General features: G+C 40.6%; 10 protein-coding genes, 3 long non-coding RNA genes and 2 other non-coding genes across 25 annotated transcripts; 4 read left to right on the forward strand and 11 right to left on the reverse strand.

Annotated features, from left to right (window-relative positions):
- Positions 1–10,011: 10,011 nt before the first annotated feature.
- On the reverse strand, positions 10,012–15,826 carry LOC143523509 (uncharacterized). Of its 2 annotated transcripts, none has more exons than XM_077018001.1 (8): positions 15,389–15,826; positions 13,692–13,865; positions 13,375–13,533; positions 12,316–12,459; positions 11,682–11,798; positions 10,994–11,128; positions 10,711–10,854; positions 10,012–10,560 (listed from the first exon to the last, which is right to left on the reverse strand). In XM_077018001.1, the coding sequence occupies exons 1-8, from the start codon at positions 15,542–15,544 to the stop codon at positions 10,321–10,323; spliced, it is 1,269 nt and encodes a 422-aa protein (XP_076874116.1). In that variant the 5' UTR covers positions 15,545–15,826; the 3' UTR covers positions 10,012–10,320. The 2 variants fall into 2 exon arrangements, with proteins under 2 accessions (XP_076874116.1, XP_076874117.1); XM_077018002.1 differs by lacking the exon at positions 15,389–15,826 and adding an exon at positions 15,012–15,377.
- An 8,996-nt stretch (positions 15,827–24,822) lies between these two features.
- Positions 24,823–28,055, reverse strand: LOC143522576 (uncharacterized). The gene is made up of 3 exons (XM_077016288.1): positions 27,950–28,055; positions 26,521–26,583; positions 24,823–26,331 (listed from the first exon to the last, which is right to left on the reverse strand). The coding sequence occupies exons 1-3, from the start codon at positions 27,981–27,983 to the stop codon at positions 24,977–24,979; spliced, it is 1,452 nt and encodes a 483-aa protein (XP_076872403.1). The 5' UTR covers positions 27,984–28,055; the 3' UTR covers positions 24,823–24,976.
- Positions 28,056–38,700: 10,645 nt separating this feature from the next.
- On the reverse strand, positions 38,701–43,971 carry LOC143522577 (uncharacterized). Of its 5 annotated transcripts, XM_077016291.1 has the most exons (6): positions 42,735–43,043; positions 41,461–41,690; positions 41,168–41,326; positions 40,245–40,338; positions 40,092–40,168; positions 38,701–39,879 (listed from the first exon to the last, which is right to left on the reverse strand). In XM_077016291.1, the coding sequence occupies exons 4-6, from the start codon at positions 40,245–40,247 to the stop codon at positions 38,967–38,969; spliced, it is 993 nt and encodes a 330-aa protein (XP_076872406.1). In that variant the 5' UTR covers positions 40,248–40,338; positions 41,168–41,326; positions 41,461–41,690; positions 42,735–43,043; the 3' UTR covers positions 38,701–38,966. The 5 variants fall into 5 exon arrangements, with proteins under 5 accessions (XP_076872406.1, XP_076872405.1, XP_076872407.1 ...); XM_077016290.1 differs by lacking the exons at positions 40,245–40,338; positions 41,168–41,326 and adding an exon at positions 43,907–43,971 and having other exon boundaries at positions 42,735–42,863; XM_077016292.1 differs by lacking the exon at positions 41,168–41,326.
- Positions 43,972–50,368: 6,397 nt separating this feature from the next.
- On the forward strand, positions 50,369–52,524 carry LOC143522392 (TOG array regulator of axonemal microtubules protein 1-like). The gene is made up of 4 exons (XM_077016126.1): positions 50,369–50,643; positions 51,491–51,616; positions 51,754–51,880; positions 52,513–52,524. The coding sequence occupies exons 1-4, from the start codon at positions 50,369–50,371 to the stop codon at positions 52,522–52,524; spliced, it is 540 nt and encodes a 179-aa protein (XP_076872241.1).
- Positions 52,525–56,917: 4,393 nt separating this feature from the next.
- LOC143522578 (uncharacterized) lies at positions 56,918–59,499 on the forward strand. The gene is made up of 3 exons (XR_013133060.1): positions 56,918–57,015; positions 57,433–57,638; positions 58,325–59,499. It is a non-coding gene; the product is annotated as an uncharacterized LOC143522578 (long non-coding RNA).
- Positions 59,500–59,819: 320 nt separating this feature from the next.
- LOC143523705 (small nucleolar RNA SNORD88) lies at positions 59,820–59,910 on the reverse strand. Its single transcript, XR_013133450.1, has one exon. It is a non-coding gene; the product is annotated as a small nucleolar RNA SNORD88 (small nucleolar RNA).
- An 8,682-nt stretch (positions 59,911–68,592) lies between these two features.
- On the reverse strand, positions 68,593–70,417 carry LOC143523510 (uncharacterized). The gene is made up of 2 exons (XR_013133379.1): positions 69,270–70,417; positions 68,593–69,041 (listed from the first exon to the last, which is right to left on the reverse strand). It is a non-coding gene; the product is annotated as an uncharacterized LOC143523510 (long non-coding RNA).
- Positions 70,418–70,680: 263 nt separating this feature from the next.
- On the forward strand, positions 70,681–74,552 carry LOC143523512 (uncharacterized). 4 transcript variants are annotated; one of them, XM_077018006.1, is made up of 5 exons: positions 70,686–70,906; positions 71,041–71,129; positions 72,002–72,094; positions 72,171–72,247; positions 72,850–72,965. In XM_077018006.1, exons 1-5 carry the CDS (start codon positions 70,708–70,710, stop codon positions 72,875–72,877), a joined length of 486 nt encoding a protein of 161 aa, XP_076874121.1. In that variant the 5' UTR covers positions 70,686–70,707; the 3' UTR covers positions 72,878–72,965. The 4 variants fall into 4 exon arrangements, 2 of the variants coding, with proteins under 2 accessions (XP_076874121.1, XP_076874120.1); XM_077018005.1 differs by lacking the exon at positions 72,850–72,965 and adding an exon at positions 73,910–74,552 and having other exon boundaries at positions 70,691–70,906; XR_013133381.1 differs by having other exon boundaries at positions 70,681–71,199; positions 71,924–72,094; positions 72,171–72,965.
- A 3-nt stretch (positions 74,553–74,555) lies between these two features.
- On the reverse strand, positions 74,556–77,562 carry LOC143523511 (uncharacterized). Of its 2 annotated transcripts, XM_077018004.1 has the most exons (4): positions 77,437–77,562; positions 76,226–76,808; positions 75,992–76,121; positions 74,556–75,865 (listed from the first exon to the last, which is right to left on the reverse strand). In XM_077018004.1, exons 2-4 carry the CDS (start codon positions 76,444–76,446, stop codon positions 75,116–75,118), a joined length of 1,101 nt encoding a protein of 366 aa, XP_076874119.1. In that variant the 5' UTR covers positions 76,447–76,808; positions 77,437–77,562; the 3' UTR covers positions 74,556–75,115. The 2 variants fall into 2 exon arrangements, with proteins under 2 accessions (XP_076874119.1, XP_076874118.1); XM_077018003.1 differs by lacking the exon at positions 77,437–77,562 and having other exon boundaries at positions 76,226–77,289.
- Positions 77,563–88,169: 10,607 nt separating this feature from the next.
- LOC143522579 (uncharacterized) lies at positions 88,170–91,447 on the reverse strand. Its single transcript, XM_077016295.1, has 3 exons — positions 91,342–91,447; positions 89,913–89,975; positions 88,170–89,723 (listed from the first exon to the last, which is right to left on the reverse strand). Exons 1-3 carry the CDS (start codon positions 91,373–91,375, stop codon positions 88,324–88,326), a joined length of 1,497 nt encoding a protein of 498 aa, XP_076872410.1. The 5' UTR covers positions 91,376–91,447; the 3' UTR covers positions 88,170–88,323.
- An 8,629-nt stretch (positions 91,448–100,076) lies between these two features.
- On the reverse strand, positions 100,077–104,220 carry LOC143522393 (uncharacterized). Its single transcript, XM_077016127.1, has 5 exons — positions 103,912–104,220; positions 102,637–102,866; positions 101,421–101,514; positions 101,268–101,344; positions 100,077–101,055 (listed from the first exon to the last, which is right to left on the reverse strand). Exons 3-5 carry the CDS (start codon positions 101,421–101,423, stop codon positions 100,077–100,079), a joined length of 1,059 nt encoding a protein of 352 aa, XP_076872242.1. The 5' UTR covers positions 101,424–101,514; positions 102,637–102,866; positions 103,912–104,220.
- Positions 104,221–107,334: 3,114 nt separating this feature from the next.
- On the forward strand, positions 107,335–119,072 carry LOC143522394 (TOG array regulator of axonemal microtubules protein 1-like). Its single transcript, XM_077016128.1, has 11 exons — positions 107,335–107,350; positions 108,147–108,241; positions 109,498–109,577; positions 110,605–110,710; positions 111,018–111,253; positions 112,101–112,226; positions 112,364–112,490; positions 116,015–116,123; positions 116,418–116,589; positions 117,007–117,212; positions 117,899–119,072. The coding sequence occupies exons 1-11, from the start codon at positions 107,335–107,337 to the stop codon at positions 118,156–118,158; spliced, it is 1,533 nt and encodes a 510-aa protein (XP_076872243.1). The 3' UTR covers positions 118,159–119,072.
- Positions 119,073–119,382: 310 nt separating this feature from the next.
- Positions 119,383–119,473, reverse strand: LOC143523707 (small nucleolar RNA SNORD88). Its single transcript, XR_013133452.1, has one exon. It is a non-coding gene; the product is annotated as a small nucleolar RNA SNORD88 (small nucleolar RNA).
- An 8,687-nt stretch (positions 119,474–128,160) lies between these two features.
- On the reverse strand, positions 128,161–129,985 carry LOC143523513 (uncharacterized). The gene is made up of 2 exons (XR_013133384.1): positions 128,838–129,985; positions 128,161–128,609 (listed from the first exon to the last, which is right to left on the reverse strand). It is a non-coding gene; the product is annotated as an uncharacterized LOC143523513 (long non-coding RNA).
- Positions 129,986–134,123: 4,138 nt separating this feature from the next.
- LOC143523514 (uncharacterized) lies at positions 134,124–137,168 on the reverse strand. Of its 2 annotated transcripts, none has more exons than XM_077018008.1 (3): positions 135,806–137,168; positions 135,560–135,689; positions 134,124–135,048 (listed from the first exon to the last, which is right to left on the reverse strand). In XM_077018008.1, the coding sequence occupies exons 1-3, from the start codon at positions 136,024–136,026 to the stop codon at positions 135,022–135,024; spliced, it is 378 nt and encodes a 125-aa protein (XP_076874123.1). In that variant the 5' UTR covers positions 136,027–137,168; the 3' UTR covers positions 134,124–135,021. The 2 variants fall into 2 exon arrangements, with proteins under 2 accessions (XP_076874123.1, XP_076874122.1); XM_077018007.1 differs by having other exon boundaries at positions 134,124–135,433; positions 135,806–137,162.
- Between the last annotated feature and the right edge of the window lie 4,444 nt (positions 137,169–141,612).

Genomic DNA, 141,612 nt, shown 5'->3' on the forward strand with positions numbered 1-141,612 from the left:
AATGCGTTAAAATGCGTTAATTTTTTTAGTGCGTAAATTTTCCTGTAATTAATTAATCGAAATTAACGCGTTAAAGTCCCACCACTAATATATATATATATATATATATATATATATATATATATATACACACACACACACACACACACACACACACGCGCGCGCGCGCACACACACACATCATGAAAGCACGTATTTGTAATGCACTTAGATGTATTTATGATACATATGTGAAACAAAAGTTAATATCATACTTTGCTAAAAGGTAAAAACATGTTTTTACTTTTTGTTCTTTCTGCATGTTTAGGGGTTAGTGATGTATTCTGTATTACAATACAATGTGGTATACTAATTCAAATGTTTTATGGAAGTTGTTTTAAGTTTCTTATATTTTAGCCTGTAGCAACAAGGAACACAAAAAATTCCAAGTCCAGCATTATGTCTGCACATACCGCTTCAGTCAGGATCACTTGGAACTTTTGTTCCATTCTGTCAGGGCATCAGGTAGAAATTTCACATTATAATTAGTCTTTTCAGTCCGTGAGCCAGAGCGGATATTGGTACCATCTGGGTGGGCATTCTAGTAGAGAATATACATCACTTGTTTACAATATTATAGACCTCTTCAGACACCTATGCATTTGTTTTTATAGCCTACCTGTGGAAGAAACATGGTTATACAGTTATTACCATACTTACATTTCATAGCCTGTGAGGAAACATGGTTATACATTTTCCATACTTACCCTCAGAAGATGTGTCTTTGATGACTATGAGTGTCCTCATTAAATATCTCTGTAATCTAAGTGTGCAAATGTTTTAGATTTTTTTAGGAGGCTGGAATAACAGTCCCACTGCAGGGCAGTTCCAGGGCATTTTCCATCGTCTGATGGTGCGCTGTGGTGTCTCACCAAGTACGTCGGGCAACGTGGCAGCACAAGATGAGACTGTATCACTATCGGCTGCAGACATGCACTCTGCTTTAATGGTAGAAGAAGAGCTCCCGTCCCCATCTGCAAACATTTCTGCAGTCATATGTGACCACAGTTACCTGCCCACCTGCTTTGGTGGTCTTGTGGACAATGCCCTGGTCTACATTTCAGGGTTTGTTGTCCGAAAAATTCTGAAAAAACTGTCCTGTGAGGTGTGCCGTGCAAGCCTTGTCAAAGGTGCTGTACCCTCATCCTTTGACCAGAGCTACCACCTGCCTCAACTTAAAAACAATGGTGGTCTGATGATCCCCTCAGATGGAACAGTGAAGGTGGTCAGAGCAGCAGAGCGTGTGATACGCCAAAAATCAACAGGTGTCAGTGTGTCCTTTGTCAACCAGTTCGTTCGGGCTGAGATTGGTTCTGAAGATGTGTTTTTACTCGGGGAGCACATTGCAGAAACATGTTCCTGTCATTTGTTGTCTCTGTATTTCACAATTTAAGGCTGCACCACATCGCAAAATTAACTACCCTGGAGATAATGAGTGCCAGCACATGCAAGAAATTGTGCAAAAACAGTTATTTTTTCAAATAATGTATGATGAATGGAATGTTCTTGGGGAGGGGCTTATAGAATATAATGGGGTGTAACTAGGCAGAGGGGGGACGAGCCTGGGAGAGCAGGCTCGTAATGTATGTGATGACGGGATCTATGTGACTTTGCAGTCACCGATCTTTAAACTCTGATTAAGAGGACTCAATTTAAGACTGTTTTATTTCTTTCCATGAACGCGCGTTGTAAATATGTATATAGCTGTAGGTGTCTCAAATAAATGTGCAAAGGAAAATTGCACAGTAGGGGGCGAGAACGAGTCCAGAGATAGTTTGTGAGGTAGAAATCAGCTCAGCTGTTCCAGAGTCTGATGCACAGTCTATCAGAGCTACAATCCCGGCAGCAGACTCATCTGGATTCTCCATGAAATCAAACATTTTGTTGGTGATCCCACATTCTGGACTGAAATATTGAACAGCGAGGGGAAACATCTTCCTGTTGCTTTTATTTGATGCATCTGTGTGTAATGAGAATGGTCAGGATTTATCTGATGTTAGGGCCTTCACAACGTCACTCACTGCCTTTGGAGCAAGGACATCTTTAACCACTGCCTCTGCCTTTGTTCTCCCTAAATTTTGAATCTGAAAGAATATTTTGAAAGAATATTTTGATGCAGTTTATGTGCACAGTCAGCACTGTTGTAACTGAGGTTGTGACTGTGTGGTGCTGCGGTAACCTGGAGAGAATGAGTGAGATGACAAATTCTTAATTAAATTGAATCAGACCATTCAAACAGTTAAACAGAGGTTTAGATTTAATCTATTGACATGATTTGTTCTTTCAATAGTAGTTTCAATAGGAAACTGAATCAGTAATAACAATGTTCTGTACCATATCATTGTCAATATTTTACAAACCTTTCAATTTGCCTTAAATTCATCTTAATTTGCCTTAAATGATGCTATTCAGTCATCAATGTGCCTCTTCCCACTCACATTTGCATCTCTACATAAGCTTTCGTTTCTGGGGACGTGGTGGAGTGTGGAGCAGAAGACATTTTTTTGTGGGACGGGTGTGTGGCGTGACGTCTGTTGCTAGGAAACGGTGATGGCAGCGCCAGCAGGTCCGTAGCAGGCCGGGGGTCCTAAGAGGATCCACCACCATTTTGCTGGCCTTAGTATTTCCTGTTTTTTTATTTCATGCTGAATTGTTACATTTATTGGTGATGTGTGTGTGACAGAGATGAGTATTGGACACTTGAAAATACTCCTCTGGGCCGACGCCGGTCACCATGCCAATGACAACAATTTACACAGAAGAACAATTTAGACCTGTAAGGGATAATGTCCATTTTGGTGTAGGCATATCCGGTTAGGCAGGAGGTGGCTGGCCCAGGATGGATCTCTGGAAAAGGCTTGTCTCTCCTCATCTGTGTTCCTCGAGAAAATAAAACAGGGAAAATTAGCTCTGTATAAGGACATACACAGGACAGATGAGATTATAAACATTTCTGGAGTGTGGCAGCAACTCCGGCATTAAATCAGGTATTCATCAGTGGCCCTGTGCCTGCAGGGGGCTGCAATACGTTCTCAAGGCTACTGGCATTAAATGTTTGGCTGCAGAAAACCTGCAGGTCAAATGGACTGAACTTCATTGACAACTTCAATCTGTTTTTTGGGAAGAGAGAATTCTTCAATCGGACTGCAAACTAACAAGAGGGGTGTCAATCTCCTGTCAGAAAACTTTATTTTATCTCTGTGTAACTTCTCTGTTTCAACTGGTGAAGAAACGTCAGCGTTAACACCCAAGGACACCGTCGCCACTACAGAGACACAACATCCTCCCCCCACAGAGGATGCGGAGTAATTAGATGGGAGCCATGTGCTGTATCAGCTGCCAGAAACACCACAACCGAATAGACAATCCACACCATCCTCCACCTCATCATCACCTCACCTGAACTTCCCAGAAACCATGGAGAAGCTTGTATCTGTAGGGACAAGACTGACACTTTCACTGTCAGCGAGTCCTCAGGTACAGCGGCAAATCACCTCAACTTCTCCCCCACAGTCCTTAATAAACAAATCTCCCCCACAACCTCAAAGTAAAAAAACAAGCTCATAATCCACCAAATAGACAGCTCCGCTCGCGAGTTCATCACCAGCAGGAGCTCCACCCACCCTCCACCACCGTAAAGGAAAATTTACATCTTTTGGGTCCGTGCTGCTACAGTGTTGATATCAGCGGTACATATTTTCAAAACAAGCATGGACCCTGTGTCCCAATTATCTCTCCCATTCCAGTTCTGATCAGAAGCAGAAAGAACAAGGAGTTTAGGTCAGATACTGTGAATACATCCAACCTACAGTATGTTGGAAGTATCTCAGTCTCTGAACCAAAATGTACAGGTTATTAAGTTAGCTCTACTAAATGTCAGATCTATTACAAACAAGTCTTATCTAATTAATGATTTAACTACATCTTATGGGCTTGATTTCATGCTTTTAACAGAGACATGGTTAAATTCATATAGTGCTGATATTGTGCTAACTGAGTCGGCTCCACCAAACTTTAACTTTTTAAATGTTTCTCACAATGGCAAGAAAGGGGGAGGTGTAGCAATGCTGTTTAATGATACTTTCCAATGCAAGCAGTTACCACTTGGCGATTTCACATCTTTTGAATATTTGAGTGCAATTTTAAAAGGGGTACAAAGAATATTACTAGTAACTGTCTACAGGCCTCCTGGGTACAATGCTAATTTTATTGATGATTTCACAGATATGTTATCTTTTATTTCTACTGAATTTGATCATTTTGTTATTGCTGGTGATTTTAACATTCATATTGATAATCCCAATAATAGTTATGCCAAAGAATTCTATGATGTACTTGAATCTTTTGAACTTTCTCAGCATGTGTCTGGAAGCACGCACTGCCATGGTCACACTTTGGATGTGGTTATCTCAAAGGGTCTTAACATTTCAGGCTGTATTAAGGATGTTGCATTGTCTGATCACTACTGTGTATTTTTTGAAATGTGGATTTCAATCCATAGCAATGCCAGGTAGGTTAGGTTAAAGAAAAGACAGATAAATGAAAGGACAGCTGCACTTTTTGTTACCAAAGTGTGCTCTGCACCTTGCCAACTATCAGGCTCTGTTGATACTCTGCTGGATAGTTTCAACTCAAAAACTGCCAGTATTTTGGATCAGATTGCACCAGTTAGAGTTAAAACCATGCAATGTAAGCAGAAAGCTCCATGGAGAAATGATCCTGCAGTTCAGCACCAAAAAAGAGAATGCAGAAAGGCTGAGTTCAGATGGCGTAAAACCAACCTTCACGTATATAGAGATTTTCAAAGATAGGCTGCGTGATTACAATAAAATAATGTGCAAAGCTAGACAATCCTTCTTCTCTAGCATTATTAACAATAGCAAAGTGCTTTTCAGTATGGTTGACAGACTAACAAACCCACCTACATATATGACCCCTGAGCTAGTTTCAAATGAGAGATGTAATGAGTTTGCAAAATTCTTTAATACTAAAATCCACAATATCAGACAAGCCATCTGTACGCCTACATCCACCAATGAGCCAATTTTCTCTCCAAAACCGGAGTTGTATAATCCAGGTTCAGAAAGTAAAAGTCCTCACCAGGATTTTGCTCAGGCTTCCTGGATTGTGTTGATTCCACTAATTTTACATGGATTGCACTAATTAAAAAAATCTATCAAGCTTGAGCAAAATCCTGGTGAGGATTTTTACTTTCTGAACCTGGATTATACAACTCTGTCCAAAACCACGCAAAATGTTCAACATGTCCCAGTTTAGTACTATTAATGAAGAAGGTTTAATTGATACAGTGAGTCATCTCAAATCATCCACTTGCAGCCTTGATAATGGTAATGACCAACCAAGTTTTTAAAGAATGTCTTTTCAGCATTATCAATGAACATTCTTCAAATAGTAAATTCTTCACTCATGTCAGGTGTATTTCCGAGTGCATTAAAAACTGCAGTTGTGAAGCCTCTCTTGAAAAAGAAATCTCTAGATACAAGCTTGTTGAATAATTATAGACCAATTTTTAATCTACCGTTCATTGGAAAAATAATAGAAAAAATTGTCTTCAAGCTAATTATGCACTTTCTGTCCACAAATAGCTGTCTAGACCAATTTCAGTCTGGCTTCCAACCTAATCATAGTACTGAGACTGCACTCATTAGGGTTATCAATGACATTCGGGTAAATACAGACTCAGGAAACATGTCTGTTCTACTACTGCTCGATCTCAGCGCTGCCTTTGACACCATTGACCACAAAATTCTCATAGATAGACTTGAGAACTGGGTTGGACTCTCAGGAACTGTCCTAAAATGGTTCAGTTCAAACCTTCAAGGAAGGAATTTCTTTGTCGAAAAGGAGGGTAATGTTTCTGAGATATCTTGATATATATAAGATATATAATGGGATATCTTGATATATATAAGATATATAATGAGATATCTTGATATATATAAGATATATAATGAGATATCTTGATATATAAGATATATTATGAGATATCTTGATATATATGATATATCAAGATATCCCATTATATATCTTATATATATCAAGATATCTCATTATGTATCTTATATATATATCAAGATATCTCATTATATATCTTATATATTGTCCGTCCACAGCGGCTGTTGTTGTTGTTGTTTGGTGACGTCATGTGCGTCCCTCAGGTGGGCGGAGCCCGTTATCCGTCTCACCTGAGGGTCGTTTGTTTGCCTATATATGTCTTGTCTTTGTACCAGTTGACCGCTGGTACACATATCCTTAATTTGGATCTTTTGCACGGGTTTTGGTTTGCACACTTTCTATTAAACCATCCTTTTTCCCTGAGACATGGCGTGATCGCTTCCTTTCCAGTTGCTCACCCCGCCCGTCACAATATCTCATTATATATATTTTATATATCAAGATATCTCATGCTATGCAGATGACACTCAGATCTACATGGCTCTCTGCCCAAACAACTACGGTCCCCTAGACTCACTGAGTACATAAACAAGTGGATGAAACACAACTTTCTGCAGTTAAATAAAGATCAAACGGAGATTATTTTATTTGGGAACAGCAAAGACACAGACTAGCTGCCTATCTAGATTCGAGAGCCCTAAAATCTAAATAACTAGTACGTAACCTTGGTGTACTAACGGACTCTGATCTCACCTTTAGCAGTCATGTCAAAGCCGTCACCAAATCAGCTTTCTATCACCTCAAAAACATCAACAAATTCAGAGATTTTCTGGCTAAAGCAGACCTGGAGAAACTCATCCACGCTTTTGTTTCTAGTAGGATTGATTATTGTAATGGGCTCCTAACTGGACTCCCAAAAAAAAAAACAAGTAAACAGCTTCAGCTGATTCAAATCGCAGCTGCCAGAGTTCTCACTAGGAGTAAAAGAAGGGAGCACATCACTCCCATCCTTAAATCCTTACACTGGATACCCGTATGTTACAGGATAGACTTTAAGGTAATATTACTGGTTTATAAATGTCTTAATGGTGCAGGACCAGTATATTTATTGGATGTGCTCCAACAATATGAGCCGAGCAGAACTCTCAGATCATTAGGAACTGGTCAGTTAGTGCAGCCTAAGGTAAAGAGGCGGCGTTTAGCTACTACGCTGCTCAGAAATGGAACCGGTTGTCAGAGAGCATTAGAAGAACCCCAACACTAGATACTTTTAAATCCAGACTGAAAGCCTTCATGTTTGAGCAGGCCTTCAGCTCAGTTTAATTACCTTTACTCTGTAACGGCACTTTTATCTTCATTAATTTAACTTCCTTTAAATCTACTGTTTTAATCATGCTTGCTATTTTAGATTTTATTGTGTTTGTTTCCTTTTTGTTTAATTTTAATTTTTTATTTTTATCTTCTTATCTTTGCTCCCTCTTTAGATCTGCTTTTAGTTAAACTAAACTTTGTCTCTCTCCTCAGCAGAAACTTATTGCAGAGGTTGTGATTTCTCTCCTGGTACGTGTATACACAGGCGATGCCAAGATCAGGGGGCGACGCCAGGATCAGGGGATCTAACTCTACAAGGGTCGAGAGGTTTGGCGGTCAAACTCCACGGGGGGTATACAGTGTCGTGGAAATTTTCTACTAAATGGATGAGGACTCAGACGTGGTTAAATGATTAATTTATTACAAAAAAATAAATATATATATATATATAGGACAAAGACAGAAACAAGACAGACACAGACATGAGAGTCTCATTCAAGCATGACAACTCTGAAGGCAGGGGGGCAGTCCCCCTGCTTATATACAATCTTAAACACAATTCAGCAGTTCTAACAGCAGGTTATCTTTAGCACAGCATGTTCCAAAACATAAGCGTCCAGCAGGCTACTTTGTCTCACATGTGTGTATCTCCTAATATGGACTTCCCTAGAGTTAGCGGAAGCAACTGATGTATCAGTTGAACACAGAGAAAGCTAAATGACCCAAGACTAGTAGCCTAGTGACTACCAGTTAACAGAGTGCTCTTACCCTCAGCACTCTCCCTGACCTGGGTCACAGTATAGCACACATGCATAATATGAACTGAACATAAGTACATGATTACACTGAAACACACTACTTCATTATTGTAGTCCTTCTGCTTAGTCAGAATGGACATGTCCTAAATCATAAAGTTCATAATGATCTCTTATAATAACTAAAAATGATCTAATCAATGATGATTAGTCAATAATCAATCATTTCTGTCACAACAGGTGGCACCATTGGTGGTTACCAGGCAGGGTAACTGAGTGATTGGGAGTTGCACCCTCGGCTGGGAGTCGAGCACCGGGTGGCCGCGCATAACTGTGGGCCGACGAGCACACAGTTCGCAGACAACCAGTGAGAGTGAAGGTCGCACTCTGTTTCAGTGTTTGTTGTATGAGAGAGCGTGGATCTTATTTACTTTTTTATTATCTTATTTACTTTACTTTTTTACATTTTATGTTATTTTATTCTATTTTTTTAATGTGATTAATTTCTTTTAAATCTATTGTTTTTACATTTTTCTGTATATTCTTTTCATTTGTAAAGCACTTTGAATGACTGTTGTGTATGAAAGGTGCTATATAAATAAACTTGCCTTGCCTTGCCTTGCCTAAGTAAAATTATTACAGCCTAGATAAAAAGTCAGAACCAGAAGGTAACATAGACTTGGGAGCATTCTGAGACATTGGCATCCATCCACTGGACTGTCAACAAACTTGAGTGACCACGAGCAATGACAGGATGACAGCACCAGCGCCCCAGTCTACCATAAAACCCTTCGTCTAAGAACCCCTGGATCTACACCTTTATCTAAGGGGGGATATTAATTATCAAACGCTAAACTAAATAAGTGGGTTTTCAACCTAGACTTAAAGATTGTGACTGTGTCAGAGTCCCGGACGCATTTTGGATGGTTGTTCCAAAGCTGGGGGGCCTTATAAGAAAAGGCTCTTCCCCCTGCTGTTACCTTATTAATTTGTGGAACTAATAAAAGACCAGCACCCTGTGATCTTAGTGGACGTGAGGGTTCATAATAGGAAATAAGTTCCTGCAGGTATTCAGGAGCAAGCACGTGCAGTGCTTTATAAGTTAAAAGAATTTTAAATTCAATACGGAATTTAACTGGGAGCCAACGCAAGACTAATAGGACTGGTCTGATATGCTGAAATTTTCTAGTTCTGGTCAGAACTCTGGCTGCGGCATTTTGAACTATTTGAAGTTTATTTAGATTCCTATTTGAACATCCTGACAGTAGTGAGTTACAGTAGTCTAATCTGGAGCTAACAAAGGCGTGCACCAATTTTTCTGCATCATCCTGTGATAATGCATTTCTTAATTTGGCAATGTTGCGGAGATGTAGAAAAGCTATCCTAGTAGTATTATCTATGTATTTATCAAATGATAGGTCGGAGTCGAATATGACGCCTAGGTTTTTGGCTACTGAGCCAGGTGTAATGGGATAGTCTGCGAGATTAAGCATTAGATTAGGAGGAGAACTTCTGTTTTGTCCTCATTAAGTTGGAGGAAGTTTAGAGGCCTCAATTTTTCCTAAACTGAGCTTGTCATCATGTGGGAGTAGCGTTTCAGGCAAGCCTGCTGGTTCTCGTTTCCGAGAGTAAATATGCACTATTTACTGAAATTCGTACTATTTTATTATTCAGAACATTCCTCTATTGTTAGAATTAATATTAGTTATACATTTTTATATATTAGATATTATATTTTTATAAATTATATATATATTAGACTTGCCTTTATTTAAAAATTCTGTATATTTACATATTTCAGTATAAGAATGTCTAGAAATCCAGTTTGCAATCTGCAATCTAGAAATAAACTGTACCAAAATCATACCATTGCAAGCACTGTTTTTATTATACAATAAAAAAAGAACAATAATAAAATGACAATTCTGGCGTCCACATCTGAAGCTGTGGAATTGATGTGGACGGTGCTCACGGTTTGAGGGCGGGCAGTTTGAGGGCGGGCAGTTTGGTGCTAGGCGACAGGGCCGGGAGGGGCGGAGAAAGGCCTTGGCCACGAAGCTTCAGCCTCTCGATCTTGGGTCGCCGTAACTGGATCTTCTGCTCGGTCTTGTCCTCCGAGGTCAGCTGCGTAACTGCCCTCTCTGCCATTGCTGTGGTCACAGGGTGACAACGAATCAAAAAGTAAGATACTGGAAGGGGGGAGTTTTTATATAAGCAGCCTTTGACTGTTACGCTGCTAATAATACAGCCATATAAATAGCACCTTCCAGTGTTGAAAAGACATCCTTGAATTATGCCGCTAATACAAAGTATGAGAAAGTCTTAGTATGTGTAGGATGAGAGAAATGTTAGTTGTAAGAACTACATTGGTCATAACAAAACAGCTGTCTGCCCCCATTTTTTTCCACTTACTCTTGTGGTGGGTGGAGCTCTTGGACAAGGTCCCTCTGGCTTGAGTCTGGATGGCACGCGTTTGCTTCTTGACGTGATCCTGGGCCAACCGCTGCTCATTGATCTCCCTGATCAGCAAGAAGTTCTCCTGCGTGGCGAGCAAAAGCAGACGGTCACTCCTACTCAGACACAGACTACCACGTGCAGTAACTAAAATACGTCTTAGAAAGTCGTTGGAGATCATCCCATTTAAGAAACAGGACTGGGAAGCCAACACTAAAGGAGAAGTCGGCGCTACCTCCGCGAGCTTGTCATAGCGTGATTTGTGCTTTTGTTCATTTTCAGCCAGCTTCCTGGTCAGGGATGCCACCTTCTTCTCGAGATAATCCCTCTGCCTGCGGAACTCAGACTGGACGTCTGCACTGACTTTCTCCTCCTGGCACTGTAAACAAAAACCAGACATGAATGGTCTGAGCTGTGTGTGTGTGTGTGTGTGTGTGTGTGTGTGTGTGTGTGTGTGTGTGTGTGTGTGTGTGTGTGTGTGTGTGTGTGTGTGTGTGTGTGTTGTGTGTTCATCTCACCACATCAGATCCTTGAACATGATGTTCATACAGCTTGCGGACAGTTTCCTTTAACTTCTTTGGTTCTTGTAATACCCTAATGCAGTTAATGATGTCCGTCTTTATCCTGCAGCCCAGGGTCTCGCCGTTCTTGACCTGGGAAATCAAAGCTATTATAGGCAGGGTTTGGTCTGCATGTGTGTGTGTGTGTGTGTGTGTGTGTGTGTGGTGGGGGGAATTGTAAAGTACTTTCTTGCATAAATTACGTATCACATCAATAAAAATAACAAAGGCAAGTCTATAAGTCTGAATTAGGAAATTAACATGGAAACAAGGCCAAACACAGAAACAGAAGCACCACTCTAACTTATTGCCCTAGGTTACCCACACACACACACACACACACACACATATACACACACACATACACACACATGCACACACATATACACACATACACACACACACACACACACACACACACACACACACACACACAAACACAAGCACACACACACACACATCCAGTATGGTCCAAATTAAGCCTGCAAAACATTTTTACAGCATGCAAGAGTCCCAAGCAAGATGAATGCAGGTGTGTGGCACCGGACACCTGGGTTTAACTGCGGTGTGACATCCTGGGAGGCGTGGCAGCACTCCCCCTGGGAGGCGTGGCTACACTCCCCCTGGGAGGCCTGGCTACACTCACCTTCTGCCTCTCTGTGTTCAATTCCTTTTCTTTGGCTTTCAGTATCCGCTTGAGTTCATCATTGCTCACATGTAGCTGGATGTTCTGCAACTTGTACTGCTTCAACGCAGCCGTCATCTAACAAAAACACCAAAAACAGCCTCATTAACACTTACTACTCATTAATACACCACGTCCCTCATTAACACTTACTACTCATTAATACACCACGTCCCTCATTAACACTTACTACTCATTAATACACCACGTCCCTCATTAACACTTACTACTCATTAATACACCACGTCCCTCATTAACACTTACTACTCATTAATACACCACGTCCCTCATTAACACTTACTACTCATTAATACACCACGTCCCTCATTAACACTTACTACTCATTAATACACCACGTCTGCTATATTCAAATACTATGTGTAAATTTTTGCATAAATGCATGTTAATTATTTTCTGGTTCTGTGGAAGTCATATACTGTAATGGTTTCCAATAAGGTGTCTGAAGTAAGGGTGCTTGAAGATTCTCTCAAAAAGAGAATTACTTTAATTAAATGACGTTAATTAAATGCAGTGACTCTCACAGAGACCTGGACAAGATCCATTCAGTTTGTGTATAATGAAACACAGTTCCTACCTCCCGGATCTTTTTCTCCGTCTCTTTGAGGTAAATCTCTCTCGGCTCGATTTGGGTCTTCAGATGTTTAAGGTTTTCATCCAGTTCAATCTTAGTCTTCTCCAGGTCCTGGTACTTCCATTCCAAGTCCTGAATGTGTGTTTCCTGCAGGGAACAGAACCCCCTCTCATCTACTGCCCAATACAGTACACAGCTCACTTCTGAATATCTTGTGGTTAGCTTAATAAAAGACACCACATTAGTAAACCACATTTTTGTAATGCATGTACAATATGTGCTTTTTATCCTCAAAATAAATATGCCACTGATTTACATCAATAAAACTAGATTTGCATTTCCTGAAGGAAATGCTAGAGGGTTTGAAAGATGATGCCAACGGTCACATTCTTGAAATCTTAAATCTTAAACCTGGGTTACTAAAAAATCTATTGATATGTTTTATATCTAAATTCTGTGATACTATCAATAACTTTCCTCTGTATACTCCGTGCGAGCTTAAATGCAACGAAATTTCATTCTGTGTACACCTGTGTACAATGAATGACAATAAAGATTGTCTAAGTCTAAGTGCGGTGTATGTATGTGTGTGTCTGTGTGTATGTGGAGTTTGTATGAGAGGTGTGTGTGTGTGTGTGTCTGTGAGAGACGTATGTATGTATGTGTGGAGTGGGTATGAGAGAGGTGTGTGTGTGTGTGTGTGTGTGTGTGTGTGTGTGTGTGTGTGTGTGTGTGTGTGTGTGTGTGTGTGTGTGTGTGTGTGTGTGTGTGTATGTATGCGTGTGTGTGTGTGTGGTGCCTGAACGAGCACAGAGGCAAATTGTGAAAAACCCAATTCTGATTTCGAGAAAGTTACAAAGCCAATCGACTATAAAAATCACAGCACAGGTCTCGGAGCCAAGACCTTCGGAGGTCTGTTCGTTAAGCGCTTCCGGCTGTATTAATTGCTTTTCAAGCCCTCTAGTAACAGCCAGGTCCTCAACAAATAATGGCAAACAGTTGTGGTGCACACTAAAATGTCAGTAGCTTTGCTGGCCTTGTGGTGCCTGCACGACCCCCCACCTTGTCCTGGATGATCATGTCCTTCTCCTGGATCTCCGACTTCAGGGCCACGATGTCCTTGTCCCGTGACTGGACATCCTCCTGCAGCTTCTGCTTATACTCCATTAGTTGACTGATCTCCAGGTTCTTGTTCTTGATTTTGTTCTCCAGGTCAATAATCTGCACCATTCACATCAACAGAGAGACACAGAGGCACGTCAAGCCGTGGCTCACGCAAAGAAAGGCCAGAAATTCCCCCCGGCCTTTAAAACAAAAACGAGTGGGGATGCGTGATGGAAACAATATACGAGCGCAGGGTTGTGAAAGACGCCACCAACCTTGACCTTTCTGTATGCCGCCGTGTCCACGAGATAGTAGTGCTTCTCTTCCTCCTCGCGCAGCCTGCACTCGTACTGGGCGCGCATTTCCTCCAGCTCAAAGTTGCTTTCCGCCTCCATTTGATTTTTAGTCTCCTCAAACTCGCGCTCCTGCTGCTGCAACTTGTCACGGCACTGGGGAGAAGAGAGAAACACCCTGCTGGTACCATGGCACAAACTAAGCAGTCGGCAGTCAAGGGACCCTCCAAGTGTTACACATTTTCCTAAGGGTCTGTTCTTCTTGGAGACCTTGATCTTGAATGATCACATGACAGTACTAAACTCCGAAGTAAACATACATGCTGGACGAACCTTTCGGGACCCTCAGTGTATACGATAGTTGGATTTGTAGCCCAATGAGGGCTCTATATACCAAAGCAAACACAACCAAAGTGTATATTGTCTCTGCTGCTAATTGCTCTACGGACCACTCAGCAGAACACTTGGGGCAAAGCGGAAACACTCACTCATTACCAACACAGACTTGAAAGCACTCCTGCACAGTACAATACATTACCCAGAGCTCTCTATTCAACTAAAACCACTTAGACTAACAGATGTTTATTTTCAACACTGACACAATGTGGCACACATCTCCAAAATAAATATTACAGCGTAGCATCACCTTCATGTAGTGACTTGGACATTTTTTTCAACATTACTTAATCACATTTAAAATAGTTTTATTAGATGCAGCACAATATAACAAAAAAGATGCCTTAATTGTCAAATTTGATCAAGCCAGTCCAAATATATTCACATTTAAATTTTTTAAATGCAATTAACCTAAAACAAAAGGAAATCTTGTGATCAAGAAATGTGCTCTAGTTTCAGCACGTAGCTAGTATTTCTTTTCCGTGATCATGGTTCATCGGACCAACACGTTGTCTTGGGACCCTTAAAAAACTACCTTAAACTGTACAGACTGGGATTAAACTTCAGGAAACAATAAACAAGAATATAATGTAACCGTCCACGTATCTATTAATATCTTTTGAACAGCCCAACGATGTTTTTGAACGGTCCAAACGCGAAGTAAACGGGATGAGAGAAAGCGCTCATTCAATTGCCATACTGTATTACCAAAACTGTGGGAAGAAGCTCCTACAAACCGATGAAAACAGCGATTTATTACAGCGCGCTTGATCACCGACCGCTTAGACAGCGAGCGGAGGAAAATGGCCGCGGCTCAATCATCATCATGCGGGGAAATCCAAGTAACTACTTCATGTGATACATTATTACATTACAGATGTCACATATCCGATTACAATAACACACCCAGCAGAGCTGCAAGCCAAACACGGAGTCTGAACGTTTTCGCAACTAGGTGGACGGTTCAAGAAAACGTGAGACGGGCAGGGTTGCCAGGTCCTACAAAAATATCCCGCCCTCCAGCAGCCTAAACTAGCCCAAAGCCAAAAGTTGTTGACGGCTGGGTGGCGAGTGTTTAAAATGGGGACAAATTAAGTATTATATCGCGATCGATTCTTTGTGTTGACTTGTAACTCCCGCGGTGGCCCAACTCAAAAGTAGCCCAAAAAACCGCACCCCGCGACCCCAGAATTTTTGGCGTGAAAACCGCGAACCTGGCAACTATAGAGACGGGAGACGGACGTGGCCGTGCGGCCGAGCCGTCGGCACCACAGCGCCCTCACCTGGTCCAACTCGTGCGTCGTCTCCTCCAGCTCGGCCTCGAACATCTGCTGCATCTCCTCCAGGGCTCGGTGCTTGCTGGCCTCCAGCTGCTGCAGCTCCTTCTCGTAGGTCTGAGACCTCACCAGCACATCCCGGAACATTGTCTTGTAGTCCATAATCAACTTAAGGTTGTTTGTTCTGAATGAACAATATCAATGAACAATATCAATGATCAATATCAATGAACAATATCAATGATCGATGTTCTTACACACGTTATGGCGCGTATATGAGTCATCTGACTAGCTAGCGAACTTATATAGGTTAATCAGTTTACAGTTACCAAGGCGATAGTTACCCTAACAACGACCTCACAAATACTCGCGTGGAATCTCTACGTAATCCCTCGTTTATCACGTGAGAGACGTTCCAATTACAACTGCTAGTTAGAGTGTGAGTTAGAGTGTGTGCAGGCATGAAAAATGATCAAAACTCTCCTGGATAAACTGCTGTAAAATCCTTAGGCCTTCATGTAGAAGCTCCATTTAAATTTTTAATGGGAGAGAATCTTGTCCTTTCTGGCACGCCGGGATATCTAATCATTTGATCAATTCGTTTTAGAGTTATGAGCATTTGTTTGGCACTAGGCACAGAAAACTGCCCCATTAGCTCCCATGTTAATTTATCAAAATCCGAATTGCCTTTTTCACAATTTACCTCTGTGTTTAACTCGTCATAAATCAGTCATTTTTGGGTCAAACCACACACAATTACATGAAAATCATCAGCAAGCGGACCTCTCTCATACAATCTCTTCGGTTAAGCGATAAGTTAAATATGTCCCGAACTACGACCGTTTGTTCGGAGGGTGCAAATCACATTAAACAAGCCTTCTTCACTCAGAATAGCAGAGATTAGTTAGAGCAGAGGTGCCCAAGCTTTTGTTAACCAAGATCTACATTTGAAGTTGATGGCATGCCGAGATCTACCAAGTCAAACACAAGGGCCGGGCAATTAAACAAGGAACCCCAATCACAGTTCAAATGTAGTTGTTTTTTTATTTGCACAGGTGGAGAATAAGCAGTAAATCCAACAAATGAGGAAATGATCAATGCATCAAAAATAGGTTGTGAAAACAGAACAAGAATCTCACAAGAACTTCACACCATCTTTATCTTAGCCACATACACGCCAAAACTACAGAAAATAGCAGTCAAAAACTCCATAAAAGGCTGGTCAGTCAAAAAACCCAAATCTAAATAAAAAACAAGTAATTCCAAGATTAACACACACACACACACACACACACACACACACACACACACACACACACACACACACACACACACACACACACACACACACACACACACACACACACACACACACACACACACACACACACACACCAGGGTTGCCAACTTTTTAAGATCACTTGGAGTGAGATTTGATCTTTTGGGTGGGTGGGTAAAATGGAGACACAAATTAAGTATTATATCGCGATCGATAGTTTGCCAGTGGTTGGCGAACTAGTAACTCATTGTATCATAGATATGGATCAGAGGTAAATAAACTAGATTTTTTTCAGCGTGAGAAATCGGATGTGTGTCAAATGCGTGTGTCTCACGCTCAATGCGTGAGAGTTGGCAACCCTACACACACATACACACAATAACTCTAGAAAATATAACTTCAAAGCAGGAAGGAGGAGAAGATAAGTCCAATATTTATTGGCCTCCACAAATGCTTCTTTGAAAACTCTTTAAAACATTTCTTTCGCTTTGCCAGAACTCGGCTCACACGGTAAGACTCTACCGTGGCAGTTTTACTCCTATGACCAGGTGTCGTGAACACTGCCTGCTTTGCTGCCAGCTGTCTCCTCACTCCATTTACCTTCTCAGTTCGTACAGCTGATTTCACCGGGAAATCGTTAGTATACCTCTTGTGAACTGTGAGAAAATGTTGTTCCAAATTCCCTTTCTTCGGTATGGCCACAGTAGCATTACAGATCAGACATACCGACTTTGAATAAGTAAAAAAGTAGTAATTTTCCCACTCGGGATGAAAGTGATAATTTTTAGCTTTTTTGGCTTCTGCCATTATCTCTTCGGCTGCCACCATTCTGGTTTCTTCGTGTTCGCGCTTTAGAGTCCCTGGTTACAACCTAGCAACCGTGGCAAACCATACCCAGCATTCATCAGAAAAGCAGAAAAGGTTGTGTAAATAATTAATTTTTGTATCTTATTATTATGAAAATAGATACTGGCCTCTCATGAACGATGGTTTGATTAGTGTTTTTTTTTTTTTGTCAGAGCCTTAAATACATTGGCCAGGACGATCCCCGACCCCGAAATGGCGGAGATGCTCCGCGAGGGGGCAATACGGATATGGAGGGAGCGACACCCTCCTCCTGCGTACATCGAATCCTGGCAGTGGGGTCAGCCTCTGAAGGCTGTATACATGTAACTGCTCTTTAACAAATTGTTAAATAGCCTGAGACTCCAAATCATAAAACATCCTCATCTGATCTGTACAAAATATTTCAACTAGCTTGTGCAAATGTCTTCAGTGATAACACCTGCTTGGCCCCATCAGCCAAACTTACCACCAAAACTGCGTCCATCGCTGTAGTCGTCATATCCTCCAAAGCCGCCGCCCCCACCCTGGTGGCCATAACCAGAACCTCCACCAAATCCTCCACGTCCACCACCATAACCTGGTCCACCACCATAGTTCCCACCTGAGGACATACAAAGGAATGTGTCGGTTTTAAACTTATTTGCCCAGTTTCCGAGACTTGGACATGAAAGGCTTAAATCAGTCCACTTTTCTCAATAAAGATGGACACATCAACATGACCCCAGTACTCCCTTGTGAAAATAAATGCCCTTACCATCTCCTCCAAACCCATTGTAGCCATCACCTCCATAGCTTCTGCTGCCTCCGTAGCCTCCTGTACAAAGCAGTATAGTGTTGGTTGCGTTCTTTCTGTCTGAGGAATGCAGACGTAGGGGTGGGAAACTTGCTTTCCTACCTCTTCCAAAGTGAGACTGTATCACTATCGGCTGCAGACATGCACTCTGCTTTAATGGTAGAAGAAGAGCTCCCGTCCCCATCTGCAAACATTTCTGCAGTCATATGTGACCACAGTTACCTGCCCACCTGCTTTGGTGGTCTTGTGGACAATGCCCTGGTCTACATTTCAGGGTTTGTTGTCTGAAAAATTCTGAAAAAACTGTCCTGTGAGGTGTGCCGTGCAAGCCTTGTCAAAGCTGCTGTACCCTCATCCTTTGACCAGAGCTACCACCTGCTTCAACTTAAAAACAATGGTGGTCTGATGATCCCCTCAGATGGAACAGTGAAGGTGGTCAGAGCAGCAGAGCGTGTGATACGCCAAAAATCAACAGGTGTCAGTGTGTCCTTTGTCAACCAGTTCGTTCGGGCTGAGATTGGTTCTGAAGATGTGTTTTTACTCGGGGAGCACATTGCCGAAACCCAATTCGAAATCGAGAACCATAATTTCATGCTCCTGTCATTTGTTGTCTCTGTATTTCACAATTTAAGGCTGCACCACATCGCAAAATTAACTACCCTGGAGATACAGAGTGCCAGCACATGCAAGAAATTGTGCAAAACAGTTATTTTTTCAAATAATGTATCATGAATGGAATGTTCTTGGGGAGGGGCTTATAGAATATAATGGGGTGTAACTAGGCAGAGGGGGGACGAGCCTGGGAGAGCAGGCTCGTAATGTATGTGATGACGGGATCTATGTGACTTTGCAGTCACCGATCTTTAAACTCTGATTAAGAGGACTCAATTTAATACTGTTTTATTTCTTTCCATGAACGCAGGTTGTAAATATGTATATAGCTGTAGGTGTCTCAAATAAATGTGCAAAGGAAAATTGCACAGTAGGGGGCGAGAACGAGTCCAGAGATAGTTTGTGAGGTAGAAATCAGCTCAGCTGTTCCAGAGTCTGATGCACAGTCTATCAGAGCTACAATCCCGGCAGCAGACTCATCTGGATTCTCCATGAAATCAAACATTTTGATGGTGATCCCACATTCTGGACTGAAATATTGAACAGCGAGGGGAAACATCTTCCTGTTGCTTTTATTTGATGCATCTGTGTGTAATGAGAATGGTCAGGATTTATCTGATGTTAGGGCCTTCACAACGTCACTCACTGCCTTTGGAGCAAGGACATCTTTAACCACTGCCTCTGCCTTTGTTCTCCCTAAATTTTGAATCTGAAAGAATATTTTGAAAGAATATTTTGATGTAGTTTATGTGCACAGTCAGCACTGTTGTAACTGAGGTTGTGACTGTGTGGTGCTGCGGTAACCTGGAGAGAATGAGTGAGATGACAAATTCTTAATTAAATTGAATCAGATCATTCAAACAGTTAAACAGAGGTTTAGATTTAATCTATTGACATGATTTGTTCTTTCAATAGTAGTTTCAATAGGAAACTGAATCAGTAATAACAATGATCTGTACCATATCAGTGTCAATATTTTACAAACCTTTCAATTTGCCTTAAATTCATCTTAATTTCCCTTAAATGATGCTATACAGTCATCAATGTGCCTCTTCCCACTCACATTTGCATCTCTACATAAGCTTTCGTTTCTGGGGACATGGTGGAGTGTGTAGCAGAAGACATTTTTTTGTGGGACGGGTGTGTGGCGTGACGTCTGTTGCTAGGAAACGGTGATGGCACCACCACCACGGAGGATCCACCACCATTTTGCTGGCCTTAGTATTTCCTGTTTTTTTCTTTTATGCTGAATTGTTACATTTATTGGTGATGTGTGTGTGACAGAGATGAGTATTGGACACTTGAAAATACTCTTTTGGGCCGACGCCAGTCACCATGCCAATGACAACAATTTACACAGAAGAACAATTTAGACCTGTAAGGGATAATGTCCATTTTGGTGTAGGCATATCTGGTTAGGCAGGAGGTGGCTGGCCCAGGATGGATCTCTGGAAAAGGCTTGTCTCTCCTCATCTGTGTTCCTCGAGAAAATAAAACAGGGAAAATTAGCTCTGTATAAGGACATACACAGGACAGATTAGATTATAAACATTTCTGGAGTGTGGCAGCAACTCCGGCATTAAGTCAGGTATTCATCAGTGGCCCTGTGCCTGCAGGGGGCTGCAATATGTTCTCAAGGCTACTGGCATTAAATGTTTGGCTGCAGAAAACCTGCAGGTCAAATGAACTGAACTTCATTGACAACTTCAATCTGTTTTTTGGGAAGAGAGAATTCTTCAATCGAGATGGACTGCAAACTAACAAGAGGGGTGTCAATCTCCTGTCAGAAAACTTTATTTTCTCTCTGTGTAACTTCTCTGTTTCAACTGGTGAAGAAATGTCAGCGTTAACACCCAAGGACACCGTCGCCACTACAGAGACACAACATCCTCCCCCCACAGAGGATGCGGAGTAATTAGATGGGAGCCATGTGCTGTATCAGCTGCCAGAAACACCACAACCGAATAGACAATCCACACCATCCTCCATCTCATCATCACCTCACCTGAACTTCCCAGAAACCATGGAGAAGCTTGTATCTGTAGGGACAAGACTGACACTTTCACTGTCAGCGAGTCCTCAGGTACAGCGGCAAATCACTTCAACTTCTCCCCCACAGTCCTTAATAAACAAATCTCCCCCACAACCTCAAAGTAAAAAACAAGCTCATAATCCACCAAATAGACAGCTCCGCTCGCGAGCTCATCACCAGCAGGAGCTCCACCCACCCTCCACCACCGTAAAGGAAAATTTACATCTTTTGGGTCCGTGCTGCTACAGTGTTGATATCAGCGGTACATATTTTCAAAACAAGCATGGACCCTGTGTCCCAATTATCTCTCCCATTCCAGTTCTGATCAGAAGCAGAAAGAACAAGGAGTTTAGGTCAGATACTGTGAATACATCCAACCTACAGTATGTTGGAAGTATCTCAGTCTCTGAAACAAAATGTACAGGTTATTAAGTTAGCTCTACTAAATGTCAGATCTATTACAAACAAGTCTTATCTAATTAATGATTTAACTACATCTTATGGGCTTGATTTCATGCTTTTAACAGAGACATGGTTAAATTCATATAGTGCTGATATTGTGCTAACTGAGTCGGCTCCACCAAACTTTAACTTTTTAAATGTTTCTCACAATGGCAAGAAAGGGGGAGGTGTAGCAATGCTGTTTAATGATACTTTCCAATGCAAACAGTTACCACTTGGCGATTTCACATCTTTTGAATATTTGAGTGCAATTTTAAAAGGGGTACAAAGAATATTACTAGTAACTGTCTACAGGCCTCCTGGGTACAATGCGAATTTTATTGATGATTTCACAGATATGTTATCTTTTATTTCTACTGAATTTGATCATTTTGTTATTGCTGGTGATTTTAACATTCATATTGATAATCACCATTGATAGTTATGCCAAAGAATTCTATGATGTACTTGAATCTTTTGAACTTTCTCAGCATGTGTCTGGAAGCACGCACTGCCATGGTCACACTTTGGATGTGGTTATCTCAAAGGGTCTTAACATTTCAGGCTGTATTAAGGATGTTGCATTGTCTGATCACTACTGTGTATTTTTTGAAATGTGGATTTCAATCCATAGCAATGCCAGGTAGGTTAGGTTAAAGAAAAGACAGATAAATGAAAGGACAGCTGCACTTTTTGTTACCAAAGTGTGCTCTGCACCTTGCCAACTATCAGGCTCTGTTGATACTCTGCTGGATAGTTTCAACTCAAAAACTGCCAGTATTTTGGATCAGATTGCACCAGTTAGAGTTAAAACCATGCAATGTAAGCAGAAAGCTCCATGGAGAAATGATCCTGCAGTTCAGCACCAAAAAAGAGAATGCAGAAAGGCTGAGCTCAGATGGCGTAAAACCAACCTTCACGTACAAAGATTTTCAAAGATAGGCTGCGTGATTACAATAAAATAATGTGCAAAGCTCGACAATCCTTCTTCTCTAGCATTATTAACAATAGCAAAGTGCTTTTCACTATGGTTGACAGACTAACAAACCCACCTACATATATGACCCCTGAGCTAGTTTCAATTGAGAGATGTAATGAGTTTGCAAAATTCTTTAATACTAAAATCCATAATATCAGACAAGCCATCTGTACGCCTACATCCACCAATGAGCCAATTTTCTCTCCAAAACCGGAGTTGTATAATCCAGGTTCAGAAAGTAAAAGTCCTCACCAGGATTTTGCTCAGGCTTCCTGGATTGTGTTGATTCCACTAATTTTACATGGATTGCACTAATTAAAAAAATCTATCAAGCTTGAGCAAAATCCTGGTGAGGATTTTTACTTTCTGAACCTGGATTATACAACTCTGTCCAAAACCACGCAAAATGTTCAACATGTCCCAGTTTAGTACTATTAACGAAGAAGGTTTAATTGATACAGTGAGTCATCTCAAATCATCCACTTGCAGCCTTGATAATGGTAATGACCAACCAAGTTTTTAAAGAATGTCTTTTCCGCAATATCAATGAACATTCTTCAAATAGTGTGACAGAAATTATTGATTATTGACTAATCATCATTGATTAGATCATGTTTAGTTATTATAAGAGATCATTATGAACTTTATGATTTAGGACATGTCCATTCTGACTAAGCAGAAGGACTACAATAATGAAGTAGTGTGTTTCAGTGTAATCATGTACTTATGTTCAGTTCATATTATGCATGTGTGCTATACTGTGACCCAGGTCAGGGAGAGTGCTGAGCGTAAGAGCACTCTGTTAACTGGTAGTCACTAGGCTACTAGTCTTGGGTCATTTAGCTTTCTCTGTGTTCAACTGATACATCAGTTGCTTCCGCTAACTCTAGGGAAGTCCATATTAGGAGATACACACATGTGAGACAAAGTAGCCTGCTGGACGCTTATGTTTTGGAACATGCTGTGCTAAAGATAACCTGCTGTTAGAACTGCTGAATTGTGTTTAAGATTGTATATAAGCAGGGGGACTGCCCCCCTGCCTTCAGAGTTGTCATGCTTGAATGAGACTCTCGTGTCTGTGTCTGTCTTTGTCCTATTTATATATATTTATATTTTTGTAATAAATTAATCATTTAACCACGTCTGAGTCCTCATCCATTTCCAGAAAATTTCTACGACAATAGTAAATTCTTCACTCATGTCAGGTGTATTTCCGAGTGCATTAAAAACTGCAGTTGTGAAGCCTATCTTGAAAAAGAAAACTCTAGATGCAAACTTGTTGAATAATTATAGACCAATTTTTAATCTACCCTTCAAGGTAATTATGCACTTTCTGTCCACAAATAGCTGTCTAGACCAATTTCAGTCTGGCTTCCGACCTAATCATAGTACTGAGACTGCACTCATTAGGGTTATCAATGACATTCGGGTAAATACAGACTCAGGAAACATGTCTGTTCTACTACTGCTCGATCTCAGCGCTGCCTTTGACACCATTGACCACAAAATTCTCATAGATAGACTTGAGAACTGGGTTGGACTCTCAGGAACTGTCCTAAAATGGTTCATACCTTATGGGGTAGTCTGCGAGATTAAGCACTAGATCTGGAATTTTCTGTCTTGAGGCCTTAGGGCCCAGGAGGAGAACTTCTGTCTTGTTCTCATTAAGTTGGAGGAAGTTTAGAGACATCCAGCTTTTAATATCTCTTACACAGGCCTCAATTTTTCCTAAATTGAGCTTGTCGTCATGTGGGAGTAGCGTTTCAGGCAAGCCTGCTGGTTCTCGTTTCCGAGAGTAAATATGCACTATTTACTGAAATTCGTACTATTTTATTATTTAGAACATTCCTTTATTGTTAGAATTAATATTAATTATACATTTTTATATATTAGATATTATATTTTTATATATTATATATAAATTAGACTTGCCTTTATTTATAAATTCTGTATATTTACATATTTCAGTATAAGAATGTCTAGAAATCCAGTTTGCAATCTGCAATCTAGAAATAAACTGTACCAAAATCATACCATTGCAAGCACTGTTTTTATTATACAATAAAAAAAGAACAATAATAAAAAGACAATTCTGGCGTCCACATCTGAAGCTGTGGAATTGATGTGGACGGTGCTCACGGCTTGAGAGCGGGCAGTTTGAGGGCGGGCAGTTTGGTGCTAGGCGACAGGGCCGGGAGGGGCGGAGAAAGGCCTTGGCCACGAAGCTTCAGCCTCTCGATCTTGGGTCGCCGTAACTGGATCTTCTGCTCGGTCTTGTCCTCCGAGGTCAGCTGCGTAACTGCCCTCTCTGCCATTGCTGTGGTCACAGGGTGACAACGAATCAAAAAGTAAGATACTGGAAGGGGGGAGTTTTTATATAAGCAGCCTTTGACTGTTACGCTGCTAATAATACAGCCATATAAATAGCACCTTCCAGTGTTGAAAAGACATCCTTGAATTATGCCGCTAATACAAAGTATGAGAAAGTCTTAGTATGTGTAGGATGAGAGAAATGTTAGTTGTAAGAACTACATTGGTCATAACAAAGCAGCTGTCTGCCCCCATTTTTTTCCACTTACTCTTGCGTATAGAAGGTGAAGTCACTCCTGGAGTTACTGATTCCTGGTCTTTAGGCCCATGCGGTTCATGAAGCCCATTAAAGACCAGTCATCTCTGGTAGGGGAGGTGTTGTGCTGCAGGCTCTTAAGGGGGACCCCGTTGGCTTCATTCTGCTGCAATGTGGTCAACCTCGTGGTCTCTGTCTCCTCCACCTTCTGCTGCAGTGTGGTGGACTTTGTGGTGTCTTTCTCTTCTCCCTGATTGGGAACAACAATGATGGAGCAGTCAGTGGCTGAAGTGGTCTTGCTGTGTGACTTTGGAAAGGGCCGCGTCCTGATGCGTCGGACCAACTGATTCTGGAGATTTTTTCTCAGTCTGTTCTTCAATTTTCTTGTGAAGGCCACGATCTTGGAAATATTTGGCCTACCCCGAACAGCTCGGTTTGAGAGATGCAGTTGCTTCGAGCATATTGGAAGCTCTCCTGCCGGAGAGGGTGTAGCTCTCTCCTGTGCTGTGTTTTTTTGAGTGCTCTCCTCATGCATGCCTCCCAGTCCAGGTGAGTCCTTTACCGCACAAGTTCTCCATGATGTTGGTGTCTGCAGGTTCTTGACTTTTTTGTCACCTGAGTCACCTTTACTTGGTTTGGGTCCAAGCTCATGGAAAACCTGGATGGACTGCGCCAATTGTTGAACAAGTTTCTTTCTACTTGTCTGGCTCACCTCAGTGGACCCAGCGTTTGTGGCAGCGGATGTTCCTGAGGTGACCTGTTTCCTGTTTTTTCCCTTTCCCTGGATGGTCCTGGCAACAGCCTGTTCAGCATCTGCCCTCTTTTTTTTACTCTCATTCTTATTATTGGCACCTTTCTCTTTCTTTCTCTTACTAATCTGCCTCTTCCCTGCATCTTTCCTCTCATGTTCTACTGGACTCTTACTCTCACATCTCAAATCTTCTCTGTTGTTCTCTTGGCTGCTGGCCTTCCTCTTCCTCTTGCTGTGTGCATGTGATGATTCAGGGTCTCCCACCATCACTGACGTCTTAGGGACTCCGAGTTCTGTGACGTCCTTTCCTGTGGTCCAGTCATTGTCTTTATGACCTAATCTCTTATGTTGAGGTGAATTGCAGGACCCTTCTTCCTCTATCATCTTTCTGAGTCTGGCTTCAAAGTTCCCAGGATCATACACATCAAAACTTATTTTACGCTTTGCCTGGTCTGTCCTGCTCTCCTCCTGTTTCCTGAGTGGGACAAAAGTGCTCTGTGGGCTGGGCATGGTCTGGAGCTGCTGACTCTGGCCAAAGGCTGAGTGGGGGAGTCCTCCTAGAACCATCAGGTTTGGTTGTGGGTAATTCCCATAATACGTCCACGGAGACACCAGTGGGGGAACCACACCTCCAAATGTTGGGATGTGTCCTATCCAACAGAAATACTGGCATTGTAATATTGTGTTTTCACAAATTTAAGGTGGATGCATTGTTGAATACAAACGTATATACTTTAAAACATTTACATTGAAAGTTAGCATCTTAGGATATGTGTTTCTTAGTCAGTTTTGATCTTTGTAATGCTATTATTAAGGCTTCGTAAGAAATGTTAACCTACCAGCAGCTCTGACAGGATGGACTGGAATGTTCTGGACAGGGTTACCCATGAATAGTCCATTTCCTGTTCACAAATTATATTGATTCTTAAATTATATCCAGTCATCTTACAACAGTTCTCAGGACACTTATTTTTTTTAATAGATAAGAATTACTATTTGCAGGGTTGCCAACTCTCACGCATTGAGCGTGAGACACACGCATTTAACCGTCTTCACACGCTCTCACGCCACACATCCGATTTCTCACGCTGAAAAAAAATCTAGTTTATTTACCTCTGAACAGTCCTGCACGGATCCGTTTTTTGAGACCCGCACCCACCCATATCCGCAGAGTACAGCACCCACCCACCCGCGAACCCGTGGTTCAAAGTTAAATCTGTACCCGCCCGGACCCGTTAATATTTTACCCATTACCCACCCGTACCCGTGAAAAATCACACAAATCGAAAGTATTGCTATAGAGCACTTTATTTTACAATGCGCCTCTGAAAAAACGTCAGTACAACACAAAATAAAATCTAATGTTGCGGTGCAGGAACAGTAGGCTATTCCTATCTAAAAGTAGCAACTGGTAAAACGCAAGAAAATGTATGTAGCCAACCGGTGCCATAACACAATGCAAAACGAGAGGGAACAAATGCCAGTATAACAACTAAATAAAATCGCATAGGTTCACAGTGGTAGTAGTTTCCTATCTGCTGTGGTGGGAGCAGCACGCTAAGTTCTCTCTCCTCATTTTTCTTTGTTCTAGCACGGCCACCCATTTAGCTTTGAAACCACCAAGCAAGCTACAATAAATGCCCGGTACTGCGTTATAACCAGCCTCTGCTCATGTTTCCGCTGGAAAAGAACCGAAGTTTGGGTATTACCCCAGAACGGGTGAAGAGTAAAGTTCAGCCCGCTCTGGCCAACGGAGCTACGGTATAAGTAAGCTCCCCTGAGCTTCGCCACCACCATCGGGAGGCGCTAATCAGGCAAAAGGTAACACTATGTTCATTACGTAGCAAATAAAAGCCTACTAAAAATGACCACATATTCATGTGCTACCCACCCGTATTTAACTTACCCGCCCGCATACCCACCCGTAAAATTGCGGTATGTGTAAAACCCACCCGTTTCAGCATATTACCCGACCCGGTGCAGGACTCTACCTCTGATCCATATGATTCAATGAGTTACTAGTTCGCTCTGGCACCAACCACTGGCGATCGATCGCGATATAATACTTAATTTGTATCCGTTTTACACCCCGCCCGGTGACAATTTAACCCGCCACCCGTCAACAACTTACGTTCGCAACCCCGTCAATAATTTACACTCGACCCCCCCTCCAAGTTCAAATCTCACTCCAAGTGAAGTTCAGAAGTTGGCAACCCTGTATTTGTCATTTTACAAAAGAAGAATACGTGAAATGGAGTCTCACTATACCTGTGTACAAAAGGTGGTTGTCATCAAAACTCATATCGAAAACACAATCTTAATCAAAAGTACAAACTTTTGAGGTGAGAAAGTTCTGTTTGTAGATATACACGTGTGAATAACATTTATATGGCGCGTTTTTGACGCAACAATTGATTTCGAACTAAATGTAGGCTTACTGTTGTCATAGTAATTTATCAACAGAACAGTGCTCAAGTGTTCTATTGATTAATTACCATGGCAACAGTAAGCCTACATTTAGTTCGAAATCATTTTTTGTTACAAAATAAATGAAGAAAATTCAAGACATTCATAATGAATATGCTTTAATACGGACTGTGTCTTCCGCCAAAAAGTAGTTCCACAACAAGTGAACTGAACAGTTCCCTGGCCTACCTAAAAAATAAAATAATGATTAACTACAAGACAGCTGCTGATACTGTAAAGCTCACCCTTTGTAGTGCAGATAGAGCCATATAACTGCCTAAGTATTAAGTTTAAGCTCAGCCTTTTCAAATGTTCCCAAATTGACCTTAAAGTCATTTTGTAAGAGCCAGTTCATGAAACACTTTGTAGCCCACTTTGTCAAATTCTATTTTGTTCATTTCGAGCCAGTTCCAGTGCGTTCAGTTGTTCTCACAAACGCTAGAACACTTAGAACACTTCTAAACCAATCAGATTGTGAGGTCGGAACTAATTTGTATAAAATCCCTATAGCGCACGGCCTCGAGTGGATTATTCTTTTTATAAAATACAAAATACAATATAACAAAATGCTCCAATGTTTAATGATATGAAGTTGATTTGTGTGTGCAGTAAATAATTCTTATAGTTCTTCTGTGAAGTAGTTAGGGTAGTTTGGTTATGGTTTCCATCTCACGACATTTAAAGAGTAAACAATTAACATTTCTACTGCGCGTGATTTAGAGACTCTGGTGCTCAACCGGTGTGACGCTCTTCTTTGCTGGTACGGCAGTGGTGCTTGACTCTGGGAACCTTATTCTGAGGGGGCGTTTCACTGGCCAATTCCCTATTAAACAAACTAAATAAATTATTCTATAAGAGGAACAGTGAGTAAGTGCACGAGTGAATTGTAAATAGTTTAATATTTGCCCATGTAGCTGGTGATTTTAGTAGACATGGCTGTGTCATTTCTGTTAGCTTGTAGCATCAATATTTTGATAGCTAGCTAACTAGCAAAAATAATTTCAAAGTTACCAACATTGTCAGCTCAAACTGAAAAATGTTTGTAAATTGTTCTTAGACAATATATTAAAACATTGCTTAGCATAATACAATTTTTTTAGCACCCCGTTTAACAAAAATATCCCCTCAATTGTATTTTCATGTTTCACTATGCTTTGACAAGGACTTACAACCAGAAATTGCAATGCTTTGTTTCAGTGTGTTAGTGTATTAGACTGGAGAGACTACCATTAACTTCTGTTGTGACTTCATCATTCCATCTGTAACTAGGAGTTACGTTTATTCTGGCAGCACTTCACGCCACATGTCCCTGCTGTCCATGGTGCTGAAACCTCAACCTCCACAAACAATCTGGCTCTAGTCAGTCATCTTACATCTTACAGTCATCACCACACATTGCACTTCTCCCTGAGATTCTTCTCTCAATACAGCTTGCTTTTGTCCATATCACAGTATGACAATAACACAATCCCTCTCAGGACTTCTCACACCCTCAGGTGTTCTTGAGTCTTTGCATTCTGCCTTTAATGCCCAAGGCTCACAGACATTGGAAAACTACATTTTACATCACATCACAGATGTAATTAACAGCATTTCCATGATCACCTTTAGGTTGACTCTCTGTTGAGGGCCTATATACCAACAAATTTTTATCTTCGAGAGGGACCTCAGCAGTTAGTCTTACTGATCAATGTTGTCAAAACATCACAAAATGTAGCAATTGCTGAATGTACAATGTGTAGAATCATTTTATTCTTGTTATATGAACACGTAGGCTAAACGATTGCATCAGATCAAAGACATACATACCCAGAGATCTTGTCATTATCAACCTCTTCTCCAAATTATGAATATAAAAACATTTATGTTTTAAGTTGAATCAGTCAGCTGATCTAAGGCTGGCTTAATTGGGTAGTGTATGGGGCCTAGGATGTGGTTGTTATGAAAATATTTTTTTCTTCATTATAGCTCTGAACTCTGGAATATTGGTGTGCTGCAGGAAGTAATTCAAGGCTGGTGTCCCTTGTTTTGGAATGTGGTTTTCCTTCTGCAAATGGTTCGTCATCTGTTCAGGAATTCATGCAGCAAACTGTGGTTGTAGTGGACTGATGCATGTGTGCATTTTCCTGGTGCTTGAAAACAGAACAAATCACACCACCACCACTCCAGACCCAATCAGGGAGGGGTTCAACTCATATATGGGTTTAGCTCATTCAACACATAGATGTTAACATGACAACACTCTGACAACAATATTAGAGAATTAGAGACATACATAAAAGAAGAAGTGATGTGAATGATAAATAATTCTAATCTTATTCTTAAGAGCCCTACACTTCTTGATGGTCAATAATAGTAGTCCAGGACTGTGGAAATACAGCCATAGCAGGGGGGACTTCGGGGTGGTGAGAGGAGCCAGGGCAGTGGGTTGATCCTTCCTCATAACTGGGTAGGCAGGAGGTGGCTGGCTTAGGGGGGATAGCAGGAAAGGCTTGTCTCTCCGCGTCTCAATATTTCTCGGGTAGGAGGGCAGCCAATTGGAAAAGAAACAGGGGCGATTCGCTGTGCATGGGACTATATGTGGGACAGAGGACATTTAAACATTTCTAGAGTGTGACAGCAACTCCAGCATTAAATTATTACAGCCCAGCTAAAAGGGCAGAACCAGAAATTAACACAGACGTGGGAGCATCCTGAGACATTGGCATCCATCCACTACACTGTCAACCAACTGCTAAACTAAATAAGTAAATGTTAAACCTAGACTTAAAGATTGAGACTGTGTCACAGTCCAGTTAGTTGGGGGATCTTATTAGAAAAGGCTCTTCTACTTGCTGTTACCTTATTAATTATTGGAACTAATAAGAAGCCAGCATGTGATCATAGTAGATGTGGGGGTTCATAGTCCAGTAGGATGCCAAGATTTTGGGCTACTGAGCCAGGTGTAATGGGGTAGTCTGCCAGATTTAGCATTAGATCTGGTATTTTCTGTCTTGCGGCCTTTGGGCTCAGAAGGAGAACCTCAGTTTTGTCACTATTAAGTTGGAGGAAGTTTAGCGACATCCAGCAGTTAACATCTCTTACGCAGGCCTCAATTTTTCCTAATGTGGATTTGTCCTCATGTTTGGCTGAAATGCAAAGTTGGGTGTCATCTGCATAGCAGTGAAAATTGACACCATGTTTGCTTATAACTATGCCCAATGGTAGCATATATAACGTAAATAATAGTGGATAATAGAGATGTGAGTTGCCAGGTTATTTTTTTTACTTGAGTTGAAGGTTGCTTTTTTTCTAATTTTTTCAGAGTGAGGTTATGCTTTTGCAATTAATAAAATAATAATTTAAAGGCTTTTAACATATTTTACCCAGGGGTGCCAATATTTCTGGAGGGCGATGTATCAAATATGGGATATTGTCACAATTTGTGACAAAATCATCCTTCAAAAGTTATTCATGTAGATTATTTTCAAAAACCTTTGCTTATGCACATTACATGACTGACTGGTTGGCCCATGAATAATTGTTTACAAGGAAAATAGTGAATCCCTCAAATTATATACTGGATACATTCAACCTAAGACATGTTAACCTGTAACTCACTAATAATGGTTACATGAGTAACACTGAAAGTAAACCAGAAGACAATATGACTCCCTTGCAATTAAAAAACAAAACGATGTTCCTGATTCACTTCTTGTTAAGGCTCCTTATTCTGTCCAGCTGTCTGTGGTCTCTACTCCAGGGAGAAGCACTGGAGACCTACATGATGGAGAGTAAGAAAGAGGCAGAAAAGCAAAATAAAGACCAAACACGGTTCAGTGTTTTTCTGAGAAATGAGTGATGTGTTAGGGTTACACAAATCTCAAAAGATGAAACATCAGATGACCTGAAAACGCCATCCGTATTGATGGAAATACCCTTAAACTCTCTGCTTACCCCTGTTTGCTGCAAAACACACACAGAGTAAAAATAAGTAAAAATGCCTTTAGAATTAATTTTACAAAAAACTCACGAATAAGTCTAAATGCAATCAGGCAGGAGGAAGCACTAATATATAATAATAAGCACTAATATAATAATAAGAGGAAGCAAAAATATTCTGTACTGATGACGCTGTGCTGAATTACCAGAGGACATGATGATGAGTCTGATTAATGAGACAAGCTAGTTAAAACCATTTATAGTCCAGACTCTTAGTTACCTTAATGGCATTTGATATAGAAGAGATGATGTTGCACCACGTGACCAGCGTGAATGGTCCATGTAAGGTTCTCTTTATGTCAAGGAACTTGAAGGTGCAGATCTTCTCTACTGAGAACCCCACAGGTTCATCAGGTCCCTCGTCACACAGCAATATTTCCCTGAGGCATATTAAGTAGCAGTTCTTCATCTTACATCTCATGAGACCTGCCTCATCGTTTTATGAAGTTTGTTGTCTAAAGAGGTACATTCACAAGCACTACACTGGCTAGTGGGGAGCAGTGGATGCACCATTTTTTTCTTGCGTGAGACACAGTAACATTTTGTCAAAGCTACGAGCTAAACAGAAGAACTGCTTTGCTGTTGGCTGGTCAGAGGTCCAACATGCTACTGCACTGGTGTCTTTATACTTTGTTTTCCAAATAGTTGTAAGTAAGTGTGTCATACAGTGGGGAAAATAAGTATTTAGTCAGTCACCAATTGTGCAAGTTCTCCCACTTAAAAAGATGAGAGAGGCCTGTAATTGACATCATAGGTAGACCTCAACTATGAGAGACAAAATGTGAAAAAAAAAATTGAGAAAATCATTTTGTCTGACTTTTAAAGAATTTATTTGCAAATATATTTGCAAACTGTATTTATTGTGTATGTATTGTGTAACAGTGTCCTGTGTCATAACTACATCTCTGCTGTTTGTAACAAACCAAACTGTGAAAATCGGGTAAAGATTCGCAGAGTTGTGATTATTATAGTTATATTATACTCAGGGCTCTCAAGTTTTGAATTCATTTCAGAGTGTGAGAGTGGGTGGCGAACGTAAGTTGTTGAGCGGGGCGGGGGGGGTGGTGAACATTGTTGTTGTATTTCGCGATCGATCGCCAGTGGAGGGCGACATATATATATGGATCAGAGGTAAATAAACTAGATTTTTTTTTTCGCCGTGTGAAATCTGAAGTGTGGCGTGAGAGCGTGTGAAGACGGTAAGATGCGTATGTCACACGCTCAATGCGTGAGACTTGAGAACACTGTTATACTCCTTTTTCAGTACAAATATATGTACTTGGAGCGCAAGGGAGACCCATCCAATATGGCGGCCACCTGTTACGTCAGCGCTAATAGGCGGTGTCAGTCCGTGAAGCGTCTATGTATATTATGTCTATGGCACCATCCACCACTGGACATACAAGCACACACACATTCATGCACACACACTCACACAACTGTTGTTTTGAACATCAAGAGACACACACAGTCACACATGTACAAATGTATTGGCCTTCAAATGTACTTAAGTACTGAAAGTAAAAGTAAAGGCTCTAATATTTAGCACTATGAACTGCATGAAAAACGATGGTAAAACTAATCAGCTCTTAGGGCGCACTCACACGGGTCATTCACAGTAAAAAAAAAAGTGTCTCTTGGTCTCTGATGGGTTGGCCACCCCTTTTCATCATTTACCTCTTGCCCCATGGCAATATATTTGGCTCATATAATATTGATTTACACTGCTACGCAGATGATACCAGCTCTACTTATCTGGTAAACCAGGCACCTGTTCCCACGCTCATCCCTTTCAAACTGTCTATCTGAAATAAAAACCTGTTTTGCATCTAATTTCCTAAAACTTAATAGTGATAAAACTGAAATGTTGCTCTGTGGTTCATAATCTACAATATCTAAAGTTCACAGTTTCTCCATGCCAATTGAGTCTGGGTGTCATCCTAGATAGCACTTTATACTTTCACTCGCACATCAGTAATATAACCCAGTCTGCATCTTTTCATCTGTGTAACATCAACCGTCTACACCCCTCCCTCACCCCCCATACTGCATCTATACTTGTTCATAGCCTTGTTACCTCCCGTATTGACTACTGCAATTCTCTCCTGTTTGGCCTTCTGTATAAGTCCCTCCATAAGCTTCAGCTGGTTCAGAATACAGCTGCTCGTATTATTTCTAAAACTCCTTCATTCCAACACATTACAACAACTCCACTTCAACAACTCCACTGGCTTCCTGTTAAATATAGAATACATTTCAAAATCTGTCTCTTTACATTCAAGGCCATCCATAATCTTGTCCCCCCATATCTGTCAAATCTTCTCAATATTGCATCTTCCTCCCTCTCGCTCAGATCCTCCTCTTCCACTCATCTCTCTGTGCCTCCTGCTCGTATGAGTACCATGGGAAGCAGCTTTCAGTCGCTCTGCTCCCAAACCCTGGAACTCCCTCCCACCTGACATCCATAAAAATTGATTCTCTTCCTCTTTTTAAATCTAGACTCAAAACTCACCTGTTCAAAATAGCCTATTCCCTGTAATTTACTTTATTGTCTATTGTATGTTTTATGTCCTTTGGTGCGTATTGTGTTCTCTCCCTAATTTGTTTTATTTATTTCTTGTAAAGTGTCCTTGAGTGTTGTGAAAGGCGCTTTTAAATAAAATGTATTATTATTATGATGTATACAATGCTAATATCGGAATTATTTTAATATACACAAAGAAGCGGTTTGCTGCGAGATATTGTTAGGTTTCTCATTAAATGGCTTCAATAATATCTAAGTATAATCATGCTCTGGAGCTCTGTTCACTGAATTCCAAACACATGTTCCCATGAAGCTCAGCCAATCAGAATGAGCGCTCCAGGTCCTTCACTAACTCCGCCCCTCACTGTCTCTGCTCTTTGCAGGAGCTGGAGGAGAGCTTCCACATTAGCAGGATGGAGCAGATCGCCTTTGAATTCAATGTGCTGGTGTCTCTAGAGATGGTCCTCTACCTGCCCGAGAGCAGGTCACAACGCACTACCACCTGAGCCTTCCAGTCCCAGCCAGCCCAGCCAGAACTGACGCCCCCTTTGAGTGGGTGTGGTTTTGCAGACCGGCCTCAGGGAGGACTTCAGCACAACACTAAGTGCTTGTGGGTTAAATTGAACATTTGTTCTTGCTTTTTGTGTTTGTTTTTAGGTCTTATGCGAGGGTAATTAAATGACAGTAATATTAGCTAAAGCACTTAAATCAACTCTAAACACTCAAATAATAAGAGAGATTTCCTTAAACCTCTCTTTAAACATTATCTGTAGAACCAGCCTGCGCACCACGGACTTGTGCTAATGGGCCGCCCAATGGAGGATGGGTTCCCTTTTGAGTCTTGGTCCTCCCAAGGTTTCTTCCTAATCCCCACCACCATAGGGAGTTTTTCCTTGCCACTGTCGCCTTGGCTTGCTCATTAGGGATCTGGACCCATACGATTGTAAAGCTGCTTTGTGACGTGTTGTGAAAGCTATATAAATAAATTTGACTTTGACTATACAACAAAAATAACTTCTATGTTTAATTTACAGTAGAACTATAATCCACACACTTCTTTGATTGGTGTATTTTTAGGCACACTGAAACAGCATATATAATTTACTATAGCTATAAATTATTATACATCTAAGCATTCCTGCTTTTAACCTATTAATGGTGATTATGTGTATAATTTTATGCAATGTATGTTTTTTTTTTAATAGTTTGTCACTTGTACTACATCACTGTCCCACTAGTGGGCAGTATTTGACAGGGAGCTGTGTTGAGACCAGAGACCGTATGTCATGGGTTAAAGCAAGAAATTTTCATTTGACTGAAAAAATTTTCCTGGCAAAAGACAATGCCAGCAATTACTGAAAATCTTTTGCCTAATTCTACACAATAAACACATTTATAAAGTATATTTATCTAAACAGCCTGTGTAAGGAGAGAAGAGAGAATGAACACCTGAGCAATAAATGTACATAAATGTGTATTTAATGGGAGTTATCTGGGGGTCCTCTTCCAGAAAATGATTTAAAGATCAAGTCAAATTTAGTGAATCCTGGTGAGAGGTATGAAGCTCTCTTGTTTTTATCAGATTCACCATCGCAAAAACATAAGCCGTAAGATTACATGCTTTAAGTAGGTATGTTACAAAAAAAATTAACACCACTGGATAGAGTTTTTAAATACAAACAGAACAACACCATCCATGTTAAGCCTGGTTTAAGCCTTTATACTTGACGCAGCACGAGTGGCGTGAGCAGCGCGAGGGTCCGCACGCCGAAAATGACGTAATCGCGGTGGCTCCACCCGTGCGCGAGAGCCTCGCAGTTTTGTAACTTCGCGCGCACAGCGCTTCAGCGCTGTGAACCAAGTCATGTTTGCCGGGTTCATACACCTTTATAAGGTGGAATTAAAGCACTTGTACGTCACTTTCAAGGTCCATTTCAACGCGTTCTCAACGTTAAATTTAAGTTAAATATTTATACATATACTCGAAATGATTCGAAATAATTCGCTTTTTATCACATTATTTAATGGTGGTTTATTTTCAAAACGCCCAATCTTAACGACTTCACGTTCTCTCATGTTTCGTCCTGGAATTACAAGAGGCTCGTATTTGTTAACGTAATAACTGTTCAGTCAGACAGATATTTGTTGTGAAACGAAGTAGTTACATTTTCAAGCATTTTAAAGTACTTTAGCCTAAATTCCAGCACTAATGCAACATTACAATTGGTCAGGTAAATGTTCATTCCCCTGTTTTTGAGGGGTGTTTCTTTATACTACCACATATTGCTTCGGACTACACTGCAAAAAGAATGTGACGCAGCAAGTAGCCTCCGCCGTTCGCGCAGGTGTACAGAGTCGCGCGCTACGGTCACGCCAGGCAGGAGGGGGGTAAAAACTTTTCTACATAACATCCGCAAATCTGAAGGCGGAATGAACCGCAAGTCAATCAAATGACACCGCCGTCATCAGTGATGGCTAAGTTACCTTGAGAAAGTAATCCGATTACTGATTACTCCTTTTAAAAGTAACTTAGTTACGTTACATATTACTTGATTTTAAAAGTAACTAAGTTAGATTACAAGTTACTTTAGTAGTTACATTCAGCAGCAAAATAAAATTTTCCAATACTCACTTTATTGGAAGTGCATTTTTAACAGTAACAATGTATTGAAGCAGGTTCGGTAACCGAGGCAGAAACTGCTTAATCCAAAAATCCCGAGGAGGGAACCCCCCCCCCCCCCCAGTGTCACTTAAAGGGCAAGACTCTCCTGACATTACGTTTGTGTAGCTGCGCGGTATTTATTTGTAAATTTATTTGTAAACGTAATACAAGCGAACTGGGGTGGGTTTCCCGAAACGTTCGTAGCGCCAAGTACTTCGTAACCTCGTATGAAACGTACGAGGTTAAGAAGTACTTAGCGCTACGAACGTTTCGGGAAACCCACCCCTGTTCAGTCAGACAGCTTGTGAAACAAAATACCATTACAACTTCAAGCATTTTAAAGTAGGTGACGTTAGTCAAAATTCCAGCACTTTTCAAACGTGGAACACAGTGCAACATTAAAATTCTTCAGGTAAATGTTCCTTCCCCTGTTTTTGATGGGTGTTTCTTTATACTACCTACCACATATCGTTACGGGAGGACACTGCAAAAAATGACTTGTAAAACGCGCTCGCGCTCTCACAGGGTCGCGCGCAGCGTGCGGAGTCGAGCGCTACGGTCAGACGCAAAAGTAGAACTGAGCCAAGAAGAAAGCAAAAATATATATTTTTAATAGGGAAAATAAAAATAGTAACGCACAGTTATTTGGATAAGTAACGTTAATCTGATTACTGGACTGGAAATAGTAGCGCGTTATATTACTAAGTAACGCGTTACTGACATCACTGGCCGTCATCCATCCAGCGCTGATGAGCGCCAGTGAGAATCATATTTCGGCCACAAAACAGATAGCACGCGCGTGTGTTGTTTATTATGATTTGACGGATTTTTTCCCCAAAAAAATCAAATGACGGAAATCCGTCGTAGTGACGGAGAACTTTAACCCATGCCGTATGTATATATTATATATACATATACTCTCAGAGGGCCTAAAAATATTCTTAAAACATAAATATATATAATATAATTTATCCAATTTTATTTAATCCACTTACAGTTTGACAATCGACATCTAAACAATTAGAAAAATATAAGCAAATACATTATTCACCCGTGTCAATCCAGAATTAGACAGATGATGTAATGTGAATTATGGTGATTTATTTATTTATTTTTTCTCTAACCTTAAAATGATCCCTTTAAGGTCACGGGTCGGCAACCCGCGGCTCCGGAGCCGCATGCAGCTCTTTATCCCTCTGATGCGGCTCAGCTTTTGAATTGAATTAATGAGTATTTAATTAACGTATATTATTTTTGAGACTTTAAAAAATGTTCGGGTGGAATTTCACAAATGTCCGGTATTTACTTTCGCTTTGCTTGAGTGACATGTCATCGTCACTGAAATAAATTTCCAATTATTTTGCTTTTGTGGCTCCGAGTCAAAAAGGTTGCCGACCCCTGCTTTAGGTCATGCTAGTCTGTAAATATTGGCTGCAATGTTAAGGTACAGTGCAATATGATTATTGTATAAAATGCTTTCACTTTTATATGTAAAATTGACACAACACAATACAACATTATGTATTTCTTAACTTTTACTGTATTTGTAAAAAAATTTTATGAATACAATAGTAATACAATTGACAGAATAAATTGAAATTGTTTTAATTGTTCATGAGTTCATGTCTTCATTATGATTTTCTATTGCTTGGTCATAGAGAGGTATTTTGGCATGTAAGTGTTAAAGAAAAACATGGCAAGATATCATCATGGGCACAGATAACTAAATCACACCACTGCATACCAGTAATCAATAACTGGAACTGGATTTGCCAATAATAACAATGGCTCTCCTTCAATTTGTGTAGGCCTTGTGCCACTTTGAGGAATTTGCAGTCTACATAGCTTTGTGCATTTGGGCACTTAATTTCAACAAGCCCAAATGATGGACGCTCAAGTGTGTCATATACAAGTCCATCAGGTGATGCACCCAGCCAAGATGCATCTGGATGAATCACTAGCCCACACTTGGTCAAGTTCAAGTTTTTCAGAACTGCATAGTCCTTTAAGGCCCCTGTTTCCATTTCAAGTCCTCTCTTCATGTGTGCTGTTTGTCGTGTCCCTCGGATTATCCTTTCTGCCAGGCTTTCTGCAGCACCTGGACCTCTAACGTGGCTCACCTCTCTGAAATGTGAGGCAGTCACTCTTTCTCTCCTAAGTGAATGCCACTCAGGTGTAGCACTTTGGGATCTTGTTGCCTCCTCAATAAGGTGTGATTGTGACAAGGTCACAGAAAGTGAGCTTAGGTGTAGCTGTTCTTGGTGTGTTGGCACAAATGAATATTCAGGTGGGCTTAGATGGTAACATTCTAGTGGCAGACTCGGGAATGGGGGTGCATCCTCATGTATGACAACACTGTCAGATGGAGGTGGTGGTTGTTGATAGGACAGTACACTGCCAACTTGTACCTTCCCAAAGATGGAGTCCACAAGTGGCTTGTCAGGCGAGATGTTCATTGTGCAGATGAGTGGAAGAGAATCTGCTTTGATTCCAGCGTAGACTGGTCCATGATTGAGGGTGGCCGGGTGTGGGAGCTCACCGCTGTAGCCCTTGAAAAGTGTACTTCTGAAATAAAAGAAGAGTGAATAACATTTATTTTTACACATTGTAATCTGTTCACCAGCACAACTGATTGTGAATCACATATCACATGTCATCTGAAGTACAACGAGGCTAAATTAAATCTTGAAGAGAACAGGGTCTTATCAGATGATCAAAAGCATTCATTTTTTTTTACCACACACTGTAATCTGCCTATTAAATTTGGTACTACATACCTAACTCCACTGGCTGTAGTAGCACCTGGTTTTGGCTTTAGGACAACCATGGCATCCACGGGTCCAGGCTTCACCCCCTATTAATTTAAAAGATGGTGTTAGTAAAGTGACTGTGATACATTAACTAACATTAAATAATGAAATAAGACAAACCATTGTTGGTGGTTTATGCCACTTCTGTTCTGTCTGTGTGCATGAAAGGACAGGAGGGATCGACAGACATGCCAGATTCAGAATAATGAGCAGTCTGGAAAAGCAATGCAACCAAGTGTTTGCAGATTCCGCAACTAGCAACACAAGAGCAGTTGCTCTTAATGAGCACAACTGGCATTGAATCACGTAATGTCATCTGAAATACACAAGAGGCAATATTTAATATCTTGAAAAGAAGACTTCAGCAATGTGAATAGGCGCAATATCTGTCCCATCATGTTGGTAGTGGTGAATGTCACTTGTCTATTGTCTCATGTAACGTTTGTGCTGTTTTGCATCACTCTTAAAACACTTGGCTATACTGTCTTTCTATTCTACAGTGTTGTGCATGGTTCAATCTACTAGTTCAGTGAGCAACTATAAACTAAATATATTTTAGATTTAAACTTCATTTTCACTCCAGATGAAATGCTTACACATAGGAGTGAAACAGGCCTACTTATATTTATATTATTTTGTTGTTTCCACCACCAACAACAGAACAGTGCAGGTTTTACTTCAACTGCTTCTTGAAGAGTGTTATCAGAATATGTTAATAGGTGTAAGTGTTGCAGCCATATGTTAATAAAGAAGTTAAGATGAAAGATTTGAAAGACAGATTGACAGATTTTAGAAAATGCAGTTTGAAGAAAAGCTGAGGTGGACTATATTCTGCTTTTGAGTCATAGAGGTAGATAACAATAGCTCGAACTGTAAAATAAACTCCCATTTTTTTACTATAGGCAAAATAGACTGCTAATGATTCCCACTCAGCTACTCTGCATTTGGCTACCATTGTAAGCTTTGAAAACCAATGCCTATGGTTATCACAGCTTACGTGAAGTAAGAGCAAGGATAAAAGATTGAACTTGTGTTGAACTCACTTTTGAACTTGTTCAACAGAACTTTGAACGTGACACTGAACAGAACTCGTGTCATTTTAACCAGTCCTACTCTCAGCTGGTGTGGCGTATCTGTTTTCTTCATAGATCTGTAGCAGTGAGCCCTCACTGTTATCTCGTTAGCCTTACTTTTGCCTGATACTTCCATCAGAAATACAAACATGTTTTAAAAAGGCATTTCTAGTACTAGGACAGGTTGGTTCGTTACTAAAAACAACATCACTTCATTAGACTGCCACCTCAGGCTAGCTAGCTAACTAGCGTCAGCCACTTACCTTCAAAATTGCAGAGGTAGGATGAAACGTAGAACTTGAAACCCTTTTCAAGTTGACTCTGTGTCGTTGTACTTGATGCTCTGACAATACGACGCACATCGTTGACGGTAAATTTCGGGAACTCCAACAGGCACCTTGTGAATTTAGACTCGGCCATGACATCGACACTTCCGCATACCAACCGGAAATACGGTACCATCCTGACACCAACGAGGAAGTGGTGCGTGCACCTAGGCCAATCAGCGCAATACCAGTTTCAAATGACAGCAAAATTGACCAATCATCTCTTCCCTCTTAGTGGGCGGGCTTAACTGTATGATAATTTCTGCCCGCTGTGGCGACGCTAGCTGTCGTTAGCGTTATTATTTATTTATTATTTACTTTTTTGTACATATGCTACTCAACTTGTTTAACTCTGATTCCTTGTATTACCACTTGTGCCTTGTTTTTGTTTGTAAGCGATTATTGTAAATAAAGGTAAAAAAAAGGTTATTGTAGCAGCCTGGCTGAGTTGGTGTTTTGGTTAGAATAACAGGAAATTGTGATATCACGTGATACTCAACTTTGGAACGTTTGGTTTAGAATGTTTGGTTGGGAAGGTGGAATGTTTGGATTCAGTTTTGATGCTGAAAAGCTCAGAACAAGTCGTACGACATTTTGCTGAGAATTACAAACCTAAATAATCTAACAAATCTTTCTATTTTTTCTAGATCTTTCTCTCTTTCTATTCTTTATATTTTTCAGGTGGAGAATGAGTTTTTACCCCAGGACAACTGACCAGCCAAGGCCTGGACAGGAACAGAACCACTTCAAAGACACACCAGGTTTTACCACTCATGGTGAGAAAAATACATTTTCATATACTGTACATCATTTTATACTTCTATGTAAGACAGTATATTAATTCTTATGAGTATGGATTTCCATAGGCTTATTCATAATAATTAAAAGTTAAATATACCCATTTATATAGTAGGTTTCTAAGGTTCAGAAAAATAACATGTATATTTATTCTACTGATGACTGTCAAGCTCTTTATTTCATGTGTACAGGATAATATAATTAATGGAGCATGGGTTATTTCTTTGATTTCTTTGACTCAGCACAATTTTCATAAATCCCACCATGTTACATATATGTATTAAAATTGTCCATGTGGCCATGGAAAAAGCAAATAAAAATATTTTTTTTTAAAAGAAACAGATTTCTAACATGACATCACACATTCTTAAGCATTTGAGCCTCACTGGGAGGCGTGCTGGGTTTCACTTTACCTGCTGTGGGATTTTCAGGTGTGCCCTACAACCCCCAAGCGACAGTGATCCACACGGATCCCTGTGGACCAGCACCCTTCCCTCACAGAAGGACGGCGGGACCCTCAGATGTCGGCCATGTTAACATCCCTGTAGAAGGACCACTCCACACTGGTACTGTGTAACACTGAAGATTACATGCGTATTCAACAAACCAAATAATCGTGCATGATGAAGTAGAAAAAAACATTTATTACATTTGTTTGTAAGGACTGGCAGAGGTGCAGAACCATCAGCTTTCTGCACATGACCTGACCAGTAAAACATCAGTTTTATCAGAAAATATGACATCACATATTCTTCAACATTGTAATGAATTCACATGGCACTGTAGCCCTGTGATTTGTTTGGTGTAGAGTAGAGCACTTTAGAGTGGGCACCTTGACCACCCACATACAGTGTGGGTGTACTGTGACACTCTTTATCTGATAGGCGGTTGTGTTTAGTCTAAGGTGATAATGCTTCGAATCATTGTTATACCAGCATAGTATAATACTGATAATACATGTATATGGATTACAGATGTCATTTTTCACTATTTTAGTACACCCCCAAACAATCTAAACAAAACATTGTCATGCTGCTTTGCTGGTTTCTGATACCTCATCTGGACTGTCTAGCAGTGTCTAGCAGAGGCGAGATGTGCTAGCTATGAGCAGAGCTAGGAGGTACTGTAGTTTGGCTCTTCAGTATCTACCAGTATCAGAATTAAAATAATTCTGAATTGTGCCAAAATAATTAAATTGAATCAAATTGTATTGAAATGTAAGATTTCATGATGCAATGAACTAAAAGAATCATAACTAAGCTAAACTAAAACTGGGTCACACATATACTGAAGCTCTGATAAATGTCTTCCTGCTTCTGGGCTCACGGATGCCCTGCTTTCAGATATTCAGTACTACTTCATTGTGCTGCCATTACATGAATTGTAGCAAGATGCATATGAGAAGTTGCCGTTCTCGGTCCATCTTGCTTGAATCATATTTCAGTGGCACTTTCAGATAAAGAAACATGCAACGTAGTACTAAGGCACTGAGAAATGTTATGGTGAGGTAATTTCTGCTAATGTCCTTATTCGCCCATGCAGGTGAAGTTGGCTCCAGCAGGTGTTCTAAACTGCCTGTGCTCACTTCACGCACGAGAGTGACCAGGTCAGGACTGATGAGGCCTTCTCCGCCCACCATCACAATGTTGCCTCCACTCACCAAACCTGCTGGCCGAGAGCCACTCCGTGCCTTCAGGCCTGCCAAAGGTGAGCTCACTCTTTTGCTCTCCTGGAAATGGCATCCAAACCATTTGTTGCAGCAACTACAACAAAAAAAGTAAAAAAAAAAAAAAGTATTAAAAAAGCAAAAACTGCTTTGAAAGCCCTATAGGGGAGACCGGGTATGGTTGTAACATGGGGAGAGTTGTAACACCATCAGTTCCACTGATCACGGATAAGATAGGAGTCATATGATCATTTCAGTATTTACCCAATTCCTCCCTGATCCCACATGGTGAATATCAAGGCTGTAAACAGGCACATGCCGATTCCATCGAGAAAAAACTGAATGTATTTCATGTTCCATTCTTTACTTTAGCTGTGATATGTTTGGTGTAGAGTAGAGCACTTTAGAGTGGGCACCTTGACAGCCCACATACAGTGACACTCGTTATCTGCTAGGCGGTTGTGTTTAGTCTAAGGCAGGGGTCTCCAACCTTTTTGAGACTGGGAGCTACTTCTTGGATACAAATTATTGCGGAGGGTTACCAGATTAGAATGCATCAATCGAACGAAAAGTTGGTTTGGGGGGGGGGGGGGGGGGGGGGTGGCGAGGCGAACGAAAGTTGCGTGTAATAATAATAGTAGCAAAAACATGACGTGGCGACTCATGACGTGGGTGACCCCTGGTTCATTCAATATTGACGGCAGCCTAACTTTTTGATTGACAGCTAATTGAGCAATAGCAAACGAGAGAGAGTGTGTTATAGTGAATATATGTACATGCCGTTACTTGACAACGCGTCCGCGGAGTGATACAGAGAACGAGAATACCGTGCTGTTATCACACATATCTGCAGGGTTAGAACACTTCTCAACCAGTCGGATTGTGAACTAACTGTTGTATAATTGGCGAATAATCATTTAGTGTTAGAAGGGGAGGGACAACTGTGAATTTTGATTGGACATGAATTTAAGTAGATTTCTCGATGGGACCAATTAGGTTTACAAATTTATATGTAATTCATTGGCCCTTTGGCGAGCTATTCGGAAAGGGGTGGCGAGCTACTGGTAGCTCGCGAGCGACGTGTTGGAGACCCCTGGTCTAAGGTTATAATGCTTCGAATCATTGTTATACCAGCATAGTATAATACTGATAATACATGTATATGGATTACAGATGTCATTTATCACTATTTTAGTACACCCCCAAACAATATAAACAAAACATTGTCATGCTGCTTTGCTGGCTTCTGATACCTCATCTGGACTGCTGCCAAAGCATATATCTATTAATCTTTGTAATCTATGTAACATGGCTTCTTTAAGTATTGGGTATCACCTGGCCAGCGTTAAGCAGTGGCATGCAGCAGCAGTCTGTGTGATATAAGGAGTTTGTGCTTTGTACCTACTTCTGTTGGCAAGGACAATGTGAGCTTACAAGCAAGACTAGACTTGAATGTTTTATTGCAGTCAGTTGATTGTGCCAGCACCCCACTTCCCAGAATGCCAATCCCACATGCCAAAATATCCATTATCATAATCTATTATTATTTAAAATGCAGTATGATCTGCAGGTCTTAATTTCATATGCTGGTCTGAAGATTGAACGTGTCCTCTACAGTTCTGTCTGTGTTTCATGTCCAGGTTCAGTGGAGCCTCCCCAGCTCCACTCTCCAGGGTGGAGGAGAGAGAGAGTGGGGAGACTTCACCGGAGCGGCAGACATCTTCAACCCTTGCTCCCAGACATCTTCGAAGCAGCTAACCCCAGTGATGCTGGTAGAGGTGACTTATTGATGTTGGCTTTACTTTATATGTCACTGAAATACCTGTACAAAATGTAGAATTTACAATATTGCATCATTTGTTTTGTGTTAAAATATTGCTAAATACGATATTTGGGAACAAGGAGATCAGTTAGTCAGAAACTTCACTCAGGTGTCAAGTGAACGGAGCTAAACTCATGAGCATGGATGCCCTTTCCCACGCAGGTTTGCCCAAATCCAGCCGCTTGCTACCTGGGAACCCCCCCGGGTATTTCCTACTGCCCTCCTACCCTCTGGTCACTCTTCCGGGAGTGCAGCGAGATACAAGCCCTCGGCGCAGAGACCCGGGCCCGTGGAGGGACAGTACTGGTGAGTGCATGGCTACGTTGCTAAGAACGTGCTAGGCACACACAGTGAGGCATGGCTGGTTATTTGGGTGCCCGCTTAAGTTAAGTTGGTCTTGCACTAAGCTTGTCTTGCACTTGTTCCCACGTCAGTGGTAAATTGATGAGCAGATCTAATTTTGTGGTCATATATTCTATATGAATTTAATTTTAACCAACAAATGTGCATATACGTAGATCATTTATAGTCACCACTTGTCAAATGTACAAAATACTTAAATTCAAATTTGATGATCTTCATCTGACATGGTTTCACTCAGTAATGGAACAGTGTCTAGCAGAGGCGAGATGTGCTAGCCATTAGCAGAGCTAGGCTAATGTATCTACCAGTATCAGAATTAAAATAATTCTGAATTGTGCCAAAATAATTAAATTGAATCAAATTGTAAAACTGGGTCACACATATACTGAAGCTCTGATAAATGTCTTCCTGCTTCTGGGCTCACGGATGCCCTGCTTTCAGTTATTCAGTACTACTTCATTGTGCTGCCATTACATGAATTGTAGCAAGATGCATATGAGATGTTGCCGTTCTCGGTCCATCTTGCTTGAATCATATTTCAGTGGCACTTTCAGATAAAGAAACATGCAACGTAGTACTAAGGCACTGAGAAATGTTATGGTGAGGTAATTTCTGCTAATGGCCTTATTCACCCATGCAGGTGAAGTTGGCTCCAGCAGGTGTTCCAAACTGCCTGTGCTCACTTCACGCACGAGAGGGACCTCGTCAGGACTGATGAGACCTTCTCCGCCCACCTCCCCAGTGGAAGCCCTGCAGGAGGAGAAGCCTGGCAGGAACCTCCACCTGGACCTCGCCCTCATACATGACCCAGATGAGGAGCCAGTGGACAAGGAGGAGGTCAGTAGGAACATATATCATGTTGTACATAGTTGGAGTATCTCAGTCTCAGATGCATTAGTTTAACTAGTAAGTAAGTTTATTTATAAAGCACATTTTTTATGACGGAGTCAACCAAAGTGCTGTATAGAGGCTAAAAAGTACAATATATGCCCAACTCATAAAGAAAAAACATGTAGAATTTTACATAGCATAAAACATTTAAAATACATACAAATACACCAACTGATTACACCAACTGATACAACATAACTGATAGATTTCTTTGGTTGCTGCCTGCAAATGTTACTCAAGTGTTGTACTTTCTGGATTTTAATGCATAAACACAGCATTGGTCCTAATATAAGCTGACAAACCTAACGTCTGTGTTTACATAATAAAGGCCCTGTAGCATCCCAGTATTAAATCTGACCATGCATGCGATATGCTTTGCTTAGGTGTCCAAATATGATGAGATGATGTTTCCTTCTGCTGATGCTACATTTGCGTTTATCTCAGTTGTTAAGGATATCAACATAGTCCTAGCACTATGAGAGGGAGCATTGTCTGGTTGAGAGTATCCATCTCACTTTGGGTATATGGTGGCTGTGAATAAATAAATTAACCTAGTTAAGATATGAAGAGTTTGGTTCCAAAACGCTATAAATCCATTTTGATCAATTTGAGTAAAAATGTGTTTTCTTTAAGTGGTAGGCTGAAAACCACAGTTTTTTGTTTCAAACTATCAAATACCATACTAAGGTTAAAAAAACACAAACAAATTAAATCAAGATTTTAATATTTAAAGATTTATTTAAAAAAAACAATTCATTTTTTCACAAAACGCAATAAATCCATGCCATGTTTTTTTCAAAATGTCTTATATATCCTTTGTCATTATTAGAAATTTTTTTTGACTGAATGTGCAAAATACAATAATAAATAACTGTAAATTGTACATCTTAATATAATAGTTTGACCATTGGGCCTAAAAACACAAATTCATATAATATATAAATTTATATTATTATAATATAATAACCCTGCTCCTAGCTTGGTTATGAACAACCCCCAGCAAACAGTGTTTGTACATGAGTCACAGAGCTAAATCTTTTCCACGTTTGATAATTTTGCGAGCTAAACGTGCGCACTTTAGCCAGTCCGTCTATTTCGCGGCAATGTAACGATTCTCGGTTAGGGGCTGGATAGTCTGCCGCTGATATTCTGCCGCCGACAGTGGGACTGGTCAGAACCTGGGCATTGATAAAATAAAATAAATATATCTCTTTTTCCAATAACTGCTATACGAACAGGCTCCTCTATATCATCAAAACCGTTCATTTTTGCGGACTTTGAGAGTGAAAAACGAGACATATTTTAACAAAGTAAGCTACATGAAATGCCGGGCGGCTCAACAGGTCGCGTGCTATGATGTTTACATTCCGTATCTGGTGGTGCACTGTGATTGGATGAGTGGAGATGTGGCGTACTGCGGGAAATCAGGATTGGCGATTGTTGCATTTTGGAAGGAAAGAGAGAAAGCAGGGCAGTATTACACGGCGGATGTGGCGTTTTGATAAAAATTGAATATTGGCTTTTCAAGAGTGGTCACATACCATTCTGATTCTAACTCTTTTTTTTTTTAACTGCATTTATCGCGTTTCGGAACCAAACTCTTCATATATTCTGGCATCAAGGCATTGATATGTAGTTAATAATAATAGACCCAGTAAATGTCATTTACCTAACATACAGGGAGGATCCAGCTTTAAACTGGGCAAAATTTGTGTTTCTTTGGTCATTCAATACTTGTATAGTATTGTTGTATGTACTTGTACTTGACGGATATAGTGGGTATGGGCAGTTGCACTTGGGCTGACAGACTCTTTATTTTTCAGATGATGAACTCCCTGCGCCTCTTGCGTAAAAGAGTGGCTAAGAAGCGGGCTAAGGTGAATGCGAGTGGCAGAGAAGCAATGTTGCCTCCACTCACCAAACCTGCTGGCCGAGAGCCACTCCGTGCCTTCAGGCCTGCCAAAGGTGAGCTCACTCTTTTGCTCTCCTGGAAATGGCATCCAAACCATTTGTTGCAGCAACAACAACAAAAAAAGTAAAAGAAAAAAGTATTAAAAAAGTAAAAACTGCTTTGAAAGCCCTATACTACAAACAAAAAGCCCCTGCTGATCCTCTTGTACATTGCTATACCTGCACCCATTAACATTGTTTTTCTGCACCATGAAGAAACCACTATGAAACCAGAAGTTATATTTGAGATTTTTGATAGAGTATGTGTTAATATGTATTGTGCTTTTCAGGATCTCAAGTGCAAAGCACCAGGGCGTCCCCTGCTGACGACATGTCTGAAGGAGTAATTGGCAGAGGTTGGAATTGGTTTGCTGTTAACACTGCATTACACAACACAATGTTTTAAATCTAGTTCTCCATGTTGAATAATGTTTTGCTGTCTTCAGGCTGATTTGACCAAAGTTGAGCTGATAGCCCTAAAAGTCCTAGTCAGTTTGTTTGGGTTCTGGTAAAGTGTGAGTGTCTTTTGTTTTATGGTGCCTGTCATGCATTTATAGCAGTTAACACTTATTGGGACACTTGTAAAGCTGCTTTGTGACAACAACTGTTGTAAAAAGCGCTATATAAATACATTTTGATTGATTGATTGATTGGTATTCCTCTCTAGATGAACTCAAACCAGGAACTCCCCGGAAGGATCCCTACTCGCAGCAGACTTTACGGCCCTTCTCCAAACCAGACCTCGCTCTCGCTCAGAGCTTCAGTCTGCTTAGTTCTGATGACTGGTAAGTCACACCTGCAAAATTCTGAAGCATTTGGCTAGGGCAGGTTAAACAGCAAGTCATTTATGGTGTTCTGCATATATGGTAAGTATGCATGTATTTAGTGAAGTTTTTTCCTCTTTGTCCCTTTTCTTGTAGCATTTTTTCTTGCAGTAGCCGATGGTTACAGTGTGTGTCTATGTCCAATATCTTTATACAGGGAGAAGAAAATTGAAGGGTTGATGTTAATCCGTAGATTGGCTCAGCATCACTCTGATGTGCTTGGCAGCAGGCTTCATGAGGTCTGCATTGTTCTTATTCAAGAGGTAAGCCACTAGATTTGCTGACTGTGTATCGGTCTGAATTCTAAAATTGGCAGACACCATCAGCATGTACATATTACAGGTGATGTTGCTGACAAAGTCAAGTCAGAGTTAGCATAGCACTTTGAAATTCCTTTTTTATAAAAACATTTCTCATCTAATTGAAATTCAGATGGCATAGCTAACTGTAATTAGTGATTAAGGTATTTCCGCCTACATAACACATTGCAGTGGTGGATTATACTTATTACGATGGCGGTGGCAGTGTTGGATGTGGCTGAAACGAGCTGGAACGTTGTCTTTCCTGCAGGTGCTGCACCTGCGCTCTGCCGTGTCCCGCATGGCGGTGGTGTCCTTGAGGGAGTTGTACTCCAGCCTGCAGAAAGGGATGGACCAGGAAGTGGAGGCTACAGCTAAGGTCCTCCTCCACAAAGCAGCGGAGTCCAATGCCTTCATCAGGCAGGACGTGGACACAGCTCTGGACAGCATGGTGCAGAACTGCACCCCCATTCGGAGCATGAACGCCCTTCTCGCTGGAGGACTCTGGTCAGTTAGCCTGCAGTGAGCTTTAAACTGAGGCTTTCAGATAATTTTTACTTCTCCATTGTTCTTTCAAAATATTGCCCTGGCCTATATCAATCAGGGTGGCCGCGGGTCCTTAAAAAGTCTTAAATGGTATTAAGTTTAATTTTTGTCAAATAAGGCCTTGAAAAGTCTTATTTTGTCTTAAATTTTCAACCAAAATATCTTAAATTTGCGGAGCTAAATTTAGGGAGGAATAATTCCGTCAGCCATGTGTTGAAATTCGGGGGCGGATATCGGTAGATTCCAAATAAAATTAAATAAAATTCCAAATAAAATTAAAGCCAACTCGCAAGATCATACACGTTAAAATAAAGCACAAAAACTAATAATCAGTTAGTTTTTGTGCTTTATTTTAACGTGTATGTTCTTGCGAGTTGGTTTTAATTTTATTTGGAAAAGAGTATTAAAAAGTCTTAAAATGTCTAAATTTTCACTTGGTCAAACCTGTAGACACCCTGTCAATATTTTTAGTTATTTATCCTCTTGTTTATTCTTTTTATTGTGTTCCATCTCCGCTCTGCTGATCCAAACTGCCCTTCACACCACTTAAAGAATAGGCTAGTTAGCTAGCTCACAGAGGACATGCAAACATTTTCTGTTTAAAAATTACAGATGTACAATAACTGGTGCAAACTAAGCCATCAAATAGAATATGATCATTTGGTTGTGCACTTAGATCATACATAAGGGTATTAAGTTTCTTTTTAGAAGCTAAAAGTTGTACTGTATACATTGATTGGATGGATTAATAGTTATTACCTTCTTTTTTTGAATGCCCTAATTGTTTTCCTTCTGTTTTCCTCAAAAGTCATCTGAATGCTGCAGTAAGAAAGTGTACTGCTCGGCACTTGGCTACTTTGGTAGAGAAGATTGGTGCAGAGCGAATTATTCCTGCAGTCTCCAAGTTGGCACAGGACTCTTCCCAAGAAACCAGGTTAGTACTGGGATCAGAACGAGGATTCTACAAGGCTTATTCAGTTTCCCAGATAGTAATAAATGGTCGGTATGCTGTGAGTCACGGGTCTCTCACTCACGGTTCTCTCCTGTTTTGGGGTCTGTTCTTCGTCTCAGGCGCTTGGGCCGGCGTATGCTGCTGTTCCTGTCCTCCCACCATGATTTTGATAAGATGGTGGAAAAGTACATCCCTGCCAAAGACCTGGCAACCATCAGGGACACTGTCCACACTCTGAAATCCAAGGTAGCGATTCATGTTTGGATACATGATGAGGATTTTTTATCCCATTCAGCCACTATGCCCCATGTTTACTCACTAAACAAAGCTTATTCACAAAACTTTTAGGTGAAACAGACTGCAATAAAAAAAAACCATCTAAACTGTGATGGTAGACATATATTGTAAACAAATAATAAAGTACAGGGCAGTGCGTGGCACCACACATTGTATTTACAGTAAGGCATGCACAGTGTAGTCCTAGACCCAGTAGTTAAAGGACAGAGCATAGTTCAAAATGAACCGGCTTGAAACCTTTGGGATAGAATCAAAGTATGAAGCAATATGTGGACTTCAATATCATCACTCCATGTTTTGTGGTGATTTGTACGTGTGTATTCCCAGGAGAGGACAAAGTTGTCTAGGATTCCAAGATACAAGATGTGTCTCCCTCGTCTGGAGCAGCAAGAAGCTCCAGCCGCACAGGTGGAGCATCAGAACACGCAGCGAATGAAGCGCAGCCTTAGACACACGGTGAGGGACGTGAGCCCAGACGACGCGGCACCTCTGAAAGGTAACGGCTGACTTCGGCGAATGCTCCCCTCCTGTTTCTTGAGAACCTTACATTACCGCTTACCCGTGAACCTCTTTCCCATCAGACCTGCAGCTGAACAGTAGTCTTCCAGCACAGACTAAGACCGGTGTCATCCTGGATGATTTGCCCTCAAGCTCCAGAAACGCACGCACCCCCAGAAGTCCCGTCAAAAGTTTGAGTCCTCCGCTTCATCCCAGCCCCCCCACGGCTGTCCCTACTAAAAACATGCTGCCACGACGCAGACGAGGTACCAGACTGATCAGAGCATGTCCGTCCCTTTCAAACAGTTCTGATGAGTGTTGCCTGCTCTTCAGCACTTCATGTGTGATCACTGCACTTGCATGTAAATTGCTTTGCTGTTAACACTGCATTACACAACAATGTTTTAAATCTAGTTCACCACATTGAATAATGTTTTGCTGTCAGCCTTCAAGCTGATTTGACCAAAGTTGAGCTGGTAGCCCTAAAAGTCCTAGTCAGTTTGTTTGGGTTCTGGTATTCTTCTCTAGATGAACTCAAACCAGGACCTCCCAGGAAGGATCCCCACGAGCAGCAGACTTTACGGACCTTCTCCGATCCAGACCTCGCTCTCGCTCAGAGCTTCAGTCTGCTTAGCTCTGATGACTGGTAAGTCACACCTGCAAAATTCTGAAGCATTTGGCTAGGGCAGGTTAAACAGCAAGTCATTTATGGTGTTCTGCATATATGGTAAGTATGCATGTATTTAGTGAAGTTTTTTCCTCTTTGTCCATTTTCTTGTAGCATTTTTTTCTTTCAGTATCCGATGGTTACAGTGTGTGTCTATGTTCAATATCTTCATACAGGGAGAAGAAAATTGAAGGGTTGCTGTTCATCCGTAGATTGGCTCAGCATCACTCTGATGTGCTTGGCAGCAGGCGTCATGATGTCTGCATTGTTCTTATTCAAGAGGTAAGCCACTAGATTTGCTGACTGTGTATCGGTCTGAATTCTAAAATTGGCAGACACCATCAGCATGTACATATTACAGGTGATGTTGCTGACAAAGTCAAGTCAGCGTTAGCAAAGTACTTTGAAATTCATTTTTTATAAAAACATTTCTCATCTAATTGAAATTCAGATGGCATAGCTAACTGTAATTAGTGATTAAGGTATTTCCGCCTACATAACACATTGCAGTGGTGGATTATACTTATTACGATGGCGGTGGCAGTGTTGGATGTGACTGAAACGAGCTGGAACGTCGTCTTTCCTGCAGGTGCAGAACCTGCGCTCTGCCGTGTCCCGCATGGCGGTGGTGTCCTTGAGGGAGTTGTACTCCAGCCTGCAGAAAGGGATGGACCAGGAAGTGGAGGCTACAGCTAAGGTCCTCCTTCACAAAGCAGCGGAGTCCAATGCCTTCATCAGGCAGGACGTGGACACAGCTCTGGACAGCATGGTGCAGAACTGCACCCCCATTCGGAGCATGAACGCCCTTCTCGCTGGAGGACTCTGGTCAGTTAGCCTGCAGTGAGCTTTAAACTGTGGCTTTCAGATAGCAACAACAGTCACAAGAAGCTAACAAAGCACTGATTTTGGCTGCTGTTTTTACTTTTCCATTGTTATTTCAAAATATTGCCCTGGCCTATATCAATATTTTTAGTTATTTATCCTGTTAAATATTATTTTTATTGCATTCCACCTCCTCTCTTCTGATCCAAACTGCCCTTCACACCGCTTAAAGAATAGGCTAGTTAGCTAGCTTACAGAGGACATGCAAACATTTTCTGTTTAAAAAATACAGATGTACACTCACTGGTGCAAACTAAGCCATCGAATAGAATATGATAATTTGATTGTGCACTTAGATCATACATATGGGTATTAAGTTTCTTTATAGAAGCTAAAAGTTGTAGGCCTACTGTATTCATTGATTGGATGGATTAATAGTTATTACCTTCTTTTTTTGAATGCCCTAATTTTTTTCCTTCTGTTTTCCTCAAAAGTCATCTGAATGCTGCAGTAAGAAAGTGTACTGCTCTGCACTTGGCTACTTTGGTAGAGAAGATTGGCGCTGGCCGCTTATTGTCTGGGGCGAAAGACGTCATAGCGAGAATTATCCCTGCAGTCTCCAAGTTGGCACAGGACGCTTCCCAAGAAACCAGGTTAGTACTGGGATCAGAACGAGAATTCTACAAAGCTTATTCAGTTTCCCAGATACTAATCTTTTGCTGATTCTTTTAGTCTCCTAGTCTGATACTCTGAAGTCAGCAAATGCTGCTAAATTGTAGAGTAATAGAAGCACTATCATGTTTTCTACACACAGACGGCCTTGTAAAATTGTGACCTGGTAAGATAAATGGTCGGTGTGCTGTGAGTTACGGGTCCCTCACTCACGGTTCTCTCCTGTTTTGGGGTCTGTTCTTCGTCTCAGGCGCTTGGGCCGGCGTATGCTGCTGTTCCTGTCCTCCCACCATGACTTTGATAAGATGGTGGAAAAGTGCATCCCTGCCAAAGACCTGGCAACCATCAGGAACACTGTCCTCACTCTGAAATCCAAGGTAGCGATTCATGTTTGGATACATGATGAGGATTTTTTTTTTATGCCATTCAGCCACTATGCCCCATGTTTACTCACTAAACAAAGCTTATTCACAAAACTTTTAGGTGAAACAGACTGCAATAAAAAAACCATCTAAACTGTGATGGTAGACATATATTAGGGTGCCCGCCAAACCAATGTAAAAAATTAAAGTTGGCAATTTTGACTGTGGTACCCTCCCAAATTGTAGTGCCAGCTTTGTTTATAAACACTGCAAAGTTTCAGAGCTGTAGGTTAATATTTACTGGTGGCTCAACATGAATAAAGTTGATACTATATGGCGAAGACACTTATGGTACCTGAGTGAAGAATTAATCGCTCTTGCATTCTTTGATGGTGTGAACAGCAACATCAAAAGAAATATGATTACTGCCCTTCAGAAAGCCGGCTCTGATGAAACTAAGCCACCAAAACGGATCGAGATTGAACCTGGTGTCATTCCTGAAAAGGAACTCCAAGACTTTGGCACAAACAGAACAATATCATTCTTTCACACTCTTGGGTTGAATGCAGACTTCCTTACACAAGCAGATCCTGACACTTGGCAGAAATGTGACGACTTTCTACAAGCAAAGAAATATGTTGACAGTTTGGCCGTGGTAAATGATTGAGCAGAGCGAGCAGTAAAACTGATGCAGGACTTCAACACTTCCAATTACAACAAATGAAGATCAGAAACAGTATCTTCTGCAGGCAGTCTTGAGCCACAGAGCCAGATATCCCGTCGCCAGGAAATCATTGTTTGCAGAGCCTGGCAGTGTTGCAGATGACATTCAGCACTAGCAGTAGCAGCACAGCATCGCAGACTGCGTGAATTTTATAATTCTTTGGACTGGCTGTAGCATAAACTTAGTTAAAGCAGTTGTGAATTCACTTTAAAATAATACAATTTGAGTTGTGATTATATATGATAGTGCATTAATAATTTGACATTGGTTGATGAGACATAAAGTAAACATTAACTGCCCAGCACTAGCGGCTATCGTATATTAACCAATGTGTTAACTTTATACACATTGAGCCACCTTTAAATATTCAATAAAAATTTTGAAAAAATTACAGTGATTTACTATCATGCCATATAACAAACTGAGAGGGTACCACATGTGAAATTCAGAAGTTCGTTTTTGGCGGGCACCCTAACATATATTGTAAACAAATAATAAAGTACAGGGCAGTGCGTGGCACCACACAGTGTATTTACAGTAAGGCATGCACAGTGTAGTCCCAGACCCAGTAGTTAAAGGACAGAGCATGGTTCAAAATGAACCGGCTTGAAACCTTTGGGATAGAATCAAAGTATGAAGCAATATGTGGACTTCAATATCATCACTCCATGTTTTGTGGTGATTCGTACGTGTGTATTCCCAGGAGAGGACAAAGGTGTCTAGGAATGCGAAGATATAAGATGCGTCAGCCTCGTCTGGAGCAGCAAGAAGCTCCAGCCGCACAGGTGGAGCGTCAGAACACGCAACGAATGAAGCGTAGCCTTAGGCACACGGTGAGGGACGTGAGCCCAGACGACGCGGCACCTCTGAAAGGTAACTGCTGATTTCGGCGAACGCTCCCCTCTTGTATCTTGAGAACCTTACCGTACCGCTCACCCGTGAACTCTATCCCAGCTGTGGAGTCATGCGTACCTCCTCCTCAGTTTGCCAGCAGGTGAATATTTAAACAGTTAATCAAAACAACAACAACAAAAAAGTGCATCCTGATTGGAACTGTTTGCAATTTTTGATGGTGTTGATGTTGGTTTAATTTGATTGCAGCCTTGTTCATTTTCTGTTTGGACACTATAACCCAATCCTTGTGTTTTCTCTCTTGTGTGTGTTCAGCAAAGACAGCAGCAGAGCACACATCCACAGCATTGCAGACAAGACAGAGTACGTCAAGCAACTCAAGGCCCTGCTGGGTTCAAAAGACTTCAGCGAGCCCATCAAGGGCATTGATCAGCTGGTGGCCCACTGCGAGGACAACCCATATATGGTCGTGGGCAACATGTTCCTGGTAACACATTTGAACTGAATTGATTTTTAATGTTTTCAGTAGCTTTCAGAAGTGATCTGTATGGGGGGTCATACGTTGGAGAACATTAAATGCTGGCACATCTGAAGAAATGTCAAAAGCTCAGATGCTTCAGAGTAGAAAATATTACAACAATCAGTTTTAACTATTACAGTGGAGGGCAGTCGTGTCCATTGTTAGTGTGAGCTTGTTTTACAATGTATGTGAAGATTTCACCCAAGCGTATCCTTGAAATTGCATTAAACCAAAGAATCCAAGTGAATGACTTATGAAAAAATCAGTCGGTTGAAATGAAAGGGCTTGAAATCAAATCAGCTCCAGGGCTTAACGGCACTGATATGGTGAGTGCCTGATGAATGCATGGGCGGCTTGCTCTATACCTCTCTTCCTCTGCTACAGGTATTTGATGCTTTCAAAGCACGACTGCAAGGTTAACCTCTATGCCTTGGAGGCCTTACAGAAGATAATCACACTGCTCAGAGACAACCTGGTCCAAGTGGTCTACATCTTAGTCCCAGCTATAGTGGACAATCACCTCAACTCCAAGAATAACGCCATCTACATGGCAACAATAGGTGCCATTCAAGCTCTCATCAATAACCTTGGTGGGTTATTTTCTCTCTTTACAAAACATCTTGAAGGACACATGCCACTGGGCTTTAGAAAAACAACAACAATGATTGTGTTCTGTTTTACCTTTGTATCTTTTGATGAAAGGTTGCTAGGTTGGGGAAAAGGTTCACACAAATCAGTAAAAGAATGTTCTTGCTCTTTGGCTAGATGTTTGTGGTGCAGATCAAATGGAAATCTCCTTTCATATTAAGGCACAGTCCAATATAAAGAAAAAAATATTTCTGTAAGACTGACAGGAGATCTTGCATTATCTGACAGCAGATAGTTAAATAATGGAGTTTACAGTGGATGTGCTTAGGCTCTTTTGTTCAATATACAGTGTCTAATCTTTTGTGGTTGTGTATACAGAAATATTCTACAAATTCAAATACATTATCAAAAAACAATTCTTTCAGAAAGTAATTCCACTGATATGCTAAGAGATGCCAGAGATAAAAAAAAGATAAAAGATATTTACCAGAAATACTATAATTCCTATATTAATTAATAATATTTATAATATTGATAATAATCATTCCAGAGAGTTACCATAGTTACCAAATACTGTCACTTTAGTTGAATTAAATCTTTCTAGGTTAAAAAAATGCTTCTGTAATAACCCAGTGCTGTCCAGGGTTGATTTATTTATCTTTGTTCCTTTTAAATATTCTTTTTATAGAGCTGGTTAGGGAACTCCTACCCCTGCAAGCCACAACTGGTTGAGCAGAAGGTGCTTCCTCTGCTCTGGTACCTCCTGGGGACCTCCAGCAACACTGGTACGGTCCACGGGAGGGGTAGAAGCGTGAGAGGGGCCACTGTCCACCTATGCCAAGCCCTTCATGCCCACATGGGTCCGGCGCTGCTGGACTGCGCTGCTTCCCAACCTTCCAATATCCGCAAGAGCCTAAGAGAGTTTGTGAAGAACCTCCCGATCAACTGAGAGCTGCAAGCCAGACCTCCAGACCAAAATAAAGCCCAACATGGATTCTACTTGAAGATGGAGATGTTTGTGTATTTCTTACTGTGCCTGCACTTTAAATGAAAGAGAGAGGAAGAAAGTCAAACGTTTTTAACATTTTGAATTAGCAGAAAGCTAAATCCTTAAACTCAGAATTCCTTTTAAATAAGGAGCACAGATTTTAGCGAATCACATCAGGTTTAACATGCCTAGGAGCTCTGCTCTTTTTGCACTTTGAAATACTAACACTTATCATGATAACTGTTGTCATGGTGACTATAGATATATATTGTTCTATGATTGTTATTTTCTGTTGACATATCCTGAGGTAACTGTGCAGAATGTAATTTATCACATGCACAAGGAACAAGGATCTATAGTCTTTTTGTTGTTTGGTATGTGTAATGTGACTTTTCAATGAGGAGTCTTAAAAAATGAAAAAGCTACGACTCACAAAATTACTTTTGTATTCTATAGCCAGGGCTTAATTTGAGCCGGATCCTGCCGGAACAGGATCCAGGAACTCTCATTTTGAAGGGTGTGTTCCGGGAACTGTCTGCCTCGATCCAGTAACTTTCAAGCCTACTAATTATAAGTTATGAAGAAATCTGTATGCACTTCTGCACTTAAACACTTATAAAACACATGTAAATAATTTAAAAGTAATTTATATATACAAATTGGCTTGTTATTTTAACATTTGTGTGCCTAAGCGTTTTGTGATCCGGTGACATTGTGATTTTGTTTTGCGATCCGGTGACATTGTTGGCCTCTGACCCCTTGTCTCATGCCGCTGTTTGCGTTCTGGCATCGTTTGATTTTCAAAGTAAGCACTGTGTATAGCTAATAAGTGTAATGGCACAGTATTAACTTAACTCATTCTGTCAATAAAAGCTTGTTACTCCTATGATTGCAATTATATTTTTGTATGTGATAAAAACAATTGACAAACACATATAAAAACCAGAGGGCAGCAGATCATGTGAAAATATAATATTTGTGTAATTCTCAACTTTTGGCCATGACTGTAGACCAGGATAATGACACTACAGAATTTCTTCACAGAGCCTCAGCCAGGTGGAGTCAAGTTTCAGGTGGAGTCAAGAGCACACCACCTGAAACAAAATTCAAGACAAAATGAGTCCCGCCTGTATATTTACAAAGTACGGTGATAAAGCTATTGAATCAGTTTCTTTAACATCCCCCCCCCCCCCCCCCCCCCATCAGACTCCACCATGTCAAGAGTAGAGGTGCACTTTTCTCGCCACAGACATTCAGAGCCCAGTGCAAAATCATCACAGGAGGAAACCTTCAGACTCCAGATTCAAGACTTAGTCAATCACGTACCTCATCCCCAGGATGCATGGACGATGTCCCCTGAAAGAGAAAACAATTGTCTTAGATTAACAGTCATGGCCTTTTATTCTGAATTGGTCTTATGCTTGTTTCCCGTGTTAGACATCTGTGACCACTGAATTCTGTAACCAGAGACCACCATGCATGTGTCGTCAAGAAATAAGGTAGGGTCAAATCCTGTTAACTGCACATGGGTACTCAATCGTTGATTGTAGTTTATAAGGAAATTAAAGCTCATTTCAAAATGAATTATTTATTTAGTGTGTATTTCTTGATTAAGATATGTGCTTGTATATACTTAGATATTTGTTAATGACATATTTGGCATTCTTAGCGAGGAGCAAAGTAAAATTTTCATTGTATCTAAGGAAACCTGTTCCCTCTGTGCATGACAAACTCTGAATTTGAAAAGATTAGGTAGGCCTAAATGACGTTTTCACGCATGCAGACAATTATGTTTTACGTTGCATGAAAAAAATCTGTTGATTCTAAAGCTTTTGGTTAAACGTCAGCTTATTCATTTCCTATTTTCTACTAACAAATGCCTAGGGTGGTTCGTACGATTGATAACATTTCTTTTCTGACAAGAAGCAGCACTATCCAACTCCAATATTTATGAGTCTCTTGAACAGAAGTTGATGGTCACCGATACCGGTGCATCACCAGTTAAGGATGCCCTCGCCGGAATACCGAAAGGGTTCGCCCTGAAATATTAATAATCCCCTCAGTCTCTGCCATGTCATTAGTAGAGACGCACTTTTGTCACAATGTACTTTTGGAGCCCAGTGCAAAACATCACGAGAAACTTTATTGGTATATGCACAGTAAAGAAACGTGTTGCTCTGTACAACGAAATAGTAATAAAGGATAAAATAAGCATGCAACATTATGATAAGTATTCATAAATGGAAATGTAAACGAAACAGAAATATAAACTGCTAAGAAGTTTATGTACATACAGTCATTGTGCAGTAGCGAGCTACATTGCTTGTTGTCAGACTGGTATGAAAACCCAATAGACTCAGCACACTTACAAATTGTCTAAACACACTTGGCACTGCCACATAATCTCCTTTCTGCATTTGCCACATGTGAACCTTTTACAAAAACCACAACGCTTAGTGGCACGGTTACTCTTGCAGCCACACTTAACCTGGCACAATGCCCTTTTCCCTGTGTCAGGTGTGGGTTGTTGCTGCTGAAACTCTACCTTGGACACCTCCTTGGCTTCCATATGAGACTGTGCAAGTTCTGTTGCAAGCTTCACCAAGAACTCGGACCGTCTCTCTTTTACCCCAGTGCATGCTTGAAAAAGCACATGTGCATTCAGGCATGAAATGTCAATCATGTTATAAAACACAGCGACTGGCCAACGCCGTGTTCCTGAACGTACACTGTACTTTCGCACCATTTGGTCCATGACATCCACACCACATTTTAGGCTGTTGTAGTCTGTGATTGTGTTTGGCTTTTTTTTTCGGGTGTCTCCAATCTCCACCGTACTGTGCATGCTACTGAGGATGCAGACAGTCTTTTTCCGTCTGGGCGCGTAAACGGTCAGCGTGGCACCAGAGGTTGAAAACACCTGTGTACTAAATTCCTCACGGCCCAAATTCTTTTTGACAGAGTCTGGAAGCTCACGACGAATCTTGTTTACTGTGCCAAGGAGGGTGGTCTTCCGGCCCAGCAACTGCCTTGCTAGTGACAGTGAGGTGAAAAAATTGTCTGTGGTAACAGTTCTTCCTTGGTCCATAAATGGTTCCATAAGCTTCATCACCACATTTTCCGATAGTCTTTCCCCCACGGGACGACTGGAGTCTTTGCCAAGATATGGAATGATGTTGCATACATACTTGGATTTCAGGTCACATGCCACCCAGAACTTTATCCCAAACTTGTCGGGTTTTGTTGCAATGTACTGAAGAAAAGAGCAACGGGTCTTAGTTGGAAAAAGTTGCTCATCTATGGTGATATGCCTTCCTGGGTTGTAACAAGTGATGCAATTGGCAGCGAAAGACCCCCAAACATTAGAGATTGCAGCAAACCGGTCAGTTGCAGCTCGTTCACTGCGTGTGTACTTGTCGTCAAAGTGAAGGTGCTGCATGATGTTCTGGAAGCGGTTTCGCGACATAATCTTGGTGATTAAGGGCACTCCCAGTGTTGTAGACCATGAGTCATGCACCGCTGGAAGGCGCACAACACCTCGCAGGATGAGGATTGCAATGAACGCCTTTAGCTCAGCGAGGGACATGAACCAGTTTTCTTGCTGTGTCTGGCGTGCATGCTGGACAGTCCACCCCTGTATGATCCGAAGCATTTCAATAGAAATGAAACAGAGGAAACTCTCTAAGCGACTCGATACTTTCCGTAGGGCAAAAGCAGTTGGCTCTCCATTCGTGGTATTGCATTTACTTGGGCTTGGATGCACTCAGTCATGTCTTCCGATCTGTTCTTCATGCCACACTGTGCCGCCTTTTGCAGTCTCTGTCAGCCGCCCGTGTGTCTCCACGCGACCCCTCTTTACTGGTGATGAAGTCTCCTCATCTACAGGACCATATGTTTGAGATTTGATTAGTGAAAGGTTGAAATAATGTGAAATTGACAAACATAATATTTGAAACGTAGCCGGCGATTGGCGGGTTCACACACAAATAGGTATTTTGGCCTTAATGGGGGGGGGGGGGGGTGTGCATAAATAAATTAATGTGCACAAAAAGATTCAATTGAGGCACTAAAGGCCCAAAACGATCAAAATGTGTATTGGGAAATTGAGTCAGATCAAAGAACTAAATCACATGCTGAGATCAGCAGTGTGTGTGTGTGTGTGTGTGGGGTCTTATGTATGTACTATTCAGTCAGTTCCAGTATTTGGCCAGTAAATGGAGCCCATGTAATACCATACTGATATTACAGTAATGAAATAAGACATTTTAGTGAAATAAAAGGTTCATTTCTGGTCAAGCAGTGCACCTTTTGTTATGAGATCTAATTGCAAAGTTATTTATCTCATTGATCTGACTCATACAAGACCCTTTATTTGTCTGTATTCTGCATAACCGGATTGCAGCATGAGTTTTTATGATTTCTTAGGTTTTTGGACAATGCAGCGACAGGCCAATTTGAACCAAACTTGGCATACCTGAAGGACCTGTCTATAAAAGGCTTTGAAATTGGGAGTTGATCAACATGTTTATATGAATTATAGCAATATAGGTCATATATGGCCTCAATGATATAATGGGAAAATGGACCCACCTGAAAATAAAAAAAATCCAACAATTTTTAAAAATAGTTTACCTACAGTGTCTACAGATTATGCCCATGCCACTCTTGCCATCATTGGATCAAATTCCTAGGACTAGTTCGAAAAGTGCTATTTTCAAACAATTGATGAATGTGACAAAACTACGCCTTTTTTAATAGGACTTGTAATTGCAAAGTTGTCAGGTGGACTGCAAGGAATCAAAAGAATCAAGTTTCATTTTCCTAAGCAAAGATTTGGAAAAGTTATGCATGATTCACAAATAGTGCCACCTAGTGGCCAAATGTTTCAAAACTGCACAGTGTGACAGTCCTGAGATGTGTGTGAACCCTAAATTGCAAAAATAGGTTTCCCCACACTACGTGTGTGAACCCCAATTATAATTCCAAAACATCTCAAGTATGCCACCTTGGAAGTAATGTAGGATTGTTTTCACACAGCAATACGTGGCATATATATATATATTTAAATAGTTTATCTTTTGAAAAAATGTCAATAGGTAAAGATATTTCTACATAAATTTATACAATAAACCCTCAACTACTTGAAATAGAATAATATTCGAGTAATTTTAACTTATCCAGATGGTACTTTTTGCAGTGTCTCTTCCAAAAACACAACACCCATAACTGACAAACAAAAATAGGAAATCTTACCAGAAGAGATTTCAGAGTCACTACTCGGATCAAGAGTTATTTCTCCTCCATCAGAGTCACAAGGGTCGACATGGTTGAGGACCACGTCCAAAGCCTGCTGTGTTCTGCAAACCTTTGCCATCTTTGCTTCTAAGTCGAGAGTAAGTGAAATATAGCAACATGGATTTTTATCCACATGTAGGTGGATACATACATAATAGTCATAATAGTTCACACTACCACCCATCACACCCATACCTGTTCACTGTTACCTGGTACCGGCATATTTCGATCTAATGGCTGCAACAACATTAAAAAAATATATAGAACCCATCTCAGTTACCTCCATTCTGTACATTTATAATATTGTAATATAGTACTAGAGTGAGAAACCTTTATTCTATTTTATTTCACCATTTCTTCTCCATCGGAGTCAATGGATCAACACAGTTCATACAATCACCCATCCCCCCCCCCGTTTAGCATTACCTAGTAGTGGCTGCATGTACATAAAGGATGGCTTTTATTAGACCTTTATTCTATTTTATTTCACTTAGCATGTAGCCAGATAGGCCATTTACTTTGGTGCAGTTTATTAAAGTCTATGCACTTTATTAACAAGTTTCCTATGTCTGCAGTCATCTCTCTCCATTATTAAACTGACAACGACATTATTTGAACTATAATTCTAAAACATCTCAAGTCTGCCTCCTTTGTACTAATTTTGGATTGTTCTCACTGCAAAAGGAGACATGCTGATTGGTCAAAAATAGCTAAAGTTCTGATTTTTTCTTAAAGGGTTTTTTTCTTCTCCATCTGAGTCAATGTATCAACATAGTTCACACAATCACCCATCCCCCCGTTTAGCATTACCAAGTAGTGGCTGCATGTACATAACAAAGGATGGCCTAAACATTTGGCCTGCGGGCCAGAGTTTGGACACCTCTGCATTAGGCCATCATGTCCATTAGTGCAGTTTTCATTAGCCTGCAGCAAATTCTGAAAATACTAATGAATATGGCCTGCAGCAAATTCTGAAAATACTATTGAATATGGCCTGCAGCAAATTCTGAAAATACTATTGAATATGGCCTGCATAAGGAGCATGAGCTCAACTCTGCCTGGCCTAATGGGATGCAAATGACCCCAGCACTGCCATTTGGCACTCTCTGCTAGAAGGAGTCGTATGAAAATGCTGGTAGTTGCAGTGTTAAAAGATTACAGTACCTTTAACAGTCACTACTACGACAAATTAACAGAATTGTTGTGCATTTGTCAACGTACCAGAGGTGTCACACGTCGAAAAGGCTCTGACAATACGGCTTTTAGCAACGGCAAACATCAACTACGGAATAGAATAGAAAAACCGGTAACGTCTAAACAAATGCTTACCAATTGCTGCAGCGCTTCAACAGCTACTTGCAAGGAGCCCCTTTCCTGCTCAGAAGAAAGATTGAAATGTGGCCAAGACAGGCCAAGATGGTGGTTTTATATTGTGAGTTCTCGAGGACCCTTAGGTATCCTGATGAGGCGCCTATTCAAAACATCAACGAGTGTATCAAAATAAGAGTTCACTGTCACGTCAAACGTTTGTTTGTTTTTGTTTCTGTTGCATGTTTTATGTGTTGTAGTGTGATCACTGTTTTCAGAGTGTTTGTCTGTATATCTTACCTTGTAGGGACTTCTGCAAGTAAGGGCCAGAATAAATGGCATGTAGACATTTGTAATTAAACATTACATGCATCATACAAGTGATTCAAATAAAATAAGTATATATTATATACATATAATATATACATATACAAATGATATATACTATATAATATATATTATATACATATATACAAGGCAAGGCAAAGTTTTTGCAGATGTTGGATGGGAGGACTTGGCAGTTTGGAAGGGTAAGTCCAGTGTGGATTAATACATATTTAGGTGTTCTTTAGGACTTTTAATTTTAACTTATTAAATTGTAACCTTGCTAATTGGGAAGATACATGGAGACATGTTCCAGAGAAGCTCCATGGAGTACTCATTGTGCAAGTTTCAGTGTGACAAAACTTCACATGCTTCACTCTGCTTGTACCCCGAACATGACTGCCGTTTGTGCAGATGGCAACAGAAAACTCTATAGGTTTTGACAGTCAGCAGGGTAAAACTGCTTTATGCATAATAAATGTATGTAAAATGTATGCAACTGTAGGTATCGAGGGCGGACTGGCATACATTACTACCGGGGATTTCCCCGGTGGGCCAAGGGGAAGTATTGTTTCCATTCTAATGGGAGGTAAAAGTTAATATGTTTTACAAAACCCCTTAACCTGGGGGGTATTCCACGAAGCGAGCTAACTCAGTAAGCCGGGCTTTTTAAGACAAGCCTGGCTCATTTTGCTCAAATTCGGTTCCACGAAAGAGGCTAGACTTGAGCCTCGCTCAGTTACTACAGCAACATATACGTTTGAACTAACCTGCTCCGTACCAGGCTAGAGTTGAAGCTTAGCTTAGCGGGACCGCTTCTATTGGCTCAGCAGCGTGATGTCAGTCTCGCCATCCGGGAAACAAAATTGAGGAACAAGGTTCCGCTGCAATTCTATCCATTAAATTGCTGTGGATGTAGCATATCATATCATATATTTTTATACATTTAATGGAGTACTGTAATTATTAGTTTGGAATGATTGCAGGTCATTATTATCAAAATGTAATAATTATATTTCCAAATGCAATTTATATTTCGATCTTCAGAGTACATATTCATTGTTAATCAGCGAGGTTTTTGCACATTTTAATGTATTGGTTTAATCTTAACAAATTCAGGTCAGTGTAAAATGGAATACAGTGTCTAATCGCAGTTATGGTCAACAAACATACATTAGCATAAACACTATATCACAAAAATACAATTCTTTGTACCTGAGTATTAATAATAACTGAGTAATTTAGGTGAAGATACTTTTAGGTATATATTTATCCCCACACTTCCTCTTTTGTGTTCAAATTACAAGCAAATCATATCACTCCGCAATTCACATATGTTCAGTATAAATAATGTAAATGTGTGGTTAACTTAATGGTGCAAAAAGGAAATTGATACAGACAACTACCTTACCAAGATTTTCATACAGGTGATACAAATAATCCAAAATGTATGCTATAAAAGAACAGCTAACAGTGAAGGCTGAAGGCTGATTGACCATGGCATGCCCATTTGTAGAAAATCCAGTAGATGAAGGAGCGTGTATAGTGCACAGAGCATTCATGCTACCAGCTCCAAGGTCATTCCAGGACAGGACAGATCCACTGGGCTTTCCGGATGACTACTTATTTGAGCACTACAGGTTCAGAAGACACAGTATTATATATCTTTGTAAATTACTGGGGCCATATATTGAGAAGAACACTAGACGTAGTAGAGCTCTTACCAAACCCCAAACAGTCTGTATCGCTTTGCACTTCTTTGCCAGCGGCGCATTTCTGTACAGCGTTGGGTATGCAGAACATCTTAGTAAGGCGACGGTCTGCTGCGAAATTCGATAGGTTTGTCTTGCGCTTAAGCGTTTCCTTAATATATTCATTAAATTCCCTGGTCACAGAGGCATCCTTCCCATAAAAGAAGCTTTTTCAGAACAGCAGTAACTTGGAGTTAAATTTATATGACTTTAAAAGAGACTCTTATCCAGAGCACTTACCGAAGTGCTCTGTATTCATCTTGATCAACTATTTCATGCTAAAATTCATTCAATTCAAAACAAATTGAATTCTCCAGGATTTCCAAATGTCATTGGTGCTATAGACTGCACTCACATCAGGATAAAGGCTCCATCTGGACCCATGGAGGCAGACTATGTGAACTGAAAATCATTTCACAGCATCAATGTACAGGTACATGCAAGTTTTGCCCACCCAACAGAAATTGTAAAGCATGTCGCTCCATGGGTTTGAACAACTTTCACCCTTTGTCACTTTTGCCATTGTTCTAGATGGTTTGCACCAGCCAATTTCTATTCTCCAACATTGAAGCAAAATGGCCCGGCTCGGTGCACAATATTTCGTGCCTCCTCACTGGCACAGAGGTTTGCCGAAGGTAAGAATACTCCAACCACACAAAATAGTGCAGATTTGGCCTCAGTGTTTAACTCTACTCCTTATAATTGTAGGTGCTTTTCCTGGCTTACTGCTTGGGGATAGGGGTTACCCCTGCCAACCTTTTCTCCTTACCCCATATGCAGACTCTACAACAGATGCCGAGAGGAGGTTCAATCGTGCACATTCAAAGACAAGGGCATGCATTGAGATGGCATTTGGACAGTTAAAGAGCAGATTTAACTGCTTGCGCCATCTCAGAGTGACCCCTGAGAGAGCCTGTGACATTAAAGCAGCCTGTGCAGTTTTGCACAAGGTGGCAATACTGCAAAAAGGAGTAATGCCAAGAGTGCAGTTGGACTCTCCTGTCTGACCCCTGGATACCTCCCGGACTCTGCCCTCGCCTCTCGACCCTGGACCGCACTGACCACCGCTCCCACGCTACTGCTCTGCACCTGCCATACGTCACTGTGCTCATCGTGTGGCTAGTTACACAGAGTTATCCTAATAAAGATCGTGTTATTCCGCATCAGGATCCCTCTCAGCGTGTTCTATACGTTACAAAGACAGAAGTGTTACCGCCCGGTCTAGGTCAGACGGTAACAGCGAATTAATGTTGGAGTGATTGAGGAGTGAAATATAAAGGGGAACCGACAACACGTTCAATAACATGTATTTGGACCACATGAAAATGCAGAAAATGCAAGATGTAACAAGCATTGGCTTAGCACCACTGACTTCAGGTAGGCCACGCTGAAAACGGGAAAAGAAAACTACCTGGTGCTAAGCGACTTCTTTTAAACTTACACAACAACAACCAAGAAAATAAAAGAGAACACTACATAACAAACACAACTACGCAAAAACAGAAACACAGTCCACCACACACACACACAAGAACAAGGGGCAGTCTAACAAGTCTCGATTACGGTTAGCAGATGTGTATATATATCCAAAGTCATCCCCAAAACAGGGAGATCAAACGAGGAGAGCCTGCCACTCTCTCCTGCCGTCTTCACCCCCAGGAAGCCTTTTGTAGCTGTGGACTGGGACTGACTTGTCAGGCACCACCCAGAACCATGTGACCCCATCATCCCGGGCGCACCTGAAAGAGATTACAACACAACACACCACGCTCCCTCGGGAGAACAGCACAATCACACAGCAACAACTCATCACGCTCCCGTAAGAGAATAGTACAATGTGTACAGTAATAACTCATCTCGCTCCTGCAAGAGAATAGTACATATCAGGGTACATATCAGGACCTAACAGAAGTATAGTCAAGATTGAGAAGTATTTATTCATGTTGAACTGCATAACTACTACTCACTTGTTCTCTTGTAGAGGTGTGAGCTCTGGACATGGAGGTCTGAGGGTCTTCTCTCTGTTCTTCCATTTCCTTTAAACACAACACAAATCATGAGATCACACAGCACATTAACAGACAGATACATAGACACACACGACTTACAGCTGGCCTTTCTGAACAGGCAGAAATTTCTTTCTGGTTGCTAAAATATTTTATACAGTTATTTAAAATGGTGTTTTACCTTTTCCTGCATATTGGACTAATCAACTGTACTTACCATTCTGGAGTATATTTTTATATTTCACCTTGACCTGCTGCCACGTTCTCTTAACCCCGCTCATGTTACTTCTAAATCAGGAAATTATTAAATAACATTATTAATTTACTATAACACTTTTAAAATGCCAATGAATGGATTAAATTATATGCTCACGCATTTAGTCTGTCTGCAATATTTTGCCAGACAGCTTCTCTGACTTTATGAAAACAGGACGTGTTGCCATTCTTCGTAATAATGTATTTATATTCCTCATACAGACGTATAAGTAGCTCATGTTCAGCAGAAGAAGCAAAAAAGCTGCTCGTTCCTTCAGCTCTTTCGACATTTTCTTGCCTTTTCGAATATCGATTAGTGAGGCTGTGTAAATACTGTGTGCACGCGCATGATCGCCGATTACAAAAGCCTGGCTTGAATTAGCGGGAACAGGTTGCGTCTGGATTTCGTTAGTGGAACGGAACTAGACGGAAGTGAACTGTTTGGTTAACTCAAGCGAGGCTCACTCTAATAAGCGCCGCTTTCATAAGCTCGCTTCGTGGAACAGCCCCCTGTTCTTTGACCATCATGTGTGTTTATTTTTTCAGGTGAGGGAATGTGGGATTTACTGTTGAGGTTCAAAGATACCTGACTGACCCAATAGTTCCACGGTTTATCTCCACCTCTATCAGCTTGCACTGGAATTTTTATGTACACCAGTCTCCTCAGTGCTGTGTGAGGCTTGAAAAATTGTGTCCCAGCACAGTGGAACAAATCCTCTTTTTGAATAAAAACTGAAAACAAAGATGCTAATGTCCACAATCACTAAAATCACTAATAAATCAAACTTGTTTTTCCACAAGCACTTTTGTTATTTTTACATCCATACATAAACATTCACGATATACGTATACATATTAAAAAATGTGATTAATTTTAAAAAGTGTAAAAATAAGTACCCAAAACCAGCTAGATATATAAGAAACAACAAATCACAACAAACCAAACAGATTTCCTTTATTGACTTATTGACAAAACGTGAAAAACTTTAATGAAACAATATGGAGTTAAAGGCTAAAAATGAATAAATAAAAGACGCTGCTTTCACTGTCCACCAGATGGCGATAATGTCCACTGCTTCATGAAGTTAACCTTTTTCCGGTACAATGGCCTAGGTGCACGCACCACTTCCTCGTTGGTGTCAGGATGCTACCGTATTTCCGGTTGGTATGCGGAAGTGTCGATGTCATGGCCGAGTCTAAATTCACAAGGTGCCTGTTGGAGTTCCCGAAATTTACCATCAACGATGTGCGTCGTATTGTCAGAGCATCAAGTACAACGACACAGAGTCAACTTGAAAAGGGTTTCAAGTTCTACGTTTCATCCTACCTCTGCAATTTTGAAGGTAAGTGGCCGACGCTAGTTAGCTAGATAGCCTGAGGTGGCAGTCTAATGAAGTGATGTTGTTTTTAGTAACGAACCAACCTGTCCTAGTACTAGAAATGCCTTTTTAAAACATGTTTGTATTTCTGATGGAAGTATCAGGCAAAAGTAAGGCTAACGAGATAACAGTGAGGGCTCACTGCTACAGATCTATGAAGAAAACAGATACGCCACACCAGCTGAGAGTAGGACTGGTTAAAATGACACGAGTTCTGTTCAGTGTCACGTTCAAAGTTCTGTTGAACAAGTTCAAAAGTGAGTTCAACACAAGTTCAATCTTTTATCCTTGCTCTTACTTCACGTAAGCTGTGATAACCATAGGCATTGGTTTTCAAAGCTTACAATGGTAGCCAAATGCAGAGTAGCTGAGTGGGAATCATTAGCAGTCTATTTTGCCTATAGTAAACAAATGGGAGTTTATTTTACAGTTCGAGCTATTGTTATCTACCTCTATGACTCAAAAGCAGAATATAGTCCACCTCAGCTATTCTTCAAACTGCATTTTCTAAAATCTGTCAATCTGTCTTTCAAATCTTTCATCTTAACTTCTTTATTAACATATGGCTGCAACACTTACACCTATTAACATATTCTGATAACACTCTTCAAGAAGCAGTTGAAGTAAAACCTGCACTGTTCTGTTGTTGGTGGTGGAAACAACAAAATAATATAAATATAAGTAGGCCTGTTTCACTCCTATGTGTAAGCATTTCATCTGGAGTGAAAATGAAGTTTAAATCTAAAATATATTTAGTTTATAGTTGCTCACTGAACTAGTAGATTGAAACATGCACAACACTGTAGAATAGAAAGACAGTATAGCCAAGTGTTTTAAGAGTGATGCAAAACAGCACAAACATTACATGAGACAATAGACAAGTGACATTCACCACTAACAACATGATGGGACAGATATTGCGCCTATTGACATTGCTGTCTTCTTTTCAAGATACAAAATTTTGCCTCTTGTGTATTTCAGATGACATTACATGATTCAATGCCAGTTGTGCTCATTAACAGGGGAATCTGCAACCACTTGGTTGCATTGCTTTTCCAGACTGCTCATTATTCTGAATCTGGCATGTCTGTCGTCCCTCCTGTCCTTTCATGCACACAGACAGAACAGAAGTGGCATAAACCACCAACAATGGTTTGTCTTATTTCATTATTTAATGTTAGTTAATGTATCACAGTCACTTTACTAACACCATCTTTTAAATTAATAGGGGGTGAAGCCTGGACCCGTGGATGCCATGGTTGTCCTAAAGCCAAAACCAGGTGCTACTACAGCCAGTGGAGTTAGGTATGTAGTACCAAATTTAATAGGCAGATTACAGTGTGTGGTTAAAAATATATATGCTTTTGATCATCTGATAAGACGATCTGATCTGTTCTCTTCAAAATTTAATTTAGCTTTGTTGTACTTCAGATTAGTGTTGTCAAAAAAATTGATATATCGATACGTATCGATACTGAACATTCTGAAACGGTACAATACTCGTTTCCCTTAAGTATCGATTCTTTTTACATAAAATGCGCTTTCGTTTGACCCACCCAAGCTGCCGTAATGCACAGGACAGTTTGTAATGCTAATATGGCAGCTTAAGCAAACGCAGTGCTGTTGGATTCGAAGCAGATACAGATGGAAAACTGAAGGACTTGAACAAGCCCGTTTGCAAGCGGTGCTTTTGGAACATTTCAACGAAGGGCGCTAAAGCCTGGTTGAGTGACCATAGCGCTCGACTCCGCGCGCACCTCGTGCGAACCTCCGCGAGCGGTGGAGGCTTTATACTTTCCGCTTTGCAGTGTTGTCCGAAACTATATGTGGTAGTATAAAAGAAACACCCCTCAAAACAGGGGAATGAACACTTACCTGACGAATTTTAATGCTGCTTTGTGTTTCAGGTTTGAAAAGTGCTGCAATTTAGGCTAAAGTACTTGAAAATGTTGAAATTGTAACTACTTCATTTCACAACAAATATCTGTCTGACTGAACAGTTTTCATGTATTACGTTAACAAATACGAGCATCTTGTAATTCCAGGATGAAACATGAGAGAACGTGAAGACGTTAAGATTGGGCGTTTTGAAAATAAACAACCATTAAATAATGTGATTAAAAGCACAATATTTCGAATCATTTCGAGTATATGTATAAATATTTAACTTAATTAAGTTTAACGTGCTGGGAAATATTGGTACAAGCGCTTGAATTGAACCCTGCAAACATGACTTTGTTCATTGCGCTGAGGCGCGGCGCGTGCGAAGTTACAAAATTCGAGAGGTGCACGACCTCGCGTGCGCCGCGCTTCAGCGCGATGAACAAAGTCATGTTTGCAGGGTCTATACACCTTGTGGAATTCAAACACTTGTATGTCACTTTCAAGGTCCATTTCAATATTTCCCAGCACGAGCAAAGACACTTTGTCAGATGTTCAAAAGACGTCCACTGAAAAGCCAGAATGAAAGTTTTAGTGACGTCTTTTTTAAACGTCTATTACTGCCGTTCAGTTGCAGTTTTTGCACGTCCTGACATCCAATAAAGGTCCTAGTCAAACGTTCAGATAGAAAACTCGTCATAGACGTTCATGTTAAGTTAAAAGGTTAAGGTCCTAGTCACACTGTCAGATTTTGAACGTCCACCAGACATGCAAAAAAGGGTCTGGACTGACCGACGTGATACAGACTTGATTTTAACGTCTTTCTGACGTCGCATGTTTGTTGGGATAAGTTAAATATTTATACATGTACTTGAAATTATTCGCTTTATCATCACATTATTTAATGGTTGTTTATTTTCAAAACACCCAATCGTAACGTCTTCACGTTCTCTCATGTTTCATCCTGGAATTGCAAGATGCTCGTATTTGTTAACACAAAATAACTGTTCAGTCAGACAGATATTTGTTGTGAAATGAAGTTACAATTTCAAGCATTTTCCAACACCTTTTGTGGCCTTGTCACAGTCACACCTTATTGAAGAGGCACCAAGATCCAAAAGTGCTACACCTGAGTGGCATTCACTTAGGAGAGAAAGAGTAACTGCCTCACATTTCAGAGAGGTGAGCCACGTTAGAGGTCCAGGTGCTGCAGAAAGGATAATCCGAGGGACACGACAAACAGCACATGTGAAGAGGGGACTTGAAATGGAAACAGAGGCCTTAAAGGACTGTGCAGTTCTGAAAAACTTGAACTTAACCAAGTGTGGGCTAGTGATTCATCCAGATGCCTCTTGGCTGGGTGCATCACCTGATGGACTTGTATATGACCCACTTGAGCGTCCATCATTTGGGCTTGTTGAAATCAAGTGCCCAAATGCACAAAGCTATGTAGACTGCAAATTCCTCAAAGTGGCACAAGGCCTACACAAAATGAAGGAGAGCCATTGTTATTATTGGCAAATCCAGTTCCAGTTATTGATTACTGGTATGCAGTGGTGTGATTTAGTTATCTGTGCCCATGATGATATCTTTATGCAGCGAGTTTACAGAGATAGCAGTGTATTAGAAGAGGTGAAAAGGAGGTGTGACATGTTTTTCTTTAACACTTACATGCCAAAATACCTCTCTATGCCCAAGCAATAGAAAATCATAATGAAGACATGAACTCATGAACAATTAAAACAATTTCAATTTATTCTGTCAATTGTATTACTATTGTATTTGTTTCATTTTTTACAAATACAGTAAAAGTTAAGAAATACATAATGTTGTATTGTGTTGTCAATTTTACATATAAAAGGGAAAGCATTTTATACAATTAATCATATTGCACTGTACCTTAACATTGCAGCCAATATTTACAGACTAGCATGACCTAAAGCAGGGGTCGGCAACCTTTTTGACTCGGAGCCACAAAAGCAAAAATAATTGGAAATTTATTTCAGTGACGATGACATGTCACTCAAGCGAACCGAAACTAAATACCGGACATTTGTGAAATTCCACCCGAACATTTTTTTAAGTCTCAAAAATAATATACGGTAATTAAATACTCATTAATTTTATTCAAAAGCTGAGCCGCATCAGAGGGATCAAAGAGCTGCATGCGGCTCCAGAGCGGCGGGTTGCCGACCCCTGACCTTAAAGGGATCATTTTAAGGTTAGAGAAAAAAATAAATAAATAAATCGCCGTAATTCACATTACATCATCTGTCTAATTCTGGATTGAGATTAGCCATTGTTTGCCCAGGCTTTTACCAAGGGGCCATTTTGATAATTCACCAAAAGACAGGCAACAGTAAAAATTTGGTTTATGCTCCCTGTGATTGAAAGGGGGATCACTGTGCTGAATATTTTATGTTCTTTGACTCTGCGAATCACACGCTCAACATGGACTCTCAGTCTTGCAATGGACTGTGACGTTCTGATCTCTGACCTAGACAGTTGAGCTCTCTTTGACAGAAACGTGGGTATGTGGACTTTGCATGGAACGCAGTCTTCAACAAGGAAACCCTTGTCCACCATGATGGCCATAGATGGGTCAAGGAGGGCCACAATGCCAGACTGCTTTAAGATCTCTTTATCACTGATAGCACCTTGATAAAGAGAAGACACAAAGGTCACTGCGCCATGAGGGGCTATCCCAAGCAACCATTTGAATGTACAGTGTGATTTATAAGTGGAAAACACTTCACTCTGAAGGAGAAGGGAATTTGGAGTTTGACATCTCAGTTCTGTGGAATCTAAAATTATTTGAGTGTCAGCGTAGTCCTGAAACACATCTGGGAGGTGAGTTTTCACAGTGTCCACATCTAACCAAACATAAACAGCTCCCAATACAGTATAAAGGAAGTTGGCCCAGGTGTTAATACGACTAACAGTTGACCGATGGATTCTAAATCTATGGGCCAAATCCTTTTGCATCAGTCCCAATGACGGGTAGTACATGAAGAGAAAAATCTCATCAATTGCTTGAAGAACCTGGGGAAAAAATACATTATCCTATTGTCATATTACATTATGACTATCAAAACTTATTTTGATGTAAAGATTAATTTGAAAATGATGACATAACATGCTTTGTATGGACAACAGGAAAACATTTACCGTTGTACTGGCAGAGTGAGGGACCTGATCAGTCTTCTCAACAGTCCGTGCTCTTGTAACCCGTATGATGATGTGGGTGGCTGGCTCTATTTGCTTCCAAAAGCCCATCACGTGGGCATGGTTTGCAAATCTGTGGAATATAAAAGTTATATAATCGCTATTTCATTCACAATGTATTTCAGACACCAGAGAAGGCCCATCCATATACTGTGTCCTGCCATATTTTGTATTTACCTGGTAAAGAATCGTATGTCGTCATCAGAGGCAGAAAACCGCTCCAAACAGAACTTGCTGCTGACAGTTAAGTCTTCGATTTGTTTTCGGAGCCTTGATATCTCCTCGCGTAGCTCTTCATTTTCATTGAGGGAGAGATCAAGCGCAGCAGGCTCATTACTGACGCAGTAGTCATGTTCATGACACGGTAAGGGGTCATCATCATCATGGTCAGTCTGCATCTCTGTTAGATCAGTGTTGGGTGGACGCTCTGTTCTTTCCCATACTCCAGATCATGGAGTTGGAATAGTATAGTTATTCCATTGAAATAGCACAGGAAAAGCTCCAGGTCGCAGTCGTCATCGTCCAGCAGGAGTGGGAGGTTCGAGCAGATCAGCAGCGATAAAATGTCGCAAACACACTCGAGAAGTACTCGTGACGATAAAATGATCTTTCCTGATCTTAACCACCCATTGTTTCTGCAGTTCTGAGTCCTTTGGAAAGGTGTGGAAGCTCAGGTAGGAATTACACCTTGTCGATGCTGTGCAGAATGGCACACAGCAGTGGTGGTTGGACCTGCTGTCTGTACGTTGTTGAAACGATACTTTTTTTTGTTTACCCGTCATGTTTAGGACACGTAAACGGACAGGAGATGAAGCAAACATCATCATCAAGGTTGGCAAGCTATCAAAACATACCAACTCAAAGGGTTAACATGATATCAGGCTCATGGGACAAAAATGATGGGAAACAAACACAAGTTGTAATATCCACAACATTAACATTTTCTTAATCCAAAATCGGCGCTCTGAACCAAACCTCGTCTTTATCAAGTCTAAACTAAACTTATAAAGGAGCAGCAGCAATAACTAAGCATTATATACCAGCCAAAGATAGAAGCTGTAGGTGGTTAGCGCCTAAGGCCAAGAAGCTACAGGGGCTAGCTAAGCAAACTAAAAGGCACAGGTGGTTAGAGAGCAAAGCTAAAGGTTGCACTCCAGTTATGTAGCTTAACTAAATCCCCAACCCATAAAACTCCGTATACAAGTGAAACATACCTGCTATAACCCCGTCAAAACTACTAATGACTCAGTTCTGCTCCCACAATAGTACTGCACCAGGAGGCGCCTCGTCTGGGCCTCTCCCTCGCTATAAGAGCAGGACTAAACACTTAGTACTGGACACTAGTCTCACATTTAAAAGCAGAATACATGAGTAAAAATGCACCGTACCTTACAACAGCGAACACTCCGTAAAGTCGAGCTCACGCTCCAACCCTGTCGTCCCGTTGTGCTGCTTAGCTTAGCCACGCTATTGCTGCAAGGACCCCATGGTGCCCTTATCACATGCCTGATTACAGGCACACTGCAGCCTGTAACTACCTCACTCCTCCCATACCAACAAATCTGTGGAGGGAGCTAAAGATCAGGGTGATGGCAAGGAGACCCTCCAACCTCCAAAGAGTTGGAGCTCATCACTAAAGATGAATGGACAAAAATACCAGTGGAGACATGCAAAAAGCTGGTCAGCAATTACAGGAAGCGTTTGATTGCTGTAAATAAAGGCTTTTCTATTAATTATTGAGAAGGGTCTGAATAATTTTGGACATGCTACTTTTTGTTCAAATGTGAATAAAAGCTGAGAATTTTTTTTTCCCCACAATGATGCCTCTTGTACATCATCATCGTATTATCTCCTGGGAGATTTCCAGTCAAAAATATAATTTCTGGTTAAATAAAAGTAAATTTAAGTCAAAATTTGACAGGGGTATGACTGTATATATATATATATATACACACACACACACACATCATGAAAGCACGTATTTGTAAGGTACTTAGATGTATTTATGATACATATGTGAAACAAAAGTTAATATACTTTGCTAAAAGGTAAAAACATGTTTTTACTTTTTGTTCTTTCTGCATGTTTAGGGGTTAGTGATGTATTGTGTATTACAATACAATGTAGTATACTAATTCAAATGTTTTATGGAAGTTGTTTTAAGTTTCTTATATTTTAGCCTGTAGCAACAAGGAACACAAAAAATTCCAAGTCCAGCATTATGTCTGCACATACCGCTTCAGTCAGGATCACTTGAAACTTTTGTTCCATTCTGTCAGGGCATCAGGTAGAAATTTCACATTATAATTAGTCTTTTCAGTCCGTGAGCCAGAGCGGATATTGGTACCATCTGGGTGGGCATTCTAGTAGAGAATATACATCACTTGTTTACAATATTATAGACCTCTTCAGACACCTATGCATTTGTTTTTATAGCCTACCTGTGGAAGAAACATGGTTATACAGTTATTACCATACTTACATTTCATAGCCTGTGAGGAAACATGGTTATACAGTTTCCATACTTACCCTCAGAAGATGTGTCTTTGATGACTATGAGTGTCCTCATTAAATATCTCTGTAATCTAAGTGTGCAAATGTTTTAGATTTTTTTAGGAGGCTGGAATAACAGTCCCACTGCAGGGCAGTTCCAGGGCGTTTTCCATCGTCTGATGGTGCGCTGTGGTGTCTCACCAAGTGCGTCGGGCAACGTGGCAGCACAAGATGAGACTGTATCACTATCAGCTGCAGACATGCACTCTGCTTTAATGGTAGAAGAAGAGCTCCCGTCCCCATCTGCAAACATTTCTGCAGTCATATGTGACCACAGTTACCTGCCCACCTGCTTTGGTGGTCTTGTGGACTATGCCCTGGTCTACATTTCAGGGTTTGTTGTCTGAAAAATTCTGAAAAAACTGTCCCGTGAGGTGTGCCGTGCAAGCCTTGTCAAAGCTGCTGTACCCTCATCCTTTGACCAGATCTACCACCTGCCTCAACTTAAAAACAATGGTGGTCTGATGATCCCCTCAGATGGAACAGTGAAGGTGGTCAGAGCAGCAGAGCGTGTGATACGCCAAAAATCAACAGGTGTCAGTGTGTCCTTTGTCAACCAGTTCGTTCGGGCTGAGATTGGTTCTGAAGATGTGTTTTTACTCGGGGAGCACTTTGCCGAAACCCAATTCGAAATCGAGAACCATAATTTCATGCTCCTGTCATTTGTTGTCTCTGTATTTCACAATTTAAGGCTGCACTACATCGCAAAATTAACTACCCTGGAGATACAGAGTGCCAGCACACGCAAGAAATTGTGCAAAACAGTTATTTTTTCAAATAATGTATCATGAATGGAATGTTCTTGGGGAGGAGCTTATAGAATATAATGGGGTGTAACTAGGCAGAGGGGGGACGAGCCTGGGAGAGCAGGCTCGTAATGTATGTGATGACGGGATCTACGTGACTTTGCAGTCACCGATCTTTAAACTCTGATTAAGAGGACTCAATTTAATACTGTTTTATTTCTTTCCATGAACGCACGTTGTAAATATGTATATAGCTGTAGGTGTCTCAAATAAATGTGCAAAGGAAAATTGCACAGTAGGGGGCGAGAACGAGTCCAGAGATAGTTTGTGAGGTAGAAATCAGCTCAGCTGTTCCAGAGTCTGATGCACAGTCTGTCAGAGCTACAATCCCGGCAGCAGACTCATCTGGATTCTCCATGAAATCAAACATTTTGATGGTGATCCCACATTCTGGACTGAAATATTGAACAGCGAGGGGAAACATCTTCCTGTTGCTTTTATTTGATGCGTCTGTGTGTAATGAGAATGGTCAGGATTTATCTGATGTTAGGGCCTTCACAACGTCACTCACTGCCTTTGGAGCAAGGACATCTTTAACCACTGCCTCTGCCTTTGTTCTCCCTAAATTTTGAATCTGAAAGAATATTTTGAAAGAATATTTTGATGCAGTTTATGTGCACAGTCAGCACTGTTGTAACTGAGGTTGTGACTGTGTGGTGCTGCGGTAACCTGGAGAGAATGAGTGAGATGACAAATTCTTAATTAAATTGAATCAGACCATTCAAACAGTTAAACAGAGGTTTAGATTTAATCTATTGACATGATTTGTTCTTTCAATAGTAGTTTCATTAGGAAACTGAATCACTAATAACAATGTTCTGTACCATATCAGTGTCAATATTTTACAAACCTTTCAATTTGCCTTAAATTCATCTTAATTTACCTTAAATGATGCTATTCAGTCATCAATGTGCCTTTTCCCACTCACATTTGCATCTCTACATAAGCTTTCGTTTCTGGGGACATGGTGGAGTGTGTAGCAGAAGACATTTTTTTGTGGGACGGGTGTGTGGCGTGACGTCTGTTGCTAGGAAACGGTGATGGCAGCGCCAGCAGGTCCGTAGCAGGCCGGGGGTCCTAAGAGGATCCACCACCATTTTGCTGGCCTTAGTATTTCCTGTTTTTTTATTTCATGCTGAATTGTTACATTTATTGGTGATGTGTGTGTGACAGAGATGAGTATTGGACACTTGAAAATACTCCTCTGGGCTGACGCCGGTCACCATGCCAATGACAACAATTTACACAGAAGAACAATTTAGACCTGTAAGGGATAATGTCCATTTTGGTGTAGGCATATCCGGTTAGGCAGGAGGTGGCTGGCCCAGGATGGATCTCTGGAAAAGGCTTGTCTCTCCTCATCTGTGTTCCTCGAGAAAATAAAACAGAGAAAATTAGCTCTGTATAAGGACATACACAGGACAGATGATATTATAAACATTTCTGGAGTGTGGCAGCAACTCCGGCATTAAGTCAGGTATTCATCAGTGGCCCTGTGCCTGCAGGGGGCTGCAATATGTTCTCAAGGCTACTGGCATTAAATGTTTGGCTGCAGAAAACCTGCAGGTCAAATGGACTGAACTTCATTGACAACTTCAATCTGTTTTTTGGGAAGAGAGAATTCTTCAATCGGACTGCAAACTAACAAGAGGGGTGTCAATCTCCTGTCAGAAAACTTTATTTTATCTCTGTGTAACTTCTCTGTTTCAACTGGTGAAGAAACGTCAGCGTTAACACCCAAGGACACCGTCGCCACTACAGAGACACAACATCCTCCCTCCACAGAGGATGCGGAGTAATTAGATGGGAGCCATGTGCTGTATCAGCTGCCAGAAACACCACAACCGAATAGACAATCCACACCATCCTCCACCTCATCATCACCTCACCTGAACTTCCCAGAAACCATGGAGAAGCTTGTATCTGTAGGGACAAGACTGACACTTTCACTGTCAGCGAGTCCTCAGGTACAGCGGCAAATCACCTCAACTTCTCCCCCACAGTCCTTAATAAACAAATCTCCCCCACAACCTCAAAGTAAAAAACAAGCTCATAATCCACCAAATAGACAGCTCCGCTCGCGAGCTCATCACCAGCAGGAGCTCCACCCACCCTCCACCACCGTAAAGGAAAATTTACATCTTTTGGGTCCGTGCTGCTACAGTGTTGATATCAGCGGTACATATTTTCAAAACAAGCATGGACCCTGTGTCCCAATTATCTCTCCCATTCCAGTTCTGATCAGAAGCAGAAAGAACAAGGAGTTTAGGTCAGATACTGTGAATACATCCAACCTACAGTATGTTGGAAGTATCTCAGTCTCTGAACCAAAATGTACAGGTTATTAAGTTAGCTCTACTAAATGTCAGATCTATTACAAACAAGTCTTATCTAATTAATGATTTAACTACATCTTATGGGCTTGATTTCATGCTTTTAACAGAGACATGGTTAAATTCATATAGTGCTGATATTGTGCTAACTGAGTCGGCTCCACCAAACTTTAACTTTTTAAATGTTTCTCACAATGGCAAGAAAGGGGGAGGTGTAGCAATGCTGTTTAATGATACTTTCCAATGCAAACAGTTACCACTTGGTGATTTCACATCTTTTGAATATTTGAGTAAAATATTAAAAGGGGTTTCACAGATATGTTATCTTTTATTTCTACTGAATTTGATCATTTTGTTATTGCTGGTGATTTTAACATTCATATTGATAATCCCAATGATAGTTATGCCAAAGAATTCTATGATGTACTTGAATCTTTTGAACTTTCTCAGCATGTGTCTGCAAGCACACACTGCCATGGTCACACTTTGGATGTGGTTATCTCAAAGGGTCTTAACATTTCAGCCTGTATTAAGGATGTTGCATTGTCTGATCACTACTGTGTATTTTTTGAAATGTGGATTTCAATCCATAGCAATGCCAGGTAGGTTAGGTTAAAGAAAAGACAGATAAATGAAAGGACAGCTGCACTTTATGTTACCAAAGTGTGCTCTGCACCTTGCCAACTATCAGGCTCTGTTGATACTCTGCTGGATAGTTTCAACTCAAAAACTGCCAGTATTTTGGATCAGATTGCACCAGTTAAGAGTTAAAACCATGCAATGTAAGCAGAAAGCTCCATGGAGAAATGATCCTGCAGTTCAGCACCAAAAAAGAGAATGCAGAAAGGCTGAGCTCAGATGGCGTAAAACCAACCTTCACGTATATAAAGAGATTTTCAAAGATAGGCTGCGTGATTACAATAAAATAATGTGCAAAGTTAGACAATCCTTCTTCTCTAGCATTATTAACAATAGCAAAGTTCTTTTCACTATGGTTGACAGACTAACAAACCCACCTACATATATGACCCCTGAGCTAGTTTCAATTGAGAGATGTAATGAGTTTGCAAAATTCTTTAATACTAAAATCCACAATATCAGACATGCCATCTGTACGCCTACATCCACCAACGAGCCAATTGTCTCTCCACAACCACGCAAAATGTTCAACATATGCCAGTTTAGTACTATTAATGAAGAAGGTTTAATTGATACAGTGAGTCATCTCAAATCATCCACTTGCAGCCTTGATAATGGTAATGACCAACCAAGTTTTTAAAGAATGTCTTTTCCGCAATATCAATGAACATTCTTCAAATAGTAAATTCTTCACTCATGTCAGGTGTATTTCCGAGTGCATTAAAAACTGCAGTTGTGAAGCCTCTCTTGAAAAAGAAATCTCTAGACAAAGCTTGTTGAATAATTATAGACCAATTTTTAATCTACCGTTCATTGGAAAAATAATAGAAAAAATTGTCTTCAAGCTAATTATGCACTTTCTGTCCACAAATAGCTGTCTAGACCAATTTCAGTCTGGCTTCCAACCTAATCATAGTACTGAGACTGCACTCATTAGGGTTATCAATGACATTCGGCTAAATACAGACTCAGGAAACATGTCTGTTCTACTACTGCTCGATCTCAGCGCTGCCTTTGACACCATTGACCACAAAATTCTCATAGATAGACTTGAGAACTGGGTTGGACTCTCAGGAACTGTCCTAAAATGGTTCAGTTCATACCTTCAAGAAAGGAATTTCTTTGTGGAAAAGGAGGGTAATGTTTCTGAGATATCTTGATATATATAAGATATATAATGGGATATCTTGATATATATAAGATATATAATGAGATATCTTGATATATATAAGATATATAATGAGATATCTTGATATATAAAAGATATATAATGAGATATTGTGACCAGCGGGTTGAGCAACTGGAAAGGAAGCAATCACGCCAAGTCTCAGGGAAAAAGGATGGTTTAATAGAAAGTGTGCAAACCAAAACCCGTGCAAAAGATCCAAATTAAGGATATAATGACCAGCGGTCAACTGGTACAAAGACAAGACATATATAGGCAAACAAACGACCCTCAGGTGAGACGGATCACGGGCTCCGCCCACCTGAGGGACGCACATGACGTCACCAAACAACAACAACAACAGCCGCTGTGGACGGACAATATATAAGATATATAATGAGATATCTTGATATATATATAAGATATATAATTAGATATCTTGATATATATAAGATATATAATGAGATATATTGATATATATAAGATACATAATTAGATATCTTGATATATATAAGATATATAATGGGATATATTGATATATATAAGATATATAATGACATATCTTGATATATATATAAGATACATAATTAGATATCTTGATATATATAAGATATATAATGGGATATATTGATATATATAAGACAGGGGTACTCAAATAGAAATGATGGCGGGCCACATTTTTTTTTTCTATCACTGAAGGGGCCGGTTAGGGTTTGGCGGCTGTGAACGTAAAACGTAAACTGTAGACGGGGGGGGGGTGGCGAACGCATTTGGGCGTCTACTACGTGTTTGTTGTTGCCATAAAGGCAATCCTCGGCAGCGTCTTGAGATCGCGGTGCGCGATTTCAAAAAAAGCGGATAGCGCGATTGAAAAAAAAGATTCCTAAAAAAAACACTTTTCAAAACTACTCGCGGGCCAGAAATAGGCCCGTGGGCCACTATTTGAGTATGGGGGATATAAGATATATAATGGGATATATTGATATATATAAGATATATAATGAGATATATTGATATATATATAAGATATATAATGGGATATATTGATATATATATAAGATATATAATGAGATATATTGATATATATAAGATATATTATGGGATATACTGATATATATAAGATATATAATGAGATATATTGATATATATATATATAAGATATATAATGAGATATCTTGATATATATAAGATATATAATGGGATATATTGATATATATAAGATATATAATGAGATATATTGATATATATATATGATATATAATATAAGATATATTATGGGATATCTTACCACAGCTATGCAGATGACACTCAGATCTACATGGCTCTCTGCCCAAACAACTACGGTCCCCTAGACTCACTGAGTACATAAACAAGTGGATGAAACACAACTTTCTGCAGTTAAATAAAGATCAAACGGAGATTATTTTATTTGGGAACAGCAAAGACACAGACTAGCTGCCTATCTAGATTCGAGAGCCCTAAAATCTAAAGAACTAGTACGTAACCTTGGTGTACTAACGGACTCTGATCTCACCTTTAGCAGTCATGTCAAAGCCATCACCAAATCAGCTTTCTATCACCTCAAAAACATCAACAAATTTAGAGATTTTCTGGCTAAAGCAGACCTGGAGAAACTCATCCACGCTTTTGTTTCTAGTAGGATTGATTATTGTAATGGGCTCCTAACTGGACTCCCAAAAAAAAAACAAGTAAACAGCTTCAGCTGATTCAAATCGCAGCTGCCAGAGTTCTCACTAGGAGTAAAAGAAGGTAGCACATCACTCCCATCCTTAAATCCTTACACTGGATACCCGTATGTTACAGGATAGACTTTAAGGTAATATTACTGGTTTATAAATGTCTTAATGGTGCAGGACCAGTATATTTATTGGATGTGCTCCAACAATATGAGCCGAGCAGAACTCTCAGATCATTAGGAACTGGTCAGTTAGTGCAGCCTAAGGTAAAGAGGCGGCGTTTAGCTACTACGCTGCTCAGAAATGGAACCGGTTGTCAGAGAGCATTAGAAGAACCCCAACACTAGATACTTTTAAATCCAGACTGAAAGCCTTCATGTTTGAGCAGGCCTTCAGCTCAGTTTAATTACCTTTACTCTGTAACGGCACTTTTATCTTCATTAATTTAACTTCCTTTAAATCTACTGTTTTAATCATGCTTGCTATTTTAGATTTTATTATGTTTGTTTCTTTTTTGTTTAATTTTAATTTTTTATTTTTATCTTCTTATCTTTGCTCCCTCTTTAGATCTGCTTTTAGTTAAACTAAACTTTGTCTCTCTCCTCAGCAGAAACTTATTGCAGAGGTTGTGATTTCTCTCCTGGTACGTGTATACACAGGCGATGCCAAGATCAGGGGGCGACGCCAGGATCAGGGGATCTAACTCTACAAGGGTCGAGAGGTTTGGCGGTCAAACTCCACGGGGGGGTATACAGTGTCGTGGAAATTTTCTACTAAATGGATGAGGACTCAGACGTGGTTAAATGATTAATTTATTACAAAAATATAAATATATATATATATAGGACAAAGACAGAAACAAGACAGACATAGACATGAGAGTCTCATTCAAGCATGACAACTCTGAAGGCAGGGGGGCAGTCCCCCTGCTTATATACAATCTTAAACACAATTCAGCAGTTCTAACAGCAGGTTATCTTTAGCACAGCATGTTCCAAAACATAAGCGTCCAGCAGGCTACTTTGTCTCACATGTGTGTATCTCCTAATATGGACTTCCCTAGAGTTAGCGGAAGCAACTGATGTATCAGTTGAACACAGAGAAAGCTAAATGACCCAAGACTAGTAGCCTAGTGACTACCAGTTAACAGAGTGCTCTTACGCTCAGCACTCTCCCTGACCTGGGTCACAGTATAGCACACATGCATAATATGAACTGAACATAAGTACATGATTACACTGAAACACACTACTTCATTATTGTAGTCCTTCTGCTTAGTCAGAATGGACATGTCCAAAATCATAAAGTTCATAATGATCTCTTATAATAACTAAACATGATCTAATCAATGATGATTAGTCAATAATCAATCATTTCTGTCACAACAGGTGGCACCATTGGTGGTTACCAGGCAGGGTAACTGAGTGATTGGGAGTTGCACCCTCGGCTGGGAGTCGAGCACCAGGTGGCCGCGCATAACTGTGGGCCGACGAGCACACAGTTCGCAGACAACCAGTGAGAGTGAAGGTCGCACTCTGTGTCAGTGTTTGTTGTATGAGAGAGCGTGGATCTTATTTACTTTTTTATTATCTTATTTACTTTACTTTTTTACATTTTATGTTATTTTATTCTATTTTTTAATGTGATTAATTTCTTTTAAATCTATTGTTTTTACATTTTTCTGTGTATTCTTTTCATTTGTAAAGCACTTTGAATGACTGTTGTGTATGAAAGGTGCTATATAAATAAACTTGCCTTGCCTTGCTCTGCCTAAGTAAAATTATTACAGCCTAGATAAAAAGGCAGAACCAGAAGGTAACATAGAGTTGGGAGCATTCTGAGACATTGGCATCCATCCACTGGACTGTCAACAAACTTGAGTGACCACGAGCAATGACAGGATAACAGCACCAGCGCCCCAGTCTACCATAAAACCCTTCGTCTAAGAACCCCTGGATCTACACCTTTATCTAAGGGGGGATATTAATTATCAAACGCTAAACTAAATAAGTGGGTTTTCAACCTAGACTTAAAGATTGTGACTGTGTCAGAGTCCCGGACGCATTTTGGATGGTTGTATGACGCCTAGGTTTTTGGCTACTGAGCCAGGTGTAATGGGATAGTCTGCGAGATTAAGCATTAGATTAGGAGGAGAACTTCTGTTTTGTCCTCATTAAGTTGGAGGAAGTTTAGAGGCCTCAATTTTTCCTAAACTGAGCTTGTCATCATGTGGGAGTAGCGTTTCAGGCAAGCCTGCCGGTTCTCGTTTCCGAGAGTAAATATGCACTATTTACTGAAATTTTATTATTCAGAACATTCCTCTATTGTTAGAATTAATATTAGTTATACATTTTTATATATTAGATATTATATTTTATATATTATATATATATTAGACTTGCCTTTATTTAAAAATTCTGTATATTTACATATTTCAGTATAAGAATGTCTAGAAATCCAGTTTGCAATCTGCAATCTAGAAATAAACTGTACCAAAATCATACCATTGCAAGCACTGTTTTTATTATACAATAAAAAAAGAACAATAATAAAATGACAATTCTGGCATCCACATCTGAAGCTGTGGAATTGATGTGGACGGTGCTCACGGCTTGAGGGCGGGCAGTTTGAGGGCGGGCAGTTTGGTGCTAGGCGACAGGGCCGGGAGGGGCGGAGAAAGGCCTTGGCCACGAAGCTTCAGCCTCTCGATCTTGGGTCGCCGTAACTGGATCTTCTGCTCGGTCTTGTCCTCCGAGGTCAGCTGCGTAACTGCCCTCTCTGCCATTGCTGTGGTCACAGGGTGACAACGAATCAAAAAGTAAGATACTGGAAGGGGGGAGTTTTTATATAAGCAGCCTTTGACTGTTACGCTGCTAATAATACAGCCATATAAATAGCACCTTCCAGTGTTGAAAAGACATCCTTGAATTATGCCGCTAATACAAAGTATGAGAAAGTCTTAGTATGTGTAGGATGAGAGAAATGTTAGTTGTAAGAACTACATTGGTCATAACAAAGCAGCTGTCTGCCCCCATTTTTTTCCACTTACTCTTGCGTATAGAAGGTGAAGTCACTCCTGGAGTTACTGATTCCTGGTCTTTAGGCCCATGCGGTTCATGAAGCCCATTAAAGACCAGTCATCTCTGGTAGGGGAGGTGTTGTGCTGCAGGCTCTTAAGGGGGACCCCGTTGGCTTCATTCTGCTGCAATGTGGTCAACCTCGTGGTCTCTGTCTCCTCCACCTTCTGCTGCAGTGTGATGGACATTGTGGTCTTTTTCTCCTCCACCTTCTGCTGCAGTGTGGTGGACTTTGTGGTGTCTTTCTCTTCTCCCTGATTGGGAACAACAATGATGGAGCAGTCAGTGGCTGAAGTGGTCTTGCTGTGTGACTTTGGAAAGGGCCGCGTCCTGATGCGTCGGACCAACTGATTCTGGAGATTTTTTCTCAGTCTGTTCTTCAATTTTCTTGTGAAGGCCACGATCTTGGAAATATTTGGCCTACCCCGAACAGCTCGGTTTGAGAGATGCAGTTGCTTCGAGCATATTGGAAGCTCTCCTGCCGGAGAGGGTGTAGCTCTCTCCTGTGCTGTGTTTTTTTGAGTGCTCTCCTCATGCATGCCTCCCAGTCCAGGTGAGTCCTTTACCGCACAAGTTCTCCATGATGTTGGTGTCTGCAGGTTCTTGACTTTTTTGTCACCTGAGTCACCTTTACTTGGTTTGGGTCCAAGCTCATGGAAAACCTGGATGGACTGCGCCAATTGTTGAACAAGTTTCTTTCTACTTGTCTGGCTCACCTCAGTGGACCCAGCGTTTGTGGCAGCGGATGTTCCTGAGGTGACCTGTTTCCTGTTTTTTCCCTTTCCCTGGATGGTCCTGGCAACAGCCTGTTCAGCATCTGCCCTCTTTTTTTTACTCTCATTCTTATTATTGGCACCTTTCTCTTTCTTTCTCTTACTAATCTGCCTCTTCCCTGCATCTTTCCTCTCATGTTCTACTGGACTCTTACTCTCACATCTCAAATCTTCTCTGTTGTTCTCTTGGCTGCTGGCCTTCCTCTTCCTCTTGCTGTGTGCATGTGATGATTCAGGGTCTCCCACCATCACTGACGTCTTAGGGACTCCGAGTTCTGTGACGTCCTTTCCTGTGGTCCAGTCATTGTCTTTATGACCTAATCTCTTATGTTGAGGTGAATTGCAGGACCCTTCTTCCTCTATCATCTTTCTGAGTCTGGCTTCAAAGTTCCCAGGATCATACACATCAAAACTTATTTTACGCTTTGCCTGGTCTGTCCTGCTCTCCTCCTGTTTCCTGAGTGGGACAAAAGTGCTCTGTGGGCTGGGCATGGTCTGGAGCTGCTGACTCTGGCCAAAGGCTGAGTGGGGGAGTCCTCCTAGAACCATCAGGTTTGGTTGTGGGTAATTCCCATAATACGTCCACGGAGACACCAGTGGGGGAACCACACCTCCAAATGTTGGGATGTGTCCTATCCAACAGAAATACTGGCATTGTAATATTGTGTTTTCACAAATTTAAGGTGGATGCATTGTTGAATACAAACGTATATACTTTAAAACATTTACATTGAAAGTTAGCATCTTAGGATATGTGTTTCTTAGTCAGTTTTGATCTTTGTAATGTTATTATTAAGGCTTCGTAAGAAATGTTAACCTACCAGCAGCTCTGACAGGATGGACTGGAATGTTCTGGACAGGGTTACCCATGAATAGTCCATTTCCTGTTCACAAATTATATTGATTCTTAAATTATATCCAGTCATCTTACAACAGTTCTCAGGACACTTATTTTTTTTAATAGATAAGAATTACTATTTGCAGGGTTGCCAACTCTCACGCATTGAGCGTGAGACACACGCATTTAACCGTCTTCACACGCTCTCACGCCACACATCCGATTTCTCACGCTGAAAAAAAATCTAGTTTATTTACCTCTGAACAGTCCTGCACGGATCCGTTTTTTGAGACCCGCACCCACCCATATCCGCAGAGTACAGCACCCACCCACCCGCGAACCCGTGGTTCAAAGTTAAATCTGTACCCGCCCGGACCCGTTAATATTTTACCCATTACCCACCCGTACCCGTGAAAAATCACACAAATCGAAAGTATTGCTATAGAGCACTTTATTTTACAATGCGCCTCTGAAAAAACGTCAGTACAACACAAAATAAAATCTAATGTTGCGGTGCAGGAACAGTAGGCTATTCCTATCTAAAAGTAGCAACTGGTAAAACGCAAGAAAATGTATGTAGCCAACCGGTGCCATAACACAATGCAAAACGAGAGGGAACAAATGCCAGTATAACAACTAAATAAAATCGCATAGGTTCACAGTGGTAGTAGTTTCCTATCTGCTGTGGTGGGAGCAGCACGCTAAGTTCTCTCTCCTCATTTTTCTTTGTTCTAGCACGGCCACCCATTTAGCTTTGAAACCACCAAGCAAGCTACAATAAATGCCCGGTACTGCGTTATAACCAGCCTCTGCTCATGTTTCCGCTGGAAAAGAACCGAAGTTTGGGTATTACCCCAGAACGGGTGAAGAGTAAAGTTCAGCCCGCTCTGGCCAACGGAGCTACGGTATAAGTAAGCTCCCCTGAGCTTCGCCACCACCATCGGGAGGCGCTAATCAGGCAAAAGGTAACACTATGTTCATTACGTAGCAAATAAAAGCCTACTAAAAATGACCACATATTCATGTGCTACCCACCCGTATTTAACTTACCCGCCCGCATACCCACCCGTAAAATTGCGGTATGTGTAAAACCCACCCGTTTCAGCATATTACCCGACCCGGTGCAGGACTCTACCTCTGATCCATATGATTCAATGAGTTACTAGTTCGCTCTGGCACCAACCACTGGCGATCGATCGCGATATAATACTTAATTTGTATCCGTTTTACACCCCGCCCGGTGACAATTTAACCCGCCACCCGTCAACAACTTACGTTCGCAACCCCGTCAATAATTTACACTCGACCCCCCCTCCAAGTTCAAATCTCACTCCAAGTGAAGTTCAGAAGTTGGCAATCCTGTATTTGTCATTTTACAAAAGAAGAATACGTGAAATGGAGTCTCACTATACCTGTGTACAAAAGGTGGTTGTCATCAAAACTCATATCGAAAACACAATCTTAATCAAAAGTACAAACTTTTGAGGTGAGAAAGTTCTGTTTGTAGATATACACGTGTGAATAACATTTATATGGCGCGTTTTTGACGCAACAATTGATTTCGAACTAAATGTAGGCTTACTGTTGTCATAGTAATTTATCAACAGAACAGTGCTCAAGTGTTCTATTGATTAATTACCATGGCAACAGTAAGCCTACATTTAGTTCGAAATCATTTTTTGTTACAAAATAAATGAAGAAAATTCAAGACATTCATAATGAATATGCTTTAATACGGACTGTGTCTTCCGCCAAAAAGTAGTTCCACAACAAGTGAACTGAACAGTTCCCTGGCCTACCTAAAAAATAAAATAATGATTAACTACAAGACAGCTGCTGATACTGTAAAGCTCACCCTTTGTAGTGCAGATAGAGCCATATAACTGCCTAAGTATTAAGTTTAAGCTCAGCCTTTTCAAATGTTCCCAAATTGACCTTAAAGTCATTTTGTAAGAGCCAGTTCATGAAACACTTTGTAGCCCACTTTGTCAAATTCTATTTTGTTCATTTCGAGCCAGTTCCAGTGCGTTCAGTTGTTCTCACAAACGCTAGAACACTTAGAACACTTCTAAACCAATCAGATTGTGAGGTCGGAACTAATTTGTATAAAATCCCTATAGCGCACGGCCTCGAGTGGATTATTCTTTTTATAAAATACAAAATACAATATAACAAAATGCTCCAATGTTTAATGATATGAAGTTGATTTGTGTGTGCAGTAAATAATTCTTATAGTTCTTCTGTGAAGTAGTTAGGGTAGTTTGGTTATGGTTTCCATCTCACGACATTTAAAGAGTAAACAATTAACATTTCTACTGCGCGTGATTTAGAGACTCTGGTGCTCAACCGGTGTGACGCTCTTCTTTGCTGGTACGGCAGTGGTGCTTGACTCTGGGAACCTTATTCTGAGGGGGCGTTTCACTGGCCAATTCCCTATTAAACAAACTAAATAAATTATTCTATAAGAGGAACAGTGAGTAAGTGCACGAGTGAATTGTAAATAGTTTAATATTTGCCCATGTAGCTGGTGATTTTAGTAGACATGGCTGTGTCATTTCTGTTAGCTTGTAGCATCAATATTTTGATAGCTAGCTAACTAGCAAAAATAATTTCAAAGTTACCAACATTGTCAGCTCAAACTGAAAAATGTTTGTAAATTGTTCTTAGACAATATATTAAAACATTGCTTAGCATAATACAATTTTTTTAGCACCCCGTTTAACAAAAATATCCCCTCAATTGTATTTTCATGTTTCACTATGCTTTGACAAGGACTTACAACCAGAAATTGCAATGCTTTGTTTCAGTGTGTTAGTGTATTAGACTGGAGAGACTACCATTAACTTCTGTTGTGACTTCATCATTCCATCTGTAACTAGGAGTTACGTTTATTCTGGCAGCACTTCACGCCACATGTCCCTGCTGTCCATGGTGCTGAAACCTCAACCTCCACAAACAATCTGGCTCTAGTCAGTCATCTTACATCTTACAGTCATCACCACACATTGCACTTCTCCCTGAGATTCTTCTCTCAATACAGCTTGCTTTTGTCCATATCACAGTACGACAATAACACAATCCCTCTCAGGACTTCTCACACCCTCAGGTGTTCTTGAGTCTTTGCATTCTGCCTTTAATGCCCAAGGCTCACAGACATTGGAAAACTACATTTTACATCACATCACAGATGTAATTAACAGCATTTCCATGATCACCTTTAGGTTGACTCTCTGTTGAGGGCCTATATACCAACAAATTTTTATCTTCGAGAGGGACCTCAGCAGTTAGTCTTACTGATCAATGTTGTCAAAACATCACAAAATGTAGCAATTGCTGAATGTACAATGTGTAGAATCATTTTATTCTTGTTATATGAACACGTAGGCTAAACGATTGCATCAGATCAAAGACATACATACCCAGAGATCTTGTCATTATCAACCTCTTCTCCAAATTATGAATATAAAAACATTTATGTTTTAAGTTGAATCAGTCAGCTGATCTAAGGCTGGCTTAATTGGGTAGTGTATGGGGCCTAGGATGTGGTTGTTATGAAAATATTTTTTTCTTCATTATAGCTCTGAACTCTGGAATATTGGTGTGCTGCAGGAAGTAATTCAAGGCTGGTGTCCCTTGTTTTGGAATGTGGTTTTCCTTCTGCAAGTGGTTCGTCATCTGTTCAGGAATTCATGCAGCAAACTGTGGTTGTAGTGGACTGATGCATGTGTGCATTTTCCTGGTGCTTGAAAACAGAACAAATCACACCACCACCACTCCAGACCCAATCAGGGAGGGGTTCAACTCATATATGGGTTTAGCTCATTCAACACATAGATGTTAACATGACAACACTCTGACAACAATATTAGAGAATTAGAGACATACATAAAAGAAGAAGTGATGTGAATGATAAATAATTCTAATCTTATTCTTAAGAGCCCTACACTTCTTGATGGTCAATAATAGTAGTCCAGGACTGTGGAAATACAGCCATAGCAGGGGGGACTTCGGGGTGGTGAGAGGAGCCAGGGCAGTGGGTTGATCCTTCCTCATAACTGGGTAGGCAGGAGGTGGCTGGCTTAGGGGGGATAGCAGGAAAGGCTTGTCTCTCCGCGTCTCAATATTTCTTGGGTAGGAGGGCAGCCAATTGGAAAAGAAACAGGGGCGATTCGCTGTGCATGGGACTATATGTGGGACAGAGGACATTTAAACATTTCTAGAGTGTGACAGCAACTCCAGCATTAAATTATTACAGCCCAGCTAAAAGGGCAGAACCAGAAATTAACACAGACGTGGGAGCATCCTGAGACATTGGCATCCATCCACTACACTGTCAACCAACTGCTAAACTAAATAAGTAAATGTTAAACCTAGACTTAAAGATTGAGACTGTGTCACAGTCCAGTTAGTTGGGGGATCTTATTAGAAAAGGCTCTTCTACTTGCTGTTACCTTATTAATTATTGGAACTAATAAGAAGCCAGCATGTGATCATAGTAGATGTGGGGGTTCATAGTCCAGTAGGATGCCAAGATTTTGGGCTACTGAGCCAGGTGTAATGGGGTAGTCTGCCAGATTTAGCATTAGATCTGGTATTTTCTGTCTTGCGGCCTTTGGGCTCAGAAGGAGAACCTCAGTTTTGTCACTATTAAGTTGGAGGAAGTTTAGCGACATCCAGCAGTTAACATCTCTTACGCAGGCCTCAATTTTTCCTAATGTGGATTTGTCCTCATGTTTGGCTGAAATGCAAAGTTGGGTGTCATCTGCATAGCAGTGAAAATTGACACCATGTTTGCTTATAACTATGCCCAATGGTAGCATATATAACGTAAATAATAGTGGATAATAGAGATGTGAGTTGCCAGGTTATTTTTTTTACTTGAGTTGAAGGTTGCTTTTTTTCTAATTTTTTCAGAGTGAGGTTATGCTTTTGCAATTAATAAAATAATAATTTAAAGGCTTTTAACATATTTTACCCAGGGGTGCCAATATTTCTGGAGGGCGATGTATCAAATATGGGATATTGTCACAATTTGTGACAAAATCATCCTTCAAAAGTTATTCATGTAGATTATTTTCAAAAACCTTTGCTTATGCACATTACATGACTGACTGGTTGGCCCATGAATAATTGTTTACAAGGAAAATAGTGAATCCCTCAAATTATATACTGGATACATTCAACCTAAGACATGTTAACCTGTAACTCACTAATAATGGTTACATGAGTAACACTGAAAGTAAACCAGAAGACAATATGACTCCCTTGCAATTAAAAAACAAAACGATGTTCCTGATTCACTTCTTGTTAAGGCTCCTTATTCTGTCCAGCTGTCTGTGGTCTCTACTCCAGGGAGAAGCACTGGAGACCTACATGATGGAGTGTAAGAAAGAGGCAGAAAAGCAAAATAAAGACCAAACACGGTTCAGTGTTTTTCTGAGAAATGAGTGATGTGTTAGGGTTACACAAATCTCAAAAGATGACACATCAGATGACCTGAAAACGCCATCCGTATTGATGGAAATACCCTTAAACTCTCTGCTTACCCCTGTTTGCTGCAAAACACACACCGAGTAAAAATAAGTAAAAATGCCTTTAGATTTAATTTTACAAAAAACTCACGAATAAGTCTAAATGCAATCAGGCAGGAGGAAGCACTAATATATAATAATAAGCACTAATATAATAATAAGAGGAAGCAAAAATGTTCTGTACTGATGACGCTGTGCTGAATTACCAGAGGACATGATGATGAGTCTGATTAATGAGACAAGCTAGTTAAAACCATTTATAGTGCAGACTCTTAGTTACCTTGATGGCATTTGATATAGAAGAGATGATGTTGCACCACGTGACCAGCGTGAATGGTCCATGTAAGGTTCTCTTTATGTCAAGGAACTTGAAGGTGCAGATCTTCTCTACTGAGAACCCCACAGGTTCATCAGGTCCCTCGTCACACAGCAATATTTCCCTGAGGCATATTAAGTAGCAGTTCTTCATCTTACATCTCATGAGACCTGCCTCATCGTTTTATGAAGTTTGTTGTCTAAAGAGGTACATTCACAAGCACTACACTGGCTAGTGGGGAGCAGTGGATGCACCATTTTTTTCTTGCGTGAGACACAGTAACATTTTGTCAAAGCTACGAGCTAAACAGAAGAACTGCTTTGCTGTTGGCTGGTCAGAGGTCCAACATGCTACTGCACTGGTGTCTTTATACTTTGTTTTCCAAATAGTTGTAAGTAAGTGTGTCATACAGTGGGGAAAATAAGTATTTAGTCAGTCACCAATTGTGCAAGTTCTCCCACTTAAAAAGATGAGAGAGGCCTGTAATTGACATCATAGGTAGACCTCAACTATGAGAGACAAAATGTGAAAAAAAAAATTGAGAAAATCATTTTGTCTGACTTTTAAAGAATTTATTTGCAAATATATTTGCAAACTGTATTTATTGTGTATGTAATGTGTAACAGTGTCCTGTGTCATAACTACATCTCTGCTGTTTGTAACAAACCAAACTGTGAAAATCGGGTAAAGATTCGCAGAGTTGTGATTATTATAGTTATATTATACTCAGGGCTCTCAAGTTTTGAATTCATTTCAGAGTGTGAGAGTGGGTGGCGAACGTAAGTTGTTGAGCGGGGCGGGGGGGGTGGTGAACATTGTTGTTGTATTTCGCGATCGATCGCCAGTGGAGGGCGACATATATATATGGATCAGAGGTAAATAAACTAGATTTTTTTTTTCGCCGTGTGAAATCTGAAGTGTGGCGTGAGAGCGTGTGAAGACGGTAAGATGCGTATGTCACACGCTCAATGCGTGAGACTTGAGAACACTGTTATACTCCTTTTTCAGTACAAATATATGTACTTGGAGCGCAAGGGAGACCCATCCAATATGGCGGCCACCTGTTACGTCAGCGCTAATAGGCGGTGTCAGTCCGTGAAGCGTCTATGTATATTATGTCTATGGCACCATCCACCACTGGACATACAAGCACACACACATTCATGCACACACACTCACACAACTGTTGTTTTGAACATCAAGAGACACACACAGTCACACATGTACAAATGTATTGGCCTTCAAATGTACTTAAGTACTGAAAGTAAAAGTAAAGGCTCTAATATTTAGCACTATGAACTGCATGAAAAACGATGGTAAAGCTAATCAGCTCTTAGGGCGCACTCACACGGGTCATTCACAGTAAAAAAAAAAGTGTCTCTTGGTCTCTGATGGGTTGGCCACCCCTTTTCATCATTTACCTCTTGCCCCATGGCAATATATTTGGCTCATATAATATTGATTTACACTGCTACGCAGATGATACCAGCTCTACTTATCTGGTAAACCAGGCACCTGTTCCCACGCTCATCCCTTTCAAACTGTCTATCTGAAATAAAAACCTGTTTTGCATCTAATTTCCTAAAACTTAATAGTGATAAAACTGAAATGTTGCTCTGTGGTTCATAATCTACAATATCTAAAGTTCACAGTTTCTCCATGCCAATTGAGTCTGGGTGTCATCCTAGATAGCACTTTATACTTTCACTCGCACATCAGTAATATAACCCAGTCTGCATCTTTTCATCTGTGTAACATCAACCGTCTACACCCCTCCCTCACCCCCCATACTGCATCTATACTTGTTCATAGCCTTGTTACCTCCCGTATTGACTACTGCAATTCTCTCCTGTTTGGCCTTCTGTATAAGTCCCTCCATAAGCTTCAGCTGGTTCAGAATACAGCTGCTCGTATTATTTCTAAAACTCCTTCATTCCAACACATTACAACAACTCCACTTCAACAACTCCACTGGCTTCCTGTTAAATATAGAATACATTTCAAAATCTGTCTCTTTACATTCAAGGCCATCCATAATCTTGTCCCCCCATATCTCTCAAATCTTCTCAATATCGCATCTTCCTCCCTCTCGCTCAGATCCTCCTCTTCCACTCATCTCTCTGTGCCTCCTGCTCGTATGAGTACCATGGGAAGCAGCTTTCAGTCGCTCTGCTCCCAAACCCTGGAACTCCCTCCCACCTGACATCCATAAAAATTGATTCTCTTCCTCTTTTTAAATCTAGACTCAAAACTCACCTGTTCAAAATAGCCTATTCCCTGTAATTTACTTTATTGTCTATTGTATGTTTTATGTCCTTTGGTGCGTATTGTGTTCTCTCCCTAATTTGTTTTATTTATTTCTTGTAAAGTGTCCTTGAGTGTTGTGAAAGGCGCTTTTAAATAAAATGTATTATTATTATTATGATGTATACAATGCTAATATCGGAATTATTTTAATATACACAAAGAAGCGGTTTGCTGCGAGATATTGTTAGGTTTCTCATTAAATGGCTTCAATAATATCTAAGTATAATCATGCTCTGGAGCTCTGTTCACTGAATTCCAAACACATGTTCCCATGAAGCTCAGCCAATCAGAATGAGCGCTCCAGGTCCTTCACTAACTCCGCCCCTCACTGTCTCTGCTCTTTGCAGGAGCTGGAGGAGAGCTTCCACATTAGCAGGATGGAGCAGATCGCCTTTGAATTCAATGTGCTGGTGTCTCTAGAGATGGTCCTCTACCTGCCCGAGAGCAGGTCACAACGCACTACCACCTGAGCCTTCCAGTCCCAGCCAGCCCAGCCAGAACTGACGCCCCCTTTGAGTGGGTGTGGTTTTGCAGACCGGCCTCAGGGAGGACTTCAGCACAACACTAAGTGCTTGTGGGTTAAATTGAACATTTGTTCTTGCTTTTTGTGTTTGTTTTTGGGTCTTATGCGAGGGTAATTAAATGACAGTAATATTAGCTAAAGCACTTAAATCAACTCTAAACACTCAAATAATAAGAGAGATTTCCTTAAACCTCTCTTTAAACATTATCTGTAGAACCAGCCTGCGCACCACGGACTTGTGCTAATGGGCCGCCCAATGGAGGATGGGTTCCCTTTTGAGTCTTGGTCCTCCCAAGGTTTCTTCCTAATCCCCACCACCATAGGGAGTTTTTCCTTGCCACTGTCGCCTTGGCTTGCTCATTAGGGATCTGGACCCATACGATTGTAAAGCTGCTTTGTGACGTGTTGTGAAAGCTATATAAATAAATTTGACTTTGACTATACAACAAAAATAACTTCTATGTTTAATTTACAGTAGAACTATAATCCACACACTTCTTTGATTGGTGTATTTTTAGGCACACTGAAACAGCATATATAATTTACTATAGCTATAAATTATTATACATCTAAGCATTCCTGCTTTTAACCTATTAATGGTGATTATGTGTATAATTTTATGCAATGTATGTTTTTTTTTTAATAGTTTGTCACTTGTACTACATCACTGTCCCACTAGTGGGCAGTATTTGACAGGGAGCTGTGTTGAGACCAGAGACCGTATGTATATATTATATATACATATACTCTCAGAGGGCCTAAAAATATTCTTAAAACATAAATATATATAATATAATTTATCCAATTTTATTTAATCCACTTACAGTTTGACAATCGACATCTAAACAATTAGAAAAATATAAGCAAATACATTATTCACCCGTGTCAATCCAGAATTAGACAGATGATGTAATGTGAATTATGGTGATTTATTTATTTATTTTTTCTCTAACCTTAAAATGATCCCTTTAAGGTCACGGGTCGGCAACCCGCGGCTCCGGAGCCGCATGCAGCTCTTTATCCCTCTGATGCGGCTCAGCTTTTGAATTGAATTAATGAGTATTTAATTAACGTATATTATTTTTGAGACTTTAAAAAATGTTCGGGTGGAATTTCACAAATGTCCGGTATTTACTTTCGCTTTGCTTGAGTGACATGTCATCGTCACTGAAATAAATTTCCAATTATTTTGCTTTTGTGGCTCCGAGTCAAAAAGGTTGCCGACCCCTGCTTTAGGTCATGCTAGTCTGTAAATATTGGCTGCAATGTTAAGGTACAGTGCAATATGATTATTGTATAAAATGCTTTCACTTTTATATGTAAAATTGACACAACACAATACAACATTATGTATTTCTTAACTTTTACTGTATTTGTAAAAAAATTTTATGAATACAATAGTAATACAATTGACAGAATAAATTGAAATTGTTTTAATTGTTCATGAGTTCATGTCTTCATTATGATTTTCTATTGCTTGGTCATAGAGAGGTATTTTGGCATGTAAGTGTTAAAGAAAAACATGTCACACCTCCTTTTCACCTCTTCTAATACACTGCTATCTCTGTAAACTCGCTGCATAAAGATATCATCATGGGCACAGATAACTAAATCACACCACTGCATACCAGTAATCAATAACTGGAACTGGATTTGCCAATAATAACAATGGCTCTCCTTCAATTTGTGTAGGCCTTGTGCCACTTTGAGGAATTTGCAGTCTACATAGCTTTGTGCATTTGGGCACTTAATTTCAACAAGCCCAAATGATGGACGCTCAAGTGTGTCATATACAAGTCCATCAGGTGATGCACCCAGCCAAGATGCATCTGGATGAATCACTAGCCCACACTTGGTCAAGTTCAAGTTTTTCAGAACTGCATAGTCCTTTAAGGCCCCTGTTTCCATTTCAAGTCCTCTCTTCATGTGTGCTGTTTGTCGTGTCCCTCGGATTATCCTTTCTGCCAGGCTTTCTGCAGCACCTGGACCTCTAACGTGGCTCACCTCTCTGAAATGTGAGGCAGTCACTCTTTCTCTCCTAAGTGAATGCCACTCAGGTGTAGCACTTTGGGATCTTGTTGCCTCCTCAATAAGGTGTGATTGTGACAAGGTCACAGAAAGTGAGCTTAGGTGTAGCTGTTCTTGGTGTGTTGGCACAAATGAATATTCAGGTGGGCTTAGATGGTAACATTCTAGTGGCAGACTCGGGAATGGGGGTGCATCCTCATGTATGACAACACTGTCAGATGGAGGTGGTGGTTGTTGATAGGACAGTACACTGCCAACTTGTACCTTCCCAAAGATGGAGTCCACAAGTGGCTTGTCAGGCGAGATGTTCATTGTGCAGATGAGTGGAAGAGAATCTGCTTTGATTCCAGCGTAGACTGGTCCATGATTGAGGGTGGCCGGGTGTGGGAGCTCACCGCTGTAGCCCTTGAAAAGTGTACTTCTGAAATAAAAGAAGAGTGAATAACATTTATTTTTACACATTGTAATCTGTTCACCAGCACAACTGATTGTGAATCACATATCACATGTCATCTGAAGTACAACGAGGCTAAATTAAATCTTGAAGAGAACAGGGTCTTATCAGATGATCAAAAGCATTCATTTTTTTTTACCACACACTGTAATCTGCCTATTAAATTTGGTACTACATACCTAACTCCACTGGCTGTAGTAGCACCTGGTTTTGGCTTTAGGACAACCATGGCATCCACGGGTCCAGGCTTCACCCCCTATTAATTTAAAAGATGGTGTTAGTAAAGTGACTGTGATACATTAACTAACATTAAATAATGAAATAAGACAAACCATTGTTGGTGGTTTATGCCACTTCTGTTCTGTCTGTGTGCATGAAAGGACAGGAGGGATCGACAGACATGCCAGATTCAGAATAATGAGCAGTCTGGAAAAGCAATGCAACCAAGTGTTTGCAGATTCCGCAACTAGCAACACAAGAGCAGTTGCTCTTAATGAGCACAACTGGCATTGAATCACGTAATGTCATCTGAAATACACAAGAGGCAATATTTAATATCTTGAAAAGAAGACTTCAGCAATGTGAATAGGCGCAATATCTGTCCCATCATGTTGGTAGTGGTGAATGTCACTTGTCTATTGTCTCATGTAACGTTTGTGCTGTTTTGCATCACTCTTAAAACACTTGGCTATACTGTCTTTCTATTCTACAGTGTTGTGCATGGTTCAATCTACTAGTTCAGTGAGCAACTATAAACTAAATATATTTTAGATTTAAACTTCATTTTCACTCCAGATGAAATGCTTACACATAGGAGTGAAACAGGCCTACTTATATTTATATTATTTTGTTGTTTCCACCACCAACAACAGAACAGTGCAGGTTTTACTTCAACTGCTTCTTGAAGAGTGTTATCAGAATATGTTAATAGGTGTAAGTGTTGCAGCCATATGTTAATAAAGAAGTTAAGATGAAAGATTTGAAAGACAGATTGACAGATTTTAGAAAATGCAGTTTGAAGAAAAGCTGAGGTGGACTATATTCTGCTTTTGAGTCATAGAGGTAGATAACAATAGCTCGAACTGTAAAATAAACTCCCATTTTTTTACTATAGGCAAAATAGACTGCTAATGATTCCCACTCAGCTACTCTGCATTTGGCTACCATTGTAAGCTTTGAAAACCAATGCCTATGGTTATCACAGCTTACGTGAAGTAAGAGCAAGGATAAAAGATTGAACTTGTGTTGAACTCACTTTTGAACTTGTTCAACAGAACTTTGAACGTGACACTGAACAGAACTCGTGTCATTTTAACCAGTCCTACTCTCAGCTGGTGTGGCGTATCTGTTTTCTTCATAGATCTGTAGCAGTGAGCCCTCACTGTTATCTCGTTAGCCTTACTTTTGCCTGATACTTCCATCAGAAATACAAACATGTTTTAAAAAGGCATTTCTAGTACTAGGACAGGTTGGTTCGTTACTAAAAACAACATCACTTCATTAGACTGCCACCTCAGGCTAGCTAGCTAACTAGCGTCAGCCACTTACCTTCAAAATTGCAGAGGTAGGATGAAACGTAGAACTTGAAACCCTTTTCAAGTTGACTCTGTGTCGTTGTACTTGATGCTCTGACAATACGACGCACATCGTTGACGGTAAATTTCGGGAACTCCAACAGGCACCTTGTGAATTTAGACTCGGCCATGACATCGACACTTCCGCATACCAACCGGAAATACGGTACCATCCTGACACCAACGAGGAAGTGGTGCGTGCACCTAGGCCAATCAGCGCAATACCAGTTTCAAATGACAGCAAAATTGACCAATCATCTCTTCCCTCTTAGTGGGCGGGCTTAACTGTATGATAATTTCTGCCCGCTGTGGCGACGCTAGCTGTCGTTAGCGTTATTATTTATTTATTATTTACTTTTTTGTACATATGCTACTCAACTTGTTTAACTCTGATTCCTTGTATTACCACTTGTGCCTTGTTTTTGTTTGTAAGCGATTATTGTAAATAAAGGTAAAAAAAAAGGTTATTGTAGCAGCCTGGCTGAGTTGGTGTTTTGGTTAGAATAACAGGAAATTGTGATATCACGTGATACTCAACTTTGGAACGTTTGGTTTAGAATGTTTGGTTGGGAAGGTGGAATGTTTGGATTCAGTTTTGATGCTGAAAAGCTCAGAACAAGTCGCACGACATTTTGCTGAGAATTACAAACCTAAATAATCTAACAAATATTTCTATTTTTTCTAGATCTTTCTCTCTTTCTATTCTTTATATTTTTCAGGTGGAGAATGAGTTTTTACCCCAGGACAACTGACCAGCCAAGGCCTGGACAGGAACAGAACCACTTCAAAGACACACCAGGTTTTACCACTCATGGTGAGAAAAATACATTTTCATATACTGTACATCATTTTATACTTCTATGTAAGACAGTATATTAATTCTTATGAGTATGGATTTCCATAGGCTTATTCATAATAATTAAAAGTTAAATATACCCATTTATATAGTAGGTTTCTAAGGTTCAGAAAAATAACATGTATATTTATTCTACTGATGACTGTCAAGCTCTTTATTTCATGTGTACAGGATAATATAATTAATGGAGCATGGGTTATTTCTTTGATTTCTTTGACTCAGCACAATTTTCATAAATCCCACCATGTTACATATATGTATTAAAATTGTCCATGTGGCCATGGAAAAAGCAAATAAAAATATTTTTTTTTAAAAGAAACAGATTTCTAACATGACATCACACATTCTTAAGCATTTGAGCCTCCCTGGGAGGCGTGCTGGGTTTCACTTTACCTGCTGTGGGATTTTCAGGTGTGCCCTACAACCCCCAAGCGACAGTGATCCACACGGATCCCTGTGGACCAGCACCCTTCCCTCACAGAAGGACGGCGGGACCCTCAGATGTCGGCCATGTTAACATCCCTGTAGAAGGACCACTCCACACTGGTACTGTGTAACACTGAAGATTACATGCGTATTCAACAAACCAAATAATCGTGCATGATGAAGTAGAAAAAAACATTTATTACATTTGTTTGTAAGGACTGGCAGAGGTGCAGAACCATCAGCTTTCTGCACATGACCTGACCAGTAAAACATCAGTTTTATCAGAAAATATGACATCACATATTCTTCAACATTGTAATGAATTCACATGGCACTGTAGCCCTGTGATTTGTTTGGTGTAGAGTAGAGCACTTTAGAGTGGGCACCTTGACCACCCACATACAGTGTGGGTGTACTGTGACACTCTTTATCTGATAGGCGGTTGTGTTTAGTCTAAGGTGATAATGCTTCGAATCATTGTTATACCAGCATAGTATAATACTGATAATACATGTATATGGATTACAGATGTCATTTTTCACTATTTTAGTACACCCCCAAACAATCTAAACAAAACATTGTCATGCTGCTTTGCTGGTTTCTGATACCTCATCTGGACTGTCTAGCAGTGTCTAGCAGAGGCGAGATGTGCTAGCTATGAGCAGAGCTAGGAGGTACTGTAGTTTGGCTCTTCAGTATCTACCAGTATCAGAATTAAAATAATTCTGAATTGTGCCAAAATAATTAAATTGAATCAAATTGTATTGAAATGTAAGATTTCATGATGCAATGAACTAAAAGAATCATAACTAAGCTAAACTAAAACTGGGTCACACATATACTGAAGCTCTGATAAATGTCTTCCTGCTTCTGGGCTCACGGATGCCCTGCTTTCAGATATTCAGTACTACTTCATTGTGCTGCCATTACATGAATTGTAGCAAGATGCATATGAGAAGTTGCCGTTCTCGGTCCATCTTGCTTGAATCATATTTCAGTGGCACTTTCAGATAAAGAAACATGCAACGTAGTACTAAGGCACTGAGAAATGTTATGGTGAGGTAATTTCTGCTAATGTCCTTATTCGCCCATGCAGGTGAAGTTGGCTCCAGCAGGTGTTCTAAACTGCCTGTGCTCACTTCACGCACGAGAGTGACCAGGTCAGGACTGATGAGGCCTTCTCCGCCCACCATCACAATGTTGCCTCCACTCACCAAACCTGCTGGCCGAGAGCCACTCCGTGCCTTCAGGCCTGCCAAAGGTGAGCTCACTCTTTTGCTCTCCTGGAAATGGCATCCAAACCATTTGTTGCAGCAACTACAACAAAAAAAGTAAAAAAAAAAAAAAGTATTAAAAAAGCAAAAACTGCTTTGAAAGCCCTATAGGGGAGACCGGGTATGGTTGTAACATGGGGAGAGTTGTAACACCATCAGTTCCACTGATCACGGATAAGATAGGAGTCATATGATCATTTCAGTATTTACCCAATTCCTCCCTGATCCCACATGGTGAATATCAAGGCTGTAAACAGGCACATGCCGATTCCATCGAGAAAAAACTGAATGTATTTCATGTTCCATTCTTTACTTTAGCTGTGATATGTTTGGTGTAGAGTAGAGCACTTTAGAGTGGGCACCTTGACAGCCCACATACAGTGACACTCGTTATCTGCTAGGCGGTTGTGTTTAGTCTAAGGCAGGGGTCTCCAACCTTTTTGAGACTGGGAGCTACTTCTTGGATACAAATTATTGCGGAGGGTTACCAGATTAGAACGCATCAATCGAACGAAAAGTTGGTTGGGGGGGGGGGGGGTGGCGAGGCGAACGAAAGTTGCGTGTAATAATAATAGTAGCAAAAACATGACGTGGCGACTCATGACGTGGGTGACCCCTGGTTTATTCAATATTGACGGCAGCCTAACTTTTTGATTGACAGCTAATTGAGCAATAGCAAACGAGAGAGAGTGTGTTATAGTGAATATATGTACATGCCGTTACTTGACAACGCGTTCGCGGAGTGATACAGAGAACGAGAATACCGTGCTGTTATCACACATATCTGCAGGGTTAGAACACTTCTCAACCAGTCGGATTGTGAACTAACTGTTGTATAATTGGCGAATAATCATTTAGTGTTAGAAGGGGAGGGACAACTGTGAATTTTGATTGGACATGAATTTAAGTAGATTTCTCGATGGGACCAATTAGGTTTACAAATTTATATGTAATTCATTGGCCCTTTGGCGAGCTATTCGGAAAGGGGTGGCGAGCTACTGGTAGCTCGCGAGCGACGTGTTGGAGACCCCTGGTCTAAGGTTATAATGCTTCGAATCATTGTTATACCAGCATAGTATAATACTGATAATACATGTATATGGATTACAGATGTCATTTATCACTATTTTAGTACACCCCCAAACAATATAAACAAAACATTGTCATGCTGCTTTGCTGGCTTCTGATACCTCATCTGGACTGCTGCCAAAGCATATATCTATTAATCTTTGTAATCTATGTAACATGGCTTCTTTAAGTATTGGGTATCACCTGGCCAGCGTTAAGCAGTGGTATGCAGCAGCAGTCTGTGTGATATAAGGAGTTTGTGCTTTGTACCTACTTCTGTTGGCAAGGACAATGTGAGCTTACAAGCAAGACTAGACTTGAATGTTTTATTGCAGTCAGTTGATTGTGCCAGCACCCTACTCCCCAGAATGCCAATCCCACATGCCAAAATATCCATTATCATAATCTATTATTATTTAAAATGCAGTATGATCTGCAGGTCTTAATTTCATATGCTGGTCTGAAGATTGAACGTGTCCTCTACAGTTCTGTCTGTGTTTCATGTCCAGGTTCAGTGGAGCCTCCCCAGCTCCACTCTCCAGGGTGGAGGAGAGAGAGAGTGGGGAGACTTCACGGGAGCAGCAGACATCTTCAACCCTTGCTCCCAGACATCTTCGAAGCAGCTAACCCCAGTGATGCTGGTAGAGGTGACTTATTGATGTTGGCTTTACTTTATATGTCATTGAAATACCTGTACAAAATGTAGAATTTATAATGTTGCATCATTTGTTTTGTGTTAAAATATTGCTAAATACGATATTTGGGAACAAGGAGATCAGTTAGTCAGAAACTTCACTCAGGTGTCAAGTGAGCGGAGCTAAACTCATGAGCATGGATGCCCTTTCCCACGCAGGTTTGCCCAAATCCAGCCGCTTGCTACCTGGGAACCCCCCCGGGTATTTCCTACTGCCCTCCTACCCTCTGGCCACTCTTCCGGGAGTGCAGCGAGATACAAGCCCTCGGCGCAGAGACCCGGGCCCGTGGAGGGACAGTACTGGTGAGTGCATGGCTACGTTGCTAAGAACGTGCTAGGCACACACAGTGAGGCATGGCTGGTTATTTGGGTGCCCGCTTAAGTTAAGTTGGTCTTGCACTAAGCTTGTCTTGCACTTGTTCCCACGTCAGTGGTAAATTGATGAGCAGATCTAATTTTGTGGTCATATATTCTATATGAATTTAATTTTAACCAACAAATGTGCATATACGTAGATCATTTATAGTCACCACTTGTCAAATGTACAAAATACTTAAATTCAAATTTGATGATCTTCATCTGACATGGTTTCACTCAGTAATGGAACAGTGTCTAGCAGAGGCGAGATGTGCTAGCCATTAGCAGAGCTAGGCTAATGTATCTACCAGTATCAGAATTAAAATAATTCTGAATTGTGCCAAAATAATTAAATTGAATCAAATTGTATTGAAATGTAAGATTTCATGATGCAATAAACTAAAAGAATCACAACTAAGCTAAACTAAAACTGGGTCACACATATACTGAAGCTCTGATAAATGTCTTCCTGCTTCTGGGCTCACGGATGCCCTGCTTTCAGTTATTCAGTAGCTACTACTTCATTGTGCTGCCATTACATGAATTGTAGCAAGATGCATATGAGAAGTTGCCGTTCTCGGTCCATCTTGCTTGAATCATATTTCAGTGGTACTTTCAGATAAAGAAACATATGCAACGTAGTACTAAGGCACTGAGAAATGTTATGGTGAGGTAATTTCTGCTAATGTCCTTATTCACCCATGCAGGTGAAGTTGGCTCCAGCAGGTGTTCTAAACTGCCTGTGCTCACTTCACGCACGAGAGGGACCTCGTCAGGACTGATGAGACCTTCTCCGCCCACCTCCCCAGTGGAAGCCCTGCAGGAGGAGAAGCCTGGCAGGAACCTCCACCTGGACCTCGCCCTCATACATGACCCAGATGAGGAGCCAGTGGACAAGGAGGAGGTCAGTAGGAACATATATCATGTTGTACATAGTTGGAGTATCTCAGTCTCAGATGCATTAGTTTAACTAGTAAGTAAGTAAGTTTATTTATAAAGCACATTTTTTATGACGGAGTCAACCAAAGTGCTGTATAGAGGCTAAAAAGTACAATATATGCCCAACTCATAAAAAAAACATGTAGAATTTTACATAGCATAAAACATTTAAAATACATACAAATACACCAACTGATTACACCAACTGATACAACATAACTGATAGATTTCTTTGGTTGCTGCCTGCAAATGTTACTCAAGTGTTGTACTTTCTGGATTTTAATGCATAAACACAGCATTGGTCCTAATATAAGCTGACAAACCTAACGTCTACATAATAAAGGCCCTGTAGCATCCCAGTATTAAATCTGACCATGCATGCGATATGCTTTGCTTAGGTGTCCAAATATGATGAGATGATGTTTCCTTCTGCTGATGCTACATTTGCGTTTATCTCAGTTGTTAAGGATATCAACATAGTCCTAGCACTATGAGAGGGAGCATTGTCTGGTTGAGAGTATCCATCTCCCTTTGGGTATATGGTGGCTGTGAATAAATAAATGAACCTAGTTAAGATATGAAGAGTTTGGTTCCAAAATGCTATATCCATTTTGATCAATTTGAGTAAAAATGTGTTTTCTTTAAGTGGTAGGCTGAAAACCACAGTTTTTTGTTTCAAACTATCAAATACCATACTAAGGTTAAAAAAACTCAAACGAATTAAATCAAGATTTTAATATTTAAAGATTTATTTTTAAAAAACAATTCATTTTTTCACAAAACGCAATAAATCCATGCCATGTTTTTTTCAAAATGTCTTATATATCCTTTGTCATTAATAGAAATTTTTTTTGACTGAAAATGTGCAAAATACAATAATAAATAACTGTAAATTATACATCTTAATATAATAGTTTGACCATTGGGCCTAAAAACACAAATTCATATAATATATAAATTAATATTATTATAATAACCCCGCTCCTAGCTTGGTTATGAACAACCCCCAGCAAACAGTGTTTGTACATGAGTCACAGAGCTAAATCTTTTCCACGTTTGATAATTTTGCGAGCTAAATGTGCGCACTTTAGCCAGTGCATTTCGCGGCGATGTAACGATTCTCGGTTAGGGGCTGGATAGTATTGTTGTATGTACTTGTACTTGACGGATATAGTGGGTATGGGCAGTTGCACTTGGGCTGACAGACTCTTTATTTTTCAGATGATGAACTCCCTGCGCCTCTTGCGTAAAAGAGTGGCTAAGAAGCGGGCTAAGGTGAATGCGAGTGGCAGAGAAGCAATGTTGCCTCCACTCACCAAACCTGCTGGCCGAGAGCCACTCCGTGCCTTCAGGCCTGCCAAAGGTGAGCTCACTCTTTTGCTCTCCTGGAAATGGCATCCAAACCATTTGTTGCAGCAACAACAACAAAAAAAGTAAAAGAAAAAAGTATTAAAAAAGTAAAAACTGCTTTGAAAGCCCTATACTACAAACAAAAAGCCCCTGCTGATCCTCTTGTACATTGCTATACCTGCACCCATTAACATTGTTTTTCTGCACCATGAAGAAACCACTATGAAACCAGAAGTTATATTTGAGATTTTTGATAGAGTATGTGTTAATATGTATTGTGCTTTTCAGGATCTCAAGTGCAAAGCACCAGGGCGTCCCCTGCTGACGACATGTCTGAAGGAGTAATTGGCAGAGGTTGGAATTGGTTTGCTGTTAACACTGCATTACACAACACAATGTTTTAAATCTAGTTCTCCATGTTGAATAATGTTTTGCTGTCTTCAGGCTGATTTGACCAAAGTTGAGCTGATAGCCCTAAAAGTCCTAGTCAGTTTGTTTGGGTTCTGGTAAAGTGTGAGTGTCTTTTGTTTTATGGTGCCTGTCATGCATTTATAGCAGTTAACACTTATTGGGACACTTGTAAAGCTGCATGGGGCAACAACTGTTGTAAAAAGCGCTATATAAATACATTTTGATTGATTGATTGATTGGTATTCCTCTCTAGATGAACTCAAACCAGGAACTCCCCGGAAGGATCCCTACTCGCAGCAGACTTTACGGCCCTTCTCCAAACCAGACCTCGCTCTCGCTCAGAGCTTCAGTCTGCTTAGCTCTGATGACTGGTAAGTCACACCTGCAAAATTCTGAAGCATTTGGCTAGGGCAGGTTAAACAGCAAGTCATTTATGGTGTTCTGCATATATGGTAAGTATGCATGTATTTAGTGAAGTTTTTTCCTCTTTGTCCCTTTTCTTGTAGCATTTTTTCTTGCAGTAGCCGATGGTTACAGTGTGTGTCTATGTCCAATATCTTTATACAGGGAGAAGAAAATTGAAGGGTTGATGTTAATCCGTAGATTGGCTCAGCATCACTCTGATGTGCTTGGCAGCAGGCTTCATGAGGTCTGCATTGTTCTTATTCAAGAGGTAAGCCACTAGATTTGCTGACTGTGTATCGGTCTGAATTCTAAAATTGGCAGACACCATGAGCATGTACATATTACAGGTGATGTTGCTGACAAAGTCAAGTCAGAGTTAGCATAGCACTTTGAAATTCCTTTTTTATAAAAACATTTCTCATCTAATTGAAATTCAGATGGCATAGCTAACTGTAATTAGTGATTAAGGTATTTCCGCCTACATAACACATTGCAGTGGTGGATTATACTTATTACGATGGCGGTGGCAGTGTTGGATGTGGCTGAAACGAGCTGGAACGTCGTCTTTCCTGCAGGTGCTGCACCTGCGCCCTGCCGTGTCCCGCATGGCGGTGGTGTCCTTGAGGGAGTTGTACTCCAGCCTGCAGAAAGGGATGGACCAGGAAGTGGAGGCTACAGCTAAGGTCCTCCTCCACAAAGCAGCGGAGTCCAATGCCTTCATCAGGCAGGACGTGGACACAGCTCTGGACAGCATGGTGCAGAACTGCACCCCCATTCGGAGCATGAACGCCCTTCTCGCTGGAGGACTCTGGTCAGTTAGCCTGCAGTGAGCTTTAAACTGAGGCTTTCAGATAATTTTTACTTCTCCATTGTTCTTTCAAAATATTGCCCTGGCCTATATCAATCAGGGTGGCCGCGGGTCCTTAAAAAGTCTTAAATGGTATTAAGTTTAATTTTTGTCAAATAAGGCCTTGAAAAGTCTTATTTTGTCTTAAATTTTCAACCAAAATATCTTAAATTTGCGGAGCTAAATTTAGGGAGGAATAATTCCGTCAGCCATGTGTTGAAATTCGGAGGCGGATATCGGTAGATTCCAAATAAAATTAAATAGAATTCCAAATAAAATTAAAGCCAACTCGCAAGATCATACACGTTAAAATAAAGCACAAAAACTAATAATCAGTTAGTTTTTGTGCTTTATTTTAACGTGTATGTTCTTGCGAGTTGGTTTTAATTTTATTTGGAAAACAGTATTAAAAAGTCTTAAAATGTCTAAATTTTCACTTGGTCAAACCTGTAAACACCCTGTCAATATTTGTAGTTATTTATCCTCTTGTATATTCTTTTTATTGCGTTCCATCTCCGCTCTGCTGATCTAAACTGCCCTTCACACCACTTAAAGAATAGGCTAGTTAGCTAGCTCACAGAGGACATGCAAACATTTTCTGTTTAAAAATTACAGATGTACACTAACTGGTGCAAACTAAGCCATCAAATAGAATATGATAATTTGATTGTGCACTTAGATCATACATAAGGGTATTAAGTTTCTTTATAGAAGCTAAAAGTTGTACTGTATACATTAATTGGATGGATTAATAGTTATTACCTTCTTTTTTTGAATGCCCTAATTGTTTTCCTTCTGTTTTCCTCAAAAGTCATCTGAATGCTGCAGTAAGAAAGTGTACTGCTCGGCACTTGGCTACTTTGGTAGAGAAGATTGGTGCAGAGCGAATTATTCCTGCAGTCTCCAAGTTGGCACAGGACTCTTCCCAAGAAACCAGGTTAGTACTGGGATCAGAACGAGGATTGTACAAGGCTTATTCAGTTTCCCAGATAGTAATAAATGGTCGGTGTGCTGTGAGTTACGGGTCTCTCACTCACGGTTCTCTCCTGTTTTGGGGTCTGTTCTTTGTCTCAGGCGCTTGGGCCGGCGTATGCTGCTGTTCCTGTCCTCCCACCATGACTTTGATAAGATGGTGGAAAAGTACATCCCTGCCAAAGACCTGGCAACCATCAGGGACACTGTCCACACTCTGAAATCCAAGGTAGCGATTCATGTTTGGAAACATGATGAGGATTTTTTATCCCATTCAGCCACTATGCCCCATGTTTACTCACTAAACAAAGCTTATTCACAAAACTTTTAGGTGAAACAGACTGCAATAAAAAAAAACCATCTAAACTGTGATGGTAGACATATATTGTAAACAAATAATAAAGTACAGGGCAGTGCGTGGCACCACACATTGTATTTACAGTAAGGCATGCACAGTGTAGTCCCAGACCCAGTAGTTAAAGGACAGAGCATAGTTCAAAATGAACCGGCTTGAAACCTTTGGGATAGAATCAAAGTATGAAGCAATATGTGGACTTCAATATCATCACTCCATGTTTTGTGGTGATTTGTACGTGTGTATTCCCAGGAGAGGACAAAGGTGTCTAGGATTCCAAGATACAAGATGTGTCTCCCTCGTCTGGAGCAGCAAGAAGCTCCAGCCGCACAGGTGGAGCATCAGAACACGCAGCGAATGAAGCGCAGCCTTAGACACACGGTGAGGGACGTGAGCCCAGACGACGCGGCACCTCTGAAAGGTAACGGCTGACTTCGGCGAATGCTCCCCTCCTGTTTCTTGAGAACCTTACATTACCGCTTACCCGTGAACCTCTTTCCCATCAGACCTGCAGCTGAACAGTAGTCTTCCAGCACAGACTAAGACCGGTGTCATCCTGGATGATTTGCCCTCAAGCTCCAGAAACGCACGCACCCCCAGAAGTCCCGTCAAAAGTTTGAGTCCTCCGCTTCATCCCAGCCCCCCCACAGCTGTCCCTACTAAAAACATGCTGCCACGACGCAGACGAGGTACCAGACTGATCAGAGCACGTCCGTCCCTTTCAAACAGTTCTGATGAGTGTTGCCTGCTCTTCAGCACTTCATGTGTGATCACTGCACTTGCATGTAAATTGCTTTGCTGTTAACACTGCATTACACAACAATGTTTTAAATCTAGTTCACCACATTGAATAATGTTTTGCTGTCAGCCTTCAAGCTAATTTGACCAAAGTTGAGCTGGTAGCCCTAAAAGTCCTAGTCAGTTTGTTTGGGTTCTGGTATTCTTCTCTAGATGAACTCAAACCAGGACCTCCCAGGAAGGATCCCCACGAGCAGCAGACTTTACGGACCTTCTCCAATCCAGACCTCGCTCTCGCTCAGAGCTTCAGTCTGCTTAGCTCTGATGACTGGTAAGTCACGCCTGCAAAATTCTGAAGCATTTGGCTAGGGCAGGTTAAACAGCAAGTCATTTATGGTGTTCTGCATATATGGTAAGTATGCATGTATTTAGTGAAGTTTTTTCCTCTTTGTCCATTTTCTTGTAGCATTTTTTTCTTTCAGTAGCCGATGGTTACAGTGTGTGTCTATGTTCAATATCTTCATACAGGGAGAAGAAAATTGAAGGGTTGATGTTCATCCGTAGATTGGCTCAGCATCACTCTGATGTGCTTGGCAGCAGGCGTCATGATGTCTGCATTGTTCTTATTCAAGAGGTAAGCCACTAGATTTGCTGACTGTGTATCGGTCTGAATTCTAAAATTGGCAGACACCATGAGCATGTACATATTACAGGTGATGTTGCTGACAAAGTCAAGTCAGCGATAGCAAAGTACTTTGAAATTCCTTTTTTATAAGAACATTTCTCATCTAATTGAAATTCAGATGGCATATCTAACTGTAATTAGTGATTAAGGTATTTCCGCCTACATAACACATTGCAGTGGAGGATTATACTTATTACGATGGCGGTGGCAGTGTTGGATGTGACTGAAACGAGCTGGAACGTCGTCTTTCCTGCAGGTGCAGAACCTGCGCTCTGCCGTGTCTCGCATGGCGGTGGTGTCCTTGAGGGAGTTGTACTCCAGCCTGCAGAAAGGGATGGACCAGGAAGTGGAGGCTACAGCTAAGGTCCTCCTCCACAAAGCAGCGGAGTCCAATGCCTTCATCAGGCAGGACGTGGACACAGCTCTGGACAGCATGGTGCAGAACTGCACCCCCATTCGGAGCATGAACGCCCTTCTCGCTGGAGGGCTCTGGTCAGTTAGCCTGCAGTGAGCTTTAAACTGTGGCTTTCAGATAGCAACAACAGTCACAAGAAGCTAACAAAGCACTGATTTTGGCTGCTGTTTTTACTTTTCCATTGTTATTTCAAAATATTGCCCTGGCCTATATCAATATTTTTAGTTATTTATCCTGTTAAATATTATTTTTATTGCATTCCACCTCCTCTCTGCTGATCCAAACTGCCCTTCACACCGCTTAAAGAATAGGCTAGTTAGCTAGCTTACAGAGGACATGCAAACATTTTCTGTTTAAAAAATACAGATGTACACTAACTGGTGCAAACTAAGCCATCGAATAGAATATGATAATTTGATTGTGCACTTAGATCATACATATGGGTATTAAGTTTCTTTATAGAAGCTAAAAGTTGTAGGCCTACTGTATACATTGATTGGATGGATTAATAGTTATTACCTTCTTTTTTTGAATGCCCTAATTTTTTTCCTTCTGTTTTCCTCAAAAGTCATCTGAATGCTGCAGTAAGAAAGTGTACTGCTCTGCACTTGGCTACTTTGGTAGAGAAGATTGGCGCTGGCCGCTTATTGTCTGGGGCGAAAGACGTCATAGCGAGAATTATCCCTGCAGTCTCCAAGTTGGCACAGGACGCTTCCCAAGAAACCAGGTTAGTACTGGGATCAGAACGAGAATTCTACAAAGCTTATTCAGTTTCCCAGATACTAATCTTTTGCTGATTCTTTTAGTCTCCTAGTCTGATACTCTGAAGTCAGCAAATGCTGCTAAATTGTAGAGTAATAGAAGCACTATCATGTTTTCTACACACAGACGGCCTTGTAAAATTGTGACCTGGTAAGATAAATGGTCGGTGTGCTGTGAGTTACGGGTCTCTCACTCACGGTTCTCTCCTGTTTTGGGGTCTGTTCTTCGTCTCAGGCGCTTGGGCCGGCGTATGCTGCTGTTCCTGTCCTCCCACCATGACTTTGATAAGATGGTGGAAAAGTGCATCCCTGCCAAAGACCTGGCAACCATCAGGAACACTGTCCTCACTCTGAAATCCAAGGTAGTGATTCATGTTTGGATACATGATGAGGATTTTTTATCCCATTCAGCCACTATGCCCCATGTTTACTCACTAAACAAAGCTTATTCACAAAACTTTTAGGTGAAACAGACTGCAATAAAAAAACCATCTAAACTGTGATGGTAGACATATATTGTAAACAAATAATAAAGTACAGGGCAGTGCGTGGCACCACACAGTGTATTTACAGTAAGGCATGCACAGTGTAGTCCCAGACCCAGTAGTTAAAGGACAGAGCATGGTTCAAAATGAACCGGCTTGAAACCTTTGGGATAGAATCAAAGTATGAAGCAATATGTGGACTTCAATATCATCACTCCATGTTTTGTGGTGATTCGTACGTGTGTATTCCCAGGAGAGGACAAAGGTGTCTAGGAATGCGAAGATATAAGATGCGTCAGCCTCGTCTGGAGCAGCAAGAAGCTCCAGCCGCACAGGTGGAGCGTCAGAACACGCAACGAATGAAGCGTAGCCTTAGGCACACGGTCAGGGACGTGAGCCCAGACGACGCGGCACCTCTGAAAGGTAACTGCTGATTTCGGCGAACGCTCCCCTCTTGTATCTTGAGAACCTTACCGTACCGCTTACCCGTGAACTCTATCCCAGCTGTGGAGTCATGCGTACCTCCTCCTCAGTTTGCCAGCAGGTGAATATTTAAACAGTTAATCAAAACAACAACAACAAAAAAGTGCATCCTGATTGGAACTGTTTGCAATTTTTGATGGTGTTGATGTTGGTTTAATTTGATTGCAGCCTTGTTCATTTTCTGTTTGGACACTATAACCCAATCCTTGTGTTTTCTCTCTTGTGTGTGTTCAGCAAAGACAGCAGCAGAGCACACATCCACAGCATTGCAGACAAGACAGAGTACGTCAAGCATCTCAAGGCCCTGCTGGGTTCAAAAGACTTCAGCGAGCCCATCAAGGGCATTGATCAGCTGGTGGCCCACTGCGAGGACAACCCATATATGGTCGTGGGCAACATGTTCCTGGTAACACATTTGAACTGAATTGATTTTTAATGTTTTCAGTAGCTTTCAGAAGTGATCTGTATGGGGGGTCATACGTTGGAGAACATTAAATGCTGGCACATCTGAAGAAATGTCAAAAGCTCAGATGCTTCAGAGTAGAAAATATTACAACAATCAGTTTTAACTATTACAGTGGAGGGCAGTCGTGTCCATTGTTAGTGTGAGCTTGTTTTACAATGTATGTGAAGATTTCACCCAAGCGTATCCTTGAAATTGCATTAAACCAAAGAATCCAAGTGAATGACTTATGAAAAAATCAGTCGGTTGAAATGAAAGGGCTTGAAATCAAATCAGCTCCAGGGCTTAACGGCACTGATATGGTGAGTGCCTGATGAATGCATGGGCGGCTTGCTCTATACCTCTCTTCCTCTGCTACAGGTATTTGATGCTTTCAAAGCACGACTGCAAGGTTAACCTCTATGCCTTGGAGGCCTTACAGAAGATAATCACACTGCTCAGAGACAACCTGGTCCAAGTGGTCTACATCTTAGTCCCAGCTATAGTGGACAATCACCTCAACTCCAAGAATAACGCCATCTACATGGCAACAATAGGTGCCATTCAAGCTCTCATCAATAACCTTGGTGGGTTATTTTCTCTCTTTACAAAACATCTTGAAGGACACATGCCACTGGGCTTTAGAAAAACAACAACAATGATTGTGTTCTGTTTTACCTTTGTATCTTTTGATGAAAGGTTGCTAGGTTGGGGAAAAGGTTCACACAAATCAGTAAAAGAATGTTCTTGCTCTTTGGCTAGATGTTTGTGGTGCAGATCAAATGGAAATCTCCTTTCATATTAAGGCACAGTCCAATATAAAGAAAAAAATATTTCTGTAAGACTGACAGGAGATCTTGCATTATCTGACAGCAGATAGTTAAATAATGGAGTTTACAGTGGATGTGCTTAGGCTCTTTTGTTCAATATACAGTGTCTAATCTTTTGTGGTTGTGTATACAGAAATATTCTACAAATTCAAATACATTATCAAAAAACAATTCTTTCAGAAAGTAATTCCACTGATATGCTAAGAGATGCCAGAGATAAAAAAAAGATAAAAGATATTTACCAGAAATACTATAATTCCTATATTAATTAATAATATTTATAATATTGATAATAATCATTCCAGAGAGTTACCATAGTTACCAAATACTGTCACTTTAGTTGAATTAAATCTTTCTAGGTTAAAAAAATGCTTCTGTAATAACCCAGTGCTGTCCAGGGTTGATTTATTTATCTTTGTTCCTTTTAAATATTCTTTTTATAGAGCTGGTTAGGGAACTCTACCCCTGCAAGCCACAACTGGTTGAGCAGAAGGTGCTTCCTCTGCTCTGGTACCTCCTGGGGACCTCCAGCAACAGTGGTACGGTCCACGGGAGGGGTAGAAGCGTGAGAGGGGCCACTGTCCACCTATGCCAAGCCCTTCATGCCCACATGGGTCCGGCGCTGCTGGACTGCGCTGCTTCCCAACCTTCCAATATCCGCAAGAGCCTAAGAGAGTTTGTGAAGAACCTCCCGATCAACTGAGAGCTGCAAGCCAGACCTCCAGACCAAAATAAAGCCCAACATGGATTCTACTTGAAGATGGAGATGTTTGTGTATTTCTTACTGTGCCTGCACTTTAAATGAAAGAGAGAGGAAGAAAGTCAAACGTTTTTAACATTTTGAATTAGCAGAAAGCTAAATCCTTAAACTCAGAATTCCTTTTAAATAAGGAGCACAGATTTTAGCGAATCACATCAGGTTTAACATGCCTAGGAGCTCTGCTCTTTTTGCACTTTGAAATACTAACACTTATCATGATAACTGTTGTCATGGTGACTATAGATATATATTGTTCTATGATTGTTATTTTCTGTTGACATATCCTGAGGTAACTGTGCAGAATGTAATTTATCACATGCACAAGGAACAAGGATCTATAGTCTTTTTGTTGTTTGGTATGTGTAATGTGACTTTTCAATGAGGAGTCTTAAAAAATGAAAAAGCTACGACTCACAAAATTACTTTTGTATTCTATAGCCAGGGCTTAATTTGAGCCGGATCCTGCCGGAACAGGATCCAGGAACTCTCATTTTGAAGGGTGTGTTCCGGGAACTGTCTGCCTCGATCCAGTAACTTTCAAGCCTACTAATTATAAGTTATGAAGAAATCTGTATGCACTTCTGCACTTAAACACTTATAAAACACATGTAAATAATTTAAAAGTAATTTATATATACAAATTGGCTTGTTATTTTAACATTTGTGTGCCTAAGCGTTTTGTGATCCGGTGACATTGTGATTTTGTTTTGCGATCCGGTGACATTGTTGGCCTCTGACCCCTTGTCTCATGCCGCTGTTTGCGTTCTGGCATCGTTTGATTTTCAAAGTAAGCACTGTGTATAGCTAATAAGTGTAATGGCACAGTATTAACTTAACTCATTCTGTCAATAAAAGCTTGTTACTCCTATGATTGCAATTATATTTTTGTATGTGATAAAAACAATTGACAAACACATATAAAAACCAGAGGGCAGCAGATCATGTGAAAATATAATATTTGTGTAATTCTCAACTTTTGGCCATGACTGTAGACCAGGATAATGACACTACAGAATTTCTTCACAGAGCCTCAGCCAGGTGGAGTGAAGTTTCAGGTGGAGTCAAGAGCACACCACCTGAAACAAAATTCAAGACAAAATGAGTCCCGCCTGTATATTTAGAAAGTACGGTGATAAAGCTATTGAATCAGTTTCTTTAACATCCCCCCCCCCCATCAGACTCCACCATGTCAAGAGTAGAGGTGCACTTTTCTCGCCACAGACATTCAGAGCCCAGTGCAAAATCATCACAGGAGGAAACCTTCAGACTCCAGATTCAAGACTTAGTCAATCACGTACCTCATCCCCAGGATGCATGGACGATGTCCCCTGAAAGAGAAAACAATTGTCTTAGATTAACAGTCATGGCCTTTTATTCTGAATTGGTCTTATGCTTGTTTCCCGTGTTAGACATCTGTGACCACTGAATTCTGTAACCAGAGACCACCATGCATGTGTCGTCAGGAAATAAGGTAGGGTCAAATCCTGTTAACTGCACATGGGTACTCAATCGTTGATTGTAGTTTATAAGGAAATTAAAGCTCATTTCAAAATGAATTATTTATTTAGTGTGTATTTCTTGATTAAGATATGTGCTTGTATATACTTAGATATTTGTTAATGACATATTTGGCATTCTTAGCGAGGAGCAAAGTAAAATTTTCATTGTATCTAAGGAAACCTGTTCCCTCTGTGCATATGACAAACTCTGAATTTGAAAAGATTAGGTAGGCCTAAATGACGTTTTCACGCATGCAGACAATTATGTTTTACGTTGCATGAAAAAAATCTGTTGATTCTAAAGCTTTTGGTTAAACGTCAGCTTATTCATTTCCTATTTTCTACTAACAAATGCCTAGGGTGGTTCGTACGATTGATAACATTTCTTTTCTGACAAGAAGCAGCACTATCCAACTCCAATATTTATGAGTCTCTTGAACAGAAGTTGATGGTCACCGATACCGGTGCATCACCAGTTAAGGATGCCCTCGCCGGAATACCGAAAGGGTTCGCCCTGAAATATTAATAATCCCCTCAGTCTCTGCCATGTCATTAGTAGAGACGCACTTTTGTCACAATGTACTTTTGGAGCCCAGTGCAAAACATCACGAGAAACTTTATTGGTATATGCACAGTAAAGAAACGTGTTGCTCTGTACAACGAAATAGTAATAAAGGATAAAATAAGCATGCAACATTATGATAAGTATTCATAAATGGAAATGTAAACGAAACAGAAATATAAACTGCTAAGAAGTTTATGTACATACAGTCATTGTGCAGTAGCGAGCTACATTGCTTGTTGTCAGACTGGTATGAAAACCCAATAGACTCAGCACACTTACAAATTGTCTAAACACACTTGGCACTGCCACATAATCTCCTTTCTGCATTTGCCACATGTGAACCTTTTACAAAAACCACAACGCTTAGTGGCACGGTTACTCTTGCAGCCACACTTAACCTGGCACAATGCCCTTTTCCCTGTGTCAGGTGTGGGTTGTTGCTGCTGAAACTCTACCTTGGACACCTCCTTGGCTTCCATATGAGACTGTGCAAGTTCTGTTGCAAGCTTCACCAAGAACTCGGACCGTCTCTCTTTTACCCCAGTGCATGCTTGAAAAAGCACATGTGCATTCAGGCATGAAATGTCAATCATGTTATAAAACACATCGACTGGCCAACGCCGTGTTCCTGAACGTACACTGTACTTTCGCACCATTTGGTCCATGACATCCACACCACATTTTAGGCTGTTGTAGTCTGTGATTGTGTTTGGCTTTTTTTTTCGGGTGTCTCCAATCTCCACCGTACTGTGCATGCTACTGAGGATGCAGACAGTCTTTTTCCGTCTGGGCGCGTAAACGGTCAGCGTGGCACCAGAGGTTGAAAACACCTGTGTACTAAATTCCTCACGGCCCAAATTCTTTTTGACAGAGTCTGGAAGCTCACGACGAATCTTGTTTACTGTGCCAAGGAGGGTGTTCTTCCGGCCCAGCAACTGCCTTGCTAGTGACAGTGAGGTGAAAAAATTGTCTGTGGTAACAGTTCTTCCTTGGTCCATAAATGGTTCCATAAGCTTCATCACCACATTTTCCGATAGTCTTTCCCCCACGGGACGACTGGAGTCTTTGCCAAGATATGGAATGATGTTGCATACATACTTGGATTTCAGGTCACATGCCACCCAGAACTTTATCCCAAACTTGTCGGGTTTTGTTGCAATGTACTGAAGAAAAGAGCAACGGGTCTTAGTTGGAAAAAGTTGCTCATCTATGGTGATATGCCTTCCTGGGTTGTAACAAGTGATGCAATTGGCAGCGAAAGACCCCCAAACATTAGAGATTGCAGCAAACCGGTCAGTTGCAGCTCGTTCACTGCGTGTGTACTTGTCGTCAAAGTGAAGGTGCTGCATGATGTTCTGGAAGCGGTTTCGCGACATAATCTTGGTGATTAAGGGCACTCCCAGTGTTGTAGACCATGAGTCATGCACCGCTGGAAGGCGCACAACACCTCGCAGGATGAGGATTGCAATGAACGCCTTTAGCTCAGCGAGGGACATGAACCAGTTTTCTTGCTGTGTCTGGCGTGCATGCTGGACAGTCCACCCCTGTATGATCCGAAGCATTTCAATAGAAATGAAACAGAGGAAACTCTCTAAGCGACTCGATACTTTCCGTAGGGCAAAAGCAGTTGGCTCTCCATTCGTGGTATTGCATTTACTTGGGCTTGGATGCACTCAGTCATGTCTTCCGATCTGTTCTTCATGCCACACTGTGCCGCCTTTTGCAGTCTCTGTCAGCCGCCCGTGTGTCTCCACGCGACCCCTCTTTACTGGTGATGAAGTCTCCTCATCTACAGGACCATATGTTTGAGATTTGATTAGTGAAAGGTTGAAATAATGTGAAATTGACAAACATAATATTTGAAACGTAGCCGGCGATTGGCGGGTTCACACACAAATAGGTATTTTGGCCTTAATGGGGGGGGGGGGGGGGGGGGGGGGGGGGTGTGCATAAATAAATTAATGTGCACAAAAAGATTCAATTGAGGCACTAAAGGCCCAAAACGATCAAAATGTGTATTGGGAAATTGAGTCAGATCAAAGAACTAAATCACATGCTGAGATCAGCAGTGTGTGTGTGTGTGTGTGTGTGTGGGGTCTTATGTATGTACTATTCAGTCAGTTCCAGTATTTGGCCAGTAAATGGAGCCCATGTAATACCATACTGATATTACAGTAATGAAATAAGACATTTTAGTGAAATAAAAGGTTCATTTCTGGTCAAGCAGTGCACCTTTTGTTATGAGATCTAATTGCAAAGTTATTTATCTCATTGATCTGACTCATACAAGACCCTTTATTTGTCTGTATTCTGCATAACCGGATTGCAGCATGAGTTTTTATGATTTCTTAGGTTTTTGGACAATGCAGCGACAGGCCAATTTGAACCAAACTTGGCATACCTGAAGGACCTGTCTATAAAAGGCTTTGAAATTGGGAGTTGATCAACATGTTTATATGAATTATAGCAATATAGGTCATATATGGCCTCAATGATATAATGGGAAAATGGACCCACCTGAAAATAAAAAAAATCCAACAATTTTTAAAAATAGTTTACCTACAGTGTCTACAGATTATGCCCATGCCACTCTTGCCATCATTGGATCAAATTCCTAGGACTAGTTCGAAAAGTGCTATTTTCAAACAATTGATGAATGTGACAAAACTACGCCTTTTTTAATAGGACTTGTAATTGCAAAGTTGTCAGGTGGACTGCAAGGAATCAAAAGAATCAAGTTTCATTTTCCTAAGCAAAGATTTGGAAAAGTTATGCATGATTCACAAATAGTGCCACCTAGTGGCCAAATGTTTCAAAACTGCACAGTGTGACAGTCCTGAGATGTGTGTGAACCCTAAATTGCAAAAATAGGTTTCCCCACACTACGTGTGTGAACCCCAATTATAATTCCAAAACATCTCAAGTATGCCACCTTGGAAGTAATGTAGGATTGTTTTCACACAGCAATACGTGGCATATATATATATATTTAAATAGTTTATCTTTTGAAAAAATGTCAATAGGTAAAGATATTTCTACATAAATTTATACAATAAACCCTCAACTACTTGAAATAGAATAATATTCGAGTAATTTTAACTTATCCAGATGGTACTTTTTGCAGTGTCTCTTCCAAAAACACAACACCCATAACTGACAAACAAAAATAGGAAATCTTACCAGAAGAGATTTCAGAGTCACTACTCGGATCAAGAGTTATTTCTCCTCCATCAGAGTCACAAGGGTCGACATGGTTGAGGACCACGTCCAAAGCCTGCTGTGTTCTGCAAACCTTTGCCATCTTTGCTTCTAAGTCGAGAGTAAGTGAAATATAGCAACATGGATTTTTATCCACATGTAGGTGGATACATACATAATAGTCATAATAGTTCACACTACCACCCATCACACCCATACCTGTTCACTGTTACCTGGTACCGGCATATTTCGATCTAATGGCTGCAACAACATTAAAAAAATATATAGAACCCATCTCAGTTACCTCCATTCTGTACATTTATAATATTGTAATATAGTACTAGAGTGAGAAACCTTTATTCTATTTTATTTCACCATTTCTTCTCCATCGGAGTCAATGGATCAACACAGTTCATACAATCACCCATCCCCCCCCCCGTTTAGCATTACCTAGTAGTGGCTGCATGTACATAAAGGATGGCTTTTATTAGACCTTTATTCTATTTTATTTCACTTAGCATGTAGCCAGATAGGCCATTTACTTTGGTGCAGTTTATTAAAGTCTATGCACTTTATTAACAAGTTTCCTATGTCTGCAGTCATCTCTCTCCATTATTAAACTGACAACGACATTATTTGAACTATAATTCTAAAACATCTCAAGTCTGCCTCCTTTGTACTAATTTTGGATTGTTCTCACTGCAAAAGGAGACATGCTGATTGGTCAAAAATAGCTAAAGTTCTGATTTTTTTTCTTCTCCATCTGAGTCAATGCATCAACACAGTTCCCACAATCACCCATCCCCCCGTTTAGCATTACCAAGTAGTGGCTGCATGTACATAACAAAGGATGGCCTAAACATTTGGCCTGCGGGCCAGAGTTTGGACACCTCTGCATTAGGCCATCATGTCCATTAGTGCAGTTTTCATTAGCCTGCAGCAAATTCTGAAAATACTAATGAATATGGCCTGCAGCAAATTCTGAAAATACTATTGAATATGGCCTGCAGCAAATTCTGAAAATACTATTGAATATGGCCTGCATAAGGAGCATGAGCTCAACTCTGCCTGGCCTAATGGGATGCAAATGACCCCAGCACTGCCATTTGGCACTCTCTGCTAGAAGGAGTCGTATGAAAATGCTGGTAGTTGCAGTGTTAAAAGATTACAGTACCTTTAACAGTCACTACTACGACAAATTAACAGAATTGTTGTGCATTTGTCAACGTACCAGAGGTGTCACACGTCGAAAAGGCTCTGACAATACGGCTTTTAGCAACGGCAAACATCAACTACGGAATAGAATAGAAAAACCGGTAACGTCTAAACAAATGCTTACCAATTGCTGCAGCGCTTCAACAGCTACTTGCAAGGAGCCCCTTTCCTGCTCAGAAGAAAGATTGAAATGTGGCCAAGACAGGCCAAGATGGTGGTTTTATATTGTGAGTTCTCAAGGACCCTTAGGTATCCTGATGAGGCGCCTATTCAAAACATCAACGAGTGTATCAAAATAAGAGTTCACTGTCACGTCAAACGTTTGTTTGTTTTTGTTTCTGTTGCATGTTTTATGTGTTGTAGTGTGATCACTGTTTTCAGAGTGTTTGTCTGTATATCTTACCTTGTAGGGACTTCTGCAAGTAAGGGCCAGAATAAATGGCATGTAGACATTTGTAATTAAACATTACATGCATCATACAAGTGATTCAAATAAAATAAGTATATATTATATACATATAATATATACATATACAAATGATATATACTATATAATATATATTATATACATATATACAAGGCAAGGCAAAGTTTTTGCAGATGTTGGATGGGAGGACTTGGCAGTTTGGAAGGGTAAGTCCAGTGTGGATTAATACATATTTAGGTGTTCTTTAGGACTTTTAATTTTAACTTATTAAATTGTAACCTTGCTAATTGGGAAGATACATGGAGACATGTTCCAGAGAAGCTCCATGGAGTACTCATTGTGCAAGTTTCAGTGTGACAAAACTTCACATGCTTCACTCTGCTTGTACCCCGAACATGACTGCCGTTTGTGCAGATGGCAACAGAAAACTCTATAGGTTTTGACAGTCAGCAGGGTAAAACTGCTTTATGCATAATAAATGTATGTAAAATGTATGCAACTGTAGGTATCGGGGGTGGACTGGCATACATTACTACCGGGGATTTCCCCGGTGGGCCAAGGGGAAGTATTGTTTCCATTCTAATGGGAGGTAAAAGTTAATATGCTTTACAAAACCCCTTAACCTGGGGGGTATTCCACGAAGCGAGCTAACTCAGTAAGCCGGGCTTTTTAAGACAAGCCTGGCTCATTTTGCTCAAATTCGGTTCCACGAAAGAGGCTAGACTTGAGCCTCGCTCAGTTACTACAGCAACATATACGTTTGAACTAACCTGCTCCGTACCAGGCTAGAGTTGAAGCTTAGCTTAGCGGGACCGCTTCTATTGGCTCAGCAGCGTGATGTCAGTCTCGCCATCCGGGAAACAAAATTGAGGAACAAGGTTCCGCTGCAATTCTATCCATTAAATTGCTGTGGATGTAGCATATCATATCATATATTTTTATACATTTAATGGAGTACTGTAATTATTAGTTTGGAATGATTGCAGGTCATTATTATCAAAATTTAATAATTATATTTCCAAATGCAATTTATATTTCGATCTTCAGAGTACATATTCATTGTTAATCAGCGAGGTTTTTGCACATTTTAATGTATTGGTTTAATCTTAACAAATTCAGGTCAGTGTAAAATGGAATACAGTGTCTAATCGCAGTTATGGTCAACAAACATACATTAGCATAAACACTATATCACAAAAATACAATTCTTTGTACCTGAGTATTAATAATAACTGAGTAATTTAGGTGAAGATACTTTTAGGTATATATTTATCCCCACACTTCCTCTTTTGTGTTCAAATTACAAGCAAATCATATCACTCCGCAATTCACATATGTTCAGTATAAATAATGTAAATGTGTGGTTAACTTAATGGTGCAAAAAGGAAATTGATACAGACAACTACCTTACCAAGATTTTCATACAGGTGATACAAATAATCCAAAATGTATGCTATAAAAGAACAGCTAACAGTGAAGGCTGAAGGCTGATTGACCATGGCATGCCCATTTGTAGAAAATCCAGTAGATGAGGGAGCGTGTATAGTGCACAGAGCATTCATGCTACCAGCTCCAAGGTCATTCCAGGACAGGACAGATCCACTGGGCTTTCCGGATGACTACTTATTTGAGCACTACAGGTTCAGAAGACACAGTATTATATATCTTTGTAAATTACTAGGGCCATATATTGAGAAGAACACTAGACGTAGTAGAGCTCTTACCAAACCCCAAACAGTCTGTATCGCTTTGCACTTCTTTGCCAGCGGCGCATTTCTGTACAGCGTTGGGTATGCAGAACATCTTAGTAAGGCGACGGTCTGCTGCGAAATTCGATAGGTTTGTCTTGCGCTTAAGCGTTTCCTTAATATATTCATTAAATTCCCTGGTCACAGAGGCATCCTTCCCATAAAAGAAGCTTTTTCAGAACAGCAGTAACTTGGAGTTAAATTTATATGACTTTAAAAGAGACTCTTATCCAGAGCACTTACCGAAGTGCTCTGTATTCATCTTGATCAACTATTTCATGCTAAAATTCATTCAATTCAAAACAAATTGAATTCTCCAGGATTTCCAAATGTCATTGGTGCTATAGACTGCACTCACATCAGGATAAAGGCTCCATCTGGACCCATGGAGGCAGACTATGTGAACTGAAAATCATTTCACAGCATCAATGTACAGGTACATGCAAGTTTTGCCCACCCAACAGAAATTGTAAAGCATGTCGCTCCATGGGTTTGAACAACTTTCACCCTTTGTCACTTTTGCCATTGTTCTAGATGGTTTGCACCAGCCAATTTCTATTCTCCAACATTGAAGCAAAATGGCCCGGCTCGGTGCACAATATTTCGTGCCTCCTCACTGGCACAGAGGTTTGCCGAAGGTAAGAATACTCCAACCACACAAAATAGTGCAGATTTGGCCTCAGTGTTTAACTCTACTCCTTATAATTGTAGGTGCTTTTCCTGGCTTACTGCTTGGGGATAGGGGTTACCCCTGCCAACCTTTTCTCCTTACCCCATATGCAGACTCTACAACAGATGCCGAGAGGAGGTTCAATCGTGCACATTCAAAGACAAGGGCATGCATTGAGATGGCATTTGGACAGTTAAAGAGCAGATTTAACTGCTTGCGCCATCTCAGAGTGACCCCTGAGAGAGCCTGTGACATTAAAGCAGCCTGTGCAGTTTTGCACAAGGTGGCAATACTGCAAAAAGGAGTAATGCCAAGAGTGCAGTTGGACTCTCCTGTCTGACCCCTGGATACCTCCCGGACTCTGCCCTCGCCTCTCGACCCTGGACCGCACTGACCACCGCTCCCACGCTACTGCTCTGCACCTGCCATACGTCACTGTGCTCATCGTGTGGCTAGTTACACAGAGTTATCCTAATAAAGATCGTGTTATTCCGCATCAGGATCCCTCTCAGCGTGTTCTATACGTTACAAAGACAGAAGTGTTACCGCCCGGTCTAGGTCAGACGGTAACAGCGAATTAATGTTGGAGTGATTGAGGAGTGAAATATAAAGGGGAACCGACAACACGTTCAATAACATGTATTTGGACCACATGAAAATGCAGAAAATGCAAGATGTAACAAGCATTGGCTTAGCACCACTGACTTCAGGTAGGCCACGCTGAAAACGGGAAAAGAAAACTACCTGGTGCTAAGCGACTTCTTTTAAACTTACACAACAACAACCAAGAAAATAAAAGAGAACACTACATAACAAACACAACTACGCAAAAACAGAAACACAGTCCACCACACACACACACAAGAACAAGGGGCAGTCTAACAAGTCTCGATTACGGTTAGCAGATGTGTATATATATCCAAAGTCATCCCCAAAACAGGGAGATCAAACGAGGAGAGCCTGCCACTCTCTCCTGCCGTCTTCACCCCCAGGAAGCCTTTTGTAGCTGTGGACTGGGACTGACTTGTCAGGCACCACCCAGAACCATGTGACCCCATCATCCCGGGCGCACCTGAAAGAGATTACAACACAACACACCACGCTCCCTCGGGAGAACAGCACAATCACACAGCAACAACTCATCACGCTCCCGTAAGAGAATAGTACAATGTGTACAGTAATAACTCATCTCGCTCCTGCAAGAGAATAGTACATATCAGGGTACATATCAGGACCTAACAGAAGTATAGTCAAGATTGAGAAGTATTTATTCATGTTGAACTGCATAACTACTACTCACTTGTTCTCTTGTAGAGGTGTGAGCTCTGGACATGGAGGTCTGAGGGTCTTCTCTCTGTTCTTCCATTTCCTTTAAACACAACACAAATCATGAGATCACACAGCACATTAACAGACAGATACATAGACACACACGACTTACAGCTGGCCTTTCTGAACAGGCAGAAATTTCTTTCTGGTTGCTAAAATATTTTATACAGTTATTTAAAATGGTGTTTTACCTTTTCCTGCATATTGGACTAATCAACTGTACTTACCATTCTGGAGTATATTTTTATATTTCACCTTGACCTGCTGCCACGTTCTCTTAACCCCGCTCATGTTACTTCTAAATCAGGAAATTATTAAATAACATTATTAATTTACTATAACACTTTTAAAATGCCAATGAATGGATTAAATTATATGCTCACGCATTTAGTCTGTCTGCAATATTTTGCCAGACAGCTTCTCTGACTTTATGAAAACAGGACGTGTTGCCATTCTTCGTAATAATGTATTTATATTCCTCATACAGACGTATAAGTAGCTCATGTTCAGCAGAAGAAGCAAAAAAGCTGCTCGTTCCTTCAGCTCTTTCGACATTTTCTTGCCTTTTCGAATATCGATTAGTGAGGCTGTGTAAATACTGTGTGCACGCGCATGATCGCCGATTACAAAAGCCTGGCTTGAATTAGCGGGAACAGGTTGCGTCTGGATTTCGTTAGTGGAACGGAACTAGACGGAAGTGAACTGTTTGGTTAACTCAAGCGAGGCTCACTCTAATAAGCGCCGCTTTCATAAGCTCGCTTCGTGGAACAGCCCCCTGTTCTTTGACCATCATGTGTGTTTATTTTTTCAGGTGAGGGAATGTGGGATTTACTGTTGAGGTTCAAAGATACCTGACTGACCCAATAGTTCCACGGTTTATCTCCACCTCTATCAGCTTGCACTGGAATTTTTATGTACACCAGTCTCCTCAGTGCTGTGTGAGGCTTGAAAAATTGTGTCCCAGCACAGTGGAACAAATCCTCTTTTTGAATAAAAACTGAAAACAAAGATGCTAATGTCCACAATCACTAAAATCACTAATAAATCAAACTTGTTTTTCCACAAGCACTTTTGTTATTTTTACATCCATACATAAACATTCACGATATACGTATACATATTAAAAAATGTGATTAATTTTAAAAAGTGTAAAAATAAGTACCCAAAACCAGCTAGATATATAAGAAACAACAAATCACAACAAACCAAACAGATTTCCTTTATTGACTTATTGACAAAACGTGAAAAACTTTAATGAAACAATATGGAGTTAAAGGCTAAAAATGAATAAATAAAAGACGCTGCTTTCACTGTCCACCAGATGGCGATAATGTCCACTGCTTCATGAAGTTAACCTTTTTCCGGTACAATGGCCTAGGTGCACGCACCACTTCCTCGTTGGTGTCAGGATGCTACCGTATTTCCGGTTGGTATGCGGAAGTGTCGATGTCATGGCCGAGTCTAAATTCACAAGGTGCCTGTTGGAGTTCCCGAAATTTACCATCAACGATGTGCGTCATATTGTCAGAGCATCAAGTACAACGACACAGAGTCAACTTGAAAAGGGTTTCAAGTTCTACGTTTCATCCTACCTCTGCAATTTTGAAGGTAAGTGGCCGACGCTAGTTAGCTAGATAGCCTGAGGTGGCAGTCTAATGAAGTGATGTTGTTTTTAGTAACGAACCAACCTGTCCTAGTACTAGAAATGCCTTTTTAAAACATGTTTGTATTTCTGATGGAAGTATCAGGCAAAAGTAAGGCTAACGAGATAACAGTGAGGGCTCACTGCTACAGATCTATGAAGAAAACAGATACGCCACACCAGCTGAGAGTAGGACTGGTTAAAATGACACGAGTTCTGTTCAGTGTCACGTTCAAAGTTCTGTTGAACAAGTTCAAAAGTGAGTTCAACACAAGTTCAATCTTTTATCCTTGCTCTTACTTCACGTAAGCTGTGATAACCATAGGCATTGGTTTTCAAAGCTTACAATGGTAGCCAAATGCAGAGTAGCTGAGTGGGAATCATTAGCAGTCTATTTTGCCTATAGTAAACAAATGGGAGTTTATTTTACAGTTCGAGCTATTGTTATCTACCTCTATGACTCAAAAGCAGAATATAGTCCACCTCAGCTATTCTTCAAACTGCATTTTCTAAAATCTGTCAATCTGTCTTTCAAATCTTTCATCTTAACTTCTTTATTAACATATGGCTGCAACACTTACACCTATTAACATATTCTGATAACACTCTTCAAGAAGCAGTTGAAGTAAAACCTGCACTGTTCTGTTGTTGGTGGTGGAAACAACAAAATAATATAAATATAAGTAGGCCTGTTTCACTCCTATGTGTAAGCATTTCATCTGGAGTGAAAATGAAGTTTAAATCTAAAATATATTTAGTTTATAGTTGCTCACTGAACTAGTAGATTGAAACATGCACAACACTGTAGAATAGAAAGACAGTATAGCCAAGTGTTTTAAGAGTGATGCAAAACAGCACAAACATTACATGAGACAATAGACAAGTGACATTCACCACTAACAACATGATGGGACAGATATTGCGCCTATTGACATTGCTGTCTTCTTTTCAAGATACTAAATTTTGCCTCTTGTGTATTTCAGATGACATTACATGATTCAATGCCAGTTGTGCTCATTAACAGGGGAATCTGCAACCACTTGGTTGCATTGCTTTTCCAGACTGCTCATTATTCTGAATCTGGCATGTCTGTCGTCCCTCCTGTCCTTTCATGCACACAGACAGAACAGAAGTGGCATAAACCACCAACAATGGTTTGTCTTATTTCATTATTTAATGTTAGTTAATGTATCACAGTCACTTTACTAACACCATCTTTTAAATTAATAGGGGGTGAAGCCTGGACCCGTGGATGCCATGGTTGTCCTAAAGCCAAAACCAGGTGCTACTACAGCCAGTGGAGTTAGGTATGTAGTACCAAATTTAATAGGCAGATTACAGTGTGTGGTTAAAAATATATATGCTTTTGATCATCTGATAAGACGATCTGATCTGTTCTCTTCAAAATTTAATTTAGCTTTGTTGTACTTCAGATTAGTGTTGTCAAAAAAATTGATATATCGATACGTATCGATACTGAACATTCTGAAACGGTACAATACTCGTTTCCCTTAAGTATCGATTCTTTTTACATAAAATGCGCTTTCGTTTGACCCACCCAAGCTGCCGTAATGCACAGGACAGTTTGTAATGCTAATATGGCAGCTTAAGCAAACGCAGTGCTGTTGGATTCGAAGCAGATACAGATGGAAAACTGAAGGACTTGAACAAGCCCGTTTGCAAGCGGTGCTTTTGGAACATTTCAACGAAGGGCGCTAAAGCCTGGTTGAGTGACCATAGCGCTCGACTCCGCGCGCACCTCGTGCGAACCTCCGCGAGCGGTGGAGGCTTTATACTTTCCGCTTTGCAGTGTTGTCCGAAACTATATGTGGTAGTATAAAAGAAACACCCCTCAAAACAGGGGAATGAACACTTACCTGACGAATTTTAATGCTGCTTTGTGTTTCAGGTTTGAAAAGTGCTGCAATTTAGGCTAAAGTACTTGAAAATGTTGAAATTGTAACTACTTCATTTCACAACAAATATCTGTCTGACTGAACAGTTTTCATGTATTACGTTAACAAATACGAGCCTCTTGTAATTCCAGGATGAAACATGAGAGAACGTGAAGACGTTAAGATTGGGCGTTTTGAAAATAAACAACCATTAAATAATGTGATTAAAAGCGCAATATTTCGAATCATTTCGAGTATATGTATAAATATTTAACTTAATTAAGTTTAACGTGCTGGGAAATATTGGTACAAGCGCTTGAATTGAACCCTGCAAACATGACTTTGTTCATTGCGCTGAGGCGCGGCGCGTGCGAAGTTACAAAATTCGAGAGGTGCACGACCTCGCGTGCGCCGCGCTTCAGCGCGATGAACAAAGTCATGTTTGCAGGGTTCATACACCTTGTGGAATTCAAACACTTGTATGTCACTTTCAAGGTCCATTTCAATATTTCCCAGCACGAGCAAAGACACTTTGTCAGATGTTCAAAAGACGTCCACTGAAAAGCCAGAATGAAAGTTTTAGCGACGTCTTTTTTAAACGTCTATTACTGCCGTTCAGTTGCAGTTTTTGCACGTCCTGACATCCAATAAAGGTCCTAGTCAAACGTTCAGATAGAAAACTCGTCATAGACGTTCATGTTAAGTTAAAAGGTTAAGGTCCTAGTCACACTGTCAGATTTTGAACGTCCACCAGACATGCAAAAAAGGGTCTGGACTGACCGACGTGATACAGACTTGATTTTAACGTCTTTCTGACGTCGCATGTTTGTTGGGATAAGTTAAATATTTATACATGTACTTGAAATTATTCGCTTTATCATCACATTATTTAATGGTTGTTTATTTTCAAAACACCCAATCGTAACGTCTTCACGTTCTCTCATGTTTCATCCTGGAATTGCAAGATGCTCGTATTTGTTAACACAAAATAACTGTTCAGTCAGACAGATATTTGTTGTGAAATGAAGTTACAATTTCAAGCATTTTCCAACACCTTTTGTGGCCTTGTCACAGTCACACCTTATTGAAGAGGCACCAAGATCCAAAAGTGCTACACCTGAGTGGCATTCACTTAGGAGAGAAAGAGTAACTGCCTCACATTTCAGAGAGGTGAGCCACGTTAGAGGTCCAGGTGCTGCAGAAAGGATAATCCGAGGGACACGACAAACAGCACATGTGAAGAGGGGACTTGAAATGGAAACAGAGGCCTTAAAGGACTGTGCAGTTCTGAAAAACTTGAACTTAACCAAGTGTGGGCTAGTGATTCATCCAGATGCATCTTGGCTGGGTGCATCACCTGATGGACTTGTATATGACCCACTTGAGCGTCCATCATTTGGGCTTGTTGAAATCAAGTGCCCAAATGCACAAAGCTATGTAGACTGCAAATTCCTCAAAGTGGCACAAGGCCTACACAAAATGAAGGAGAGCCATTGTTATTATTGGCAAATCCAGTTCCAGTTATTGATTACTGGTATGCAGTGGTGTGATTTAGTTATCTGTGCCCATGATGATATCTTTGTGCAGCGAGTTTACAGAGATAGCAGTGTATTAGAAGAGGTGAAAAGGAGGTGTGACATGTTTTTCTTTAACACTTACATGCCAAAATACCTCTCTATGCCCAAGCAATAGAAAATCATAATGAAGACATGAACTCATGAACAATTAAAACAATTTCAATTTATTCTGTCAATTGTATTACTATTGTATTTGTTTCATTTTTTACAAATACAGTAAAAGTTAAGAAATACATAATGTTGTATTGTGTTGTCAATTTTACATATAAAAGGGAAAGCATTTTATACAATTAATCATATTGCACTGTACCTTAACATTGCAGCCAATATTTACAGACTAGCATGACCTAAAGCAGGGGTCGGCAACCTTTTTGACTCGGAGCCACAAAAGCAAAAATAATTGGAAATTTATTTCAGTGACGATGACATGTCACTCAAGCGAACCGAAACTAAATACCGGACATTTGTGAAATTCCACCCGAACATTTTTTTAAGTCTCAAAAATAATATACGGTAATTAAATACTCATTAATTTTATTCAAAAGCTGAGCCGCATCAGAGGGATCAAAGAGCTGCATGCGGCTCCGGAGCCGCGGGTTGCCGACCCCTGACCTTAAAGGGATCATTTTAAGGTTAGAGAAAAAAATAAATAAATAAATCGCCGTAATTCACATTACATCATCTGTCTAATTCTGGATTGAGATTAGCCATTGTTTGCCCAGGCTTTTACCAAGGGGCCATTTTGATAATTCACCAAAAGACAGGCAACAGTAAAAATTTGGTTTATGCTCCCTGTGATTGAAAGGGGGATCACTGTGCTGAATATTTTATGTTCTTTGACTCTGCGAATCACACGCTCAACATGGACTCTCAGTCTTGCAATGGACTGTGACGTTCTGATCTCTGACCTAGACAGTTGAGCTCTCTTTGACAGAAACGTGGGTATGTGGACTTTGCATGGAACGCAGTCTTCAACAAGGAAACCCTTGTCCACCATGATGGCCATAGATGGGTCAAGGAGGGCCACAATGCCAGACTGCTTTAAGATCTCTTTATCACTGATAGCACCTTGATAAAGAGAAGACACAAAGGTCACTGCGCCATGAGGGGCTATCCCAAGCAACCATTTGAATGTACAGTGTGATTTATAAGTGGAAAACACTTCACTCTGAAGGAGAAGGGAATTTGGAGTTTGACATCTCAGTTCTGTGGAATCTAAAATTATTTGAGTGTCAGCGTAGTCCTGAAACACATCTGGGAGGTGAGTTTTCACAGTGTCCACATCTAACCAAACATAAACAGCTCCCAATACAGTATAAAGGAAGTTGGCCCAGGTGTTAATACGACTAACAGTTGACCGATGGATTCTAAATCTATGGGCCAAATCCTTTTGCATCAGTCCCAATGACGGGTAGTACATGAAGAGAAAAATCTCATCAATTGCTTGAAGAACCTGGGGAAAAAATACATTATCCTATTGTCATATTACATTATGACTATCAAAACTTCTTTTGATGTAAAGATTAATTTGAAAATGATGACATAACATGCTTTGTATGGACAACAGGAAAACATTTACCGTTGTACTGGCAGAGTGAGGGACCTGATCAGTCTTCTCAACAGTCCGTGCGCTTGTAACCCGTATGATGATGTGGGTGGCTGGCTCTATTTGCTTCCAAAAGCCCATCAGGTGGGCATGGTTTGCAAATCTGTGGAATATAAAAGTTATATATAAAGTTATATAATCGCTATTTCATTCACAATGTATTTCAGACACCAGAGAAGGCCCATCCGTATACTGTGTCCTGCCATATTTTGTATTTACCTGGTAAAGAATCGTATGTCGTCATCAGAGGCAGAAAACCGCTCCAAACAGAACTTGCTGCGGACAGTTAAGTCTTCGATTTGTTTTCGGAGCCTTGATATCTCCTCGCGTAGCTCTTCATTTTCATTGAGGGAGAGATCAAGCGCAGCAGGCTCATTACTGACGCAGTAGTCATGTTCATGACACGGTAAGGGGTCATCATCATCATGGTCAGTCTGCATCTCTGTTAGATCAGTGTTGGGTGGACGCTCTGTTCTTTCCCATACTCCAGATCATGGAGTTGGAATAGTATAGTTATTCCATTGAAATAGCACAGGAAAAGCTCCAGGTCGCAGTCGTCGTCGTCCAGCAGGAGTGGGAGGTTCGAGCAGATCAGCAGCGATAAAATGTCGCAAACACACTCGGGAAGTACTCGTGACGATAAAATGATCTCTCCTGATCTTAACCACCCATTGTTTCTGCAGTTCTGAGTCCTTTGGAAAGGTGTGGAAGCTCAGGTAGGAATTACACCTTGTCGATGCTGTGCAGAATGGCACACAGCAGTGGTGGTTGGACCTGCTGTCTGTACGTTGTTGAAACGATACTTTTTTTTGTTTACCCGTCATGTTTAGGACACATAAACGGACAGGAGATGAAGCAAACATCATCATCAAGGTTGGCAAGCTATCAAAACATACCAACTCAAAGGGTTAACATGATATCAGGCTCATGGGACAAAAATGATGGGAAACAAACACAAGTTGTAATATCCACAACATTAACATTTTCTTAATCCAAAATCGGCGCTCTGAACCAAACCTCGTCTTTATCAAGTCTAAACTAAACTTATAAAGGAGCAGCAGCAATAACTAAGCATTATATACCAGCCAAAGATAGAAGCTGTAGGTGGTTAGCGCCTAAGGCCAAGAAGCTACAGGGGCTAGCTAAGCAAACTAAAAGGCACAGGTGGTTAGAGAGCAAAGCTAAAGGTTGCACTCCAGTTATGTAGCTTAACTAAATCCCCAACCCATAAAACTCCGTATACAAGTGAAACATACCTGCTTTAACCCCGTCAAAACTACTAATGACTCAGTTCTGCTCCCACAATAGTACTGCACCAGGAGGCGCCTCGTCTGGGCCTCTCCCTCGATATAAGAGCAGGACTAAACACTTAGTACTGGACACTAGTCTCACATTTAAAAGCAGAATACATGAGTAAAAATGCACCGTACCTTACAACAGCGAACACTCCGTAAAGTCGAGCTCACGCTCCAACCCTGTCGTCCCGTTGTGCTGCTTAGCTTAGCCACGCTATTGCTGCAAGGACCCCATGGTGCCCTTATCACATGCCTGATTACAGGCACACTGCAGCCTGTAACTACTCACTCCTCCCATACCAACAAATCTGTGGAGGGAGCTAAAGATCAGGGTGATGGCAAGGAGACCCTCCAACCTCCAAAGAGTTGGAGCTCATCACTAAAGATGAATGGACAAAAATACCAGTGGAGACATGCAAAAAGCTGGTCAGCAATTACAGGAAGCGTTTGATTGCTGTAAATAAAGGCTTTTCTATTAATTATTGAGAAGGTTCTGAATAATTTTGGACATGCTACTTTTTGTTCAAATGTGAATAAAAGCTGAGAATTTTTTTTCCCCACAATGATGCCTCTTGTACATCATCGTATTATCTCCTGGGAGATTTCCAGTCAAAAATATAATTTCTGGTTAAATAAAAGTAAATTTAAGTCAAAATTTGACAGGGGTATGACTGTATATATATATATATATATTAGGGGTGGGACGCGATCAAAAAAATTAATCGAATTAATCGGAAGCTTTGTAATTAATTAATCGAAATTAATCGCATTTTAATCGCATTTCAGTATTTAACATGAGAAATATTCATTTAAGTTTGAATGATGAATGAATCAATGAACATAATCATAAACTTCAACATCTTGTTTATTTTTCCACCAGTCTACTACGAAGACCAATATATGTGTAGTGTGCAGAAAACAGTTCAGAACATTGGAAATTCTGACCAAAAATGTTGTTTAATTTAGGGAGTTTTGCTCAGGATATTGGAAGAATTGAAGTAAATCAGAAGATGTTTTTAATACCATTTTAGATGGTAGACTTTCTTTAATTTCCCAGGCCTCTGCCACAGGCATCTCCATAGTGCCTAGAAGTGGTCTTCTGCATGCTCAAAGCAAATGACTGGATCTTCATCATCTATAGATTCATCATCTATAATATGAGCTGTCACACCAAGATCATTCTTGTTGCTAACAGAGGTCCAGTGATCCCCAGTCAGAGCCACATTTGTGGCACTCTTCACAATAACCTGTTTTAATTCTTTCCTCATCATACAGCTGCTGGATTTTCTTCGACATTGTCTTTCTGGGGTGAGTTTCCCAAAACGTTCTTACGTACGAGGTTAAGAAGTACTTGGCGCTAAGAACGTTTTGGGAAACTCACCCCTGGACGGTAGTTCGTAACTTGCATCAGTTGACGCAATTCGCAGCGCTTCTTGTAAGCATTTATCTTCGACCACAGGGAGCGGACAACACAAATAATGTGACGCATCATGTATAAACGCGTGCGGAGTCGCGCGCCATTCGCGAAAGTTTAATCCAGTCTTAATGGTCCAATGAAGGTAATTTAAAAACCAGGACGTTTCCTCACAGGATGTGAATTACGGACGTTTGGTCACCCTATCGTACTAGGAATACATTTAGCAGCTAAGTTACCATTACTGACCTGCGCGTTAAGCTGGGCGTACACTGTGCGATTTTTGGCCCATTTTCTGCCGATTTTTCACTCGTTTCGGCTCAATCGCGTGTCGTGCATCGTATAGTTTACACAGGTAAACGAGGAGCGATTCACACCTCACGACCAACTCCCGATCAGAAATCGCAGCGTCGCAAGAACATCAAACATGTTTGAAATTCAAATCGCTCCTCGTGAGAGTATCGCACTGTTGAAGCAGCTTCATGAGCCGACCCTCCCTGCGATTTAGTCGTACAGTTTGAGCTGGAGCTGAGTACACGATTTAAAATATCGCACAGTGTACGCCCAGCTTTACCCGCAACATGTTTTGCGTTGAGGTGGTAACGAAGGGTGGAAGTGCTCCTGTGATAAGCGAACTCCTTCCTACATAAAGTGCAAATAACACTATTTTTGTTTGTACTTCCATCTGGAAGTTTCTTATATTTAAATTTCCCATCCACCAACGTAGCCTCTTCAGTCATCTCCATCATGCTCATCTTATTGTGCGTCCATATAATCTGTATGGCCGGAACTCGCGCACTGAGAAACATTCCACGGTGCAAAAGTGTCTCGTCCGTTAAATGCGTTAAAATGCGTTAATTTTTTTAGTGCGTTAATTTTCCTGTAATTAATTAATCGAAATTAACGCGTTAAAGTCCCACCACTAATATATATATATATATATATATATATATATATATATATATATATATATATATATATATATATATATATATATATACACACACACACACACACACACACACACACACACGCGCGCGCGCGCACACACACACATCATGAAAGCACGTATTTGTAATGCACTTAGATGTATTTATGATACATATGTGAAACAAAAGTTAATATCATACTTTGCTAAAAGGTAAAAACATGTTTTTACTTTTTGTTCTTTCTGCATGTTTAGGGGTTAGTGATGTATTCTGTATTACAATACAATGTGGTATACTAATTCAAATGTTTTATGGAAGTTGTTTTAAGTTTCTTATATTTTAGCCTGTAGCAACAAGGAACACAAAAAATTCCAAGTCCAGCATTATGTCTGCACATACCGCTTCAGTCAGGATCACTTGGAACTTTTGTTCCATTCTGTCAGGGCATCAGGTAGAAATTTCACATTATAATTAGTCTTTTCAGTCCGTGAGCCAGAGCGGATATTGGTACCATCTGGGTGGGCATTCTAGTAGAGAATATACATCACTTGTTTACAATATTATAGACCTCTTCAGACACCTATGCATTTGTTTTTATAGCCTACCTGTGGAAGAAACATGGTTATACAGTTATTACCATACTTACATTTCATAGCCTGTGAGGAAACATGGTTATACATTTTCCATACTTACCCTCAGAAGATGTGTCTTTGATGACTATGAGTGTCCTCATTAAATATCTCTGTAATCTAAGTGTGCAAATGTTTTAGATTTTTTTAGGAGGCTGGAATAACAGTCCCACTGCAGGGCAGTTCCAGGGCATTTTCCATCGTCTGATGGTGCGCTGTGGTGTCTCACCAAGTACGTCGGGCAACGTGGCAGCACAAGATGAGACTGTATCACTATCGGCTGCAGACATGCACTCTGCTTTAATGGTAGAAGAAGAGCTCCCGTCCCCATCTGCAAACATTTCTGCAGTCATATGTGACCACAGTTACCTGCCCACCTGCTTTGGTGGTCTTGTGGACAATGCCCTGGTCTACATTTCAGGGTTTGTTGTCCGAAAAATTCTGAAAAAACTGTCCTGTGAGGTGTGCCGTGCAAGCCTTGTCAAAGCTGCTGTACCCTCATCCTTTGACCAGAGCTACCACCTGCCTCAACTTAAAAACAATGGTGGTCTGATGATCCCCTCAGATGGAACAGTGAAGGTGGTCAGAGCAGCAGAGCGTGTGATACGCCAAAAATCAACAGGTGTCAGTGTGTCCTTTGTCAACCAGTTCGTTCGGGCTGAGATTGGTTCTGAAGATGTGTTTTTACTCGGGGAGCACATTGCAGAAACATGTTCCTGTCATTTGTTGTCTCTGTATTTCACAATTTAAGGCTGCACCACATCGCAAAATTAACTACCCTGGAGATAATGAGTGCCAGCACATGCAAGAAATTGTGCAAAAACAGTTATTTTTTCAAATAATGTATGATGAATGGAATGTTCTTGGGGAGGGGCTTATAGAATATAATGGGGTGTAACTAGGCAGAGGGGGGACGAGCCTGGGAGAGCAGGCTCGTAATGTATGTGATGACGGGATCTACGTGACTTTGCAGTCACCGATCTTTAAACTCTGATTAAGAGGACTCAATTTAAGACTGTTTTATTTCTTTCCATGAACGCGCGTTGTAAATATGTATATAGCTGTAGGTGTCTCAAATAAATGTGCAAAGGAAAATTGCACAGTAGGGGGCGAGAACGAGTCCAGAGATAGTTTGTGAGGTAGAAATCAGCTCAGCTGTTCCAGAGTCTGATGCACAGTCTATCAGAGCTACAATCCCGGCAGCAGACTCATCTGGATTCTCCATGAAATCAAACATTTTGTTGGTGATCCCACATTCTGGACTGAAATATTGAACAGCGAGGGGAAACATCTTCCTGTTGCTTTTATTTGATGCATCTGTGTGTAATGAGAATGGTCAGGATTTATCTGATGTTAGGGCCTTCACAACGTCACTCACTGCCTTTGGAGCAAGGACATCTTTAACCACTGCCTCTGCCTTTGTTCTCCCTAAATTTTGAATCTGAAAGAATATTTTGAAAGAATATTTTGATGCAGTTTATGTGCACAGTCAGCACTGTTGTAACTGAGGTTGTGACTGTGTGGTGCTGCGGTAACCTGGAGAGAATGAGTGAGATGACAAATTCTTAATTAAATTGAATCAGACCATTCAAACAGTTAAACAGAGGTTTAGATTTAATCTATTGACATGATTTGTTCTTTCAATAGTAGTTTCAATAGGAAACTGAATCAGTAATAACAATGTTCTGTACCATATCATTGTCAATATTTTACAAACCTTTCAATTTGCCTTAAATTCATCTTAATTTGCCTTAAATGA

This window comes from Brachyhypopomus gauderio, chromosome 9 (genome assembly GCF_052324685.1).
Source record: "Brachyhypopomus gauderio isolate BG-103 chromosome 9, BGAUD_0.2, whole genome shotgun sequence".
Lineage (NCBI taxonomy): Eukaryota > Metazoa > Chordata > Actinopteri > Gymnotiformes > Hypopomidae > Brachyhypopomus > Brachyhypopomus gauderio.

What these genes read in the sequence shown, in the direction of transcription:
- LOC143522392 (XM_077016126.1), top strand. Translation starts at nt 50,369, where the DNA reads ATGTGGCTGAAACGAGCTGGAACGTTGTCTTTCCTGCAGGTGCTGCAC. An exon ending in CTTCTCGCTGGAGGACTCTG is followed by an intron (nt 50,644 to 51,490) that starts GTCAGTTAGCCT and finishes TTTCCTCAAAAG; the next exon opens with TCATCTGAATGCTGCAGTAA. An exon ending in GACTCTTCCCAAGAAACCAG is followed by an intron (nt 51,617 to 51,753) that starts GTTAGTACTGGG and finishes TCTTCGTCTCAG; the next exon opens with GCGCTTGGGCCGGCGTATGC.
- LOC143522576 (XM_077016288.1), bottom strand. Translation starts at nt 27,983, where the DNA reads ATGAGTTTTGATGACAACCACCTTTTGTACACAG. An exon ending in CAACCACCTTTTGTACACAG is followed by an intron (nt 26,584 to 27,949) that starts GTATAGTGAGAC and finishes ATTTGTGAACAG; the next exon opens with GAAATGGACTATTCATGGGT. An exon ending in CCATCCTGTCAGAGCTGCTG is followed by an intron (nt 26,332 to 26,520) that starts GTAGGTTAACAT and finishes TCTGTTGGATAG; the next exon opens with GACACATCCCAACATTTGGA.
- LOC143523509 (XM_077018001.1), bottom strand. Translation starts at nt 15,544, where the DNA reads ATGGACTACAAGACAATGTTCCGGGATGTGCTGGTGAGGTCTCAGACC. An exon ending in CGACGCACGAGTTGGACCAG is followed by an intron (nt 13,866 to 15,388) that starts GTGAGGGCGCTG and finishes TCTTCTCCCCAG; the next exon opens with TGCCGTGACAAGTTGCAGCA. An exon ending in GCTATGACAAGCTCGCGGAG is followed by an intron (nt 10,561 to 10,710) that starts GTAGCGCCGACT and finishes CTCGCCACGCAG; the next exon opens with GAGAACTTCTTGCTGATCAG.
- LOC143522577 (XM_077016290.1), bottom strand. Translation starts at nt 41,622, where the DNA reads ATGTCATGGCCGAGTCTAAATTCACAAGGTGCCTGTTGGAGTTCCCGA. An exon ending in CTACCTCTGCAATTTTGAAG is followed by an intron (nt 40,169 to 41,460) that starts GTAAGTGGCTGA and finishes TTAAATTAATAG; the next exon opens with GGGGTGAAGCCTGGACCCGT. An exon ending in ACTACAGCCAGTGGAGTTAG is followed by an intron (nt 39,880 to 40,091) that starts GTATGTAGTACC and finishes CTTTTATTTCAG; the next exon opens with AAGTACACTTTTCAAGGGCT.
- LOC143523512 (XM_077018005.1), top strand. Translation starts at nt 70,708, where the DNA reads ATGCTACCGTATTTCCGGTTGGTATGCGGAAGTGTCGATGTCATGGCC. An exon ending in CTACCTCTGCAATTTTGAAG is followed by an intron (nt 70,907 to 71,040) that starts GTAAGTGGCCGA and finishes TTCTGATGGAAG; the next exon opens with TATCAGGCAAAAGTAAGGCT. An exon ending in GGCATAAACCACCAACAATG is followed by an intron (nt 72,095 to 72,170) that starts GTTTGTCTTATT and finishes TTAAATTAATAG; the next exon opens with GGGGTGAAGCCTGGACCCGT.
- LOC143522394 (XM_077016128.1), top strand. An exon ending in GACTCTTCCCAAGAAACCAG is followed by an intron (nt 112,227 to 112,363) that starts GTTAGTACTGGG and finishes TCTTTGTCTCAG; the next exon opens with GCGCTTGGGCCGGCGTATGC. An exon ending in AGCTCTCATCAATAACCTTG is followed by an intron (nt 117,213 to 117,898) that starts GTGGGTTATTTT and finishes TTCTTTTTATAG; the next exon opens with AGCTGGTTAGGGAACTCTAC.
- LOC143522393 (XM_077016127.1), bottom strand. An exon ending in ACTACAGCCAGTGGAGTTAG is followed by an intron (nt 101,056 to 101,267) that starts GTATGTAGTACC and finishes CTTTTATTTCAG; the next exon opens with AAGTACACTTTTCAAGGGCT.
- LOC143522579 (XM_077016295.1), bottom strand. Translation starts at nt 91,375, where the DNA reads ATGAGTTTTGATGACAACCACCTTTTGTACACAG. An exon ending in CAACCACCTTTTGTACACAG is followed by an intron (nt 89,976 to 91,341) that starts GTATAGTGAGAC and finishes ATTTGTGAACAG; the next exon opens with GAAATGGACTATTCATGGGT. An exon ending in CCATCCTGTCAGAGCTGCTG is followed by an intron (nt 89,724 to 89,912) that starts GTAGGTTAACAT and finishes TCTGTTGGATAG; the next exon opens with GACACATCCCAACATTTGGA.
- LOC143523514 (XM_077018007.1), bottom strand. Translation starts at nt 136,026, where the DNA reads ATGCAGACTGACCATGATGATGATGACCCCTTACCGTGTCATGAACAT. An exon ending in GACATACGATTCTTTACCAG is followed by an intron (nt 135,690 to 135,805) that starts GTAAATACAAAA and finishes TATATTCCACAG; the next exon opens with ATTTGCAAACCATGCCCACC. An exon ending in CTCACTCTGCCAGTACAACG is followed by an intron (nt 135,434 to 135,559) that starts GTAAATGTTTTC and finishes TTTTTTCCCCAG; the next exon opens with GTTCTTCAAGCAATTGATGA.
- LOC143523511 (XM_077018004.1), bottom strand. Translation starts at nt 76,446, where the DNA reads ATGCAGACTGACCATGATGATGATGACCCCTTACCGTGTCATGAACAT. An exon ending in GACATACGATTCTTTACCAG is followed by an intron (nt 76,122 to 76,225) that starts GTAAATACAAAA and finishes TATATTCCACAG; the next exon opens with ATTTGCAAACCATGCCCACG. An exon ending in CTCACTCTGCCAGTACAACG is followed by an intron (nt 75,866 to 75,991) that starts GTAAATGTTTTC and finishes TTTTTTCCCCAG; the next exon opens with GTTCTTCAAGCAATTGATGA.